We start from the raw sequence: 118,679 nt of genomic DNA on the forward strand, positions 1-118,679 counted from the left end.
GGAGGAAGAGGAGGAGGAGGAGGAGAAGAAGCAGACGCAAAATGACACACAGAATACTAGTAGTGTAGTGATGAAATCATTAATCATTACATTGACCAGCGAATCGATTTAAAGTTGCAAAGAAAGAAGAAACATCCTGCATTTCACCCATGAGATCGGAACAGAGCATTGTGTACAGCTTCCATATTGAAGTCGCGTCTTAGTTTACGAAATGACCAACAACTGGGGTGCCTTAGATCTAAATTAATTGCTTCCCGTTATAGGATGATCTAATTATCACACCTTGCAGGCAGGTAGCTGGCACTGGCTCTGGCAGAAATTCCAACCATTTGATGCAGACAAAACAAAAACAAACATATCAATGAATAACCAAAAATTAGAATGTCGAGAGAGACTGCGACACAGATGAAACCAAGCACGACAATTGGGCGATGGGAAGTACTACGTAGTACACACTAAACCCTTTTTGTGCCAGGGACATAGGACAGTGAGTAAGATGCTAATGGGGTTTTCAGTGCAAATCGCCACTCCTAGCACGCAAAGGATCGAACTTTATCATCCATTTACACATCGTTAGATTTATCCTGTCGCACAATGGACACAAAAACGATATCTATGTAACACCAATCATTATTATGTATTCAATCACAATGATCTGGGCCCCGTTGCTACAAACTCGACTTTGCCTTTAATTCAAACGCAAAGTTTCTAGCAACGGGAGGCTAGGTGTATCTTCTTAAGTGAATGCACATTTGTGACATCCGTATCCTTATAATCGATTCTCCAGATAGAAGCAGTGGTCGTAGCGATAGTATTAGTAGAAGCCAGTAGAAGCAGCGACAGTCAAGGGAGTAGTGATGACAGGAAGATGGGGAGGCAGGGGAGTAGGTATAGTAGTTACTCTCCACGAGATGAAACGTTAAGTTTTGACTGGATTTGGGGGGAAATGTTTTCCTAATAAAAATAAAAAAATAAAGATAAAAATAAGAATAAAAATCCTTCTCGCACTTCCCTGTCACTAAAACATGAAGACTCAAGGACACGCTCAGTCGGTTTCTTTTCTTTCTTGGTGCATAATTCAGACTTTGTGGCTCAAAAGCCGTACATGCATTAATTTTACACCGTTACACATTAAATATGTCGCATCTATCTCTCCCATACGGTTACTTGGTATAAAGGCAATACTTTATTGCAATCTCCTGCGAAGTTCGTATTCGTGTAATCCAAGTGGGGCATAAGTGTTACACCGTGTTGATCGCCTAGAGGACTGATCTCTCATTGGCACATCAACATTACATAGAATTTGAATTTACTTTACATCCTGACTGTGTAGAGTATTACTGATACACTAAATTGAACTTTATAACGGTAATAGATTACAATAATTATGTGTGTCATGTCCTTGTGTATGTGTGAGTGCATGTGAATTTTCATATGGCATGGCTCTTTGATAGATTCGTCATTATGTACATACCGGGAATGTGTATGTACACGATGCATGCTGTGTGTGTGTGTATTATGTGTATGCTATACACACATAAATGTATATATATATATACACATATGTAATCACACAATTACTTGATTAATTCATTTTCTCATTGATAATACATGTAATAACCTCAGCCAAAAATCTCTTGTTCACCATATTATATCAATTCCACTGTACACACTATATAGTGGACACAATTGTTTGTGGGTTGATTGGAGTGAACAGGAGTAACAGTTCCTTATGTGTTGGGATGAGATAATCTTTAAAGTCAGTATATAGACTGAGCTCTTACTGCTATCTAACTTGCTTTGGACTTATAGCTAGACGATGCATTCTCATCCACACTTTTCTTCTTCTTCTGTATCCTTGCATTGTTTTGCATTGACTCTTTGTAATGTATCACAAAATACTGTCCAGAAAAACAAACTGGGTCATAATGCTTACTTTCTACCTGGAAACATGTTACACAAAAACAACTTCAACTCCACATACAAGGCGTAATTGTGCTGTGTTACTTCAGTACCACATACAGGAATGTGTGCGCACACACACTCACACACACACACACACACACACACCAATACCACATACACGCACACAAACACAAACACATTTACATATTGGTCAATACAACCACAACCCAGAATCTTGTATAGGCAAGGCCTATTTATCAATTTCCTCTGTCTATTCCCACCCCTTCCCCCCCCCCCCCCCAAAAAAAAAAAAAAAAAATCATCTACACAAATGAACATAAATGATTCTTTCTACCAGTCAGTGCTTAAAGGAGACCTCCGGATAATTTTCAGATTTTTACATTTGAACAACTATAAATTAGTTATACAGAGGACAGAGTTTCAGAATTTGTGATGATTGGGATGAAAAATGAGAATATTTTCAAAATTTAGAACAAATTGCAATGAACAAGGATGATGACATGGCAGAGTCACCATAAGAATGCATGAGTTGGGGCTCAAGGAAGCAGAACAAAAGAAGAAGACATGCATAGATTATACACAGGTGAACTCGCAAGCAAGTGGTATTGTAATGGAATTACACTGCTACATTTCTGAAATATGTGAACCTCCTACGTCATCATCCTTGTTCAGTGTAATTTGTTTAAAGTTTTTCAAAGTATTGTTTCTCTGCTCAAGAACCACAATAAATTCCACAATTCTATACATGGAGTTGTCGATTTATGTACTACATGATGTGAAATTATGAAAATCGTCTGGAATATCCCTTTAAATCAACATTTATCAATTCCACAGGATTGAGCATGTCATGAGATAAGCATCACAAACAAAACAAGGCTGTGTGCTGACTAAAGCCATTTTACTTCATCCAGCACACACATTTTAATGCCAGCCCTTCATAGCACTGACAAACTTGTGGCAGTTATTTCAACATGCATTCATGAAATATATTCATATATATAGTGACATAAAAGTGATCTGCGCGAAATGCGTAATATATATATCTCTTTGATTATGCATACAAAAAAAAAATACCACACCGGCCCAAACATTTCTCGTGTCTGATCAGAAACATGCATGACTGAGCAACAAATATTGAATCCAAAGATTGAAGTAGCAAAAGTATAAAATGAAGAATGTTTTTGCGTGTCTGACTCACATACTAATATCTTTAAAAACAAATACATATTTTAACTGAGACATTTCTTTGTTTAGGCCTATATGTCTTTGTGATTGCTGACCTACACTTAAAGCAAGTCATTACACAATCTGCCCTGTCAAAGTTGCCAATAAAATGACTGTGCAAGATAAAAGGGACACTGAACAAGACTTGAATGCCTTTTTTCATCCAATCAATGCAATTATATCTGTCTACTGTCAATAATTTCACTTACGATATACAGTGGCCAGTGGCCACCTCTCCATAGTGGTCACATTCCGTACATTATAGCCACTCAAAAATCCTCCAAAGAGAAAATTCATGTTAAACACCCTGTGTACAGTGGCCACTTGTCTAACACGCCAAGGTATTTTGTATCCCATGGTAGATTTTCAACTGTATATAGCGGCCACAGACCAACATGGAGCAGATAATTTAAGCGTGTATTCCTGCTTTGCAGTCATGGCAAACATGTATGGCAAATAGGTAAATGATCACCACCACTGCAGTCACCCATCATTCAGGCAGAGCAATGCACTCGTGAAAAGCCTGGTGTCTGCATTTTGGTGTGTAATAATGCAATCAACACTGGCATGGTTTAATGAAACATGGCCATACTTATATACATACATGTACATAAAAGTACCAATACATGTATACAATGATGATACATGTATATGCATGTCAAACATATGAATTGTTGGAGAACCTGTCTATAGTGGCCACCTATATATAAAGGAGACTCTTTTTGTTTCCCTTGGGTCTGTGGTCACTATAGACAGGTTTGCCTGTATCTTAAGTTTCATGCATTACCAACACCAAATTATCTGTGCTCCAAAAACAAGTAAAACTGCTCTCCTTGTGCATAGTTTGTTGACCTTCACATTCGACCCCTTCAGCCAATATCTGATCACAATATCATTCTTTGCAGCCTGCATAGTATCATCCTTCATCCTTGTCAGTTTGAGGGCTTTTCATCATGATTGGTTTGCAACTGGATGAAGTTCGCTCAACAGACACTTACACGTAGAGCCTAACAGCTATCTTGGAGTTTCACTGATTCATTCATTGCTCATTGGCATCTTGTCAGAATTAGTGGCACTTTTCTTGATACATGTAAGGAGGCCTGAAAGGTTCATGACATACATGCACACCTACAAGTTCGTATAAAATGACTCATACAAACTGAAGAAAGTTCAATGACCCTATCATTCACAGTAAAAAAAAAAAAAAAAAAAAAAAATCAGGAAAACGAGATATGTTGCTATGGTGACTGGTTTTATGCCTCCCCTATATATCGCATTATTCTCCAGATAGGTCTACAGTACATCTTGCCAATGTAAGACAACGGTTTAACATGATTGGCAAATCAATTGAAATTATTTCAGTAATGTTAGAAACCTAATGATAGCGAGTCTCCTCTAACAGGCATGTATCTTCTTTTGCACTCAAAGGGATGCACCTGGCCCAATGATGGCTTCCTTTGACGTTTCAAGGTTTACATGATAGCCAGTTTATGTGAGTTTCACAAATTAGCTGCAGGCACACAGGATAAACTTTGAGAAGTTCAAGTTCTCGAAGATTTGCCAGTGTGACCACAAACTTCCAGAAAACTTTTCACAAGACTTCTTGTGAAACTTCCCATTCAAACCAGGGAAATCTTCCTGAAGTTTGTGCAGTCTGAACGCTCACTTAACTGAAACTTTGTTTTGTCACATGACCAGTCCACTGCCTGTTTGCAGTGGTGCTTCCGAAGCATGCACTCATTGGGATGTATGTGTGTGCATTGTTAATGTTGTTGTTCTGTTTTTGCACATACCACCAGTCAGTGACCAAAACCTCAAGAACTGAAGATTGGCTGCTGGTGTGAACAAATGAGCATAATGTTCTTGAAGTTAAACATCAACTCGTTTTGCCAGTTTGACCGCGGCTATAGACAGCTGACAGAGAGCCCTCAAAACATAAAGCTCTTTGTCCCTGTACCCAAGAGAAAAACGTAATTATACTCATTTCCAAAAGTCACTATTATTTTGCTCTTGGTCAAAGAGTGCAAGTGACCTACAGTGTGAAAGACAAACTGAATGTTACAAATTTCCTGTGGTGAAGCACAATGTAGCACTCAGTGGACTGAGCATGAATCATTTGTCCGAACTTTGAGGGACCTGCAAAGTGAGAGGCACTCCTCTTTACTTTGCATGTCTGTCAGACTGACATGTGTTCAAATCGACTGGAGACTTGTTTACAAATCAAACACTGTTAAACCAGGCATCAGATCCCTGAAGAATAAAGACATTCTATCTTGTATCATTTAATTTGCTCCCTATGAAAAAAAAAATCTCCATGTTATTTTGAATTCAGGATAAGACTTGTGCCAAAAAAGTGGCGCAGGTCTCTTATTGCACGTGGATAATTTTGGCCATCCTGACTTGCACAATGACAGTTTTTTTTTCTTCTTCTTAATAACAAAATTCTCCTTCAGAGAATCAACCTGGCTTTACTGACTGCCATACCTAATCATTGTGACATACAAGCCATTCTGTTAGCAAGATTCAGGGGTTAGATGATCCTGACTTTATACAAACTGCTCACTTTTTTTTTGACTTTTTAAAAAGTCTACGCAATCACAGACACGAAGGATTTTGCATATTTGAACCATTCAAGATCAAATTCAGCCAAGTTCTATTTAACAGATAAAAAGGAAAAAAATTCAAAATGCATCTCAACCATGGCACTGGTTCCATTCTTTGCATTCTGGAACTTGGAATTGAAAGTGAGCACACAATGACCAAATGTACAAAACAGACATCAGGCAAGCCGGAAAGGAGCAAAGCTCTCAGGGAATATAGTTTGTGACCCACTTGCATATCCTTCATATTTGTGCCTCCATACAGAGTTACATTGTAGTCGGGTTTATCGTGTCTGGCCAATGGGGAGAAAACTGTAAAGTAACTCTCTATTCACAAATCTACGTACATAAGTGCTGCGCCCCATTCATGTGAGGTTTTGTTAACATTTGCAAGTGCAAGACCGCTATTCAGACCAATGAGAGCGCATTTGACTATGATGAAATGTCTGTGTATAATTCATTCATGTCATGCAGATGGACAGATATGTGATACTACAGTACACAGGTGGTCGTACAATCTTGTTACAAGCGTGAACAGAGCTATTAGCTTGTTGTGTGTTGTCATACCAGAGGCCATTTCTTTTTCTGGGGGCTTGGTGAAGTGATTATAATATATACATGTATGACTTCTACAACTTTACAACTTATCTCCATTCCGTCCACATTAACTCCTCTTGGAGACTGCAAAGGAATCAATGAGTCCTAGCACGGATATTCTCAGGCAGAGCCAAAAGTGTAGTCATTGTTTCTCCACATTTTCAACTTGGTTAGGAAACTCCAAAGGCTTGTGCTTTGAATCACCAGTGTTTAAACGGCCCCATGCTGCCAAAGGGTCACTGTTTACGACACATGCTACACACATCTGTTGGTCACATGGTTTAAAGGGATCGTATAGCTTTGGTTGAGACCTAACTTCAAGCATCTAAAATTTTTTGGCGAGATAATGACAAACCTCTTATGAAATACGAAGGAGCATGTAATTTCAAGAGAAATTCAACGTTTATTTGATGAAAACTGGTTTTGAAATGGTTGAGAAACCCAAAACAGAGCAATACTATTAGAAAAGGTGGGTCCCACCTTTTATTCCAACGGCTTTGTCTTACTTTGTTTTTGGATGTCTCAACCATTTTAAAACCAATTTTCATCAAATAAACTTTGAATTCTTCTTTGAATGGTATACTCTCTACTATTTCACAAGTGATTTCTTGATATCTCGCAAAAAAGTTAGAAGCCGAATCCTCATCTTCACCAATACTATACCATCCCTTTAAATCCTACGCTGAGGGCTGCAGTCACATGCCCACATGATGGCTACTTGTAGGAATTTTGACTCACAGAAATGACGAACCAGTCTCCGCGACGTAAGGCTTACACAGTTTCTATGTCTGGACAAACCAATATTTCAGATTCTCAGAGTTTAATGATGAAGTGACAATGAATTCAAGCTGAAGTAATCACCACATCACAAAAGGGCAACATTCACGTGTCCACAAGGTTTTTCTTCCATACATGTATCACCTCCAAGCATTGCAAACCAAACCTCAGGTTGATCTTGCTCATGCTTACAGAAGCTTGTGACAAATACCATAAGTCTTTGATATTCCTTTTTTCCTTAAACTATCACAACAACACCCCAAAGTATTGCATACACAAATAATATTCAAGAGTCAAAGAGCTGCCCTCACTGTCTATGGGTCAAAGTAAAATGAAATTGATTTTGAATTGTGTCACTGTGGCCAAGAAGACGGTATTCACAGGAAAGGAAGGTTGGTGTTACTTGCGTGGCAAAACCACACAATTATGACACATACCAGCTACAATGTATGTGCGTGAAATATGCTTTTGCAAAAGTTGGCATTTTGTCAAGAGATGATTTAACACTCAGTGTAAGCATGACTGGAATAAGAATACCAATTCCTGCATTCCGTCCGCTATCAGAGTTGAACATGGAATTTTCCTTACGTGCATCACTACTCACTGCTATGCCAGGCAAGCCTTGGGCAAACCCTGAACAAGCTTGGGGGAATTTGCAATGGACATTCTTGCTTGGAGGAAGCATGCCTACAATTAAGACCACATTGCATGTTAGACCTACGCAACACCGTTTAGGACCACTAAATTGAAACGTGATGAACGTAGCGGCGCAGAACCCCTACACAGCTTTTGACATTGTGGTTTTCGTCGAAATTCACGAGGCAGAAGTACAACGACATGCAGCGGCATGACACAGACAGGGCACAAAGTACGGGGAGTATGAACTGACATCGAGTTGCTCTGCAGGGTGGGCAAGACGTGACCAGGAGATAGCCAAAGAGAGTGAGAGAGAGGAGAGAGATGTTGGTGGAGGTGGGCGTGTCTTCTTCCCTCCTCATCTGGAAGTCGCCGAGTACCGCTGGAGTAGCTCTGTGTGACAGTTGTCGCAGACGCGGACCGGTTTGGCAAACGAGGGCAGGGGCATGAGGTTGTCCGAGCACGGCCCGCAGTAGATCCCGCCGCAGTTCCGACAGTGGTGCTGTGTGAGAGAAGGAGAGAGAGGAAGTTGATGAATGAAACCACGGAGTAGGTGTGAAAAAGTTTGATGAAGGAAAGGGAATCAGAAGGAGCTTTAACTTTCTATGTCCCATGGTGCAAACCCCTTGTGTGCCATGTTATTCTGAGATAGCAACATAGTCATGCTTTGGGAAAACACTCTTTTTTTTTCAAATCTAGGCAACTTTTATAGATTTTTGTTATCCTGGACATTTAATGAGCAATGTTGTACAGAAAATGCCAAGCACTGCTTTGATGTAAATTGTATGTCAAAACCATGATTATTCAAGTTAGTGAAATTCTTCCGTCGAGATGTGTTTTTTCTCATTGCAACTGATCAGTTGCAATGAGAAAAAACCATGATTGTTGTTCTGTCAAATGACCACTAGCTATAACATTATTGTAGAGGCATGACTTTTGCACACAAAACAGTACGGTAACAGAAACTTGATAGAATTTAGTTGCAAATCCAGTCGGGAACACAACTCGAGAATCAATCACCACATAAAATGCAAGCTGCATGTGACAGAAATGGAATCGAAAGAAATTATTTCATTGGACTTTGGCAATTTATCGATTGGTTGGGGCGGGTTTGTGGGTTAGAGCAGAATATGTGAACTTGGCATGCCATCAACTGAGTCAGGTATGTGAATGTGGCACATAAAGAGTTAAAGAGAAGAAACTTTGGTGCAACTTGCTAAAAAGCCCTACCATTCTATAACATGTATCAGTATGTGTACAATTAGGAAAATCCTGCATATAAACCTGAGCATAGTATTGCATACAAAACTGTTGTGAGATAAAAAGCATCTAGAATGTAAACTGCGCTTAAAAGAATTGCACTAGACTACATACAAGTAGATTTCCTATTCAGTATGAGGTAAGGCAGAAGGGCAACCAATAAGCAACACAACAGTAATTACACTGATGACAAATTGTATTTTCCACGACTCTGAAATGCACTAATTGTGTAAGAGAGACTTTAACATAGGGATTCCTCTCTCCTGGTAATAATTGTCACTGGATTCATTCCATGTTAAAGTTCTGATCCTTTCAAGGCAATTCTGTCTGGACCTTAAACTTGACATGATGTCTCATTTAAAGACACTTTCACTCTTTCCAGAACTCTTTCTATTTGCACCATATGTTATCAAATATCACGATAGCATGAGTCATATCGCGCCTAAAATAAACCACAGATGCAGCTTGGGTGGGGAAATTGAAACATTCTCCCAGTTTCCTTTTAGTTTTCCCTTGAAGATGAAGGCATCCTTTTATGACAGTCACCTTAACCCACTGAAGACGATTCCTGAGTATAATCGGGCAGGTGTCTATGGGAAATGCGTGTTGTAGCAAAATCGGTCTGTCCTCAATGGGTTAAGACACAAACAAACTTCGAGAATTAACACTGGCATAGTCGCCATGAATTCAATCATGTGTCTAATTAGTGCAATGAGTCATGTGTTTAACTCTTTATGTGCCATGGTGGAAACCCCCCCCCCCCCCCCCCCCGTGTGCCACATTATTCTGAGACACCAACGTAGTCATGCATTGATAAAACATTCTGTTTTTCAAATCTACATTGTATAACATGACTTTTATAGATTTATAGACAAAGTGAACAAAGTTGTAGAGAAAATGCCAAGCTTTGCATCGATGAAAACTCTATGACAAATCTATAATTGCTTTTCTTTCAAATGCCCAGTAGCTACATTAACGTAAATGTATGACTTTTGCACATAAAGCAGTGACAGAAACTTAGAATCTGCTTGCAAATCCAGTATGAAACACTGCTTGTTAGTCAATCACCACACAAAATGCAAGCTATAGATGAGAGGAATTGAATCCCGAGAAATGGTTTCATTGTACTGTGGCATTTGACGATTTATCGATCTGTTTGGGCGGGTTTGTGCATTTGAGCGGAATATGCGAAGTTGACACGCCGTCGACTGAGTCGGAGGTGCGAACGTGGCACATAAAGAGTTAAAGGATTGTCCAAGCTGAGTTAAAATTGACTTTAAAAACAGTGAGAAAAAACACAATAAAGTGAAAAATGACAGTTTCAATGTTGTTGGACTTCCAATAAGTGGTCAGTGATGTGTTAACATCAACAAAATTATATTTGTCTCAATCCTATAGGTAAATTGAACAAAGTATTATGGAAATGCTTCTAAACAATCTCTCTGATTATAGTACATATTTTATATTTATGAAAATATTTTTCCATAATTTGACACCTATGCTGCTGTATGAATCATGTCAGTGCTGTATCATTACAATTCTATCATGAGATGTGATTTCTATTTGAATTCAATTTCAAATGGCATAATAGTACAGAATTGAAGCTGTGAGGTACCTCAACTGCTTTGCTTTTGTATTTTTTAAAAGAAAAACAATACAATCTCAATGAATACTTTCACTGTCCTGTTTAATTGATCATAATTTGCTCATACAAACTAGAACTATCACTGAAGGTGATTGATACCCCTGCTCCAGCAGCTCAAACTCCTATGAAAATGAATTGAACCGGGGTTTGATAAAAGGTTCTGTTAGTTTGTGTGTGTGTGTATGTGTATGAGTGTAGTACCTTGTGAGTACTGTTTATAGTTTAATCAGGTCTGCTGTGCTCTTTGTTGTACATCCCAAGTTTATGTAGAAATCCCCAAATGTTTTGGTAAAATTGTGGTTACCATAGCAATGCTTTGTCTGGCAAACACAAAAATCAGGTTTCCACGTCTACACCTCAATGCCATAATGTCCACCAAATTTGATTTCAACTGCTTCACAGTTCAAGTGGTTCACAATACCAGAGGAAAAAAAAAACTCAAAACCTGTGGCAGTAGACTGTACAGAGGTCAGCAACCTCAACATGACCTTTGACCCTATGAAAGATTGAACAAAAAAACCAGGAGTCTAGATTTGACCACTGTTACGACCAAAATCACTCTGAGAACGATCGCACAAAAGAAACAATCAACTAATGTTCAGGCGGTTTATTAACGGTGATATTGTGGGTACAGACTCGTAATCGGTTTTCACATCAGTACAATAATGATCAATAAAACAATTATAAATCAATAGTGGAATCACTTACACGTATCTGATATCAGGTAATCCTTTAATTGAGAAGGTCCAAATGCAATGTTTGATGCACAAATGAATAATCCTTGACGTGCCGATGAATGATTCCTCCGACGTAACTCCAGAGGCACAGGTTGCATTAATCCACAGTATAAATCAGGGGTAAAATCCACGATATACCGTGTATGTCCACGGCGAAGCGCGCAGAATCCAAACGTTGTGACGACCACGTCCAGTTGATGCGTTGAATGATGATTCACTTTATAATGTCCAGCAAGGAATCCAGCCCGTCACAGCTTTGCCGTAACAATGTCCGTTGACACTAAAACATGGAGTCTATCTCCAATGTAGGCAAATTAATTCTCTGCAGGCAAAATGTCTCCCATCTTAACTCCACAAACACAGTTTGTATAGCAGGTCAGCAGGTAACACAGGACTGACTATAACAAGTCGCTTCAGAGCCAGAAGTGACGTAACTCTCAGAGCAGAGGTGTTAGGTACTCTGCCTACCTCAGAATTTCTCCGGCTTATATACTATCCATTCACCCCTTTCTAGTACATTCTGTAATTTTCTCCAACCTGGGGCCACATACCTGAACATACAATTGTACTAGCAAGTCCAAGTTCCAGGAATCCTGGATGAGTCACTGCCTAACTATGTGCATAACATCATTGCCAAAATTAACTATACCAATCACATTGGGCTACAGGGACAGTGCCTCACTCAGCCAAATATGTAAGCACTTCCCAGAATATTCTGGAATGGGTGAAATCATTCTAGATTGAGTGAGCTATAATGTATTTCCTGTCACATGCATGTACTGTAGCTACATTGTATACCACGTAGAAAATTCTCCACTGATCTGGTCAGCCTGTATGTTCTATATCTACATCATATAGAATGTTCTCCATTAATCTGGTCCACCTGTGTACATACACATTAAAACAACCATGCATACAGCCTTGATACCTTATACATAAAATGTACATAACTACTTGTGTGTGTGACACCATCATGTTTATTTGACATGAAATGCCATCTGCATGGCACACACAAGACTTCCAACAAATACTAGTATAACCTTTGACCCTATCAAAGGCGGAACACTGGGAGGAGTGTTATAAAAAAACAATAGGATTCTATGCTTTACCATGATGCACCACAACACAAGTTTTGAAGAAAACTGAATAAGAAATGTGCATGGAAGAGCACACCTTTGTACAAAACTTGAACAAAATTAGTCCAGAAATGAGGATAACAGAGTGCACACAAGCACACCCTCAAAAATCAACCTGTTTTTGTATAAAGATGTAACAAGTAATTGTGCCACCACCAAAAGTTCAAGGTGGCTAGGCTTTTTGATGATACATCTCCATACCGAATTTCAATAAATTCGGTCAAGAAATGCTGTCAGTATTGTGCACACAAATGTGACATTGTAGCAACAGTGTAACACTGCTGAATCTAAAATATCTTGCAGTACATGTACCGGGGGATACAATGATAAGAAAATATTATAATACTAGAGAGGCACTCTGAGAGCGCAGACCTCCGCCAAGCATGCGGCTCATTTCCACCACTGATCTTGTTCTTCCATAGAGATATCAGTGATTTCCACCCATACGTACTTATAGCATTGTGTGCTGAAAGTCGCCCGATTTCCTGATATAGAAGCCTTTGTTACATCATAAACCCTCAGCTGCACGGCGCGTCTCGCCCTAGCAGAAACTAGAGCACGCACTTTAGTGCGCGCATGCAAACCTCAAATACAGTGCACTCCCGTTATAACGAAATGCTCGGGACCGGCAGTTTTCCTTCGTTATAACGAAATTTCGTTATAACCGCACAAATACAATATATAACGAAAACAAGAAAACCACATATATTCTGTTAGCTGAATACTTATCATACACTGGAAAGCTATGTGAAATGTGATAGGATAATTGTATCACAATAATAAACGCAAGTTCCCCTCAGAAACTGTGCGTGACACAAAGAGCGAACACACAGAGGTGTGAAGAGTTCACCCATGCAGAGAACCTATATGCTTGTTCCGCTACGAATTTTCGAAAGCAATTCGCATTTCTTTTGTTTTTCTTTGTCTGTGGCGCTCGGAAAAGACTTCGTTATAACGGAAATTTCGCTATAACCGTGTTCGTTATAAGCGAATTTTTTACCATAGACTTTAATGGTGATAATTTTGGGACCAGAAGATTTACTTCGTTATAACGAAATTTCGTTATAACCGTGTTCGTTATAACGGGAGTGCACTGTACGCGCAGCCTGAACTCCCAAGTTCATTGACCCTACCTGCCAAAATATCAAAATTCCTTCATATATTAACCCAAAATTGTCGGATCACTACCAAAAGCTAATCGTTTGTTACTTGTGTCATTCTCAACCTTTCCTGCAAGTTTCATCCCAATCCGTTAACTACTTTTTGAGTTATTTTGCACACGGACAAACTAACTAACTAACTAACTAACTAACCAACGAACACACAAACCAATGGTAACGAAAACATAACCTCCTCCCTTGGCGGAGGTAATAATGATAACAACGCTTACAATGAAAATGATAGCTGCTTTTGATATATATTTTTCCAGCAAATCTCAGTGCTTGAAGAAATTTACAACAGGGGTACTTTACTAAAAACTAAACTATGTGTGGCGGGGGTATAAAAAAAGGCTTTGGAGGAAAAAAAAGAACAAGGCTAAAGAGAAGACAAAGAAAAAAAAAGTTTGAATCACATCCGCATGATGACATACAGACTGCTTGCCCTGGTCTTCAAGGCACAATTGATAATACGTGCTCTCAAGACAACCCATGAGCATTATGATCGTTGATCCCCGTCGTGCAATTCTGATATCTGTCCATGAAGCAATAGCCTGGAGTGATGTCTCTCGAACAGACACCAATAAATCAATCTCAATTACATCGGCGAGGTGTCAGATTTTTCCTTTCTTTTTCCTTTTAGAGCTGATTAAGGGATCATGAGGTGATATTTTCATGCCACACGTCTCACATTGTGTCTGTAAGCTGACATTTTCAAGGTGTTATTTTTGAACAGGTGGAAGTCGGGTTACTTCAATAAGACTGACAGCTTGTCATGTACTTCACGTCTATTGGCAACACTCGATTTGATCCGCATCTGTAGGGGTAATACTTGCAGTCTGTATTAAAAAAAAAAAAAAAAAAAAAGAAAGAAAGAAAGAAAAGAAAGCACTCGAGCAAGACCTTGAAAATGACGGCTGAATCATCCAGACTCAGTTGCAAACATCAAGCATCGAACGCAACCTCAATTCATACGGGTGGACCTTGTGCCGAGAATAAAACGCAAATCCCGACAGTGAGTGCGGTGGTCGTGCTCGCGCAATCTCACCTGCGCCCGAGTCAAGGCAATGTAATGTGCAAATGTCTGCGTGAATCATGCAAGGTCACTCTAGGAATGAATAAGAGACAGGGGTGGGATTTTTTTCTTTGTCTCGGTCACAGGAAAAAGTAAGAGAGGGGTGGACTGACCTTTCTCCTGGCCACTGAAAAGGGCTTCTGGCAGTGCATGCAGTCCTTGACGTCTTTGTCGTCTGCCCACACCCGCCCCTCCGTCGACTGCACCACCTCCTTCATATTGTCCATCTTCAGCTGCGATCTGCAATGGTAAATGATGGTGGTGATTAAACTGATGATAAATATGATGATGATAACGTTGAAAGTTGAGAACAATAATGATCTTTATGACAGTAATGACAATGTCATTACCATCACTATACAATGGGTAGAGAAAAATCCTGCAATCTCCTTGGTCGAGAGCCATGTAGCAATTTTTACTGGCAGCATGTTTGATCACTGGCAATAGATGCAGTAAATATGTTGTTGCACATACTTGTAACAAAGAGTTTGCGCACTTAGCAAGCATTCACGCATTTCGCAAGAGATGGCTAGGCATGCATCAGTACAATGCATCAGTAATAAGCCAGTTTACAGTTCCACTTGCGCATGAGCAGAAAAAGGTCATTTGTACGATCAGGCGTGTTTGTCTTTGAATTCACTGAGACAAGCATCCCTGATGTAATGATTATAAATTCATGTAACCCTTGTAAATGGTGCTTACTAGCACATTCACCTGACAGCAAGCCTGGTATTTAGCAATGTTGGTAGAAAGACTTTGTTTATGCATTCAATACAAAACAATGAAATGAATGCCAGCCAAAGTGTCAATTGACAGACCATTCTAGATGTCACCTGCTCTGTGCAAGTTCATTCTTTGTCTGGACGTGAATTCCTTACATTGTGGGTATGCTTATGCATCATGCTGCTTTGAAAACGAGTGAAGTACCTAACCACTTGAGAAAAAAAGAAAGGTCATTTGTACCAATGTGCCTATGAGCTAACTGTGAACTGGCTTATTACTGATGCATGGTATCATCTATGGCAAGCCAAAATAAGAGACTTGTAAATTCAATTGTCAGAAATATAATAAAATAGTAGATTTGGGGCAAAATTTGTCACCGATCTATACAACAAATAATGTATGTCTTTTTTGTGTCAAACAACAATGAGTAGGAATATTGTGTGCATGCAGCTACTATGGAATTATATATAATTTCATAATTCACATATGCACATAATTCCTACTCATACACTCAGATCCGTGCATCATTTGTATACTGTGGTAGTGCCAAGTATCCACTCAACATATCTGGGTTCAGAAGGACGTCATGGGTAGACCATAGTGTACGCAGATGTATAAAAAGGGTGGGATTTGAATTCAAAGCCTTTTAAGCTTAGAAAAACATTTTTATATAACTGCAACAGCAATAATTACTGTATACATGACATATTTACACCACCTATTAATCACACATTATATACAACGTACACCACGAGTCTAACATTCCTGTGAATTGGGACTTCCTGATGGAATTTCTAGTATTTGGGATCTTGAAGTACAGTAATGAATGGACAAATGTATGCGCACAAGTCGCATTTATGTCAGGATCTGAGTTGATATTTTTGTGTTTTGTTGTATTCACAATTAGAACCAAGCTTTAAATATGAAACTCTGGAAAAAAAAATATTTCTTGAAATACATGGTGTATACAGCACATGGTTTAACATGATTAACATGGACAACAACAACAACAAAATTATAGGCAGCAGCCATCTTTGATATCCCCTCCCACTTTCAGCGAAACTGGGTCTGTCTTACCCAGTGGTTACTGGCATCAGACTTGACATGGGTTGATACTCAAATACAAAACCACTGTACGCCCATGCCTTGCACCCATGGTGGCTGAGGGACTGGGAGTTTGGGAGCCTGCAAAGCATTCCGACCCAACCGCAAAGCTGATTCGTATCCACAAATCTGGCAAGGCTCCATGCCTTCATGACAAAAAACATATACGCACACGCTCACAGAGTCACCATTTATCACCCCTTTTGTCCAACCACCCATAACTCCTGCACAAACACCTACAAAGATGAACACAATATTTTTTGAATGTTCATAGAACAGTGCTTGACCCAAAATAAAATGATTAATACACATCCAAGAGGCCTAAGTGAATTCAAGGAATAGGAACTACAATTTTGTTCTGCATCTCCAAGCAAAGGCTGTGGAATTTTCTTTCTCACTGACCATTCCAGCAGAACTCTGTTCATTCTTAAAATTGACAGACCTATTTTGATAAAACTCAATCAGGTAGAACTTCAGCACATCGGCTAGCCATGGCTGCTCCTCGTAAAAAACATACCAAAGTGTCCGAGGCTGCCCACGCTAGACTGGGCGTATGTGCGTATGTGGGGCGTTGGCTAGCAATAATCTGTGTGTGTGTCTTTCCCTGCCATACTAATATCCTCCCTGTATTACCCCACTCTGTGAGCAAATGTCTGTAAAAACACAATTTGTCAAAACCCATGCAAAAGTGTGACACTAACTGCTACCTTTAGCGAGTAAAGGTTGATTGCTCGCATGAAGTTTCTTAATGTTGAAGGGTTAAATCTAAGGCTCTCTTGACGTCCCTCACCGTTCTGTTATCTCGCACTCAATCTCCCCCTTTGGCATCTGCAAATCTGATCCCAATATGGCTTGCAGATTTTCCATGGGCGCTGCGCCAAACCGTGAAGTGTGGCCATGGGAAATAAAAAAAATTCCACGAATTTCCTCTCATTTCCTCGCTGCACTCAAGCATATTGGAGTTGACTCGAGCGAAACATTTTGAGTCTCTGAAGTAAATGAAGCAACGTTAAAAAAGGCGTCAAATGATGTCACGCATTTTGCTTGTAGAATGTGGAATGTCAGCACTCCTCCAGAATTCCTTCGCAAACCCCCCTGGCGTTTGGAAGAGAAGGTAACTATTTCTGTGAGTCAAACAAAAGTTGTAACACGTGCAAACTTTGGAATGGTTACGTGTACACAGTGCCTATCAAACCTTCCTTTCCTCCTCCATCTCCTTTGCTTCTTCTTTTTATTTATCTTCTTTTGCTTTATTTTCTGCTCCATCTGCTCCTTCGCCTTTGTCTTCTTCTTCTTTGTCTTCTTCTCTTCCTCCTCCTTTTAATCAAATTTAGAAGAAATTTTCACTGCTGTGCTGGTAAAATGTTACTCTTTTCTTTTCAAATAACTTTAAATTTGACTGGAATTCCCCTTTAACATGTTATTCTTGTGGCAAGCTTTTCTACTTTTTGACAGCAAGCTTTTCTACTTTTTGACAGCAGAATTTATGAATACTGAGGGGACAATTAGTACTGTGCTAGAGAGGTGACTGAGCATGATTAGGAATACAAATACAAATGTTAGAAGATGTAGCCACAAATGTTTAGTTGTGGACACATAATGAGGAAGACAAATTAAAAGGACACATATTTCATCCCCCCTTTAAAACACAGCTACCTTAATTTTGCTTCCAAGCTCAGATCTATGTAGCCATGTCTAGAATGTTTGTGTACGTTGGTGGGCGACCATTGCATTAGCATAGACTTTGCACGTACAACATGCATCTATTATGGAGGTGAATGTGGGTCTCGCACGGCAACACAAACACCAACACCGAACTTGAAATGACAAAAATAATAATCCCCAAGGGCTCGTGTTGGCCAATGGGGAAAAAGTATGCAAATGGCCAACAAAAGGGTGGCGTTCGGTTCAGCAGACAACATTCAACAACGAGCCCAGCACCAACTACTGGAAATATGTCATAATTTTGTGGTCAACCTCCCAACACCGACTGATTTCAAGATTGGTTTTATCGCCAGTAATAGTGCTGAGATAGGACTGGCACTAGCACAGAACTTGAAATCACCCAATGTGTTTTTCTGGTGGCTAGCTCTCTCACTGTTTGTGTATAAGATCAAGTGTAAAAAAAAAGAAAAAAAAAAGAAAGACAAATCACATGTCACTGGAAACCTCAAGGGTCTAGTGAATGAAAGCATGGCACCACCTCCCTGATGAAACTAACAACCACATCAACAAACACTTGGACACCAGCTCAGTTTGTTGACTTTCAAAAAAATCAAAGAATAGAATGAAGTCAGTCAATGAATATTCAATGATTTTGCCACTTGTTCTTGATGATGTTATTGATAATATTCGATCCTGTGGGAGAACACGCAAAAACTGACTGTGCTATCTGGTCATCAGCTTTCTTGCTGTTTGTGTGGCATGTCGTTACACAGGCAAAATGGCACAAATCATGATAACATTTCATTTGAAAGCCGAGACTATGGTGAAGAAAAAGAAATACACACATACTAAAATCGGACCACAAAAGTTAAGTAGCTTTGTCAAGCCATTGTGATGATGCAACTGAAGATGGCAGGTGCATACAAGGAAAAACTCATTGTCTGTGAACATTTGCAAACTGTTTTGTGGACAGTCATGTTCTGAATTAAAGTGAGATGACTCGTACAGCCATATGTCACTGGAAAGTGAAGGTCTGAAGTGTGATAAGAAGAGAAAAATACCAACATCAAAATCATTACCAGATGACTTTACATCAAATTCTGTGATGACACAATGACACACTGGATCATGCTCAATGCAGGTGAGTTTGACCACCAAGCCCCCCCTCCCCCCCCCCAACAAACAAATGAGCAAACAACCAAACTCACTCGCTGAGTTTGGAGCCCATCTCGGCCAGGGCCAGCTCCTGCTCGTGACAGGTGCGGCGCAGTTCCTCATGCCGGCCCGACAGGTCGGCCAGCTGGGTCCGCAGCTCGCTCATCTCCCGGATCTCCACCTGTAGCTGGCCTATCAGCTCCTTCTCCTGGGCAATCTCCTTCTGTAACGTGGCCCGCCACTCCCCCTCCACCTTGAGGTCGGCAGCCAGGTTGGAGCTATGGTGTAAAGGGAAAATCAGACAGAGTGAAGGATGATGATTAGGAGAGTGAGCACTGGCATTTTGCTAACATATAAAGTATCAACAAATTCTATGTGACAGAATTAAACAAACTATGAAGTTGATGTTTTTTATGATGATCTTCTTCTTTTTTTTTTTTAATTAGGCATCATGTAAATGGGGTAATGACAATTTGAAAAAAAATAAAATTACGTGACTTTTCTTAATTTCTGGCTTAAAAGGATGGTACAGTTTTGGTTCAGATGTGGCTTCAGGTTTCCAACCTTTTTATAGTGATTTTTTAAGATAGTGGAGACCTCTTATGAAATATGGAAGAGCATATAATTCTCACAGGAATTCAAAGTTTATTTGATGAAACTTGGTTTTGAAATGGCTGAGATATCCAAAACAAAGCGATCCTAATAAAACCCACCTTTTATTAGGATCACTTTGTTTTACTTTGTTTTTGGATATCTCAGCCATTTCAAAACCAATTTTTGTCAAATAAACGTTGAATTCCTCTAAGAAATGTATGCTCTAGAACATTTCATAAAGTGGTTTCTAAGTGTCTCACAAAAAGTTAAAAGCTGAATCCTCACCTCAACCAATACTATACCATCCTTTTAAAGGGATGGTATAGCATTGGTGAAGATAAGGATTGGGCTTTTATTTTTTTGTGAGATATGAAGAAACCACTTATGAAATAAACTTTGAATTCCTCTTGGATAAATGGAATTACATGCTTTTGCATATTTCATAAAAGGTTTCTCATTATCTCACCGAAAAATGTTAGAATCTTTAAGTTAGGTTTCAGCCAATACTATACGATCCCTTTAGATTCTAAAGGCAGCTGGCACTACCATGAGTGCAAAGTCCTGTATTCATGTTTGATACATTTCAAAAAGAATAACACTCAAAAGAATCATTCATATGCTAAAAGTACTCATCTCTTAATGTGTGTCTTATTTTGTGTGTTTGTGTTTTTGTTTTCCTTAAAGGTACAAGGATTTTTATGAAAAAGAGATACTTTTGCTGGAGGCATCAAGAGGTATCAAAAGTTTTTTTTTTATCAGTTGTATCATTTTGGTATAAACTTTATGATCAGCTGTGTCTATTTCACTGCTGAAATAGCCTTGCATTTGAGTATGTTGTCTGTTTGTGAAAAGAACAATTGGACACGATCTCTGCAAGTCACTTTTCATGGCTTGCCTCCAAGTTCTGTCTAGCAGTCAAGCCGTGAACTCTGAAACCCCATGCAGCGATATTTCACGCACATGGCTTTGCTTCTTTCTTTTGGCAGTACTCCATGGCGGAGCATGTATCCAAGGACACGCATTGCATAATTGACGATTACGACGTGCGGTCTATTCGTGGCGACAGGGGCTCTGGATGCGCGCATCAGACATGACCCTGTTGGAAGTGTTATAAGCCGCCTGCTTCGCCACTCCCACGCAGATTTTTGCGATAGAGATGGGGTACCAACTGTCACTTACGCATTCTAGTATTTTCCTACTTTTTATGTTCTACGTGTTCTACATGACACAATTTCTCAAAGCACACAGGTTCTGTGACACATGGTATTCCCAGCCATCAAATCAAGTGGAAAAGCTGAAAGTGACTTTGAAATTTAAAGAGCAGAGAGGAAAGGATTGCTCAGTCCTCTACGGAGATGTCAATTTTCGATGAATAATAAAGACTGCGCCGTATATTAATATTTCTTCAGCCTGTCTTGCACCAACAGTTCCACCCTGGATAATACATCATCACAGGGCATAAAATTTGTAGCTTTAAAGGGCAAATCTCCACAAAGTCCAACTTTGAAGGGAAACAATATTATAATTACATCATTTAATACAAAGCCACTGGAGTGTAGCTAAACAGTATATGTGAAATTTACTCCATGAAAAATCTCATTTTAGCAGCAACTCTACAGCGAAATCTTTAGTGAGCAAAATTGAACAATTGAAATGTGTATGGAAAAGTCATGACCACTGGAATATCATACAGAAATTGACAAAAGGATTGGAAGTCCTATCATATGAGTGAAGCATCAAGTGCAGTGAATCTGCATTTCATCTTGTATTGTAGTTTGTGGCCTATCACTTGCATGCAGTCACTCTGAAAAGCAAGTCTCAGATGGATAGTACAAGAGGGTATAATGAAGAGAATAAGGCAAGGAGAAGCAAAAATAAGTACTACGAGAATGAGAGAGAGGCAACATTAACAATTACAACTATTCTGCCCTCGTGTGGTGGAATATTATCCTCTCCCACTATTCCTCTAAACAAGGTTCTCTTTAGAACTAACACACACACACATTAGACTGCACACTACAATTTGGTATCACCCTACTTTGCAGAACACAATTATCCTACGGAGAACATCTGAAGCTAAGTTTGCTGGTAGACCCTGTAGCATGTTTCAAATCCAACAGCTTGTTACATGTGATCAACATCACGTCCTTGAACATCATTACAAATCCAACTTATAAAGGGTTTAGACATCTAATAGAGAGAATAAGATATTTTTGGTACTGATGATCACTTTAAGTATTAACACTGAGTTACACAGCATGCATTTACATAAATTTTCGCCACAACTTCACAGAGAGTAAATATGAGAGAATTGCTAATAAAGTTTACAAAATATGCATAAAATAACTCATGACAAAGAAGCATACGTATACGCAAGCTTATACGTTCACAGTTTGCTACTAAAGCCACAACTTTGAATACAAACATAGACATTGAATTGTTTGAATTGTTGGAAGCAGAATAAAATAAAATATAACTGAGATTGTTCAGAAGAAAGAACCATGCTACAAAGAAGAAACCTATCACAGCATCTTTCAAACGGATGTTGACCTCAATGTGCCGCCGGCAGTTCTCGGGCAGTGGCAACATGTTTAGGTGCCAGATTTAGAAGAAGACTTAAGATAGATATGAGCAGTTGACTACAGCTAAAGATAATAATAGTGACTGGGCAAACAAGAAAAACTGGGATACGTGGGGGATCACCCTCACACTGGAATCAGGTATGCATATGTCTGAAACAATCTGCGACGGTCAGTAGGCATGGTCAATATCCATATACTGAGTGTGTGAAAATACACATTCAGCATTCTATCAAATATTTGGAAATATTTTTGTGGACCCTCGGTGGGTAACATGGAGGTGGTATGATGAGATTTGACACAGACAGGTTTGGGGGCTCAGTTCACTGCATTATCATATCTACTCACTGGATATGATATGATCTGTAATTCCTGTCCCCCCTCCCCCCCCCCAAAAAAAAAAAATAAATAAATAAATAAAAATAAATGAATAAATAAATATATACAAAAAATGCCAATGTCTCTACAGTTGGGGACTTCCAATCAGTATTCCTGCACTGTGATATGATAAGAAACAATGTACCCGGGAAAACAGCATTGTACACAACTCTTGCCAACATTAGATTTAAAAACTAAATCTGGATATAAAATGAAGACAAAAACATACCATTTTGCATCTCTATCTGCAATCTGCATCCCGAGTTTGCGCGCCGTTTCGGCGGCCGCCTGCTTTTGGCGATCCGATTCTCGCAGTCTGCATGCGGGCAAAACATGGGCACACATGGGAGGGGGGACGTTCCAGACATGGAAGAGCATGACACCAATTTGCAGACCAAACACCGAGCGGGGAACCATTAACGGCAGTGAGTAGGACACCAAGGATGGCAACAACAATAAGCGTGTGTGGGACCAAGGGAAAGAAGATGGGATAAAAATATATGAAAGTATAGAATGTCTGACAATATCTAGCTAAAGGTGATGATGCAATTTCACAATAACACCAAACAATCATGCAAGTAGCATCGCTTGTTTTGTTTTCTTTTCTTTTCTTTTCTTTTTTTTTTTTGTCTTTGACTGCTCTAAAACATTCATGTGTCAGGATCTCTTTATGTTGAGAAAGGAATGTGACATGAACAAGCACTTATGAAATAGAAGTGCACCGACAGTGACAATAACATAGCGACAGTTATTTACTGTCAGTTATATACTGATAATTACATACTAAGATTAAATACTGAAAGTTACATACTACCGGTTTAAATATTGACAATTACATACTGTCAGTTACATACTGGTTTATGTTTTTTCTGTACAGGATTGATAAAATGGATGCAACTCTATGTATTCTCATGTAATACTCAAAAAGTAGCACAGAGAATAAGAGCTACATATGCACAAAGTGAATTCATCCCCTTTTCACAATCATCATTACAATAATCATTATCATTACAATACAATAAACACTCAGCAACAGCCTGCTTTCCAATACACAAATTCTGGTACCAGCATAGCAGGCTGCTTACTACAGATCCACTTGTCCAACTAGTCTGGGGCTACTGAAACTCACGGCTAGGCAAGTGATATGTATAGGCACTTGCCCAAGGGTCTTTCCTAAAATAACCACTTGGGCAGTTAGGAAATAAAAACAAAATCTTTGGAAATGCCCTGCATGAGAACATTTTCAGGTAATAATGAGCTACTTAAAATCATTGCAGGGATCTGGAATAGCGTCAATTTGAATCACACACCGCAGACATCTATGCATTCTAGTGAACAAGGGTGGGCTTCATTTGCAATAGTAATTTCACATAGAGGATTTTATATGACAATATCATAGGATATAAATTTCTGGTAGGCAGGCAATGAATAGAAACTTACAGCAGGGCTGAGGTGATAGTCTGACGAGACACAAAGGGAAGATGTGTGAAGAGTAAAGTACAACTGTAGTCTGGATTATAAAAGCGTACATGCAATTTTTGAATTAATCTCAGCAAGAATTTGGACTAACCTGTCTGAACCATCTGTGTGCAGAGTGAAGGGGGGAAAAAAGTAGTCATTATAATCCACTATTAACAGTATCATCATAATCTGGAAAGCCAGCAAGAGCTCACCTTTCCTCGAGTTGTTTGATGGTCTCCACCATCTGGTTGGTCTTATCCTCAAGTTTACCGACCAGGTCGGATTTGTGTTTCATCGTCTCCTCATTGCCCTGTGGAGACAAACGCAGGACAAAAATATTATTGTGGCAGATCGCATCCGTCAACCTGTTCTCATGGTACGTGTAGATCACAGGCATCATTTGGTTTATGCAGAAATCGCCTTATCATGTTCATAATGGGTCCGTTTCATTAAACTGTTTTGCAATAGTTGCAAAAGTTGCATGAATTGCATATATTGCAGCAGCACTCACATTTTGACAACTGAATGGTTTTTTTCCGACTGCTGCCATGGTTACTGATATCATTGTAGCTTACAATTATTACAAACTTCTCTATGAAATATGGGCACCTGGTCTGCCTATAAATGACAGGAACATCATTATGAAGGGCATATCAACATTATGTCCAATTCATCTGAAATAGATATTTTAAGAGAAGAAATTTCTTCTTGCATTCATGAAAAAAATACATATTTTCCCCTTTGTTCCGGGATGCAAGCTTCAAACATAAGTAGTTCATAATGCTACGCTCCTACCAAAATTTGCTCTTCATTACTCAACAAATTCCTCTGAGATATCATTTGAGGTGTCCCTGAACTTTGACCACAGATCTTCCTGGAAGTGTCTGGGAGTCAAAGCAGTGGTTCAAAGGCTACACTAATTTTCACCCTGAAATCTTCTGTAATTGCTGGATCACTATTAAAAATGCTCTCATCATAGACTTGTTACGAAATTAATGCCATTATCACCCTCTTGTGACTTCTTTATCTTTGAATAGCAGAAACTTCTTTTATAAAGTACAATTTCATTCAAATTTTCATTGATTCAGTATACTAATACATTATTTTGAAATACCTTGACTTGATGGTAATGTTTTCACTTAAAATGGTTCAATTCTTCAGTTAGATCTAGTAGGGAAAATGGCTGTCTGATGTATATATGCTGTAGCATAGAATGATAACATCCTTGGCACTTCAATATTTGACCATTAGTTAACAACTACTCAAGCTATTCTCATGGAGAATTTGATACATGCCTTGTCAAGGTTGATATCATTCAAAAAATACATTAGTGCCAAAATTACCATCTACATTATATCATCATCATCATCACCACCATCATAATCACCACCATCACCATCAACAACCACCATCATCATTATCATCGTAATCAACAAAATCATCATCATCATCACTACTACCACAACCATCATCAACATTATCATCAGAAGCAGAGACAGAAATATTTAAACCATACACACCACCACCACCTGAACCACCATCATCATTACCACCATCGTCATAATCACCATCATCACTATCATCATAATCACCATCACCTATCACGATCATCTTCAGGGAGAAAGCCTCACCTGTATCTTCTTATACAGATCAATGTTGATGGCCTTGATCTCGTCCAGCTGTTTCCGTAGCGATATGATGGTATCCTGCTTCTCATGGATGTCCGTCTCCAGGAGCCTCATGGCCATCTCCATCTCCATCTTCAGGCTGATCTGGAGCTGGAGCTCCTGCTCCACATCCTGGACGAGGAGGAGAAGAAGAACCCCAAAAAGCATGTGAGACCTAAAATAGGGAGGTTTGTATGTTATGGGGGAGACTATGGATTTGGAGCACTTTCTGGAAGACAACAGAGGAATCTTCCACTTTTTGACTTACATGGGAGAGAAAGATATGAACACAATTATAAAGTCGATCTTGCATTACAGAAGAAGATATCGCTTCCAACTTAGCTCTTTTTCAAAAGAAATTGCAGTTATAATATTCTTGATTACTGTAGGAAAAGTCATGCTTTGATAGCATTAAATGTACTGTCACATAAAGTATAACATTTCTCAAGCATGATATGTCAGCAGGCATGATAAACATGGTGTCAAAATAATGAGACTACTTTACAGTTTGCTTGCAATTCAGTCAAAGACTGCATCATCTCATTAGAGCTTCTGTAAAAATCAATTTTCATTCACTGAAGATTATGAAATGCATTCTGTACCCCCTGGTATAATCTAAACGGAGGATCTCCTTCATTCTGTAAGACAGCTTCCACAAAGCTGCATCTACACTTTCTCCTCTCCTTCTCCTCTCCATTCACATCAATTTTGAAGACAGGAATAAACCTATTCACATGGGAGCAATTATGCCGATACACAAAAAGGTGACCATTATTTCAATGTAGCTGAAACTACTTCATGGAGCATTCTGTGCAGAACAACCTAACTACTTCAAACACACACACCTACAATATCTCCCTATTAAGATCACCTGTCTATATCATGAACATCTGCCATTTTCAAAACCTGTCGTTAGGAGACAGCTTGATAAGAGCTTGGGAACTATCATAAAAGATGTACCCGTTTCTTGGGAATCCCCCTTTTATTTTGAATAGTGATTGCCTTTTAAATGTAGTGAAGGTCAAATAAGATCAGGGCCTCTTGCGCAACACATATGCTCTCATCCTGAAACGCTAAAACCACTTCATATGCTGTGAATATGGACCACATTAAAATGAGTAAGCCATATTCAACAGCTGACATCATTATTAGGTGGGTTTCTTTCTTTCTTTCATTTTTTGCTACTTGTTCTTTCAATCTGTCAGGGTTTCTGCTCCTATACATGATTTTCACTATGTTATTGTTCCCTAGCAATCATATTCGTTTGTTTGCTGTTTTGTGTGGGTTGTTTTTTTCTTTATATCAGAAAGTGGTATATATTCCAACTTGAAATCAAAAGCCCATTGTGACCTTTACATTAAAATCAGTGTAGCACTCCTACTGGTAACAAACACACAGCTAATACCAACCCCCTAAATCTGTTCTCTTCCTGTGACTTTCCCATGCACTTGGACCTGTCTTGAAAGATCACTAATCACTGGAAACCTATGTGGTTTGTTTGGATTTTTTCTCCCCTGCTTTTTTCAGGTGATAATCTGCTGCAGTGTCTGTACATCACGAATGGACATTCAGATGGATATTCACGACAGGACATTCAGATGGACATTGAGATGGACATTCAGATTATGATTCACTGACCAGTCTCATCTGAGTCTCTTGCTGTAGTTTCTCCTTGGCCTCTGTGTACATCTCATTCAGGCCTATCCTGGATGTGTTGTACGTCTCTCTCTCCACCGCCATGTCAGCCTTGGCAATCTGTCCAATAAAAACAAAAGTATGTGCTTTGAAATGAATGCAGATTCTCTCACGATACCATTTTTTTTTCTTTCTGAGGCTACCATACTTGCATGCAGGTATACACACAACTGTTTTACCCATCTGTACTTGCATTCACAGTAAAATGGACTTCATTCTTTCAAGTACTCTGCCCTTCCCAATCCTTGCACTCACACACAAACACAAACATAAATACATACACTCATTCATCCATGCCCACATACTTGCAAACATACACAGAAGACCAAGACACAGCAACACGAACATCTACAAATACATGCACACACACACACACAAACACAGATACAAACACTGACACAAGCACTAACACAAACACCTTAGAAGTCTTTCATATGTAAGGCCAAAAAAAAAAAAATTGTTGCATTGGCGTAACATGAGATTTTCAAATAGGGTCGGTCGGGCGGGGTTTTTTTTTTTTTTTTTTTTTTTTTTTGCTACCTGCATTTTACGTGTAAAACTCGTGCTCAGCTCAGTAAACAGTTACAACTGCTGCACCGAATGTGCTGTGTTCATCTATTCTACAAATCATTCATGAGGCCGATATTACTGGAATTATACCCCTTCACAGAATTTAAAGATGTTGAAATCCCTATCCTGAATGTTTTCACTTCATATTTTACTATTTTGACTTAGATAAGATAGATGCAAATTGACCCATATGTACGATCTTTTCATCGCACACGGCGATCTCTATTACAGTCCCACATATACAGATTCGTGTAAGTTCTCCACACAAGAAACCTACGGCAAAACTGTGCACAATACATCGCAGTCTGAATGCTACGTATACACTGAATAAATCTTGTTAGAGTACGTGTCCGTGTTGGAAACAGATGACGTACTGATCAAGGAAGGCTTATGCGAGGCGCTAGATCTCTCCCTCGTACATCCGATATCCCCAGAGCCGTTTCCACTTCCGGGTTTGTGCGATCGCGATCACAATCAACAAGATATTTGATATCGATAGCAAAAAAATAATAAAAAAACAGGGGGTCGGCGGAATTTTTAGGGTCGGGCGGGTTACGCCAATGCAACAATTTTTTTTTTTGGCCTAAGCCTGTTGCGGGTTTATCAACAGCTAACATAAAGAGAGCATATTTTGTAAGAAACCTTCAACCACAAACATGTTCACCTGACTCCAAGAACTCACACCATGAACCACCATGTAACCTAAAACATCATTCTCCTCCTCCTCCTCATCATCATCATCACCATCATCATCACCACAATCAGCATCATCAGTATCATCAACATCGACATCATCATCATCGCAGTCATTGTCGTCATCGTCATCATCACCATCATCGTCTTTATCACTACCATCATTATTTCCATCACAATCATCCAATGCTCCTTTTCTCAACTGAAACCCCCAAACCAGTACCATAGCCTTCTTCTCACGGGTTAGCCCCATTCTATGCTTAGACCAGGATTATCCCATTTTCCCCTCGCTTGTGTTCTCAATCATGAACAATGTGTAAGATAAGGGCTAAAAAAAGACAGACAAAAACAACTGTTGTTCTTGTCAATTGCAAAACTCTTATCTTTGGATTATTTTGTCTGTAATAAATATTCATAAGAACTTTGCATAGCAAAGACAAAGTGGAATTTTCTGAAGAATAACAAACTCGCCCATATGATCCGGTATTAGACAGGAAAGAATATTCATGGAGATAGCTCAATCTCGCACTTGATAAATCCCTGGGCTTTTAGTTTTCCGTTCTGTTCCTACCAAAATGCAAAATGCTAGACAGTCCTGGAATATTGCTGGGATTTGCCCACTTTCAAGAAAGCCACTGAGAATGAATATTAGAGATGGTTAACCTTCATCGCTGGGAAATTGATACGGATGGATGGTGAGGGAGCCTTAACATCTGCAATATGGTGAGTCAAAGACAAAATTTTGCCTATGGAGCAATAGCTTACTAGTATCTACACAGCACACTGGATGAGCTCTGTACTGAAAATGCATATTTGGTATGGAAGCACAAACACACACACTGATTTCACTACAGGTGAAATTAATGAAATGTAGCTATTGAGTACTGTAAACAAAACACACAAAAACAACACAAAATTTTCAATGATTATGTGACTTATTCAAATGCTTGCCGATGGAAATAACAAAAAAAAAAAGATGATATTGAATATGGACCAAATGTTGCATTCATTCACTCAAAAAAAGTATGCAAAATAAAAAAAACAACAAAAAATTGGATCAGTGCTGACTCTCTCTTAGTTTGCAGGATTTGTATGCAGACCTGACAAAAACAACAATAAGAAACTAAACTCATAACAGGCAATTATTTGCTGTTGAGATTGCAGGCTCTCAAATTGAATGCACAGCTTCTGCGATGCTCTCTCAACATGTAATAAGCCCTATGAAAATTCAGCTAAAGGATAAAGATGGTTGACTCAAAAAACAAACAAACAAACAAACAAACAAATAGAATCATCAGAGTACTTTCAAGGAGTACCTCAAGTTTTCTCTCTGTGTGTTGCTTTAGGACATTGTTCTCTGCTTGGAGTAGGTCATTTTGGCCCTGGATGCTAAGGATGTTGTTATTTGCCACGGCCAACTGGAGAAAAAAAAAAGACGTAAATTAGTCTGGATCAATATTTCTCTATTCCAACAGCCAATTCAAAGAGATACATGTACGTTGGGTAGCAGCATATTCTGAACTGTGCTTTCATACTATAGGCATCTCAGTTCAATTCTACACCCCCCCCCCCAACTTCTATCTGCCTGACAGCCATATTTGGACAAATTGTTCAGCGGGTTGGCCAGCTTAGTCTCATGTCATTCCTGCACTATTCATGCTCGCTGTTACACATTTGCCCAAGTTATACAGATGCAGACACGCTGGAGAATACTAAACGAAAAAGTATGTGCGACAGACATACCATATTTTTGTACAATTCTCTTCTTTTATTTGCTTTTGCTGTGATATCTTGCAGAATTCAGACTTCAAACACTATTTGCTTTTGCAGTGGGACACTGTATTTCCATGATAGCAAATGAATGACATGCCTAACTACTGCTATTGAAAGAGCAATTTACACTGTTTATTCGTGGAATTGAAGCTAAAATCTTCCAGTAGCAGCACTGCATCAGACGTTAGCAATGTTAACACTCAATGAATGTGAATGAGCATGAAAATGAATGCATACCAGCATTAAAGACTGGATATATAACAAAAACAGACAGTAGTCTTTGTTGTGTATACATAAATGTATATATCTGATACTTTTGATATGAAATCAATATGTGATGAATTGAGCTTTTAGCTTGAAATTGTACAGAGGTAGATATCTTGATAATAATATTTTGTGGAATGTAGATTACACAATACCACCTTTGGAATGAGACATGACAGTAGCCAAGGTCACACTGGTCAAATTTCTCAAAGTTCAAGTTTTCAAAGTTTTGCTACTGTGACTGAAAATTCCTGAAAACTAAAGATAGGGAAACTTCCCAAACCTCCACAAATCTTCTTAAAGTTTGTCACATGACCAGTGCAATTCCTGTTTGCTGGAATCACACTCAATGGAATAAACAAATGTAACAGTCATCAGCTGTCAGTTTTTTGTTTGTTGCCCATGCGCATCAGTGATCCAAACTTCGAGAACTTATCAAAAACTGAAACTTTGAGACGTTTGGCCACCAGTGTGAACGGATGAGCAAACTTTGCGATGTGTTCTTGAAGTTAACCTTCAAGAAGTGTAGCCAGTGTGACTGTGGCAAGTGTTTAAGGACAAGTCCACCTTAATAGTCATGTGGATTGAGTGACTGCAGCAATATTGGTAGAACACATCAGTAAAAGTTTGGGGAAAATCGTACAATCCGTTCAAAAGTTATGAATTTTTAAAGTATCTGCGCAGTCACCGCTAGATGAGAAGACTGTTACAGTGTATGATGTCACATGCATAGAACAACATAAGGAAAATATACAGGGAATTTCACAAAATTTTATTTTTTGAAATAAGTGCTCATTTCCTTGACTTGCCAATGACATATGTTAAGGGTAATATTATTCCCCCTGCCTTCTGAAAGAGGCAAGTGTTCTTTTATTATGGGAGAAAAGTGAAAATCTGTCGAATTTTCTTCATATTTTCTTTGTATCGTTCTACATGTGACATCACAAGCTGCAGTAGTCATCTCATCCAGCAGTGACTGAGTAGAAACTTCACAAATTCATAACTTTTTAATGGATTGTCTGATTTTCCTCAAACTCCCACTGATGTGTTCTACTAATATTGCTGCCTTCACTAAATCCACTTGTCTATGAAGGTGAACTTATCCCTTAAAATGATGGCCCCACTAAGACAGCATCCACACTACCTCCTCCTTCATTTTGGAGTTGGCATCCTCTAAGGCCTTGATGCGCGACTGCAGGCTGGCGATCTGTGACGTCAAGTGGCGGTTGTGCTCCTCCAGAAAATTCTTCTGATCCAGGATGTTGGTGAGGTTGACTTCTGCGGGACCACTGTCACAAACAAAGAGAGAAAGAGACAAAGAATAAAAAAGAATATACAGGTAAAAAAAAGCACTGTCAGACCTGCTGTGGCAATAGAATGTCGTCTAGACATGACCTGATTTCGCGGAAACCCTAATCCCTGAGGATTACTATGAAAACCTCAGAATTTATCTGAGGATCTCGAGAGACATGTTGGATGGAGAAACAGGTAATGTGTATTATAGTCTGCATCTGTTCTTCATAAGAATTTTGATCTACAGTACTTCATGAGAATCACTGTAATTGTAATTACTACAATAATGGGGGTGATGTCAGATAACAAATGTTGTGCTTCTGGTTATCAAGGAATTTCGGAGGAAAATGAAAACTTGCTCCAGACTGCTCAAGGTAGCGCTGATTTGTGCATCAATTGCACCTTCACCACACATGTCTGAGAGTATGGAAAACAGCCAAGCGCAGTGCACTTTCAACTCAGCGCTTGCTACTACCCATCATTCATGCCCCACTGTGAGCTGATGGAATGACATAAAACTTGGCATGTTGTTGACAGAGTCAAGTGCATTCTTTCTGCACTGAAGAAGTTCAAGGGCAACTCTAATCCATGTTTAAGCTGGCTTTTGTAGAAATGAATGTATTCATTTCTACAAAAGCCAGCTTTACTGTATACAGTAAAGCCAGTATTTGGGGGGGGGGGGGGTGAATCAGACAAATTATCAGAGAATTTCAGAACTTTTAAACCTCCACATGCTCTAAAGAAAATATGACATGCATGTCATATATGCCACAATCTTATTCAAATTAGCTGAGCTGATGATGTCACTAGCTCACAACACTCCCATTGGTGGGTTCATAAAAACATATTTTTTTGGGAGTGCAAAATCATGCTATCATAGAACTTTCATATTAAATGTCACTACCAGTAATAGGTTTATGGTCATATGACACAATGGATATGATTCATTCATTTTGATATCACTGAAGGGAAATTTATCCTAAATGTTTGAAACACATCAGTGAAGTTTGAGGAGAACTACAAAGTTGCATATCATATAACTGTGTGTGACCAATATCAGTTTAATGCAAAAAAAAAAAGAAATAAAGTAATTATGCTCTTTTAAGAATTAAAAGAACTTTCAGTGTTCAGTCTATTTGGGTTTATTCATATCATTGGTGTTAACATGAGTGGAGTGTCACTTTAAATCTCACGTGGGTGATCCTGAGGCAGCTTCCATGGGCTTGTCCAGGTAGTTGCCATCCTTGAAGTACATGCTGAAGTCGATGACCGATGGGGCGGAGTCCAGGTCGTCGCCCTTGAGGCAGAAGTTGCAGTCGATAGCGTTGAGGCCCACAAGGAGGCCACCGATCACCATAGCTTCTTCTTCCATGATGAGGGCTGTGGGCTCGTACCACTCTCTGAAGTATGGGAAACATAGAATCCACTCAATTTCAATTTCAATTTTGATTTCAACTGAGTAAAAGAGATCTATTCTTACCTAACTAAACGGTCTTAATATATTTCATTTGCATAATCCCAAAACACTTTTACAGCTGTGCAATCTATCGGGTATCACAGTCCAGGGCTCCATTTCAAAGAAAGCTCCTATGACAGGCATCAGCAACTCTTGCTGCAATGGCAAGTGTCATGGTAATGTTAAGAATCCCTTGAAACTTGAACCTTGAATGGGTAATCCCTGCAGCAGCTTGTAGAAAGCTAAACTGGGATGATTGTCCGTTGCTTCAAGAAGTTGCCATCCTAGCACAAATTGCCATCCTGACGTCATTCGCGAAATGAGACCCAGATATCTGGAATTCTCTACTTGCTCTTGCTGGAACCCTAAATTCTTGTACTCGTGTTCATTAAAAAAAAAAAGCAGTGAAAAATATTCTTTTTAAGGTGTCTTTGCTGTTTCAGCAGCTGTGATCAGTGCATATCACATGCAAAGCTCCATAGCTCTCATTTCATTCAATGGGCCAAATGCATAAAACAAGCAATTGCTTGTAAGCAATTGCTTTAAGCAAAAGCACAAGCTCGTCTAGTAAAAGGTCTAGCTCAAGCAATTGCTTAAATCCATATGCATAACCTTTGCTTGTGCTCATACCTTTTACTTGTCCTGCACAAGCAATTGCTTGCGTTTTCAACAAAAGGGACGTCACGCCTGTGCGAACACAAGAACAAAGGCGATTGTGATAGCATGTATTTGAAAGGGCATGTGTGTGCCAAACCATTTCCTGACATAGCAGAAGAGCTATGAAATGCACACACAGACTCACACACACATATATACATACACACATACTGGCTGATTCCCATCACTGCTTATAGTAGCCCAGATCTGCCAGATCGCACGTGGAGAGAGGTCTCCTTGCTCTCCACCGAGTCAGACATCCTACCTGTTTTTCATTATATTTTGCGTGCTAACCACTGGACATTCCCGTTGTTGAAACCAAAAAGTTTCTTACACTTCTTAGGGGTAATTTCTTGTAGATTTATACCACTCCTGCACAAGTGTGGTCGTTCTTTTATGAATGTGAAAATGATACTTAAAAGGGAACATCCCAGTTAAGCAAAAGCTCAAGCTCATTTTACAGAGCTTGGAAAATTGTAAGCAATTGCTAGCAAGACCAAGCAAAAGGTATGTTTTATGCATACGTTTTTAAGCAAATGCTTGGTCTCTAAGCAATTGCTTGTGCTCGCTAACAAAAGCTTCTGCTCGCAAGCAATTGCTTGTTTTTATGCATGTGGATTCGAGTAAAAGGCTAGCACAAGCAATTGCTAGCGTTTATGCATCCGGCCCAGTGAGTTGGATCAAATGTGCCATCGCCACCATGGTGTCAAAATGGTCAACCAACAGCACCAAAAATTCTTTCCCTGCATTCTGGGATTCTTTTTAAGCAAGAAGTTCACCATTTTTTTACCCTTTCTATCTTTCCTCCTCCTCTTCTCTGGAACATGTCATCCACATATGGATACATTGAATATGTCGAATAAATTTGTTTATGTTCTGAGCTGCAAGCATATTAAGCCTTGCTTTAAGCTGTGGTCCTTCTGTTTCGTTGATATATCACTTGTTTGCCTCAAGCTGATTACAGTGTACATTATTGTATTCCTTTTGATCAAATGAAATATGTCTCTTGATTTATGTATGATGATTGATACAGACAGCCAAAAAAATCAACTCAAATCAAATGAGGTCACACTGTAATACAATGTGGCATTTGGGCAGCACGTAGCACATCTGCCAAGGATGCACTAATTTAACTACAGGGAGGAAGAAGAGGACGTACCAGAAATTGAAGAATAAGAAATGATTTAATTTCTTCCTTTTTATTCCAAAACAAAATTTTTCGCATTACCTTCACCTCTAATGTGAAAGCTTTTCAAAGCAGTCTTGATTCTTTTGTTTCTTATTTCTTCACTAATTATGTTTCTTATTTCTTCACTAATTATATTGAAAACTGCTTATGAAAGAATCATGGAAGTGGATATGTTGTTGAATGGGAGTGAGTAGAGGAGTGTAAGTAAGTCAATACCCGAAAACATAATGCCTCCGGCACCACTTCATGGCGGAGGCATAAAAAAGAAAAGAAAAGATAATACAGTAATTGAAAATAAATGAATAACAAAGTCAAAATTAAACAACTATATTGTAAGAACTAGCAATACACATTGTGGAAACTGAAATAGGTACAATGGATTTCGGGAGAAAAAAAAAAGAAAGAACATAACCTAGAATCATCAACTCGTTCCATGTTGTTACTGCTTTGGTATGTGGAAGTAGGCGTAGCAACAAAAGAAAAAACCTCATTTGACCCTCCAATGCATATGATGGCAAATCACAAAGACATCCAAAGAAGAATATCTCTCAGCGCCCTCTTGTGGTGAAAAACACACATTCACAATCCTCCAAATCAAATCCCAGAGCGTATTAAAAGGTCACAAGTGGAGTGTCTGCAATGATAGACACTGCGGGGCCCCTATTCCATCCATGAGATATCTATCCGGCATGACCTACAGCAATTTCAACGGAGGTTTCATTTGAATCATTAATAAAGTAGCAAAGACAACACCTCATGGTTGATTTAATTTACACTCCTATTCTTGCCTAATTGCTTCAAGAAATAGACTGGTATGCAAGCAGATTGTATAAACTATGTCTAAGTATGACACCCTTCCATCCATTATAAGTACTTCCAAGTTAGTATACAGATGAAGACATCTATAGCATGCATATAAGGAAACATCTTGTATGTCATGCAAATACCCGGCGCATAATCAAATTTTCACAATTGGCCAACAAAATGACAGATCCTAGGATCACTTTGTTTTACTTTGTTTTTGGATATCTCAGCCATTTCAAACCAATTTTCATCACATAAACATTGAATTCCTCTTGGAATTGTATGCTCTTAAACATTTTATCACGTGGTTCCTAAGTATCTTGCGAAAACTTTTAAGCTGAATAGTCATCTCAGGCGATACTATACCATCCCTTTAAAGCCAACTTGAAGGAAACTGCAAAATCAGAAGATCTGGCTGAAAGATGAACAATTCTAAATTTCTTCAAAAGAGAAAAGTCTGTACCGTCATTATCTCATCATCATTGAAGGTCTATGAACATTTGGGAAATTGAAACCAAAAGTTCTTACGAAGGTCGTCCTGGGGTTCAAATTGGCCTATCGTCAGGACATTTAGCTGACTGTGACAAAAAAGGGAGAGGCTTACATCAGCAAATCCTTCTTTTCTATGATGGCCTTGAAGTAGTCAGCCAACTTCTTCTGCATCATGGCAAGCCTCAACCACGCTCTCCCCCGTCCAATGCTGGTCCTGGAAATGAAAAAAGAGAAAATGGCAATATCAGGTTTTTTTATGCCAATGGAGTCATTTCAAAATTGCAGAAGAGCTGATCCAAAACATGGAGTCCATTTGAGATAATGGTTTGATGGGCCTTTAACACAATGCAAATGACATCTTTTGAAAAAGCACATACATTTGTCTGACTGCGTGAAAGATCAAGACATCCATGCATTGTAGCAAGCAATTTGTGGATATGGAGATACTACAGAAGACCAGAAGAACAATATCCTTCAAATATTTCCAAGAATGGCCTGAAGAAGAGGCTCAGAAAGCCAAGCTGATGAAAAAGCTTTTGAAAAAAGGCAGCTGTGCATTTGTCTGAATGCATAAAGATAGATGCCCAAGGGAAGTAATTTGTGGAAATGCAAAAAGTCCCCCCAAAACGACTGGAAAGATTGACTTTGATAACGACGTCACTCTTCTGTTGAAAGTACTCCATAGAGTGGTCTTATGCCACAAGATACATTGTATGTTTTATAAAATAGCACTACATATTCTTTATGTGCAGCAGAGATGAAAATTCTTGTCACTGGCATGCCATCATGGAAAGCAGGTGGTGATATGTTAACATGAGGAATTTCACATTGTTTTGGCATCATCCCTGCGCAAGATTCTCTACAGTAATCTGCCTTGAAAACTGGTGCAGATACCCTCCCAAAGATATGTGTATCTCACTGATTTATATATATATATATATATATATAATGTGATGATGCTGATATTCCTACCGCACACCTCTGTCATCTTAAGTGAAATTATTAACTATTAACTCATGCTCAACTTATATTTAATATATTGTGTTTAGAGTTCAGATTTGTTATGCTCAAAAACATATATTTCGTTTCACAAACAGATATTAAAGCTGAGGAAGACCACGGTCGAAAGCTTCACAACTCTGCCGGTTTCATGCCACATCCTCTGTTATCTACATTGTCTCAACTATTATATATATATATATATATATATGGGTAATTCTGTGAAGTTGGGGCACAAAGTGTGACATTTTAGCATAACTCAATACTAATTATGCTATACATATATTGTTTATAGGCTTTACATGTGTATTGAGACCATACATTTTCCTAGAAATTTTGTGCCATTCAGACTCAATTTTGATGAAGTTATTAAAACGATATGTAACGGTGTCCTGTAGCATCGTGACGTGTCCATGTAGCATCGTGATAGTTAAAATCTGGTCCTAAAAGACAAATTAATGCAATTAGCTTGACCAAAATTTGATATAATATGCATAATTACTAGATTAGTCAGATAAATATCTTAACTCTCCTTTCCACAGTTTTACTTTTACAAGAAAATTACACGTGTCACTATGCTACCAAATGTCACAAAAAAAGGACAGCGCATAGCATCGTGATACATTTTGTAATTTTCTTTTAAAATTAAAACTGTGTACAGGAAATTTGAGATATTTAGCTATCTCATTCATATCTTGTAAATATGCATATTGCATCAAATTTTGGTCAAGCTAATTGCCATAATTTGTTTCTTAGGACCAAATTTTAAAATATCACGATGCTACATGGACATGTCACGAAGCTACAGGACACTGTTACATATTGTTGAATAACTTCATCAAAATTGAGTCTGAATGGCAAAAAATTTCCAGGAAAATGTGTGGCCTCAATGCAAATGTAAAGTCTACAAACAATAAATGTATAGCATAATTAATATTGAGTTATGCTGAAATGTATTTTTTAAATATCACGATGCTACATGGACACTGCCCCAACTTCATGGAATTACCCACATATATATATACACACACACATACTGGGCAGATAGATAAATAGAAAGATAGGTAGGTAGGTAGGTAGGTAGGTAGGTAGATAGATAGATAGATAAATAGATAGATAGATAGATTGATTGATCGATAGGTAGGTATATAGATAGATAGATAGATTGACAGACAGATAAATAGAAGATAGATATTTCATGATTTATCTACCTCATCTATCACTCATTTTCTTGCATTCCTATCTACAAAGTACCTTTAATGCCATTGTCCTAGTATACCGCCAACCTGTCATTCTAGTTTGGACTCTTTTCTGTTGTTCTATCCATCTCCCATTTTGAGGTCATAATAACTGGCTGCATTCAGGCCATTAAAGTCTAATTTCCTCGGTAGATTACCTAATAATCCTCCGCAGCATTATCCCTTTATAATTTCCAATAAGGCTGCAATCTCTTTAATTTCTACTTTGTTCTTTCCTTCCAATTTCTCAGCATGATTCCCGCATGCAATTTTTTTAATAAACAGGCTGAGTATTAATTTCCAAGGAGGAAGGGACGTGAGCTAATTGTGTTTTTTCTGCCTGGTTATACCATCACTCACAACAGGATATGACACTAGCATGCATAAAGAGTTTGCATCCAAGATCAGCTGAGTAATTCTTATAGAGCTCCCCCTTGAAACTATGTTATTAACAGTGCTGCAATTAATGCTCTCGGGGCCATTACCTCACATTGCCGTCAACATCATTTACAGACATGTCACGGACGGTTTTCACAGAGTTAAATAATTTCATCAGACTACCTTTTCTTTTCTCAGACTTTTCTGCCATAACCAATCAAGAGACAAATACAATATAATCATAAATAAACAAAACCCACTGAGATATTTTTTTTTTCTCTCAAACTACAAAATACATGTTTAATCTATGGGGACTTATCAGATCTTGGATACAATAGGTTTATAGCAAACACTTGTCAAGAGGGTCTAAGAAGACATTTAGATGAGATTTGGTTTGGGCTTGAGCAAGGCACCTACAGAATGAGGCCATAACCAACAGTACATTGTACTTTCTGCAGAAATATCATGTATGGATAAGTATTGCATGTTTAATGATAATTTTACATGGGGTGGTGGGGGGGGGGGTTACTTGGGACCAATCGGATGATTAACTTTGATATCCTTGGCATACCTCAGTTCATATCATATATATATTTTTTATCAATCTTTTAATGCACTGAGAAAACAAAGAGAAATATAAATGCAACTAAAACTACAACATTTTGAGAACTTACTTTATGCCTGGCAGATTCCTCACGCTGTCGATGATCTCTGAAAAGTCTGGTATCACTTTCTCCAGGGACTCGACTGCACCCCAGAAGGACCTCTTCTTCTCCAGGAAGGTCTTCTTACCTGTCAAACAAGAGACATCACCATACCATCTCACCTTTAAACATTGTAAGAATGACATCAAAACATTGATTGCATGCATACATGTATATATGTGTAAAGCAATCAGCCATATTCATGTATGTGTCGAACAAAACTTTCGACTGGCTGCAGTGATGATGTAATGTTTCATAAATTCAAGCAAACTTTACCAGATACTGCATTTCTTTGCTAACATCAACATTTTTAACTATGAAATCACCGTTTTCATCATTACTAGCTAATCATTTGAGGAGGGTCTCAAAAGGGCATGCCTAAAGCTGCAGCTAAAAACAGTAAGTCAATAAACTCATGTCACACACATCACATCATATTTTGTATGTTTCATGCCCATACCATGATGTCTCATTGAGTGATTACAATTTTATTTTCTGGATATTGGGAGATACTGGGATAAAAGGAAAACCCCAAGAAACATCATATTCTCTCATCATCATAAAAAAGAGAGTCGGACCGGAGTCATCACACCTAAGAAACTGATACTAAGTGTCATATGCCGGTGAAATTTATGGACATTGCGAGTAATCTGAAAAAAGGTGGGCTATTGGCTGCTAATTGAAAAAAAAAAAGGCCGTATGCTGAAGTCTGCGAACAGCACTGATTACTGTTTGCGAGTACTGTAAACGTCCATATTTTTGCATAATTAATTTTTCGCGCTGAGCGGCTCAAAAGCATATTCGCGGGTTCTTGAATTCGCGCAGCATGATTGTCAACCCATTTAAAATGTACAAAGAAAACTGTGAAAATCTTTTAGCGGGTTTTAGAATTCACACTAGTCAAAAGTAGTGCAAAATGCGCAAAAAATTAATGCACTGCAAAAATTAGTGCGTTTACAGTATATATGAATAAGATTGATAATGCTGAATATCAAATACCAAATTCAACATTTATATGGCCATCTCTCACTGGAAACTCTGCTCGCATACAGCAGCTAAAAATAAGCTGCTACTAGTATGCAAAAGTCCTCAATGTGAAGTTTGCACTTGAAAGGAATAAGTCAAAATTGAAGAACAAACAAAATTCTGCAACATAAGATGCCTCTGAAGCAGTAGGCAGCACATACATGTATGAAGAATAAGCCAATAAGCCAGTCGACGGCTTCAAAGTTTCCCCCTCCCCTCCCCCCTCCCTCCCCCCCTTAACTTCACTTAGCAGCATAGACATCTCAGACAAACACACTGTGACAGCTTGCTTGCATAGCCACTCAATCCATGCATGCAGAACTGTGCTGCAGCATAATTACATTCTGTTTAGAAGGAGAGATATATAGATAGAGAGAGAAAGAGAGCAAGAGAGGGAGATATATAGAGAGATACAAGGAGAAGGAGAGAGAGAAAGATAATATAGAAGAAAAAAAAAGGGTGGCAGAGTCGCACAGTTCATTTACGGCAACTCCTTGACGGTATGTTCTTCAAGAATATTTGGTGATTAGAAATGTAAATGTTACTCAGAACTACACATACACACTCCCTCCAATATAATCATGCCATTTTATCACACTTGACACTGGATGCAAATCTATGAGCACCCTATATTGATAGCAAAGGCGTGTCTCTTGTCATTTTGATGGAGCCTACAGACGCATTGCTAGTTCGTCTTCACTATCAAACTAGTATGACGGAAGAGCTTCATAGCTTGTACAGAAACTGAAACAGACAAAATTTGTCTAGTCACGCCTGGAAAGTTACTGCACCACCCCAACATCTCATACGATGATATACTGCATGCAGTCTGATTTTATTGATGTGTTGTGACCAGTTTTTGCACAAATCCCCATCAATCACCAGTACTGCATAATAATACAGCATACTTTCTTGCTGACACATGCAGTCAAAAGTATATGGGTGTTTGAAATAACAGTTCACAGTAGCGAACAAGAGATGTTTAATAGACAACAACAATCAGTGAAATGTGAGCCAAAGTAAACTTTTAAAAGTAGTGTACACAACCTGAACTTAAAGGGATCGTATAGTTTTGGTTGAGACCTAATTTCAGGTTTCTAACATTTTTTGTTGAGATAATGAGAAACCTCTTATGAAATATGAAAGAGCATGTAATTCTATGAGGAATTCAACATTTATTTGATGAAAATTGGTCTTGAAATAGCTGAGATATTAACAAGGAAAAGTAGAAATTACGCGGTGCGTAATATATGTCCCCGCCGGAAGTAGCATTTAGTAGCAAAATGTACAATATAGGTAAAAAGATCAAGGTCAAAGGTCAAAGAAGTCAAAGGTCAAAATTCTGTGTAGAAGTTTTGAAGCCCTCACCTAGTGCCATCACTTAAAGCAAACGGAATCGAAATCGGGTTAGAAATGGCGAAGGAGTAGCATTTTGTAGCCAATGTACAATATAGGTAAAAAATCAAGGTCAAAGGTCAAAGAAGTCAAAGGACAAAATTCTGTGTAGAAGTTTTGAAGCCCTCACCTAGTGCCATCACATAAAGCAAACAGAATCGAAATCGGGTTAGAAATGGCGAAGGAGTAGCATTTAATAGCAAAATGTACAATACAGGTCAAAAATCAAGGTCAGAGGTCAAAGAAGTCAAAGGTCAAAATTCTGTGTAGAAGTTTTGAAGCCCTCACCAAGTGCCATCACTTAAAGCAAACGGAATTGAAATCGGGTTACAAATGGCGAAGGAGTAGCATTTTGTAGCAAAATGTACAATTTAGGTCAAAAATCAAGGTCAAAGGTCAAAGAAGTCAAAGGTCAAAATTCTGTGTAGAAGTTTTGAAGCCCTCACCTAGTGCCATCATATAAAGCAAACGGAATCGAAATCGGGTTAGAAATGGCGAAGGAGTAGCATTTTGTAGCCAATGTACAATATAGGCAAAAAATCAAGGTCAAAGGTCAAAGAAGTCAAAGGTCAAAATTCTGTGTAGAAGTTTTGAAGCCCTCACCTAGTGCCATCATATAAAGCAAACGGAATCAAAATCGGGTTAGAAATGGCGAAGGAGTAGCATTTTGAAGCAAAATGTACAATATAGGTCAAAGGTCAAGGTCAAAGGTCACAACTGAAATTCTTTATAGAAGTTTCAAAGCTCCCATGTAGTGCTATCATATAAAGCAAACAGAATCAAAATCGGGTTAGAAATGGCGAAGGAGTAGCATTTTGAACATTTTGATCACACACGGACGCACGGACGGACGCACGGACGGACACACGGACGCACGGACGGACACACGGACACACGGACACACACACGTACGGAGCCCGTTTCATAGTCCCCTGCTCGAACTCGTTCGGCGGGGACAAAAAAAGAGCGATTCTAATAAAGTGTGGGACCCACACTTTATTATGATCGCTTTGTTTTACTTTGTTTTTGGATGTTTCAGTCATTCCAAACCCGATTTTCATCGAATAAACTTTGAATTCCTCGTAAAATGGTATGCTCTGTACTATAATAGTTATCATAAGTGTTTTCTTGATATCTCGCAAAAAGTTACAAGCCCAATTCTCATCTCCACCAATACTGTACCATCCCTTTAATGTTTCTTATGTTGCCATGGTGTCATGAAATAATACATCATACAGAATATTATTAGCCTCTTGTGCAGGCACTCCATCTGGATTTGAGCTATCAACATTTTTTCAACAGTTTTTAGCACAAAATCATAATAATAAATCTCCCAGCAACATCAAATAGTATCAGAGAGATAGAGGTATCATTATCATAGTAACAAAGAATTCATTAGAATTTGTCTTACAAAATTGATTCCTCAATTTCTGAACACAAGCCTCTGTAGTAATGTTCCACGGAACCAATTTGATGTAGCAATGGAACCTACGTTTCAAGATCAAGGTGCAAAGGGCAAAGGGTATGAGGGAGATACTGACCTTTGACCCCATGGTTCATGACGTGCTCCATGACGACAAGCAATGGAACCTACGTTTCAAGATCAAGGTGCAAAGGGCAAAGGGTATGAGGGAGATACTGACCTTTGACCCCATGGTTCATGACGTGCTCCATGACGACAAAGAATTGTTGGAGAGGGACGTACTCATCATCCAGGATGCGGGCCTCCTCCATGGCTGACTCGATGAGGGTCTTGATACACAGCTTGGCTACATTGAGGAGGTTAGCCCTCTCAACCAGCACCGGGTTCTTGATCACGCTGTCATCTGTCAATCAAAAATGGGGGTAAAACAATAATATTAATAATCAGTGAAACAAGAAATATGACTGGAAATCAGGTAAGACAAGTTGGACATGTACAATTCAGATATAATATTATTAGTGGGGGCACTGTGGCATAGTGGATAACAGAGTCTCTAAGGGACTCAGTGGATAAGACTCCCGACTCCCAATTGGAGGACCCAAATTTGATTCACGCCCAGCCCTCGGATAAGATGTTTTTATATTATATTCATTATTCTAATTCTTATTCTTGTTATTGTTATTGTTATTATTATTATCATCATTATTATTATTTCTTATTATTATTATTGTTATTATTATTATTATTATTATTATCATTATCATTATTATCATTATTATCATCATCATCATCATCATTATTATTATTATTATTATCATTATTATTACAGTATTAGTGCTGGCACTGGTGTTTTCTCCCACACAACTGATTTAAAGTGAGCTCCATCACTGACGGTGAGATAAACGAAAGCGACATCGATCATAGTTATTGATCTCCAACAGCAGCGCTATCTTCATAAGATCATCCAATCCTGCTGGGATCGTACAGGGAAAAAAAAAAAGCAATTGTGTTTGGTTCACATCAAATATGAAAAGATACAGTCATGGATGATTAGATCAAGACAAATGATGGGGAAGATAGATTATATTGCCATAAAAAAATTGTCCATTTATCATAATGCCACGATCGTAATTTTGCTCAGATCTATGTGGCCATAGCTAAAGTGTTTGTGTACGTTACAAGGTGGCTCTTGTGTTGGTATAGGCTATGCACATACTTGGATGTGTATGGGGACCAAGTCTCAAACATTCGTCAATGCTAACACCAATGCTGAAGTTGATATGATAAATGAGAATAAGCCGTAGGGGTTGATATTCACCAATAGAGAGACAGCACGGACATTGTAAATTATCAAAAACACAAATACTGCAACACTGACGTTAACACAAGCTACCAGAACTACATCATGTTTTGGAGGTCAACCTGCTTGCATCGGCTGATTTTGAGTTTGTGATTATAGCTTGTGCTAGTGTTGAGACTAACACCAACACTAGCACCAAACATAAAATTACCCAGGGTACCTGATACACAGGAGACAATATTAATACACTGCATACTGGAACAAGGTGTAACACATCCTGACTCCATGGAGAATTACAATATCTCCACGGCAACCTAATGCATTACTGGAATATATCTTACAATACTGTACTGATACATGTTCTCAAAGAATTGGATAACAACATTCTTATTACAGAACACATCTACCTGCTCTTTTTCTTCCCTAAATACAATCACTGATGAAAATGTTATTCTCCATCACAAACTTCAACTCATCACACTATGTACATGTATAACCAAGACTTCTCATTGGTGCAAAATGTTATCAGGCTGTGCTAAATTGAGCAAAATGATGGAACAAAAGGCAGTAGATTTAACCACTCCCTTGGACCTTTATGAGCAAATGCTGCAAATAGTAACATCAGTCATTGCATTAAATACTGTATATATGATGCCAGCAAAAAAAAAAAACAACAACAACAACAAACAAAAACAAAACAAAAACACCAATTTTCAGCCCACAAGGTATTAACATGAACATGCAATACTTGCAATGAACATGATGCAACATTTTAAACAGATTGATTAACATTGTACTAGGAAACCCTACCCATCATGAGTAGCTGGCTGTGGACGCAAATGTCCGTAAGTGGAAGAATTAATCATATTACGTCCGACTAATCTCCAGCCGATGCACTGTGAGCTCACAGCATGTAGGGGTCGAGATGGGGGACTCCATAGGGAGATGTGACTTCATTAGTCATTATTTTCTGCACTTTGTAGGAGTCAACAGAAAATGAGACTTCATGTCATAGATGTATGCTTTGGAGTTTAAATACAAAGGCATCAAATGTTCCCATTCCCTTCCCCTATATATCATGTTGTTGTTGTTTTCCACTGTCATGGTACCATTTGAAACAAATACACACATTGTATGTTAAATTAGAAATGATGTACAATTTGGGCAAATGTGTAGAGAAATTGTCAATATCCCCAAATGAAATATGGAACCTTATTAGGCATATTTTTACAAATGATAGATGAACTAAAAATCTATGTACAGGAACATTTTTTTTTTTAAAGTACAACAATACATTACATTGTACAATGTTTGTACATGTGCAGTCTTTTGTCATTAGGAAATTATGAATGTTTCAAATATTTATTCACTGGAAAAAAAAATTCGGAATGCATCAGTAAAATTGTGTCATTATGGTAATGTAATGGTATTGTAATGGTAAAGTAATGGCAAAATAATGTAACTTAATATGGTGAGATCTAATCCTTGTCAAGTTTTGCTCATGATGGCTATCTCCTCTATGGTTTTCTCCCTTGTCTATATGTGATTATAATATGTAATGCAATGGCACTACTTTCTTCATTCAGGGGCAGTGTTGTGTGAAACTGACAATTCCCAAGACATTTATATCTTTTAATTTTTATTTGCATACTTTGTATAAATGTGTTACTGTACTTGGAGAAAAAAAATATAGCAATAAATCCAAACATAATAAAACTACTGACAGATTGATTTTTTTTTTTTTTTTAGATCCAAATCAATGCCAATTCTTTGTGAGAGGGTAACGGATATGACATGGATTGTCTTTCTGATCAAAACAAGTGACGCATGCCGACTTTTATTGTTAGCAACATACTCTAGCTTTCCTTCAAATATTCTGCAGAATGTATGACATCTCAAGAAAACGGGAAAAGAAAAATGCAAGAAAAACAAAGGTAGAGAAACAACAACAGAAAGTCGTCTAGTTGTGTGAGCAAACCTTTTTGTCACAAAGAAGAGTAGATCATTCAAAGACGAAGAAATGGATATACATGCACATTTCACCTTCACAAAACCATAGACACAGAAGCACACAAATCCACATTAACACACATAGACACAGATGCACACCCACCCACACACACTTATTGTAAACACTCATTTCTTGATAAAACAAATGTCTATTTCCACTGATTCCACTTATCAATTCCATGCTAAACAAAATGTGAAAAAAAAGCAATATGTAAAAGCAGATAATATACTGGTAAACACAAATGCACACAGTACATGCACATACACATGTACACACACATTCATACTAAAACATACATACACACAGACACATGATATCAAACATGCAACAAAATCTTCTCACAAAGGCAACAGTCCTGACATGAAACATCTGGAGAATATGATGAGTATCAGTTGAATAGAAGCCTCTACAAAGTGGCACACACGTGCAACAGTTGTACCCCGGAGTGCCCCTACCGCTGTAACCCTTTTCACCCTTATATTACATCAGCTGAAGACGAGAACCTGTCATACACACAGCGGGGGCATTTTCACCCAGAGCCTAGCTACAAGTGTTATCTTACTGTGATGCAGACAGGTTACAATACGCTCTCTTTCTCTTCGTCAATTTATTCTCTATTCAGTATTACTCACTGGCATACCAATCAATTACACAGTCTCAAATCTCTCTACTTCCCATGGATTGATTAAATACAAAGTGCCACTCAAGGCTAACTTTTGCTCGTAATCAAGCCACTGGTCATTTCTTAATGGTCAAGTACCAGTTGGTTGCAAAAAGTCCACGCGATTTTGCAGACAGCAGTGCCATTATCCACAGGATCTCATGAATTTGGAGTAGTAATCTAACTGTGTATAAAATAACTTCACAGGTTAACAAATGCTGTACTGTAGGTGTTCTGCTATGTTTTTGGAATATGCACACTTATCAACAGAGAGAGAGGCCATGAAAAAGTTGGAAATAATTTGTTAACCCATTAGCAACTGAAACATCCGAAACCGCCCGAAACCACCCGTCAGTTTTTTCTTTCTTTTTAGTCCAGTGCTTTCCCATTTTTTGTTTTTATATAGAATATATAGTTATGTAATTTGAAAGAAGTGTTCTGCTTTGTTTTTGGAATACACACATTTATCAATAGAGAGAAAGGTCTTGAAAATGCTGGAAATAATTTGTTAACCTATTAGTAACTAAAACATTCAAAACTGCCCAAAACCACCCGTCGTTTTTTTTTTTTCTTTTTAGTTTTATACAGTAGTTTACCATTTTCTTTTTGTTTCTATATAGATTAATTTGAAAGCGGTCAAAGGTTGACAAAAGTATGTCAGAATTACTTCTGTGACACATTCTCTTGGTAATGACTTCATAGGCTTTCAAATAAACATAACTTATAGTGGACAAAAATAAACATGCAATGAGCTATTTTGCATCATCAAGGAAGTTGTCAAAATGAGAGCAATATTGCTAATCGACCAGAATGCTATATACCTTCCACGGAACCATAGGCCATTATGTACCAAATCTTCAGTTGCTAAAAGGTTAATTACATTTATGCATCAGGTAATTCATTCCTGGATGACATTGATGCATCATTGATAACATCTACACAGATATACTGTCTACTAACAGCATGCTACACACCTATCTGGAAATAACATAATTGTACATTGAGATGGAAAAATACAAAGAACATATTAACTGCCGTATAGATTCAATCACAACGTCCGCATCCACTGCCATTACTCTTCCGCCACCTGTTAATTTCATCATTACTTTCATCATGAACCCCATTTTCCCCCAACCTCACAAACACCAAAATCCTATTCAGCCCCCGTAATAATCACCTCCATACATGAAAGCCACAAACCCTCGGTCCCAAAACCTTCCCCGCCCGAAATGGCTCATCAGCCACCGTAATGGCGACGGGGACATTGAGGCACATTGAGGCACATTAGTGCAAAATTCCTACCATATGGACACTGACATTACGGTGGCATTTTCTGTTTTTTTGTGTTTTTTTTCCGCCATGCATCGTGGTGCCTCAGCCCATGCATCTCTTCCAGAGAAGGTAATGCCTTGCTTGCGGCGAATCAGAGTCGGCCCGTGGAACCCTTTGCAGGGCCCCTCCCCTGAACAGCAGGCTTCAGTCTCCCCTTTTCAGCCAGACATCATCATTTTTTTTCTCTCTCTCTTCCTTAGGGAGCTACACCACACTCAATATTAAAACACATACTACAGACTGTTTAAAATACGAGACTCTTCCCACCTCATCCTCCCCTCTATCTCTCTCCTCCTCCCCTCTCTAGCCCCCCCCCCCCCTTTTCCACTTCACCACTTCACATCCTAGCCACATAACAAATACAAATACATCTTGTTCAACCAACATGCAATGGCAATTATGCGTGCATACACACACACACACACACACACACATACACATACACACTAATACACACATACACAAGCACCCAGATATGCATTGTAGATGCAATACACTACAGATCATTCTGAAGAGATTTAAAATGTGTGCCGAGCTACCTCTAATATGAAATGAAATTTAAATAGTGTTGACACTGGCGCTACATAAATTTTAAAGAAAAGGTTTACCACATTTTTTGAATGCTTCCACAAAGCTACATTCATCCTCCCTGTTTATTTTAAGAGCAAGTTTACATTCAAATTCAAATTCACATATCAAAGTGTGTACAATTAAAAGTATATTATACAGAAATATACACTATACAAGTATGTACCTATTGTATATGGTTCCTCAATTGCATTTTCTCTAGTAGATGCATAAAAACAAATCACATCATAATCCCTTTTTTTTTTCTGCTGTCTGCATTCCTATCGTCCATCAGTAATGATTTTTTACAAAAAATCAGGCTTTCACGTTTCATGTGAGTGGCATATATTGTAATGCAACATACACATGTACATACTGTAGACATGGGAATGTGACATTTCAGGCACTTTTCAAATAATTCTAATGATCAATTTGAATAATCAAAAAAAAAAAAGAAAAAGAGAGAGATGAAGGTATTATATTTCTACTCTGCCACAACTACAGCATTCATATGGCATGTAATCCGTTGGCATTAGGAATGCAAAAATGCACTTCATACATTCCTTATGCATGTATATTAATGCATACAGCTTTAATAGGTTGTGTCGTATTGTGTTGTACCGGTATGTTATTTTCTATAATTATTGAATGTAATGTGTAAATATACCTTTGTTTTAGTGAAATGGATAAGAGTTATTACAAAGCACAGAGGCAACATTGATTTATTATCCCTATGCACTATAGAAGCTCAACTAATTCCTCCCCACTGCCCTAAAGGAAAGCAGAGTGCATAGACCACTGAGACTACCGGTAATAACAGCCATAAATTCAGAAACACTCCACAATCCCAGCTTGTCATGCACACACACACACACACACTATGCTCTAGACCTCAGAGGCATCTCTGCCATTGGTAATCACATTTGCACATTCTATACCACCAAACCTGCAGGACGGTTTTATGCAAGATATCCCTCGTCAAACATGTGAATGAACTAATGTGCACATTCAACTTGCACATCCAGATATAAATGCATATATCTAGATAATTTTGACATTAAAAAAAAAATCTTGACATAAAGAGCTGGATGAGTCTGATTGAATAGTAGTTTGAAGGCCATGGATAGTGAGTATCAGAGATGTGTCCTATCTTAACAATAGTGGGCACAACTGCATTTTAAAGACCAGAATCACCAGAATTGAGGGTACCAAATGGTATTAAAACTTCATGAGCTAGAATACTACATAATGTAGGGAGGTATGTTCTTAACCTGTTGAGGACGAGTCCCGAGTATACTCGGACCATGGAGCTATAGTAGCTCCATGGATATATCATCTTTGATAAATTCTGATGAGAATAAATCAAATGATTTGTTTTTAAAAAAAAAAATTGTGAATCTCTGCATACAAGAAACATAGAATGTATGCACATGCCAAGCAGAATACAGTCATATGATGTAGCTCCATGTTAAGAGCATAGCTCACACATGGGATAAATTAACAGACGATCTACAAGCAGTGCTCAAATTTTCAAAGAAATATCATTTCACTGTTGTTGTTTTGGTTTTTGTAAGCAACACTTCATGTATTCATATACCAAGGTCAAAACTGCTCATAGTGATTTTAAAGAGAATCACATTGGTGCACTAGCGTCCTATTGGTCTGAAACCGGTGGCACCATCTTCGCCATCTCGCCTTTATCAGGCGCACTCATCTATAATTCAGGGCCAGAGACTACTGGTCTCAGTTCATCTCAAAATGGATTGCAACGAATCTCAGGGCTCTCTCCTTACAACTGCTTAAAAAAAAGCTGGTGTCGGGTTATACCGCGGATTGATGGCACGAAGTCTGATTAGATCTCGTGCTACGTATCATCACACTCTCAACATTACCGAACACTTCATGACTCCATTAGTTTGTGGATCAAAGCTCCAGTGTGCACAGTTTGGTTGAAATGAACAAAAACTGAGATAATCCAGATGAAATATTGGTCACAAATGCAAAATAACAACTATATTCTTCAATGACAGTGGCAAACAATGACAGGTGAGCCAAGATAATAAAAGCCTACTAAAGACCCACAATGTATGTTTCTTGAGAGCACTCAGTCCCAAATTTGGGTATGTGGGACTACAATAATATTATTTTATATTGTACTTCTGCATGGGGGAAATGTGCATTGTATTTATTGAATAGAGTATATATCTTGCAAAAGCGTGCAGTCCGTGTCATAACAAATTTATCTTTTTAACATATACTGATTTTCTTTTTAAGAAGATGAATATGCTCAAAGTAAATGATGTTTATTTGTTTCAAGTAGCCAGTTTTATGTATAAGCAGTCTAAGGTTATTTGCCTCAAATTTTCAGCAGTTACTTTGCTTTTAACAGATCCATAAATTTTCATGAAACTCATAATTCATGCAATATGTACAATAAATTTTATCGATATACAGCTAAGATATCAAGTAGTACAAGATTTTAAGGTCCAAAATTGTGGAACATTTTGAACATTTATTCAAAACAAAGTCCATCACTTGCATCATTCAGAAGAAAATATAAGTTACACCGTATTTCAAATTATTGTACAGCGTATAAATGTGTAGTCCTAGATGGCTATGTGCTACATAATGTACCATTTTGTAGCTGTTTCATTTTGTAATTGTTTTATTTTGTCCCCTGTAAGTGCACTTACAAATGTAGTCCTTGTTATTGTTTTTCTGTGCTTGTTAATTATTCTGTAACGCTTTGACTGATAACTGGTAATTACGGTATTATTTTAAATGACTTAGTATTTTTGTCTATGGGGTTCGGCCTCGAAAGGTCAATGGCCTATCGCTGTTCCCCTCCACACTCGCCACTTATCCTGAGTCACAAACTTTGATTTTTATGTGCATTATTTTGTTAATGATTGTTTTCCTGTATGTACATTTTGTTATGCTCACATGAAATCACATTGATTTCATTTTCATTCTTTTTTATGAGATGTGGAAAATAAACTTGAAACTTGTAATAATGTAGACAACAACATAAAAATACACAGGGGCCCAGTATTCTTGCAACTTCAGCATCACATTTATCATGCTTTTTAAAGACAAAATATATTATTTCAATGAACTGCCTGAAAAGAAAAACAATGTAAACCTCAAAAAGCCATTTTATCTAAGAAAAAGTTACCTTGCACAAAATCAGTGAAATCAATGGAAATCAAGCTGGGCTGAGCAATTACCAAAGCCATAGACTGTACAGGAAAACAGCATGGCTGTCACAAAGCTATTTCACATGACATTCTATGGGAATCTGTTTGAGTTGCCATTTTGGTTACATTGTCTCCACATTGCTTATTGCAGCATCTGCTTTTTGCAAAGAAAACTAGAAATGTCACTATGGCAACTGGAATGCCTCCACTATTTCAAATTATTCTCCTAATATACATGTACAGAACATCTTGCCAATGTGAGACAATGGTTTCATATGATTGAAAAATGATTACTATGATATACCAATTTTCATGTCATACTTTGAGTCATTTTCAAAACAAAGATAACAGCAGTCAGATTTTCGCAAATTTCCCTACAGAATAGTTATCCAGTATACAAGCTTTAAAGGTAGGGAATCCCATTTGCATGCCTTAAATCAAGAGTTGTATAAACACAGTGGTATGTTGAAGAGAGTATCATTTTAGAAACTCCCATAAAGTGGAAGGTAACATTTAGTACATTTTTATTGACCGTTAGATTTTAAATTGAATTCTTTTCGGGGCTCACCGTAAATTTCAGTACATTACTAGGCTACCTTTGCAGACCCATGCACTGCATGTGTGTCCATCATGTGAATAAAGTTCATCAAAACTTACAAACATTTCTATATACATTCTTGCCACACACTCTATATGTTATTACATCAGCTCTTATACTTTTAGATTTGTGTTTATAGATAAAAAAATACAGAAGACTGCAACAAAAAGGCTTAAGTGTGGCTGACACACAGAACTACTAAGTAGTTGAGTTTGTGCATTATTCAAATTGTAGATAACTGTTGACTTCCAAATTTCTAAGCAGTGGCCTAAACAAATCCCCTGAGGTTCATATTTAATGTTTTGCTGCATTTTGGGAGTTCTGTAAAAGGTATCCCCTACCTTTAAATTAAGTGTACATAACAATGCACATCATTTCTGAGGTACAATTGTACATCTCTATGGAGAAAATAGTGTAATGTCACCATTTACATTTGACATGACCTTTGACCCTTGACCTTCGACCTCATGACCCAAAGCCTTCCAAGAATGCCATCATCAGGCAGCACAATGCACTATTAAAAGTTTCATGAAGATACTTGAGCAATTGACTTTTGACCTTCAGCGTGTGAGCCCATTGGTTGATAGGCACAACTTTGTCTACTCATACATACATACACACATACGCAAAGTTTCATATCAATACCTCAAACATTAAGTTAAATGCGGTTCACAAAATCAATTACGGATAGATGGAGGGATGGACGGACGAATGGAAGGATGGATGAACAACCTGATAACATAATGCCTCAGGTGACGCTTCTTGGTGGAGGCAGAAACAAAAATCAACAAAATTATGTTATTCTGCAATTATGTGGCAGGATGAATTTCCTCCTACTAAGTATAGGCTCGCCTAGTACCTCCTTGGTATAGGTGACATTACATGTACTAACCTTTGTCAATTATTCATAGTTCTCTCAGACATATCCTACCTTCTACTGAAAAAATCAAGACCTAATTTACATCAAGAATCTTCCAAACCCAGTTCAAGCACGGCACTCAGAAATGTATTTTTAATATAGCTAAACATGATATGAAGGTTGGAATTAAGCACGAAATACACACAGGTGAATGTCATTCCAAATCAAGCAACAAATGATATGAATTTGCCTTGCAATTTACAAGATGTACTTGTGTCATTTCCGTTTGAGTGAATTCACACAGCGGTTTTCAACACCACTCTTGATTTGTTTTCCATGAAATCGACCAGACCTACTTATCAGAAGGACTGAATGCAAGACTAGACATTAATTTCCTGCATGGGCTGACGAATGATACGCAACATGGAATGTCAATACAACCGCCACTTCCTTTCAGACACAGTCAATAATAAGCCTTTAACATGATTGCTCATTCATGTCCACTCTACCAGAGTGATGATGTCACAGCTAGCTGGAAGCGTTGCCATGGTGACTGCCCATCTGATTCTCGGCAAGGCTTCTGGTTGTAAACCAGCCAGTGGGGGGGAAAAAAAAAAAAAATGAGGAGACGCAACTAGCATCTGCTGCATTTCTGATTTCTACCATTGTCTGGGGGCCAAATTAATTTTGCTGTTCTGATGGAAAAGCGCAAGCAGTGATATGCGGAGAATCACGAACAGGCTGACTTTCTACAAAAGCAAAGCGAAACGTAGTAGCTGCTTGTTGCAAGACATCCCTTAGATTGTGATTTACGACAATAAAAAAACTATTTCTCTTGAACAGAAAACATGAAAACATACAGACTTTTTCTTTATTTCTTTTTGTGTTTATTTTATCAAAAGACAAAATGGCTGGATCCATTATCCCTGGGTTGTTATTCTACCTTCATGCCATTCCCTACGCTAATCATATTTTTTTTTTTTCTAAGCTGTATCAAATCTGAAAATCATACTGCTACTCTGCCTTCACAAATTGTCCATAATGCCAGATGGCCAATAAAGCAAATACAGAATGCATTAAGCCATGCTGAAGATAAAGTCTACTGTCACTGCTAGTATGCTCCCTACCATAGACTTTATAGGGAAACAAAAACTCCATGATAAGACACATTTGGTGTTGCTCCTCTACGAATACTACGAAATGCTCATAAAAGAATGCTTTTGTTGTTGTTGTAGTATGCTGTATCATCAATGTTCTTTTTTTCCCCCTTTTATGAGGCCCCATACCTCTCTCTTTTTCCTTTTTCTTTTATAGCCCATTTGAAATATTGCTTACCCCACACATAGAAACAATACAGTATTGTACTGTAGAAAGAAAGATTGGATATACAGCATATGTGTATGCTAATGGCTTTGTAAAATAACAAATAATCTTAAAGGTACTGTTTACCTTTGGGAGCAGTGATATAAAAAGAATGTTTAAGATATCACAGTTGAAGCACTATGTGTAAGTCTGTTGTATCACAAAACATCCTACCATATACAATTTTTGCAATAAAGCCTAAAATATAAGGAGATATCAGTATTTTTCTCAATAAACCATAACTACAGAAGGTTTAGTCTGGAAACATTTTTATTATTACTATTGTTCACATTTTGTGTATCTAACAATATCTAACATTGATTATACAGACTCAAATTTTTACAGTGGTTGTTTCTATCCCTAACTCACATTTTAGAACTATTTTAACGCACTAATGTTGGGTTTTTGTTTCATCTGCAAATGGTAATTTACATAATAATGCCTTTGATATGGCCCTGTCCAGCATACAACCAAGGACATGATGTTCTTTGGTGTTTTCTCCAACAGATCTAAATCACTTATTATGATGTTAAATTAAACAACAATTAAGTATACTTCTGCTCTATATCGTATGAAGGATCAATACCCAAGCAGCATCCAAATCAGCTTCCAGATACAGCTCTTATAAGGTGCATCCAAATGCCACAATTGGCAACAAAACGCTTGTCATTATCTTTCATCTTTCTCACTGAATTGATGATAACTAATTATTATACCACAAATAACAGGGTTACTACTCCGATTTATCTGACTCTGTAGATTCTGTCTCGATAAAACACTGTTTTGAATAAAAGCAGATCAGAGTGGCACAAGAAATCTAAACGAAGTTTTCTGGGAGATACGAAAGTAAGAACCATTAAAACAACTTTTGTAACACAGCAATTCATCTATGATAATATCTGCTTGGTTGACCACATTAATGACTGACAGTTGCAAATGTTACATGAGCAGCCATACTTGTTTGCTGGTTCACACTTTCAGCAGGACACAGGAGTTTGCATGTGCAAATCTTGCAGGGAAACCATTTAGTAATTTTACTGTCAGTTTCAGACTGCCTGAACCTGGTGCAAAGTTTGCTCGGTTGGATCCCACACACTGTATACATTCCATCTGAAATTGCGTACAGGTTTATATGCTACACATGCAGAAGAGGACTCTTGATCGACTGGAGTTGACCACTACTGATGAGCATACAATCTTCAGTGCTTGTTATTCGCTGAAGGGCAATTTTATTCTAGTAAGCCTGTGCTAGTCATGGTTTTAATGTACAGCGCAGAGTGGACAACAAACTAAGATCAATTTAACAGAAGAAGTACAGGAATATCTGAAGACCGACTCCCTTTAATGTAGATTATCTCTGTCAATTAGATAGGATAAATCAGGATCATATTTGATCATGTTTGTGTGAGCATGTCTGTGCATAAGTACTTGTCAATAAGCATGTTTGTATGATTTTTTTTTTAATTTTATATAATTATTATGTTCTGGACTTGACCATACATACATGTACTGCTCTCTGCCTCACTGCCAAATTACAAACTCTCCTATAATTTGTATAAAGAAGATAAGCTTCATTGCGTATGTGATTACACTTCCTTGTTATTTTATAATAGCTGATCCTTTATAGCCTATGAAAATTGCGAGTAACAGGTATTTATCCTTTACAGTGGCACCTTTGCTCTTACGAAGCACTTGTAAAGTAATTTGGAATCAAAATCTAACAGGCCACTTCAAAGGTGCCAGGTAAAAATGCCAGATGTAAAAATGTCAGAGATACCAGCAGGTAAAACTGTAAAAAGCAAAAAATTCAGAGATCAAAATGCTAGAATTAAAAATGTCAGTGGTAATGATCATAGTGTCAGGCAAAAATGTCACATGTCGAAAATACTAGAAAATCAACAACTGAAATAGTAAGGACTGATCTTATTTGCATATTACTTATGACATGGTACTTACATTAGCTTATCAAAAAGTACATCTTCTGGAGTTCACCATTAATTGCGTTACAACACAACCGAAAGCACATGGCAAACTACCAGACCATGATATTGTCTTCAAGTTATTATTAGTCAAGGACAGTTTAAGACCATGATATTGTTTTCAAGTTATTAGTAGTCAAGGACTGTTTTGTTATTCTTTGTTTCAAGTTTCATATGTGTAGGTCTGTCAACTGACTGCAAAGTGTTGCTTGAACTTTGTTTTGTTTTGCACCATGTGATACTTAAACCTTTTCATAAAATATTTTGCCAGAGTGTATCATGTCCACATACTGTTTTGATTTTTATATCAGTTTTGTGACTGGCCTTCTTGTTGTTGTGTTTTAAAGAAAGAAAAGAGAGAGAAAAAAATTGGGGTCGTATACAACTAATAATTTGCACCAGACAATACTAACATAAATAAAACATAATAAATCTTAAATGTATCAAACAAGAATATTAGATGTATACCATGTTTTGTATGTCTCCACGAGGGAGCTCATATTGGACGTCTCCGCAAGGGAGCTCATAAGGTCTCCACTACGGAGCTGATATTGGAAGTACTGGTCTTGCAAGGAGAAAAAAAGGAAAACGAATATGAAAACCTAAATTTTAGACAATAAGGTTGAACAGGTGGGGAAATCTAGCAAGTTTCCTTTTAAGACTATGCCTCATGCGGTTCTTCGCAGTTGAAAACACATGAACATTGGCACTAATGGTTTGCAGCCTCATTTCTATCACATTTTGAGAAATTTAAGATTTCAAAGGCTTTTCTGTGACTGAATGACTGTACAAAGTCTTCACTGGGAATTCAGAATGAATCATTCATGTTTTTACAAGACGTGCACACACACACACACACACAAATGTGTACCTGTTTAGAAGTATATGGAAGAGATTTACACCACTGACTGAAAAATATATATACACTGGACAGCAAAAGAAAGTACCCACTTCTGTCAAAGGCCGCACACAAAAATTCACCTCCTAGACATAAACAATTTTTGTACACAGGTGTGCTACAATGCCCCTTACTAATCACACGCACATAAGCAAGTGAATGTCTTCATAATAAAGAAGAACTTGACATGCACAGCATCTTGGTCATTGAATCAAAAGTCCCACACAAAAGCACTTTCCACCACACAAAAATGGCCACTGAATGGACATTTTCAAACAACCAACATTGATCCAAGCTCTGCAGGAGGAATGGACAGAACTTCCCCAGGACTACGCCAGACAGCTTGTCCACAGCATGCGTCAGAGATGCCTGGAAGGAGGACATACACATTATTGAAAACTGATGTTTGTGACTGCTTTTTTCGTCCTGTGACACTGATTTTTGCATAAAACTTGTAAGGCTCATTTTGTTACATTTTGTGACTTTTGATTCAGTGACCAAGATGCTGTGCATGCCATTTTTTTCTTTGTAATAAAGATAATCACTTGCTATTGGGTATGTGATCACTAATGGATATTGCAGCATACCTGTGTACAAAAATTGTTTATTTCTAGGGGGTGAAATTTTGTGTGCGGCCCTTGACAGAAGTGGGTACTTTTTTTGCTGTCCAGTGTATATAATATTGAGAAGTACTATACATTTTAAGCATGATTCTCTAATATTCTTTACCTCTGCAGTTACACTGTAAGTTTCCGTAAATTGTTATATACAATTAGCCCTGGATTTTGTTGATTTATCTCTGATATATTTGCCTCTGACATTCTCCCCGCTGATATCATTACCCCTGACATTATTACCTTTGACATTATCACCTCTGAAATTTCCAACTCTTACATTTTTATCTCTGACATCCTTTTTAATACTCCTGATAATTATATCTCCACCATTTTTACCTCTGACATTTTCACACCTACGCATTTCAAATCAAAGATTTTAGTCATATCACAATAGCGTGGATTGCATTGCATACCTTGTGCAGATATTAACTCAACCCCACCCTCACACACACACACAAAAAAAAAACCTTTCATTTGTTCGGAAGACGGATTTACTATGCCTTACAATATGTTTCACGCATACTGCCTTCTGTATGTCTATTATGCAAATAAAGGACAGGGGTTCTGTTTCTTTTGAGAAAAAAAAAACCAAAAGAAACACACACTGACAAACATCTGTCTATCTATCTTTCCATCATTTTGTGCATCTATAGTACATATTACTACAAAACAAAAGAGTACCAGTATACATGCAACATTAAGTTTGCATGATCATGTCAACTATTTTGTGGCACTCATCAAACAGCACGATAGCAGGTTCAGGCCCCACTGGAGTAGTTGGAGGGAATATATGTTTGACATTTAAATGCAAGACATTTGGATGACATTAAAGATTAAACATGATTGCCTTTCTGTTTTTGAGGAAGAAGGGGACATGTGAGGGGAATAGGATACATGAATAACCTTTTTTTTTTTAATACTTCATTTGTTCTTATAGTAATACAGAGAGCTGCATATGTTGCTGTACCACGCACATGTGAGAAATCGATAGATGTCCCTCTGTTGTTGTTTTAACTCAAAAATTGTGAAATACAGTATTTATCGCATAATTGGGCATCTGATAATCAGGAACCTCGCTTAAATGACATACGCTTCCCAGAAACATTTCCAATGCACGTTATTTTCACTGGATAATCGGGCACGGACCTCTGATAAACGGGACAATTTTTCTTCAAGCAATCTTTGATTTTGTTGATATTTTACACAAAAAGCTACCAAAATACCACAACAATATTTCAAAGATTCCCTATCAGTTGTCGTTTACATCGAACTTACAAAGCAAGCTTCGGACTGGTGTGTTTTGACCTCCGTCCATCCAGTAACACGTTACACGTACATTTCAGCTCGCTGCCCGCCTTCGCTTTTCTGTACATGTGTATATATGGCGAGCTAGATCGCTACATATTGGCAACACATGTACAGTGCAGTGATTGCAGCAAGTAAACAATCAAGCCATGATGATTGAATGATTGAAGGACTTTTCATTGACGTTCCCACATCAGTTCTGGGTAATCATTTCCCATGGTTGTGGATATGTATTTAGACGGAACGCCCTACGTGTCCAAGAATTCTACAAATGTTTAAGAAAGTGCTAGCTTTTAATCCACATATTTTGTGTTACGAAGAGAGGTGACAGAAGAAGAACCTGGTTGCGATTACTCTACATCATTGCGAGAATGCAGGGAGAGCTAGAGGGTTGCGCCAAGGGGTAGCTTGGTTGTGTATTCATGTACATGTACAGTACGTCAGTATGCATGTGTGTGTGTGTGCGTGCACTACATGTATAGTAAGGGTACTAGGTCTCGCGCAGGGACTTAATGATCGCGCATAGCGTAACTGCGTATAGCAAGCATTAATACGCGTAAGACTAAGCGCAAAATTTGCCAATATGCCCATGGAATAAACATACCTGACAACCGCTAAAAATGAGAAGGAAGCAGGTAAGAAATTTAGATTTCAAACAAATTTTTCACTAAATTTCCAATTTTTTTGAACAAATTTTTCACTAAATTTCCAATTTTTTACCTTATAATTTACCTACCTGTAGCTTAAAATCTTTTTTAAGGATGTTGTAGCCTAGACGTGTCGTCTCGCTTGTCTCGTTCGTATGATCGTAGCCGATAGAATTCGTATTTTGTTCGATCGATCGTTTATAATATTCTACGAAAGCCGAAGCACGTTCAGCCGCAGAGAGGGGCAGACACTTTCACGCATGAAACTACATAGGGCAGCTGCGCGACCTTTACATACCCCGAGAAATTGAACGCATGAAATTAAGTCCGACATACAAACGGCGACAGCGCACTACTCCGTCATCGTATCATCAGGAGATTCTGGGAGGTGATTTTTCTGCATTTTCGTGATATTCATTGAGAAATTCAGGTACGATTGTGGAATAATTTTTTATTATAAGAGCATCACAAATTTTCGTGCGCGATATCTAGACCCCTCAACTATACATGTACATGTCGTATGCCGTTAGTGTATGGTGAGTGCTCATCGCGAAATCAGGCATCCCGCTTAAAGGGGCCGTGCTTGCTACTCCCAACCTGTCCCGATTATGCGATGAATACTGTAGTATGAATTTAGACATGAATTGGGATCACTCCCATGAACAGGGCTGTGTTGATTAAACAATTACTATAGATGTTATCAGAGGTATCTGATAGGCATATATATTTGCTCTTTAGTGAATGGTCTCACATACATGTAGCAATAGTTGGTAAACAGAGGACTCGCCAAGTTGCATGTCTTCCTAAATAATAAATATCAGGATTGGTTTTCAAGAGTGGAACTTTAGGTGCGGGTGAAGTGAAAATTTATGTTTACAAGAGATCACATTTTATTGCTAAATGATGCATCTTTTGGATGGAAACATGATTTAACCAAAGCACAAGAAACTTCAATGATAATGTGAAAATGTCTGAAGTTTGCAGTAAAGAAAACCTCAGAATATCAGAGTTTAATAGGCTTATGACACAATTGCACTGACGTGAGAGCAGACATACAAAATATTAGGAAAAATTCATATCCTGCAGCAAAAGGATGTTTCTGACAAGATGGTAAAGCAACCTACTCTGTCAATTCATACTTCTACAAGCTGTTTGCTTTTCTGCTTTTTCACACAAAGGGAGATAACACTCAATTTCATAAGACTCCCTCTGAAGTAAATTAATTTAACCAATCAGAATACAACTAAAGAGTGATATGAATTTATGAATTACGAGCAAAGAAAAACAATTAATAATACTCACTGACATAGCTGAGTAATACTGGACAAGAGATACATCCTCTCAGAAGTTAACAAATTATTGAAGATATGACTGTTCTGATTTTTGGAATAAGCCTCATGCCAGAGAGGCCCATGTAGTCCAGTTGAGTTCCTGGATATTGGTTTCCCATCAAGCATACATCAGATAACAAGTATTGGTCAAAGTATTATTTCAAATAGGGATGCCGCTGTCTCAGCTGCACTACAAGCATTCCTACGTTTTAACTGACCAGTCTGAGATGTGTGGGGTGTTTTTCCGGAACTGTAGTTATTGTGAAGGATTCTAGGTCAACTGACTCTTATTACAGGGTTGCTTAAACATCTCAGAACAAAATATCCCCTAAAACAATGGAAGGCAAAGGTATACAAAAATCCATTAAAATGGTATACAAATAATGAATGTTTATGAGTGCAATGGACAGAATATTTCATGAGGTGAAAGATGAAATGATCCATTCAACGAGGCGCAGCCGAGTTGAATGGATCAAACATTTCATCTTTCACCTCATGAAATATTCTGTCCATTGCACGAATGAAAAACATTTAAATTATTTGTTTTATATCATAATGCCTAAAATAGATCCTTGTCATTTGATGTTTTATTAATTTAGAAACAAGAGAGGATCTGAGATTGCGAGAGTGCTCACTGAGCGCTCTATGCTAGCGCGGTGGTGATTGCATACACACACTGTAAACGCAAGCGCGTTTGACACGCGCAGTGTGCCGGGCTCTCAGCGAGCGTGCTATGGAGCAAATCGTATGGATCCAAAATTGCACGGTAAATGGATCTACAATTGCACGGACGATGACGTCATAGTGAAATGGGCAGAATGATCAATGTCAAACAACCAATCAAATGAGAAGGATCTCTTCAGGCGTTATATAATATCCTATATTACTGGGGTTTCTGAAAACTGCAACCTACTGATGACTGTGATGGCATGCAAATGGTTATCAACCAAGTGATGGTTCTCTATGGTCTACAATGCTCTTTCAGAAAGCCCTGCAATAATTATTACCATCAGGTATTCGAACACTGACAGGTAGCTAGTGCTAGGACTCAAATAAGACGGATACCTTCATGTACAGCCTCTACCAGGATACACCAGACTGAACTTGAACTCCTCATTTCCCATTTCAGTCCAGAACATTATCCACTACACCAAATAATATACACACACAAACAATCAAAAAGAAAGATAGCTAGATGGATGGATAGATGGATCGATGCAATAGACAGATAGATGGATTATGTATGGATGACACTGATCCGAGGATTGATTTCCCACAAGGTGGCCGCATTGTGCCACACCGGGATATTCATCATGCATTCTCCATACGTGTGTGGGACACTGCAGTAATGGCAGATCGTGCTACCAAGTCCGATCAGTGCATAAAGAGGCACAGTCTCTATGGTAACTGTGCAGTGCTTTAATACTTCTTTGATTCATGATTACCTGTCAGAATTCCCTCTCCCTTCTTTCCACCTCCATCTCTCACTCTCTTTCTCTTCATCTTCTTTTCTCCTGGCACCCTTTCTCATTCCATCCATCCCATAGCATTCTGACCTCTGTATCTGCCACTCCCCTTTTAGAAAACAAATGGGTTGGAACACTTTTTAAGTGAAACATTCAATTTCAATTCCTCTCCCTTCTCATCTTTAGATAAAGTAATGACATATGCTTCACATTCTTCAATGAAGTTTTTAACATCATGCACATCATTCAAGACAGCCCATCAACCATTATCACCATTTCCCCACAACCTTTCTCTGCAGTGACAACTGAAGGGGATTTGAACCATCAACATACCTTCTTCCGCCGGAGACTGGAGTTGGGGCGACATGTTCAGATCCCCTAGCTCACGCAAACACAGCCACTCCCCGTCCACCGACACGCGAAAGTTGCACAGATACAGAGTTTCCGACGTCATGTTTGCCTCCTCTGATGGGCCCTTGCGAAAGACACTATCCAAAGGCCTGGTGTGGACTGAACGATTTGCCTTGACCGCAAGGGAAACCTTGCATTGAAATCTTGAATTTTGATGGGCCTTTTCCTTATACTAACAACAATTTTACACTACATACAAAGTGAGGAGTGGTGTAGCAGCAAAATTCCAAAGCCTCAAGAACTTGGTGATCATAAGTGGTGTATCCAGATGTTCTCTTTTCCGAGCAAACTCTATCTGATGCAAATGACTGATTTTTGACAGGGACAAGCTCTGACAAGCATGCAGCGAGACAAAAAAATGGCCTCAAACGTCAAGTTGCGCTCATTCCTCTAGCCATGTGCACACTTCGTCTTGCTCCAGAAATTTGTCTCAGCTTTAAAAGACTCGGTTATTGACTAACTGCACTGTCTGACAACAGCTGCATCGTACCCTCAAGTGAATGTGCCGATACAAGTTCTGCTTGTTTGGTTCAGATCTCCTATATCAGTTTTAGTTAACTGTGCATCTTCACGGCTTTGACTGGTTTCTACTTCCTTGTGGCAAAAAGGAGAAAGTTCTATCATTCAACAACTGAATAAGGGATGCTGAAGTTCATGGTTCTACTCAAGCCGTTACTGTATAATGCACCGGCATAATCACGAGGTGGGCGTCCCCTTTTTCTTGGTGAAACGTCACCTACCTCTTCAGCTGAACCCAGCGAATGTGGACAAGGACGGCAGCAAACCAGGGATGGTGGGACGGTGGCGAGTGAGAAAGCATCCAGACTCATTCACAGGCAACCTCCATCCCACAGCTCATATGGTAATGTTTTCAGGCGACACGCCAAGTCGACATAGGAGATGGGGAAAAGCAACCTAGCATGCACACACACGCACACACAAAAAAAAAAACACACTCCCAGATAGACATAGACGCCAAAGCATGCACACACACACACACACACACACACACTTCCACACACCCAGACACCTCCCATGGTGTGTATGAGTATCGCTCTTAAAATGCTGAGCTGGGAGTTTACTACACATTAATTTCTTCCTGCTCAAGCCACCTTCCACTCAATACACAGCTCTAATTCACATTTTCTCACTAATGATGATTAGTACATCTGATGAAATATCCCCCCCCCCCCCAATTCACAATTCATTCTCAAACTGCAACTCATTATTTCCTTCTCCTATTCATTTTTGGCCTTTTATAAACGGTACACGTAGACGAGGTATTGGGAAATTTGGTATGAAAAGAAAAGCTACATTGTATGTGTACACAACAAGCAAAGTTTTCTCGCAACATTACACTTCTGCTATTGTAATCGCTCTCATCTCATAGTCATTCCCCACTAGTGTAGTATGAAAATTGAAAGTGCAAGCTAAACTCCTCCACTGGACTTTTGATATTCACAAGAGTTTTAATCAGGAAATTCCTTATGACTTAATGGCTGTATTAATTGCTGCCACTCATCCTACTGCAAATGATTTAGATAATTTGGAAAACTGTCAATTTTTTTTTTTTTTTTTTTCATCTAGATCGCGGCTTTGACTTGTACATAAATTTGTACATTCTATGGTCAAGTAATTGTCCAGGAACAGAGGCATGAGCTACTGTATACACTTTATACTTCGAAAGGTTCTTATGTTTGCAAATTTTGCATGTCGGTTGCTATTTGCAGATTTTTAAACACATGAATACACAAACTCTGATCCCGACATGAATGCGACGTGTATGCATGCATTTCTCCAGCCAGCCCTCTACTCCAATTTCGCGAATTCAATCACTTGCAAAATTGTTGGAAAGTGCGGATACGCAAAAAAAAATTATACTCCCTACATATGTGGTATATACATTTTTACATTGTACATGAACATACAGATGCACCTCCTCACTACTGCTTCTCTTCACATGAAGTCATTTGAATACATTATGCTGTGGGGGATGCATTTTGTCTACAGCTACAAGGGAAAAGCAAATTACCACTTTCACTCCAATTGTAGGTACATGTCCATTTCACCAGGACAGGCTATAGATATCTAGGTTGATCCATCACACATAAATGGAGTGTGAAATTAGAATATCACACTCGTTGACCATAGCACACACGTCTTGAATAAACCACAGTGCTCCCTCGCTCATTTGCCACGTCCAAATTGCAGTTTCTATGTACTCCCTTGTCTAGCCCACGACTACACTTGTGAAAACAGCCCAGAAAAGAGCGAGTGGAAAGAGAGAAGAAATGGGATGGAGGAAGGAATAAAAGGAGATGGAGAGAAAAGGAAGAGTGAGAGAAGGAGAGGAGGAGAGAGAGAAGGAGAGGGGGAGAGAGAGAGAGAGAAATGGGAGGGGCTGAGGAGGGAAACACAATTCTATACCAGTGGAGAGTGCATGTGTGTCTCAGTCTCAAAACTACAGTTGTTTTTCTGCATTGTCGCCTTCCAGTTTTACAACACCGCAACCTGCTTTTCGATTACTAGTAACTCACTGCACACAAATACACCATAATATGACTTCATACTTTTACATCTACTCTCTGTTTATTTTACCAGCTGTGTACTAAGAACTGGCCCTGAATGGGTTGATAATAATGTCTATGGCATCAGAGCTACCAAGTCTCACGCATTCTGCGTGAGACTCAAGCATTTAGGGGCCATCTCACGATCTCACGCATGGCACCCATTTTTCTCACGCATCGGGCGAAGTCTGCAACTTGGACCTATAATAATGAGCATAGCTCAAAAGATTAAAGTGATAGTTGCAATTGAAGGTATATTTCCCTTTTGTCTTTCAAAGTAAGTAAAAAATAGTCATAAGTATGCACTTGATAGCACCATTAAGAGCTAAAAATTGAAAACCGTGAAAACCGTGGGAGGCCACAGGGGGAAAAACCCCTCCCACACCCTCGCTCGCGCGCACATTCGCGCGCCAAGATGCCGAGTCATGAAAATCTCACTCATAAAAATGTTTTGAACTTGACATCCCTGTGGCATGCATAGACACACATGATTCCACTAAATTTTCCATAATAAATGAAAGTTTTACCGAAGCAATAATATGCAATCTACAGCTTAGTGCAACTGTCATGAACAAGACATCCATACCATGCTGGCTATAATTGGATAATGTGTCACATATAAGAAAAAAAAATAATGTAACTGGATTTTTCTTTTATTGACTCTGGACATTGATAGCATCAAAGAAAATGGGGAAGATATCACATTACTGGAAAAATGGCACCATCATTATGGAACAATCTCCCCCCCCCCCCCCAACATAAGATGTATTACACATTTCGAGATATTGAATGCTGTGTCAAAAACTCATCTTTTTGATAATTATTGGCTATGTTAGTGATAAATGAAAATGAATATGGACATTTTTGTATGATTTTGTTTTCATATGTTGTACACACATAGATACTTAGTGACATCTTCAGGTAATTATATGTTTTTACAATTATTATTGTTATTATCATTATTATCATCATCATCACTATTGTTGTTATTATTATCATTAATTCATGTAAATATGTATGGAACAGAATCTACAGTGGACACATCCCATTCATAATACCACACATACACACACACACACACACACACACACACACACACACACCATACCAGCGGGGGAAAAAAATCCTCTATTCCAATCTAGGCACACTGCAATAACATGCAGCATCTGCTCATCTTACCATGATGTGAACACCTTGTACAAGTAGGTATACAGGGGAAAGGATGACCTCTTGTGTTACTCAACTGCAACTTTCATGCACCATTTGAATTTCTAATCCTAAACAACATTTCTTTGGTAAATAGCACTAGTTAAACACTTAATCTCATGGCATTTATATCAACCCCTCTCTCTGCATTAACATTAACATTAACATTAACATTAACATTAACAACAACAGCAGCAGCACCAGCAGCAGCAGCAACAACAATAACCATTGCACAGAAAGATACAGATCCCATGTTTAAATCCGATGACAGGACTTTAGGTACCAAGCAAATGTACATTTGTATGCTAGAAAGGCATGAGTGCAAGCTTCACACAGTCTGGGTGTACATGGTTTGTGTCCTTCTGCTTCTTAGCTGATCATATAATACACATGAACAAAGGTTGAGTGGGGAGTGGCATAAACTCATATGCACATGCATACAATGTAACATAATGCATAAATCAAGCAGAGTTTTTCTGAAACTCAAAGGTCAAATTGAGAATAAAATACATCTACACTTTAAAAACTGCAAAAGGATACACACACAGAAAAAAAAATGACAGAAAACACTGGGGCAATTCATTCTATTTGTGCAATCACAGAGATAGCATTAGCTGACCAGTGTGTTTGCTTGGCTGGTGCAATTTCTACCTTTACCTCTCTCTGAGCTGCAAAGATCACACCACAAATCAACAATATTTGCCATGAGTTGGTGCATTGCAATATAGATTCAGTGGTTCCGTGACATTTGCTCCTCCTAAAATTGCTCCCATGAAATATCTGCACGCTAGGCCAAATATAAATTCTACCCACAAACATAACCCTAACCCCAATCCTAATCCTCACATCAAAATAAACCTAATCCTATCACAACCATAACCCTAACCCTAACCCTAACCCTATTAAGTCCTTGGAGAATAAGACCAAGGCAATTGTTGCAGGTGCAGATGTCACGTCATCAGATTCAGTACTCCAGCATCATAATTTCATTGCTTCTTACATGATGATATTACTCCTGTTTGTTCCAAAAAGAAGTTATGGCTAGAAATGACATTTTTTTCATACAAAACACAGGTACTGTACAATGTACATAGCATGTGATCTGCATAATGAAGTAGTGGGAATAATAATTCCATGAGCTACTTTAAATGTAAATCTTATAATGTATACCATATGTCTTGCAAGGTTTATATTTTCGCAAATATTGTGAATCAGGTGCTATTCGCGAAATAAACAACACGCTAAATCATTAACTCTGATCCGGACATGAATGTGAAGGTGCACGCATGTAATTTTCCGTTCATCACTGTTCATCCCAATCCCGAATTTAACCACTCTTAAAATTGTACAGAAGTCCCGATTTGTGAAAATTTAGACTCACTAAATATATGGTGTATACAGTAAGTAAAATGATCATGGATTCCTTAATACAAATTATAATATGCATGCTCTGTCCCCTATTCCTTTATCAAAAACAAACAAAAACAAACATTTATACAATTGTGTATGGTGAAAATGATGATGCACAGTTTACATTTAACTCTCAAACTAGACATCAATACCAGAGAAAATGTGTGTGGCTCTGTAAGTCACATAATGTTCTGTACCTACATGTATGGGTAAGAAAGGAATATCACAGACAATTCCAGCAAACAAACATAAGACTAGAGCAATTTCAACGTTGCACCATCAACTCGGATTTAAGGCAAAAAATGACATTTTAGCTAAATTTTGGTGACCTTTAATATTAGCCTTTAACTTTTCACCCCAGCCATTTGAAGAGACTGATTGTTTATATTTATACCCTTGTACACCTGCTAAATACTGCTACTGAACATTCCTACAAATGTAACTGAAACTTTGATTAAAGAATGATAGAAATGCCATATTACTCAATAGAGTACAATGACCTTTGACCTACCCAAACAATCATGTTCACATAAATGATTGTCAATTCACTTGTGCCCTGTCCACCAATTCACATAATTACGGGAAATTTCTTAAGTACAAGACACTGGATTTAACATTTCCCCCAAAGTACTGTAGTGACCTTTGACCTTGACCTTTCAACAATTGTCGTTTCATGCAAATAGCTATTTGTCTATCAATACCTGTTCAACAAAGTTTTAGTACCACTGGATATGCCTGGATGAAGTTACACCAAGATACAATTGTATACAATTTCCCCCAAAGGTCACTAACCTTTGACCCTAAGGAATTTTACCCAGAAATCAAATTAGCACTTAATGCAGCATAATGGTTCAGGCAACATGAAATTTTCCTGAATGTTTCTTTGTTTATCACAACGATAAGATCTTCATGTTCATAGTGTAGGTGAGATGGCCAGACAGACTGACAGACAAACAAAAAATATAAAGGCCCCTCAGTCCTTCTGGTGGAGGCATGAATATAGACATGTAAACCTATTGCCATGAAGTACAAATGGATATCATATAAGAGACCATATGTTACAAATTCTCCTAAATAGATAGAATTATATTAGAGATTGAAAATCTGGAATATTATTCATGTGGAAAATCAACTTGAGAACACAGTGTACACTATGACCAAGAGCAACACAGGCATACATTGTCATTTGCATTTTCCCTATGGAAGACAAAAATGTAAATTTGAATTAAACATAGCAAGAAATGTGGCCAGTAGAGGTTAAACAAGAAATGTGACACAGTGGCCTACAAACATATGAACAAAGAGGGCAGAATCACCAAAAACTACAGGAACTTAGTATGACCAGCCATACACAGGCAACATAATAATTTGCAAATGTTCATCTGGTTTGGGTGGCTCTCCAAGGGCTGTAAAAGATGAATCAATGAGGGCAGCACCACCAAAACTGTAAGAAAACCATACAACCTGTAGCTCTCCCACCAAGAATAGATCTCTATATCTACAACACATACGATTTTGTACGTATGCAAGTTAACTTGTACAGGAGCTTTTAAAGCATGTACACAATAGGATCTTCAAAATTTCACCCATTGGCAATGACAGCTAGAACACCGTGGGTACTGTCAATAAAATCATTAGGTGACTGGATTTTTTCTTTTCACAAGACACCTCCAGAGCAAATTTTATGACATCAGGTAAAAAAAAAAAAAAAAATGTGGCCAGTATGACATGCATTATATCCACCTTTAATTTCATGCTAAGCCATTATACAGTGCTTTCTTCAAGGGTATTCTGCGATTATGATATGCCACATATTTTGCAGAAATGATATTGGGACTAGTAGAGAAAATTGACAAGTGCTTAATTCACCATCAGGAACCACTGTGATCAGATAATGAAAATTAAGTATTAACTCTTTTCTAGAGATAATATGTAAGTTGGTGGAAAAAAAAAAACAGACAACAAACATACTGGTATGATGTATCTATGCTATCAGAGGCAGTATATTTTGCAATTTGTAAATTTCAAGAATATTCGTCCAGTTGAACATTTTGTTGGAAAGAAAAAACACATGACACTGTTGGGGCAACAAAATTTTGTATCTCAAAAATATTGATTATTCAGGAGAGCATAAAAAATGGCAACAAACTGGATAGCCTTTATTTTGACATGCCCTGGTGGTTTCATTTTTGGGGTGAAACAGCTAGAATTTGGACAGGACATCACTAGACTGATTGTCTGACAATTAATCTAAAAAAAGGTGATCTTTATCAGAACTTGAGATACGAGTGCTGGGACGATTACGTATCCATTTACCATTCACAGTGATCAAATGTGGTTTCAGAGTGTTCAAGAGGAATACCACAAGAGGGCAGTATTGCTAACTTTGTCCTTTCACTAGATACAATGCAGTCATTGGGATGCTGTAACTATGTCAAGCATTGTCAGAGCATTTACATCTTCTGAAACACACATTCAAAAGTGTTCATACAAATAATTCATATATCTCAAGGAGAGAAGACAAACTAGTACAAGATCTTTTATCTGAACTATCAAATCAACCAGGGTTCATTTACCACTGTGAATTCACACATCACTTTTATGTACTCCATTTTAGGATTCTTCTCTCTCCGTACACTCGACATCTGCACAAATCTACCTGTTAGAAGGATGTTATCATGTTCATCACCTCCACAGATGCATGCATCCTAAGTAATTTGTGTTTTGTATTTAATTTCAGTTTCAAGTCTACGTACTATACACAAGCAGTTTCTTAATTAGGTAATTGAATGTAATTCATTTCTTATGCAAAAACAAATGACACCATGACATAATACCAGTACAATGAATACAGATGCCAACACTTAGATCATATGATCAGAATTAAATGTTGGCAAGAAAGAAATCATATTCAATAAGGATTTTTTTATTATCATTGTCATTGGCACAACCAAGATATCAAATGCAACAAACATCTCACCAAATTGGAATAGAATTGTTGTTATTCACAGGGGCAAATACAATTATCACGAAATTGATGAATTATCATAATTTCATGGAATTATGACAAAAGCATTGCAATTTGGCAGCTCTGTATTTGAAATGAAAGTGAATATAAAAGCTAGATTTTCTCACTTCTCATGTGACAATGATTAACCCATCGATGCCAGTGCAAGTCAATCTTCATTCTTCGAAAGTCAACTTACAGGTATTTCTCCTTAACCTTCACATTCAAAGATAATATCACTGACTACAAAAACTGAGAGACTGAGAGTAATTACCTAAGGACCTGTTTCCTGTGTCAGGAAATCGACCTATCTCTACAATGTTGTAATAGCCCTTCAATGTGTAGGCTAAAAGCACTCTTGGCACTGCTTCATTCAATGGTCACTGTACTGTATGTCATTCCATATAAGAAGTGTAAAGCCTAGAAAAGAAAGTAATTCTAAATGAAAATGTGTGCAGGAACTGCCAAACAGTATAGACTATCAAATATTTCTCAAATTTATGTCTACTCTTGTGTATCAAACTGGTCTATCATCTGACATGTAAGAACAGAATCGCATTCGTCACTGATGAGTGCTGAATCAATTAGTCCCTACCTACAAGTAAGAAACTAGAAATGTCGCTATGGCGACTGGTATGCCTCCGCCATAATGCATGATTAAATAGGTCTACAGTATGTCTTGACAATGTGTAATGACAGTTTAACTTGACCTTTGACCTTTGAACTTTGACCTCATGACCCAAAACTCTGTCTAGAGAATTTTTTCATTTGGTAGTACATGTATACCTGGTGCACTAAGTTTCAAGAAAATACCTTTGGGCATTGAATAGATATGGGGGAAATAGTGAAATTTTGAGCATTTGACCTTGATCTTTTGACCTTTGACCTCAAGCACGTGCACCCAAGAGTTAATAGGCACAACTTCGCCCACTCATACATACACATGGCAAGTTTCATTAGGATACCTCAAACGGTTTTTGAGTTACGCTGTCCAAAAAATCGATTGCGGATGGACGGAGGGACGGACGGAAGGATGGAAGGACGGACAACCCAAAAACATTAATGCCTCCGGCGACACTTCGTGGCAGAGGCATAAAAATGGGGATAAGAGGAGAGGCCTACTACAGCGAAGTGATAATGAGTGACTAATTTCAAATGAGGTCCCTGATGTCTGTTCCTATCACTTCATGTCACACATTGCATATCCATACCGAGTGTTCTTTTTTATGCAGGCAGCCAGAATTTGTTCTTGGAAAATAAAATCAAGAAGGTTACAGTATCCTAAACTTAACTGAGGAAATAACAGAAATCTGGCAGGAAGGTTACACTCAATAAATGTCAGTGAAAGATATGACTCTAAAAGCATTTTGGTTGGTTTAACTGTACCGGGCAATGTAACTTAAATATAAGGCTTTTTATGCTGTATTATTTGTGGCCTGTATGGGTCTAATTACAATTTTTCAGAAGATCAATATCAAAATGAAGGTTTCTAAATTCTTACACATTGTCTCTGATAAGGAAAACGATGCAACATTCAACAACAACAATAAAGAAAGTTGCCCTATTAATCAATTTACATTTTGCTTTGTGTTTGTTCACTATTTCTTTTATTTGGGGGGGGGGGGTGGGTGGTGGGGAGGGACTCTAAGTATGTTCATTCACAGCTTGCATTGAGCTGCTTCTTAAACTTGAGAATGGGCTGATTTTGCTACAACACACATTTCCCATAGACACTTGCTCGAGTTTGCACATGACTTGTCCTCACACCCCAACTTGTAAAAATGCATTTGCATGCCACTTGACGCAAGCAAATCACCGTATTCACATACTGTCTAGGAGTGGTGGTTGAAGTAATATTTGGTACAGTGTATTCCTTTCAAAAATTATCCCTACCATATCACCATACCAATACTGTACGAGCTGAAATTTTCGCGTACAGATATTTTTGCGAATTGCTAGTTGAGGGACATTTTCGTGTGTTGTTAATTTCGCGGTTGCGAGGGTCGCAAGCGTTTTTGTTTTCGCGCATTGTTATTTTCGATGTTCAAAGCAATTCGCGAAATTCGCGAAAATAAAACCACCACGAAAATTTCGTCTCATACAGTACGCTCACTACACCACACACACCTCATCACTTAACAGTGAGGGCAGCATTCAGTAATGCAATGGTGGCATCAAAACTTTAACAATTCTTAAGTTTGAAAGGTGTATCACTATCAGATTTTCCTCAAACTTCACTGATGTGTTCTAACCCCATCTACAAATTATAATTTACTAGAACACTGAACAAGAAGTTTAACATTCTATTTCTATTGCTGCATTCACTTAATCCATTTTTATATTATGGGTTTCATTCCCCAGCTTTCATATGCCGGTGACACATTATCAACACTAGCATACAAATAAGGTCCAGGGACCAGATAGCTTTTTGTTCACTTTATGGATGTAAATGATTGACATGAAAGGAAATAATTGTAAGTGCAAGTCAACTGAAACACTCTCACCATTGCTCACTGCACTAGGATCTCCCTCGGAGTCCCTGCCCTTGCCTATAGTGAATGTTCGCATTCTCAAACAAGATCCGCAGTATCTACTCACATAAAAATATCAACAACAAAAAAAGAAAACTCCATGCAAAGTGAACGAGCTTCAGATTACAATCCATGGAGTTTTCTGCACAGCACTGGAAGAGAGACAAGTAGACTCTACTATAGTCACATAGAGCTAACGTTTATAGGCATCTCTCTTTCTAACAAATTCTAGCACAATATAATTCCCTGACACAGCATATAAATACACGTATGGGACTAGCTCGATTCCTACGTCAACGTTAACTACAAAGCTGCTTACCTCGTCGTTTCCGTGTTCCAGGCACCACTCTGGATTCTCTCGTTTCCTTTTTCGTACTTTCAGCACGACCCTTTTTACTTTCTTTACCTTTGAACACTATATCATCGTTAGATTGGCGAGGAACACCACTACTCAGAACGATATGGTCAGTAGTGCTACCTGTTGTTGAATCCTTGGAAGTCGCCATCTTGTTTGGAATCTGAGATCGCGATCCGATCGGCCATCCGATGCATGATCACTGGCCCTCCGTATCATCAAGGGTCGCTTTTTGGCGCAACAAGGGGAACTACATGTAGCAAGTTCTATGCAAATGCGTGTGTTGCCTTCATTTGGTCTTGTCTTGATTCATCATACTCTCAACCGACATCACTCATCCTATGGCCAATTAAATATCTAAATACGTGTCATAGATATTTATGTAATAAAATTTCCTCTATTTTTTTTTTCAGTAATAGATTACTCGGATTGTCGGATACGCCCACAAAATAACGACAACAACAAGTTTCAAACCAAGATTCTGTCAGTGACATCACCTGTCAGTCATTTCTAAAGTACCACTACCACCACGGTAATTTATGTTTAACAGTCGAATATACTTTCCCATTGATTTTTTTGTTTGTTTGTTTTTTGTTTTTTTGTGGGCGTATGACAAGTAGGCCCTTAATCTGTACAACAAATAGAAATATTATCACAAAATGACATAGACTTATATTGCACATATTTAAGACATTCTTTCATCCACATACAGTGTATATGAAGTGATGATAATAGTATTCAACATAGGCCTAATGAGTCAATACGAAATGGCCTAATGAGCATGCATTTGAACTGCTCAGTCCCTTTAAAATGCAAAGGCGTTACTTCATTTATACCGACTGCCTGACGACATCAAAACATAACGATAATGAGAACAGTGGTGTTAGACAAAGTATATCTAGAATGTATCTTGAAATTGACATGGGTGGATATGATACGTTTGTTTTTAACGGACAGGTGTGATCTATAGTATAGGCTTCCTAATTGTTTTAGATATGTTGTGTATCATAAGTAGAAATCACAATCCTTACATTTTTTTTTCTTGTTTAGCGGTAAAAAATTAATTCTATTGTGCAATATTTAAGATGGATATATTAATTTTTCACTCTGGGACTCCTCAATTGCTTTGTACTCATTTCAATGCATTCAAACTGTGACTGGTTTCAATCTAAATTATGTAAAATGTCCGCAATTCAGTCTGCGGGCTGCCAAGGATTTTCTTTTATAATAAAACACATTTTCAATTCAAATTCGTTTCAACTCATTCTGCTAGATTGACAACGGGACATTAACATGACTGTGTATAGAGTGAAATCTTGTGAAATGGTTCCATCAACCACGCATCTTTGATAATGGGTTACATTTAATTTAGTGTCTTTTTTTTTATTTCTTCACTTCATTTTATTTTCACAGTTTTTTTTTTTTTTGCCTCATTAATAACACACCCTGCAGGTTTGGTGGAAATTCATTTATCCGTTCTCGAGTTATACACAGACAGACATAGAGACAAACTGGGACAGACAAACAGACAGGCAGATAAGCAGACAGACAGACGGACTGACAAACATGCGGAAACGACATGACCGAAAACATTACCTCCGCTGCTATATAAATTTCACCTATACTGGCGGAGGTAATGAAGCTCACACACCCTCAAGCAAATGGGGCGTTCAGAAAAGAGGAGATTTAAAAGGATTGATTAATCAATTTTGAAGTCAACCAATTACTCTAGAGAGTGAAACTTCGTATTCGAAGTTGGCGAAATGGTTGCCTGGAAGTGACGACATTATCTTTTCTCACCCCTCCCCTTTTCGTTTGTCCCTTTATCTTCCTCTCATTTCCTTTTTCCTTTCTATAGGGCCTATTTCAAATTAGAATTAAAATTTGTTTTCGTTTTCGACAATAACGAATAACGTTATAATATATCTAACTTTCTCCAGAGATAGAAATCGTATAAACGAAACAATGGAAATTTAACAGAGTAAACAATGCTTGCAAAGTTACAGTAAAGATACACTATAATGCCTGAAGTAAAAAGAAATAAAGTGAAATATCAAAGTCAGTGTGAAAAACGGAAGGACCCACTGAAAAGACAACGCTTGTAAAGTGTGGACCCCTCGATACTTCCCCGTTTTTTTATTGTCCATACAAAACAGGTGATACTTTTATGGGACATAATTTATATGTTAGATTGTGGCAATAAACATTGATTTGTACAATCTAGACAAATATATACAACCTAGGGAAAATCTCATTGTTATTCTGCTCTCAAGGCTGCTATGAAATTACAGAAATAAAACGAGATCAAACCAAACCCAAATCATGTCCTAAATGCTTAAACTTGAGCCACTGCCATTTTCATGCACCTTGATGACTATCAGGATCATTGTGCGATCATGTCATGATATCCTTACACAAAGAGTTTGGCGGCAAAAGGGGTTAAGTGCCATAGAAAAAGTAACTCATTCTTTGGACAGAGCAACATAAAACTTTCCCCAATGATCCCTTACTTATTGCGTTACATATTCATGAAATTGTGAAAAAAAGTCCTGTATCTTATTATTTTCTTTGTTTTTAGGAAATGTAAAGCAAAATATATCAAAATGACAAGAAGGGACTTAACTCGTTTTGCAATCAAATTCTTCACATTTTGTGCCAATAATGTGTATATTATATTCGTGTGATTTGGAGTGCTTACTGGTGTGGCAGAATAACTTTAAAAAGTCATAAGTTTAAAAAAAAAAATCTGTAAAAGTCCGCGAACAGTCATTCAGTAGTATTCAGTAGTAGGCCTGTAAAATTTCTTTGGATCAATATTATACTGCAATCCATGTATACAAGACCAAAAAGCATTTCATTTTTTGTTTTCTCACAAAGCACCTATGGTATAAAGAGTTATACTGCCCTCTAAGTCGACCCCTTCGCTTGGACCGACAACTACAGTATGTGGCAAAACTTACTACATCCCCCTCCCCCCCCCCCCCCCCAGCAAAAGCGGCACCGAGGAAACAGCAAGATGCAATAAAATAGACGCAGTAAAAATAGCACAATATTGATTTACACGACTATGTGTCATGTTCATGGACAATGTTTTCTTCTCTTTTTTTATATTCAAAACTCTTTTCTAAAGTTTTGTTGATCGAAATCTTGGCAGTTTCAATGCATGTGTTTACATTGTGTCAACATCGACAATATTAACGTTGTGTAGGGGACCTCCGATACTGTAACTTATTAATTGTGCGATCTGTCTTTATACGTGTTAATTATTAGCTAATCGACAGTGCGCTAAACTGTATGCCATCTACCTATATACCTGTTGTGAACGGGAAGCTACAAGTCGACCCATCGTAATCCATGTCATTTATGAATATGAAGTCACAAAATGGTTTTTAATATTCTACAATATTTTCCTGAAGCCACCAGAGTTCTATAATATACCGTACAATCCTTATACGTCTAGACGTCATAATGTTACAGTGAATTTTTGTGAATCATGTAAAACCAGGAACAATGCATCAGGGAGAAGGGTCGATTTATATGCTATAGCGTTGTGTCATCGATCGTACATCGAACACACAAAACTTAGAGTGTGTGTGTGTGTGTGTGTCTGTGTGTGTGTGTGTGTATATATGTGCGTACGTGTGTGATAGATAGATAGATAGATAGACAGATAGATATATAGTCTTGTGGGATTTGGGGAAAATGTGACTGTTAGAGGCATTTTTTAGTAAAAGTTGGGAACCGGTCTATTTTGTATAATTCAAGTACGCTGAATCCAAAAATTCCGGTTCCCAAGCGGAATTTTGGGTCTAAGAGTATCTAATTTGCATAAACAAAATGGCCGCCAATTTATTGCTTTTTAAGGTGTTTCGATGTTCTCATTTTCATAAATTCTCCCTATACATGCAGAAATAGTAATAATTTCAAAAATTATGGTGCAAAGACAATAGCTAGGCCATCAGTTGTTCATAACTTTCACTTACATATATAAATCAAGAAGTGTAATATGCAAATTAGAGTTGGCGCTGATACAGCAATGCATTACCGCATATATATGCACAGGTATAGTATACCTACGTGTTCACTTCTCTTTTTAATCATTTTAACAAGTTATCGGGCAAACAAAAAGTACTTGGTGTCGCCAGAGTCGAATCAAAATTAATCAATTCAAAAGAATTCAATCAATTCAAAAGAATTGAATTACACTTATGCAAATAATTATCTAGATGCAAATTAGTATACAAGAAGATACATAACTGGCAGGATTCTAGATTCTACGCATTGCCGCAATATAAGGATCTCAATCATGAATCTGGTAATAGTTATCATTGTATCAAGACCGGTTTACGATTCCTAGTGTGATAAAGAGATACAAGAACCAACTTTGAGTATTAAAATAAAACATGCATCTCATTTGCATATTAAATTATGTAAATATTCTTCAATTTTCTCAACATATTTTCCCCTAAAACAAAGTTTTGCTATTAAAATGTACCTTGGCGTAGTGAAAAAAAAAAAATGCTATCGGTCAAACAAAGTGTGCATGGTGTCTCTGAGTCCGAGGAAAATTCAAGTACTGGAATCAGCCAATTCAGAATTAAAAAATGAATAACAATATTTGGAAAAACGTATGCAAATTGGTATGCAAGAGGCTACACTTCGACAGGCTTCGAGATTCTACAACACATTGCCGCGATATGACTCTGAATCATTATAGTTATAATATCAAGACATAAGTTGACGATTCTTTTGTGAAATAAGAGATACAAAAAAAAAAACTATTAGAAATACCCTAATAATCTAATTTGCATATAAATCATAGAAATAGTTGGCCATTTCTATGGATATATTCCCTAAGACAAAGTCTTGCTATCAAAATGTACCTTGGCGTACTAAAATACAGCTAAGTTTTCGGGCAAACAAGTTGCACATTATGATGTCGTCAGAGTTTGAAGTAAATCAAGTACTGGAATCAATCAATAAAGGAGAACTGAATGACACTAATAGGAAATATGTTTGCAAATTGATATTCAAGAGGCCGTAGACCAGGCAGGTGTCGAGATTCTTCAACGCACTGCCGCATTATAAGAATATGTTTCATAATAGTTATTACATCCAGACCTGTTAATGATTCCTGGTGTGATTAAGAGAGAGAGAGAGTAACTACTAAACAACACACATCTATGATCTCATTTGCATAATAAATTAAGCAAATATTTACCCATCTGCCACCAAAACAAGGTTTTGCCATCAAAGTTATCGGGCAATCACATCACTATACATTACTCTATGGATAAGTGCAAGGTCACTTCATCCTTCCATGTACTTTGTCGTTTTCATTGGATAGATTGGTTTATGATTATTTTCAATCTGTTGAATTTAACATCAAGTGGCAACTTTCATAAATCTCGTCATAATTTATGTTTGTTTTTTTATCTCTTCATCTCTTATCTCTTCACCCACTCTGCAAGCTCAAGCAAAAAAAAAATGTAAGAAAAATACTGGTATCTCGGACAGTGTCAGAAACAGAAACGAAGGATGAACTTTGTAATTCTAGTCATCAACACCTTTATATTATTTTGGCTGAAAAAAAAAAACATAATCTGATTCGAAAAGTCTATTTCTCAATCGAGCTAAATTGATCTACATTCATGCAAGGTTTGCATCATCACAATGTTGCTAACAACAATCAGGTCTGGCACAATGAGCAGGATTTTCTTCTTTTTATAATATATATTTTTTTTTAACAGGAGTATTGTCGTTGAACTGCTTCCGCGAGAGTTCAGTATACTTTTTTTCGGTAAAATGGCGGAACATAATTCTGTACCAAAACGAGCTTGTGTGATGCATCTTTTGAACCGAATATAAGTTTATTCTTATAAAGAAGACTGATAACAATCATGTTCTTTGAACCCTTTAGTTTTCTTCTAGTACAAGCAGCATCCTTGATGATTGTGAGTCATTGATCACTTAGAGTTCAATACTGTCAGTATCAGTCTGGTAGAAAAAGCACAACTCCAGTATCTACGGAAGAAGCCCTCTTTAATGTAGCTATCGGATTGATGCTATCTGTCAACGGAACAAAAGTAACTTCATGTTCGCAAGGTGGTGGGAAACTCAGGTCCTCCATGAAAGGATCCATATCCTAATTCTTGGGCAGAAATTCAAATGAAACGTGGATATTAAAAAAACTATACTTGATAAAGCATATAATGAGAGGCAAAATGCCGACCATTTACGTCTGATATGAAGTGAAATCTTCTGTATGTATTAACGTGGTTTCTAACGAGTTTTCATTATTCTTTAGTTCTTACAATCCACTGGAGAGGCCTGTTTGCTGAGAGTGTCATTTCTATGATCTGAATCACACCTGCACAGTGAGATATATCATAAGTCAGACAGACAAGGGAGCGTGGCGTCGTCAGTTAGGAATAAATTGAAATGCATCATACTTGGTGGTTATCACTGGCGGTATGTTATCCACGTATATCAAAAACAAAAATAAAAAGGAACTGGAAGGTGTAAACCCCTTACAGTATTTCGCAGATTGCATTGGCCGAGGAAATTTCAGAGTTCAAACTGTCTTGGAAGCTGACTAAGTTACATTCTTATAACGGATGTAGAAGGATCAAATAGGTAGGTGTGTGCCACGCATCTTTTTTTTTTCCCATTTCTTCTCCCTCACTGCTATTCTAACATCGTTATTTAAGTTTATCATGATAAGGCGCGGTCAGAGTGGCAAAAGATCGCAAACTTTGATATCGCGAAGTCTTCACGATCTTTTGTTGTCCGGTCACACTGGCAAGAGATCGAGAAGTTTGGCGATCACAGCATTATAAAATGAAATATCCCTAGCTGTAGTGGGAAGTTTCGCGGAAAGTTTGCAGTCACACGCACTTGAAAAACTTCAAGATCTTAAAGACTGCGATCTTAAAATATTCGATAGTTTGACAATTTGGCCGCGCCTTTTGAGATCTTGGAGATCGCGATCTTAAACTTCTTGATCTTTAGCCAGTGCTATTATACAAGCTTACCTTTCCAATGGATCCTTCTCCAGTCTTATATATAGATAATTTCATCCAACGTACTTACAACATAATTTTGTTTATTCATTGGGGCATCGGTAATGTTTGTTGTGACATTAAAGGTATTTTCGTCGACTTTCAAGAAAAATAAAACGCTTCAAGAGAAAATAGAATAAAACCACCTATCCCATTTCAACCTATGGACGAATGTTTGCTATATAATAATATGTAATCATTTATATAATAATGATTACCATGGTTAAATGGGACTCTAGAATTTCCGTGCTAATGCTACAGATTTGCATAATGGAACAATACAATAAGGGATGTTGTATATAAACAAAATGGCATTGATCGATGGCATCCCCCACCCTTCAAAAGGGATCATACAGTTTTTGTTGAGACCTAATTTCAGGTTTTTAACCTTTTTTGGTGAGATAATGAGAAACCTTTAATGAAATATGAAAGAGCATGTAAAACATGAGGGATTCAACATTTATTTGATGAAAATTGGTTTTGAAATGGCGGAGATATCCAAAAAAGAGTGATTCTTATGTGTGGGACCCACACTTTATTGCGATCGCTTTGTTTTACTTTGTTTTTGGATGTTACAGTCATTCCAAACCCGATTTTCATCAAATAAACTTTGAATTCCTCTTAAAATGATATGTTCTGCACAATATCACAAGCGTTTTCTTGGTATCTCGCAAAAAGTGTAAAGCCCAATTCTCATCTCCACCAATACTGTACCATCCCTTGAAAAAGTTGAGTCATGATCCGCGTAGAGAGTTTTCATCAATTCGTTTTGCGATTATCGATGTATGGCAATATTGCAGCTATTTTGTAAATATTATGCAAATCAGATGTTAAAGTTCATTCGATTGAAAAAAAAAACACGTTTTTTTTTATGTTTTTTGTTTTTGCCCTGGCACAATCAATTTTGGTTAAGAATCGGGTTCCTAACTTGAGTTCTTAAAAAAAATCCAAAAGGACCTTTTTAGAGGATTTGAAAAAATAGAATTTTACCAGAGTATATAGGCTATTGAATGAATTGCATGCACATAAAACTCATGAAAGCTACATATATGATTTGCATACCAATTACAATATTTGCATTTATTTTGATACCATACTGAAGAAGGGATTCTGGTTTTTATCTAACCCTCAAAACCTTAAAGTCTATATATCTTGTGTTTTTAACTTCCCTCTCAAGAAAAAAAAAATATATAAAAAATCCTCCAGTGTTAATATCTGGATGTTTCAGTACTAATTTGCATAATTATGAATAGAATATACTATTTACCACCTGAGAAACGTTTATCCCTCAAATTGCTATTTCTATTTTATGTACAAATTATCAAATCACTTTTTTTTCAGCTCGTTTGCAAAGAATTTCGATAAAATGCGTGTACGAAACTGACAATATCTGTGGCTGGGCAGCCATTTTGTTTATGCAAATTAGTTGGTCAAGATCGATGAATTTCAATTGGGAACTGGAGTTTTCCTAACCTTCAAAACCTCAAAGTTTACATATTTAGTATTCAATTTGCCTCTCTAGAAAAAAAAATGTCAAGATTACTCTTTCGGTGTTAATGTATATACATATATATATATATATATATATATATGCATATTTCAGTCCTAATTTACATAATTATGAATAAAACATACTATTCACCACCTGAGAAACGTTTATTGATAATTCTATTCTCTGCACAAACATTTCAAATCACTTTTTTCCAGCTCGTTTGCAAAGAATTTCTAAAAAATGCGTATCTAAACTGATAATTTCTGTGACTTGGCAGCCATTTTGTTTATGCAAATTAGATGGTCAAGATCGGCGAATTTCGCTTGGGAACCGGATTTTTCGGATTCAGCATACTCAAATTAGGTATAAGAGACCAGTTCCCAACTTTTACTCAAAAATGCCTCTAACACCATTTCAGAGAGCCCTTTTTCAGAAATCCCACTAGACTAATAGAGACAGAAAGATAGATAGATAGATAAGATATAATAGAAAGATAGGGAAGGAGGGGAGAAAGAAAGAAAGAATGAGAGAGAGAGAGGGAGAGAGATTATTATGAAGCGAAAATGAAACCAAGTACTGGTAAATAGATCCACAATGCTGATTTCTATCGACTGTTAATCGAGTATGCCCATTTACCAATGTGTGAGCGACGTTGAAACTCTCTCTTTCTCTGAATGTAATGCTAAATATCTGTGAAATTAGTTTTTCGGATGATCCAATTTTGCCCCTAGCAGTAAACTGACTCCGTAACTCAGCATGAATATCATATTCTAGCTGACGATGCCCTCCAGAGCATATTAGAGTGTCTTTATTATTTCAAGGTTTCTTTCCTTTTTTCTTCCTCTTCTGTCAACGTTTATCTCTCCTTCCCTCCCTCTCTCCCTCTCCTTCTTTCTCTCTCTCTCTCTCTCTTGTTTAGCTACTACTTCTTTAAATTTGCATGATGTTTAAGAAAGGAGAAAAATCTTTGAATAAGAAGTAAAACTATCCCTTTGACGTTAAAAGAAAAGAAAAAATAGAGGAGGGATTAGGAAATATGTCAAGACAAGGTAAACGTTATACAGCGCTCACTTTTTGTACCATGTGGATAGTTTTCACCAGCCGTCATTTCCACTGGTTGGAATACAGCGGACGATTCTTGTGACTCTAGCATGCCTGGAAACACTGCACGTTCGACACCAGTCGGTGCCATCAGCAGTAGTTCGTTTTCCTGGTTCTATGGGATGACCCATGATACGTGCTATGTGGAAGATCCGTTAGCCAGAAAGATAAGGGGACGTTTATGACTTGCTTATACGAATATCGACAATTTGTCATGTTTGTTGTATAGACCAGCAACTTCTCATTGGACAACTCATGTTACATGGCAGCATCTACATAGGTAGAATGACTGTGAGATATTGCAATCATTGAAGCCACCTTACGTAGAAAAATGTGGAAGTATTCGGAATAAACAGGACGAAACGTCGAGACCAACGCGGAATATTGTTTTAGTGGTCGCATTGTGGTATCTTTCCAGAGATACATTCAGTGTCTCAACTTTATGTGGACCAACTAACAGAGGGTAAGTCTTTTTGTCGTGATTTAGACAATTCCTGCCTTGTGTTGGTATTAATAACTCGAATCAATGAATGAATGTTCTTATATCTGATCGTTGCATGGGATATGCTGAGCTGGTAAATGTAACTACACTGTATAGCGATATCATTATGTTTCATATATCTATACATTCGTATTCATATTTTTACTTCAACCCGTCCCGCTTGGCCGAACTATGTTTTCACCCGGGGAGATATCAAGTCCACTTTTTCATTGTAAAAAAAAAAAAAAACTGTAATTTTATATCAAAATGTGAGAAGATTATAGATTATGAAGTTTCTATTGATGAGATGGTGTTGTTTCTAGTGAAGCAGTTCTGAAAGTAGTCCGACCAGACGCCGTGCGACATTCTGTGTACAGCGACAGGGCTGTGTATTAATAGTCATTTTAAAAGTGGAAGATCGTATAAAACAAACAAAACAAAAGAGATAATGTAGTGTCTTCCGTACAGAATGAGTGAAATATCCCATGTCCACTGAGCGTCGAAGAATTTTGGTAGGTATCTCCTTACCTGGGGCCATCTTCCTCGTCAAGCTTAGCTTATGATGATGGTCCCCTGCATTTCATTTTTATCATTTCCTATCGCTTCCTTTTATATATAATATTCGTTCTTGAAAAAAAAAATGTATGTATGATCCAAACGTTACGAATATTAGCTCTGTAAATGACTATGTAAGTATTTTGTTGATTTGTTGATTTGTATTGATTTTGAAATGCAGAAATAAAAACTAACTGAACTGAACTGAACTGAAGGATATTGTATAGGTATGACAAGTTGGAATTCTGTCTCTCTGTCACTGTGGCAGACTGTACATCGGTATGTTAAATAAGCGTACGATAACGTTCTGAAGTAGATGTATACTTCTGCTATGTTTCCTACGATTTATCTGATTTTTTTTTTGTGTGTGTGTGTGTGAGAAAAATCTTATATTGATGGTTGATTCTGTGCAATGTCTGTTTTGTTCTTTTTTTTTTCTCTCAAAGAGCGCGATAGCATCAGTTCTGTATGGTTTCCGTACGTGTCAAATGTTACGCCAAAGGTTAGGCCTATAAAGTGTGGGGTGTCACGAGATTCATTTGATATAGGCAACGATCTAACTAGACACAGCCCTGTCGCTGTACACAAGTGTAACGGCGTCTGATCGGGCTAGCAACGATCAAGATTTATTATTTTCGGAATTCATTTCCTCAGGTTTCCCCCTTTTTTTCAACACGGACACCAACATCTATAATAGTGGTTCTACTTCTCTCATGTCTTCTGTTGATATCTTCATGTATAGGTTGTCTTATACTATCTATATACGGTAGTTTTCCCACTGTTGTTGTATACCACTGCACATTATGCACTACTATACGACTATACTACTATACTACTGCTATTATTACTACTATGATATACTGATATCACATTATACTAACACTACATTATACAACTATACTGCTGTAGGGGCGGATCCGGGATTTCCGTAAAGGGGGGGGGGGGTGCAAACAATATTTCTGGTGCTACTTCCGGGTTTCATCTCATTTTTTTTCTTTTTATTCCTTTTGTTTTAACAAGAAATAAAGAGGGGGCGCGCGCCCGATGCGCCCCCCTCCGATCCGCCACTGCTACTACTACTATGTTATACTGCATACCACAATTATACTACTGTATACTACTGCTACTACCATGACTACTACTACTACTACATTATACAACAGTTAACTACTGCCAACAATACTTCTTCTTCTTCTTCTTCTGCTTCTTCTTCTTCTACTTTTTTCTTTTTCTTCTTCTTTTTCTTCTTCTTAAAATTTCTACGACTAAAGTTTGTGTTCAATAAATCGTTCCCTTCTAGCAGAACTGTGACCGTGTTAAAGTTCGGCTCTAAATTCAACAAGCACAAAGATTCATATTTTTCTCCCGATGAAGATTGTTCCTTTTAGATTGACTTCAGTCAAAGATGGTACTACATTTTCCTACCTGAATCGTATCCATACCACTTCCTAAACACGTACACACATATACAGTGCAGTCATAAACTGGTTTGTTAATAGGAATCCTCGTGTAGTGAGTGAATATGCCCAAATCGTGTTATGACCGTGCTATAATTTATGTCGTAATAAAACAAATAGACACTCCCATTGCCATTGCCAATTACTCATAGTGCGTCGATTATTCCGAACTATGGTTCCCAGATAGTAAAGATGCTCTATACAGGACTTCCTCTTCTATCGATCACAGTCAAGGATGATTTATTCATTTTATTTTGACGTATCCTAGCAACGGCCACGCACCGTACCCAATTAAAATCGCTCCGTAGATGGACTTGTTGCTCTACACTGACGATGCGTGAAGATGTGTATACCATGCACTCAAGTGCGCTTATTATCTCTGTTAGACGGAACATAAATGACCCCACATACACATGGACATTCATCACTTCGTTAATCAATGCATGCCTCTGTCTATGACATAAGTGTCACAAAAACATTTTAAACATTCTTCCCTGCTTTGATCGTAGGATCTCCACCGCCAGGAAGCCGGGGCAAAACTCAACGCAGTTTTGAAAAATCTATAAATCAAATGCGCATAAGATAAGCATTGTTTTAGATCGAGGAAAATGCATGTGCAGTTGTGGTATGTATTTGTATATCACCGTTCAGACATTAAATTATTTCATTAGCGAAATGCAAGTTTCAATGCGATGCACTTTTAAAGAGAAAGCTAACTTTTTAGCTAATGGATTATGATTTGTACCATCGTCTAGCGTGCACCTTTTACTCATATTTTTCCAGAGTCAAACAGATAATAAGAAACAGAAAGTAACAGAAGACGACATGTATGTCTTACTATAGGCAAGTCAAATGTGTATTAGCCATGTTCTGAGGTTTGCACGCTGCTTATCACTGGCTTTTATTCAATGACGTTGCAATCATCATTTTCGAAACATCTGTATGTACTCATTGCGCTTAATTAGGTGGCGGCGGATCTCGTATTACATGCTTCAAAGTGGTTAAGTTCGCTGAAAGTCCATTCGTTAAGGTCAATCGATAGAATCAGGCCTGGATAGGGATAGGAAAAGGTAACTGTTTAGTTTCCTTGAAGTGACAGCCTAAAAGTTGGTTTGTTTTCAGGAGTCTTCTAAAGTCTCGAGGATGGCCAAACATGCTCAATGAAACATCATAATCGAGAAGGTTCTTTTCAAGACCACACTCACATCAAGAAAGAATACATGGTGTGCCGTGAAACCACCCGCCACTAAACATTATTGCTCATGTGTTTGAAAGGAGATAAACATTAAGTTGTATTCCGCATTTTTCACAATATCACTTCGATTATGAACCCAGGATAGTCAAGGCGACATAGAAATTACATTTTCTCTCTTTTCTTTCCATCTGCAAGATTGCATTGGAGGCAGGAATAAGTCAGAGTTCTTAGGAACATGGGGAAGTCGAAAACCGAACCGCACCCAGTCACGAATGAACACCTCCAGCAACGGGCCGCACCTCGACAACCGGTCCGGATGGCCCCTCGGGGTGTGAAAGTCAGCCTCTGCGCCAAGTACACCATCTTCTCCTTCAATGTCATCTTCTGGCTGTGCGGGGCCGCTATCCTGGGCTTTGGAGTATGGGGACTCGTCTCCAAGAGCGTAGCCAGTGTGGAGGCCATTGCTCAAGAGGTAAGTATCCTGGTATCAAAAGGGTGACAACTAAACTTCGGAGGTAAAGCATGGTGACATCTATCATTGGCACCCAGTCACTGGGTGCTCTGAAGTGAGTGTTAAGTCTTTTTGCTATGTGTCATCGCGATGAAACAAAAGTTGGTGTGAGTGCAGTACTCAGAACTCAGTACTCAGGTCCTGGAAGTCGGACTTTCTTTATCATGTATTTATTGTCATGATTGCATGATATTGTGTTAAAACGTACCGATTTATAACCGCACCGTCGTTTCTTCATCACCACAACAAAGCGTAAACGGATTATACGATGTTCTTACATGATATCATTATATTGCCCTTTAGATACGTATCTCATATCTCATCAAACAATTTTGTGGAAATCCGAACGTGCATCCATTAGGGTAATTTGATCCCTCATACAATATTGGCGCCATTATATAAGCAGCTCTAAAATATACGTGCTCATGAGGAGAAATAGCACTATGCTCGTTGGGGACTGTAAGAAGTCACGTAGCTATATGAATTTGGCGGTTACAGCTCGTTATTTCGAAGGTTCGTTATTCCGAAGGCTCTTCAGTCCGAAGATTCGTTATTCCGAAGGTTCGTTTTTCCGAATTTCATTTTCGGATTAACAAATCTTCAGAATAACGAACCTTCGGAATAACCCCACAAATGTTCGGATTAACGAACCCTTTTTCATTTTCGGATTAACGAACCTCTAGGTATAGGAAATTTGTGTGTTACGGATTAACGAACCTTCGGAACAACGAACCTTCGGAATATCGAACCTTTGGAATAACGAACAGCATCCGAATTTGGCTATGGTTCACTCAATGCGAAATTGTCTCCCAATCATATCAGTTGGTCTTTGTATCCCCCTTTCCCCCGGTGCTTTGCCTCGATAGTGCTTTGTCCTCACATAGCCTGATAACTAATGTTAGTAAATTCATTCAAATCAAGTGGGCTACATAAAGAACACAGTCTTTTTAGAGTCTGCGGTTGTTGATCTAAAACGTATGATGAAACTCATACTTCAGGATACCTGAACACGATCACTCTTATTATTGAAAGTGCTACACCCAGTGCAGTGCATGCGCATGGTATGTTGTTCAAGTTCAAGTTCAATTTCAAGTTGATTTATTTCATTTCCAACAAACAAATAATTAGGAATACAATGAAAATATTAATGTTCGCATATACAGATAATGTCTCAAAATCGATACAGCTGATGTACATAATAACATGTAATAAAGACACAGGTAAATTATTTACAGAGATACAAATCAATGTTATATCATTATTGCAAATGCAGAAACAAAATTGTTGGAAATGGAGGGGACTGCTAAAAAAGCATTACGAGCATCATCACATTTTTTACGACATTACTTGTTCAGGGAAAATCATTAGTGAATAAAGAAAAGTATGATGTCAAAGATAGTAAATAATAACGGCTACAATATCAGTACTTTTTATGTTAGTAATGCTGATAAACATAATAGTAACGGTGATAATAATTTTAGTGGTTGGTAATGATAATACAAATGATGAAAATATTGATAATCACAATAATATCAATAAAAATGATAATTAAACACCTGTTAATCAACGGTGCTAATGTGTGGTCAGGAATAGCTATCTATGACATCTGTTAAAGAGAGGTAGTTGTAGTGAAGACAAAAGAAAGAAAAAAGAAAAAAACAGAAAAAGAAAGACAATGTTAGTAGAACTATAATGGCCGCAAGCACACGCGCTGCCTACAGATGTACATGATGTGAGGCGCAGATACGATCAAGGACAGAACCAAATTTAAAAAAAAAAAATAAAATAAAATGTGGAATCAAGAAAGAGACCGCATAGCAGATTGTCCGCCATTGCTATAAATAACTGGTCCCGGAGGAGGAGGAGGAGGAGGAGGAGGAGGAGGAGGAGGAGGTAAAACAGCTAGGAACATTACGAGACGCGACTTGACAAACTTGCAGAAGTCATGCACCGGGTCATGTACATGGTGCGCTGCGGGGACGCGTGGCATGCCATAATATATGATAATAAGTGGTATCTTGGCTGATTCCGCGCTGTTCTTATAGTTCTGTTACAACTCGGCATCTAAATTCAACAAATTCAGTTAATTATGCATGATTTAGGAACAGTATCTTTTATTGCCATTATTGTGTCTGTACAAGAAGTATTGGGTCTATAATGGTGTAGCAGTGAACAGCATGTCTCATTCATTCCATAGTCATCCATCTCACAGCCACCCTTCCACAGTCAAGTTCTTACCTATCTCTGGTTTCGTTCTCTCATTAAGATCATCAACTAATCTTCTGACATGCTGACAGCCACTTTCTATTCCCACTTCCTTTCCGCTCCTCCTGTCATTTGTCTTCACCTCATCTCACGATATAAGCGATGTGTGTAAATATAAACAACACCGGAAAGTCACCGGGACATGTTTTGTAAACATGATGTATCAAGTGTAAATGTGTTGGAATAATATTATATTGGGGAACGACGAATAAAGGACACTTGCATTCTGACTCCAACAAGAAGCAGTAATGCCTCCAAGAGTCCATAGAGCGTCTAACTATCCCCACAAACATAAAAGCTCTGCAGAAAGAACTCAACTTTGGAGGCATCCAATATCCCATACATCTTGGCACAGCTCCTCTCGTTTGAACGCGATTGAATCTCTGTCGTAGATGGCAGCATACAACAATAGCATTATTGTGGGGATACTGCAGCTTGACTATAATGAGTAACAATAGTAACAGACAAACGCATTTTTGCACGAAAGTTTAAACAGTGATTTCAATCGCAGACAAGGTGGAGAAGGAAACGGAGGAGGTGAAGACGTGATGACCTTGCAAGGCTCCCATTAACCTATTAAAGGTCCAGTTTACCTTTGGGAGCAGTGATTTCATAAATGTTCAAGATATCACATTTGATGCATATGTGTAGGTCTGTTGTATCATAAAACATCCTACCATATGAAATATTTGCAATGAAACCTAAAATATAAGGAGATATCAGGGTTTTTCTCAATAAACCGTAACTGTATACGGTTTAGTCTGGAAACATTTTTATTATAACTATTGTTCACATTTTGTGTATTTAACAACACTTAACATCGATTATACGGATTCAAATTTTGACAGTGGTTGTTTCTATCCCTAACTCACATTTTAGAACTATTTTAGAGCACTAATGCTTTCATCTGCAAATGGTAAATTATGCCTTTAATCTAAATCCCCTTCCTGTCATTCAAGAAATAAGAATAAACTGTGCATCTGTCCCAAGTTACTGAAGTCTTGTAAATCAGAGTTCAAAGTTCAAAGTAGTTTATTGTCATATAAAAATAAATATAAAATTTGTTTTCTGATATTTATTGTGTACAGAGCGCATAATAACTTAACAACTGTGAATTTTAAGGGGAGGGGAAAAGGTGGCACTTGCTACATAACACAATAAAAACACGTTTTTATAACAATATTCATGTGCAATCCAGTGCGAGTATTGTGGGGGCGATGGCATCACCAATATATTTGACTGTCTGATTGCTACCGATATCACTAGTATAGAAGATGTTCATCACAGTGGTAGTTGTCGAAGGATGGTGAAAGTGTGTGAAACATTCATGTGAGCACTATTTCAAAGGAAAAAAAAAATCATAAAACTTTTCCAGGACAAGAAGAGGGAGGGAGGCTTAGCTCCTCCAGAACAATAATGATTGACTTTTAGTAATGTCTCAATCACAAATTTTGCAAATATGTACACTTCATGAAAAAAAAAAACCAAACAATTTATTATTTTTTTGTGTAATTATTATCTGCTGCTAGGAAGTCGAGAGCCCTATCAACAAAGTGGAGAGAACAAAGTACTGACGATAAAACGAAAAATTTGTTGTAGGAAAGCTGGCATGTTTTGCTCTGAGTCGAGTTCTGTGCTATATATCATCATTATTATTGTCGGTATAATATTATTATGGTATCATTAAGATTATGATGATTATGAATAATGTTAGAATCGTCAATTTTATAACTATTTTAAATACCTTTGTCGCAGGGTGTTGCCTGTGATGATGTTCATAATTGCTGCACTGTGTTCTGTTTAATACTTAAAACCAGGTTGGGATCAGCATGGATCCAATGTACGGCTTCATCATCATCGGTGGTATCATCTTCCTCCTGGCCTTCCTGGGCTGCATCGGGTCACTGAGGGAGAACACCTGTCTACTCAAGTTCTACGTTCTCCTCCTCATCCTCATATTCCTCGCGGAGATCACCATCGGTGTGCTGGCCTACGTCTACCAGGACAAGTTCGTGCAGGTCATTGACTCGTGGGTGGAGAGAACGCTGGTCAACTACTTCGGTGAGTGACCAGCTCAGGTTGTCGGGTGACCAGGATTGTTTGCTGTGGGTTACACTTCGTTATTCCCAAGGTTCTTTAATCTGAAAGTGAGATAAGGTTCTTTATTCCGAAGGTTCGTCTTTCCATTTGTTTCCGGATTAATGAACATTCGGAGTAAAGAATTTAACCCTTTTTTCAGTTTCGGATAAACTAACCTTCGGAATAACAAGTCTTATTTCATTTTTGGATTCAAACGTTCGGAATAACGAGCCTTCGGAATAAGGGACCTTACGGAATAACGAGCCTTCGGAATGAGGAACCTTACGGAATAACGAGCCTTCGGAATAACGAACCTTCGGAATAACGTACCTTCGAAATAACGAGCCTTATTTTATTTTCCATTGACGAACCTTCGAAATTATCGTTATGTCATCTGGCTCTGCATTGTGTACATAAGACAGGTAGCAGTGGACAGAGCTGTGAAAACTTGGGCGCCTATTTATACGTTACACAATAACATACGATCTAAAGGGGATGGCTAGTAACTGATCAGTGGGAATTTCTGATAAAAATTGTCCTTTGATTTTGTGGAAGTTATCACGTGTAAACAGTACACTAAGTCTAGTAGATATCTTTGAAATACAGTAGAACTTTGAAGCTTTTTGAGTAAAGTGTCGGCGTGACATGGTGAAATGAAAGGACTGAGATATAAGTGAACTACATCTAAACTAAATAGGATCTGATGGTGTAACATTCAATGCAATGCTGGCAACACTGGAAGTTGCATTAAAGGAGATGGCTAGTAAATGATCAGAGGGAATCAGTGGGAATGCTGGGGGATGATTGTACCAATTCTTGTGGGATTCATTTAAGAGTACATTATATATATATTGTTATGTGAAAATTATTTGCTTCAGAATGGTCTCATATTCAAGCCATGTGCAGTAATGATTTCCGGTTAGCATGCCTGTACAGTGACAGGGCGATCGTTAACATTACACAGCACATGACTTGAGTATGAAACCATTCTATAGCAAAGATTGTCACACAACAAGAGAAATGTCCCTCTTATTGGAACAATCATCCCTCAGCATTCCCACTGATTCCCACTGATCAGTTACTAGCCATCCCCTTTAATGCAACTTCCAGTGTTGCCAGCATTGCATTGAATGTTACACCATCAGATCCTATTTAGTTTAGATGTAGTTCACTTATATCTCAGTCCTTTCATTTCACCATGTCATGCCGACACTTTACTCAAAAAGCTTCAAAGTTCTGCTGTATTTCAAAGATATCTACTAGACTTAGTATACTGTTTACACGTGATAACTTCCACAAAATCAAAAGACAATTTTTATCAGAAATCTGTGTTAATCCTTACATCCAGGAAGGTTTTCTCCGGATGAATCGGTTTTGTATTTATTTTAAACGTTGTGGTCATGAATTAATGTCCGCTCAGCGTACGACCGACCCTTTTGGATAAAGATCGCCTGGTAAAAATACATTTCACGTTTTATATTATTTCATAGATGACCCCGATAGTCAATTCCTAATGGATAACATGCAAGAAGGACTCGAATGTTGTGGTATAGACTCGCCTAACGACTGGCAGCTCAATATGTGAGTATCCATGTTATTCCCTGTGCAGTTTCTATACAATACCCCATCATTTTGGCATCTACCTTTCCCTAACTCTCTCCTCTACCCTCTCTGTTTATCTATCTATCTATCTATCTATCTATCTATCTATCTATCTATCTATCTATCTATCTATCTACTATTTTCCCTCTCCCCTTCCTATCCCCGCCCCATTAAGGGCGGCAAGGTAGCTCTATCCGGTGACTCTATCAAGGTGGCTCTATTCAATAATAAATTTCATGGATCTTCTTCGGGCGCGGGTTCGAATCTAAATGAATCTTATATTGAGCAATGTTGTGCGCTATCATGCCGTTCCCTTTAACAAAAGGCAAAGCACTCTGGCCCTAGTTGAATAGGATATGATATGGAGATCTCATGCGCCAGAGAGTCACAGCTAACTCACATAAATGATCCAGCTTTATCATTCATCGCAAAGAGCAGGTTGGATGGCCCCAAGCACATCAGCTGCACTGCAACGTATGGAAGACCAGCTAATCATTGCAGCTGAATATGGGCTCCCCAGCCGTATTGTCAGATGAAAACTGAAACAAATCTCTAAAAATGATTATGATGTTGAAAGGAAATCGTAGTATTCCACAACTCTCCACCATAGCTCTCAATACGTGTATCAGTTTCACAACCTGAAGTCAAGTTTGTGGTTTAATTCTTCAATCCACTCTGCCGATAAACGGAACCGGATCAAGTATAATATACACTCCCTACTGTTATTTCCTGTCTTTCAAAGGCTTTTTGAATCGTCCTAACTGAAGGGCATGAGCCAAAGAATGAAATCTTGCAACCATTCTGATTTTCCGAGACTTATACAAACCAACTTTCACTTGGTAAGAATCCCATTTTGGTAGAGAAAAACACATTTCCTCTTCCCTCTCTCTGCATCGAACTGACTTCATGCATTTGATTTTGTCATTTCTTTCAGTTATTTCAACTGCTCGTCGAAGGCGCAATCGCGATGCAGCGTCCCGTTCTCTTGCTGCAAGCCCGACCCGGCCGATCCCAGCGGCGTGGTCAACTACCAGTGCGGCTACGGCGTCCTGGCCCAGCCGCTAGCGGATTGGTACCTCGTCATTCACACCACCGGCTGCGCCCAAGCACTGCGGGACTGGTTCATCAACAACGCCATCCTGCTCGGGTGCATTGGCGGGGCGCTGATACTCCTACAGTCCACGGCAATATGTCTTGCCCGATCACTTATCGGTGATGTGGAGGAAGTGAAGTCATACTGGTAGCCGCTTGTAGAAACAAGCAGTATGATTCACCAAAACTTTCTATCAGGGAAGACCCCTTCGTGATTAGCATCATCGACATAATCTTATCAAGGAAATTAAGAAGAAGAATTAGGAGGAGGAGGAGAAGGAGGAGGAGGAGGAGGAGAAAAAAAAATACAAGCGTGATCCTGATATGACATGTCAAAAGTGACCTTACCAAGCATTCCTGAAGTAATCAAAGGGCCTTATTTGCCATTGTTTCCGCGTGAGTGTTCAACGACACTAAAATCGCCTAGTGGAACGGTAGACATTACAGAATATTCTCATAATAGCTGAGTTTGCATTTCGTTTTGTCCAAACTGCCGTATTCACTTAAAACAATCAGGGAAGAGCATAGTTGCAATTCTCTTCCTGGTTCATGTGGTTGAACAGTACTATTTATATCAATGAGATGTCGACAGTATCTGGTTCGAATTCTGCGAATTGCCAAAATATTGTGAAACACATAATAGAATTATTTGTAAAGTTGTATTTAAGTTGAATGTCATCGTCATGCTTAAACAGTGTATATATGCCCTATATAATTGTGCTCTATACGGGAACAATAAAAGTGAGAATGAGAGAAAAATAATGCAGAAAACATTAAGTATTCTTGCAAAAACGGGACAAGAAACACACACTCACACAACTAAGCTATAGTCTCAGTCCTTTTAAAGGAAAACACTTACGTTGGCTTTGAGTGGTAAGCCATGGATTGTCCGGTCTGAAATAAACCTTGTAGTGAGGACAGACCTTATCAAATCCCTATATAAGCCATTACTTTGTGACCAATAAATAATTGTCTGGTGACTCGGCCATTAATGTTATTTTTGAATGCGGACACAGGCACATAACTTTATAACTTCACACAAGCTGAAGCGCGTATTTTGAAGAAAATGATAGGTCTCCCATACAATGTATTGTGTTTTATTGATCTCTTTATTTTGAGGGTCTATCAAAACCGTTTTGATTATTAACACGTTTAAATCTTAACACGTGTATTTCTACAGCGAAGGCTGTTCTCGACAACAACAAAAAATCATTGTAACTGAAGCTTGTCATAGCAAGAATCAGTACCTCCTATTCTATACTACTGGATTCCAAGTATATTTAGCAGGAACTGGATTATCTCGCTACGAAATTGTTTACTGGGATAGATACCCATGAAGTAAAATACATATTAATTGAGCATAATCTTCTTTGACAATGGTAGCATTAATATGATAATGACAGGCACTTTTATGTGGAGAGATCAGAGGCTGGCGGTGTGTAATGAATATGATGGCTGATAATGTTACACATAAAGAATTCTTCCTTTGGCTAACTGTACATATAGCACTCAATCACTTTTTCTGTGTCCGCTGTTCTCTCCTGTGGATTATAGTCAAAGTTCAGGATCATGTTGAATGAAAGACTGGTTAGTAAGTTAAAATCTTATCAGGCGATATGACAATACGGACAACTCCTGAAAGTTTACTGACAGGTGCTCTGTTACTGATAAGTGCCAGCCCATGCCAAAAATACGCGCTGGATCGACTTCGAGTAGACTTCGACTGGACCTCAACTACACACTCGACAGATTTTGACGTGGCGCCAGAAGACGTTATAGCAAGAACATGTCCGCCGGTCATACGAACCCGTGACTGGAGGCTCTGCTAACTCCTGACATAACATGGACAATGTTCAGAGCTTAGCTTTTCAGTAATACATATTGTACATGGTAGGAACTTTGATAGTCTTTATTTTGCCTGATGGAGGTACAATGAGAACTGTGATTGTTGTGACGTATTCACTGCCACGCATCTGTGCGTTGTGCGTATGAGTCTGTTCATTATAACCCGACAATTCCCTTCAAGAATTCTCCGGTCTTGTAGCGAGTATTCCAGAATTATTATGTTAACAACACAATTTTTAAAACAAATTTGTGCACAGTAAAGGTTGTAGTCTCCCAGGGCCAGACATTCAATGGTCGCTTTCTTGAAGACTTGTACATACACTATATACACGCTCATTACGAAGTAATTATACTGTTAATTTTGTTTTGCACTGTATCACTGTAACTGAGTCTTTCCGCCTCTTTTTGTTTGTAAGTTTATGTGATGCGTTGTATCATAACTGAGATAATTATGTGTTGAATGGTGTGTGTTGAATTTCTATTCTATTTTGTAATAAACTGTGATTCAATCTTTGCAATTTAACGTGCAAAGACTACCTGTAATCTTAATTATTACGTCATGATGTCTGAACAAGTGAAAAGTGAAGCGGATGTTGAGGCTCAAGTCTTGAATACAAACATAGTATGGTGAATATAATCCGGCAAATTTTTATATCACAGAAAGTCATTGATTTTGTCAATTAATAAATCAAGTGGAGATCTCTATCACTATGGGAGTGAAACTGGTAAGCCTCCCCATTTTTTTTTTTTTTTTTGATTATACATTACGGTTTAATTGTATATCCCCTTTTCGGAAGTATATAGTTCTGTATAGAAACACGGAGACCGAATTTTACTAATTTGTTGTAGTGCATTATTTTGCTGTGATCTCTGCCCTAAAGTGATTCCGCACCCCCTAAAATGCCTGCTATATAAGTCTGCTGTGTCGTTGATGTCTGCAGTCTTAACATCTTATTCAAATGTAGACCTATATACCTTAAGCAAACCACTGGAAAAAGAAGAAAATTCTGGATCAATTCTTACTAGAAATAATTGGTCGAATGGGATGATTGAATTGCATGTCAGCTATAATACACTCATTCCAATTTTAGTGTGTTAACGTGGGGAGGGAAGAAGCGACTTAAAAATAATATGAGAAACACACGCAATCAGCTTTAAAATGCAACAGATTTGCATTTACAAGTAACTAGCGAGAAATAAAATGTATCGATTGTAGGATGAGGAATTACATATCGAATCATGATAGACTAGATTCTGATGTGCAAGGTGTACTATGTTCTGTCAAAAATGGACACGGTTTTACGAAAATGAAAATTGAATCTGATGTTACAAAAAGCGAATAAAAATGGCACAACGGTCCTCTTGTGAAAGACAGAGAGAGAGAGAGAGAGAGAGAAGGTGAGAGAGAGAGAAAGGGAGAGAGAGAGAGGGAGAGATCCATAAAAAATTGTTGAGGTCACCGACGCAGATTAAATTTCATTCTATTTTTATTTTTTTCATAATTGGTTTATAAAATATGCATAAAAAACATACAAACAAACAAGAATGCATGGTATCAAATACGATACAGTGGCGGAATCATGAGAAGCACAAAGTAGGCTTATTGAAAATTATCCCTATATAAACAAATATCACAATGTAAATATGTGTAATCATTTATAATCATTTGTAATTGGATTGAAACAAACATGAATACAAAATGCGATCAAATTCACAACTTGAAATCAAGTAAAAAAAAAAACGAATACGTGTACATTATATGAGAAAAGAAGAAAGAAGAAAATTCCACATTTAGCTGTTCATTAAGTTGTAACTTACTTGCATCAAAAAGGCGTTGTTAATATAATCTTCTAAAAATTGTCTTGCGGTCTTACTGATCCTGAAAACTATATTCAAATTATTCCATAAACTATTCCATAAAATATGTGCCTTTTCAATTGAAAAGGCACATATTTTATGGAGAATGGAAATCTCGAATAAGTATGGGATCATAGTTGTCATTGTTATTCAGTGAAGCATAGTACAGTGAAGTACCAAGAAGTACCAGCGAGGTAAACATGCATTGTTCGGAGAGTTGAACGGGAGTTCCCAATTTTTTCTGTTCAACATTTGGGTTATTGAAATCAAAGGTGTTGTATGTAAAAGCACACTGCTTCATAAAATTCATCCAACCGCAACTTTAACCTCATGCAAAGTAATTGTTTATCGAAATACATTTTCCCTCGATGTAATTCTTCATTTTTATTGTTCGAAGTTCGCTTCGCCTGCCGGTCTTATGTCACAGGGAACAATGTTCAGTTGTACCCTTTTCTCGGAATTGTTCTCGGTCAATGTCTGGCTTCTCTGATAATCCGGGGTTTTTTTTTTTTGTTATTTAGAAGATCCCCTTCCTGGTATTCGCTATTCCAAAAGAGTGAGGCACGGAAGCAAAACACTGTGGTTCCCAGGTGATTCCGAAGGAGAGTACTGGGCCCCGTCTTATAAAGCCTTCAAATCAATCACAAGTCACCAAATCAATCGCAACTTGCATTGCAGCACACACAAAACTTGTGATTGATTTCTATCACAAGTCTTTATAAGACAGGCCCCAGGTATATTAGTCACCGTAACAGAAGCGTTCTCTCAGATCGCACCAACTGCGAAGCGCGAAAATGACTACGGGACGGCATGCCAAGGTCAGCGCCTGCTTGAAGTACGCCATTTTCTTCCCCAACGTCGTCTTCTGGCTGTGCGGGGCCGCCATCCTAGGCTTTGGAGTGTGGGGACTGGTCTCCAAAATCGTGGCCAACGTTGAGGTCATCGTTCAACAGGTAAGGCCATCAGCACAATCGGCTGTTGTAACACATATTATCTATATATACCTATACCTATAGGTATAGGTATATAAGCGCGCCAAATCTTTAAACTCTTCTACGGTAATATCTTACCAGAACTGAAGGGAAAACTGTGCCATTTAGAACACTTTAATCTCCCTCTCAAAACTATTATGTTGGATATTCTGCGTCTTTTTAAAAAATTCCATGACCTCAATCTTGCGCCTTCATCAATCAAAATCAGAGATAAACGAAGCTGCATGTTGGTATTAGTTCTTTACTGTTTTAAATCCCAAATGCAGTTGGCAGTCAGAATGGGATATCATGTGCCAATGAGGATGCTAATTTTGTCCAAGACCGTAACATTTATTTACGGTTAGAGTTTGTGTGGTCACAAGTGGTGGATATACGCGAAAACAGGCATGGTTCCTTTACATCAGCGGTTCGAACTATGCTAGACGCTCCATCGCTTTATAGTGCATAGTAGTGCGACCCATTTGAATGTGGTAATGTCGTTTGGTTGGTGATGCGGATCCGGTCGACTATAGCCACAGTCTTATTATTGTTTGTATAGGACTATTGAGTACTAAAAGTAGCCTGTAGTTGATATCTGTACGGCGTCTTTGAGAGTGTCATTACAATATACAATACCCCTCGAAATAAGCTGTCGGTGTGGTGGCAAGTGGGAAAGACAGACAGACCAGTCAATGAATTTAGTGAAAAAAGAACAAACACCAGGGGGGCATTTCATGAAGGAACATGTCGGATAAAATATCTGACAAGTCATATTATATCCGACAAGTTCAGAGAAATCAGCCAATCAGACTAAAGAATTTCTCAAAACTTGTCGGATATAATTGACTTGTCGGACATTTTATCCGACAAGTTCCTTCATGAAATGCCCCCCTGATTACTTTGTTTGAGAATAAGCCGCATATTGTGTGTAGGTGCCTATATACCATTTGAGAGCAAAGACCAGGGCTAAACGAATAATTATTTATTATCCGCTGAGTTCTTTACTCGACAGGGAGTTGATATCTATAATGTGCGTATTCCATGCCTAATATAGACATAGAGTGTGTACTCAGTTGGGGACTATCTGGCACAGGGTGTAGTAGGCCCTGGACTTTGCCGCCATTTTGGATGGCAACAAAATACCAATGAATGAGACTCGGTCTTGCTTTAATTGCGCCCGTTGCATTCCATCGCAGATAACAGTCACCGCTGATCGCATGTACTTTTGTACTCTGTAATCCTTGATAGTAGGCCTATAATAATTATTGTGGAATTTAAATGGCATTTCTTTAAAAAAAAGGAGTCTATCCGTTTATATAATTGATAGCACAGCTAGGGCACTTCTTGACTAGAAATTTGCCGATTAGATTCCCCTCGATGTCAGGTGCAGCGGATCGTGCTGATCCTCATCCGTCACGGGCCCTCTGTAGATAACACATTATCACCAGCATTCAGCTGCATCATAGATACTGTACGTGATCCATGTGATCTGTGTTGTTGACGAAGACATTAAAAGTCTGATCTAAATGACAGAGCCTGTGTGGGGGGTCAGTGGGGGGCACCCTTTATTATAAAACATCTATTCATGAAGACTGGGAGCCGTCAATTACTTCAGCCTTAAGTCCGAGTATATCATGCTACTTCTCTGTTCAACCCAAGTAACAAAGGTTGACGTGGGATGTTGGTGAGGCACCTACTCGGGAACTACTTGTGAGGGTTGACTGCTGGTTGACAAACTGGGTGCTGTTCGTTATTCCGAAGGTTCGATATTCCGAAGGTTCGTTATTCCGAAGGTTCGTTAATCCGAAACACACAAATTCCCTATACTTAGAGGTTCGTTAATCCGAAAATGATAAAGGGTTCGTTAATCGGAACATTTGTGGCGTTATTCCGAAGGTTTGTTATTCCGAAGATTTGTTCATCCGAAAATGAAATTCGGAAAAACGAACCTTCGGAATAACGAATCTTCGGACTGAAGAGCCTTCGGAATAACGAACCTTCGGAATAACGAGCTGTAACCGACAAACTATAGCTGTGGCTAAATTCATGCTTGGACATCGGATATATTTTGTTCGATGCCGAGTAGGCGATTGGATACATGGCTTCTGACTGTATAGGCTCCATCAGCTTACACTCGCAGCTACAAATCATTTGTAGCTATGTTAGACCAAAAAAAAGATTTCATGAAATATGGCCAAACCATATATCATATTAAAGGTCTTAGCGAGACAAATCCAATGGTGAAGAGATAATTGAAATTGGATATTTATTTACTGAGTTATGGCTTGTCGAATGTCGCACTCAACTGTATGTCTTCTGCGGCAATTTATGGAGAATTGCTTCTCCTTACTCTATTACCCCCCTAGGGCCCTATGCAGGTTTTCGAAACACACACACAAAAAAAGATGGTTTTATGCACCAAAATGAAGCTGTTTCAAAAACATGTAGAGACAAAACAAATGTTAAATAGCAAGTTAACTGTACTTCATCTTAATTTATTCTATTGTTTTTTCATACGGTTATACTTTTTTTTTTTCATTCACATTGTTAATGTTACTGATCGAGGAAGACTCCAAAAAGTCAAGTGGAGTTGGTGGGTATTCCACTATTCCTTTGTGAGTTTTACAAGTGAAGTTCGTTGAATTTCGTCCCTCCTCTCCAATTTTCAAATCCTGGATCCACTGTTGGATAAAATGGCCTGAAAATATTGCAAAATTACATTTTAAATTAAAATCATAATATTCTAATCAATTGTAATCAATTAGGCATAGACTCTATGCCAATGTTATGATTAACCAAGTTAGTGCCTGACAATAAAACATTAATATTACTAATAAGCTTAAGATAAATGTTAAAACAATAATTGGCTTAACTGCAGAATACCCCGCCAAGATCTCCAGACGAGATTTCTCGACTATACTGATCGACTGTGCTTTATTTCGTCCGGGATACTACGCACACAGTGCACAAGAAAATCTCGTGCATGCATGCCTCAAAAATCTTGGCGAGATATTCTGCAGTTGTTAATAATAATACTAATGTTAAATATTGAATAATAATAATAATTATAATAACAATACTGCCTAGACCAATGATAATAATTAATGATTAACCTATCTAACAACAATCATATTCATACATACAGAGGGGCATTGGTAAACATTTGTACTTCAAAGTCAAAACCTAACATCTTCTTCATCAAATTAAACTCAAGACAAGATTGAATTACTTGTAATTTGCCGATTTAAACTTGGACTTTGTCTAACTGTTACATGTAATGTCAGAATTTAAAGATCTGAATTTGAAAAGTGAAACCTACATTATCATAAAGTTTTCTTTAGACCTGACGTTAAAAAGTCTATTTTTGTAACTGGTTAGAACTATTGGAAGTGTTAGTGTTATACTAGTGTTAAGGTGGTTTGAATGAAAAAAAAAAATACTTTACAAGTACTGAACAACCGACTGACAACGAAAACTTATTTTGGAAACGATCATTGTGGAAATCAATTAAATTCTATGGGCAAAAACGGCAGAGTAATGAAGTAATTAGCACAACACGTAGTAGCAGGCCCTTCACTTGTAATGGTTACACGTAAGGTGGCCTTACATACGAACCTACGTAATCACCTCCGAAACCGTGATTCTGCGTCCCGAAAAATGCCCGAGAGATCTCCCGACACCGGCTTGCTTATCCTTGTTGCGACAAAATGCGACAGGTTTTTACTGTAAATGCAAGTGGTTTCTAGTTTAAAAACATCCACAAAAATCAAATAAAGACCGGTTTTTTTAAAACCCTTGAGATTTTGCCATAGAAAACAGAGTCCAAAGTCACAAAATTGATGCCTCTTTATCCAAACTTCACCAAAATACAAGATTTTTAGGGGGAAAACGAACTGCTCGTCGAGTTCTGACTGGTCATTTCGCATGTGCAACATGTGGAGATGTACCGACGTAAATATCTCTAAACACCTACGTCATATAACCAGGCAAGAGAGAAAAAAACAACCCGGAAGCAGAAATAATTTGGGGTCACTTTATTCAAGATGGCTACTTGAATGACGTACTTCGTGTAACGTTGAGCTCCACGATAATGTCATCGAATGCAAGTTTCCTGATAATTTTGGTTATCCAAATTAAAGTTTTTGTTTTTAGTAATTTATAGTGCTTTTTATTGATATTTCTTAAAAGAATTAAAGCTGTATATATAGCCACAGTGCTTTGATGAAAATTGACCTTTTAACACGTCGGCAGAATAGGAAATGTGTTAAATGTGACCCCGCTGACATCGCTAACAAATGTATGAGATGGACTGAACATTGTAGCTGAGTCATTCCAGGTCATGAGTCATGATGTCACATGACAGGAGGGACGATTGCCTGTCAACATGGTAATGAGTTGCACCACTATTGCAGCTATTTCTTACAATGAGAAGGAAAAGACTGGAGTGAATTCATTATACTAGGCAATGAGCTTTCAAAGCTTGAGTTAAATTTTGGTAGGAGTTTGATCTTTTGAGCACCATTATGCGGGATATATTTAGGTATAAGTACTTAAATAAGAATAACTCATTCATATCATTCATAATAATTTACGTGGACTGTCTACATACTCGCATACGGTCTAACATCGACATGAAAACCTATCACACACACACACACACACACACACACACACACAAAACCAGTGACAATACAATGCTGAGCCTGACAAGCCAATGGATGGCAACTAGTGACCATTCTACGTTGGTCAGGTTTTTTTTTTCTTTTCTTCTTCTTCTTCTTCTTCTTCTTCTTCTTCTTCTTCTTCAAGTGTACATATTGTATAGAACATTCTGTATTTGCTTGTTTATAAGATTCAATAGGTTCGGATGTATTCAAAGTGTCATATCATCCTATCTTCACGGAGTCCTACAATCAATTCAATTCAATTCATTTTAGTTCAATTAAATGTTTGTTTTCCACTCGTGGGGTGGAACACCCTCGTCAGCCAAAGGCAGGTTTCAGAGGGGTCCACACAGGTTAAAAATACGAGCATCATTCATAAAGTATTACAGACATAAAACATAATTTATGCAAAGAACAGGGGAGAAAGAGATGTAATTCGTCCTTACTCGAAGTAAATATTACATTGAATGTTAATCAACATAGAATTTGTGATATTGGTTAGAGTGATGATGACAAGTCAGATAACTTCACTAAAGTATGGTAGTCTCTTCCTTTCTCCCAGAGTAGGCCTATCCTGCATACATTGCCAGGTACCTACACCCACATGGGGGTTCAGAGCTACAGAGAGATGTTGTGGGTTCAGGGTCTTGTCCGTGCGTGATAGAACTTTGAAGATTTGAAGTCGGGATCTCAAGATAAAGAGTAGACGGCTTTGTCTATAGGCTGCGATGACACAGAAGACGGCCTTGTTTTGGAAAGGTCACAACATCAGAATTGTCTCTTGACTGGAAGGGACTCCTTGATAGGTTCCATGACGTTTGTTGTTTGTTCCTGCGACAAAAGTTATTGCACCCGTGAATCTGCGCGCTAAGCCAAACATAAATTCTACCCACAAACATAACCCTAACCCTAATCATAATCCTTACATAAAACTACACCTAAAACTCTATTACAACCCTAATCCTAATCCTTATATTATCAAAGTAAACCTACAACCCTATTACAACCCATATCCTAACCTCAGTTCTTGGAGAAAATAAGACCGGAGCAATTGTCGCAGGAGCAAAATGTCGTGCCACCCCTTGACAAGCTATATCAGCATGGGAGCATTCCGTCCAATATTGATTGCTCCCTTGTGTTTTGACGTGATCGTATACTATACCCGTTTAGTGTTAAAACTGTAAGGAAGCTAAAAATTAAGTACTGTAGTAATCTATTTGAAATGTACGTGCAATACGGAGTGACAATTTCTTTATCTTGAGGTCTTGAAGCCCACTACATCAGCACCGCAAAACTCCTTCGAAATCCCCGTCGAACCCTTGTGGTACCAACAGCCACATATAGCATTACACTACTGCCGAAAAAAAAAAATGTATTCACCATTTTGTTTTGGATTAAACAGGGCATTTTTGGTGGTGGCGGTGTTTAATTTCCAAATCTAGGTTGGTATCCACGTGGACCCGATGTACGCCTTCATCATCGTCGGCGGTATCATCTTTCTCCTGGCCTTCCTGGGCTGCATCGGTTCACTGCGGGAGAACACCTGTCTACTCAAGTTCTACGTCGCGCTCCTTCTCACCATCTTCCTGGCGGAAATCGCAGTTGGCATCCTAGCTTACATCTTTCAGGACAATTTCTCGAAGCTCACGGATACATGGGTCCAAAAAACTCTAGTCAACTACTTCAGTGAGTTACACAAGTGGTGTCTCGTGCGTAGATGCAGTGAATGATCTCCGTACAGATTAACTGGTTAGGCCAGTAAAACTCCGAAAGTGACGCTCTTAACGAACCTAAAGCAATGGATGGTAGTTTTGGTTTTGTTTTGTTTCGTTTTTCTTGGGGTGTTGCTAAGGAATGAAGTACGCGCCATAGGATGATACTAAGAGATAGAGAGAAAAAATCATAAAGGAGATACGCTGTAGTAAAGAGTGAGGTTCGGGGAGAAAGAACAAAATTGTTGAAGGAATGAATCCCGAGAGAACGATAATCGTAGAAGCAAGGCAACGCCTACACACTTTGTCATCTTTTGAGATGGCACGGACAATCCTATTAAGGAGTCTGTCGATATCAGTCTGTCGATAGTACCAAAAAATATCATGTAAAGCAATTCTATACAGCATTTCCTTGCAGATATGTATATATCTACGTGTGATTGACGCATAATAATGATTCCCATAATGAGTATACTGTATTAACAAGATCAAACATCTGACTTCCGTCATTCTGATCTGACTTAACACACCGTGTTTTACCATGTCAAATTGACAGATGACCCAGATAGTCAGTTTCTGATGGACAACATGCAGGAAGGGCTCCAATGCTGTGGTATAGACTCGCCAATGGACTGGCAGTTCAATATGTGAGTATCCAAACGATATCGTCGACATTTTCAAAAGATATGAACAATTGATCAATCAGCCATTAGAACCTGCGACCTTTCTTTATATAAAGAACACAAACATTAGATTTGTGAAAAAAAAATATTTAACTTATATCTTTTCTTTCAACTCTGGCAAGACGAGATGAGAAAAATCACTTAGGGCCTATACATATTGCTTTATCACGAAGAATATATAGGGTTGGTGTGGCATATTGGATAAGATTCCCGACTCCCAATCGGCGGATCCGAGTTCGATTACCGCCAAGAGCCTTACGTCCTTGGACGGGATTCCTTTATCATCATCGAAAGAACATATCTCGTCTTTTTTCTCCCCTGTTATCCCAACACGTCGTTTCATTTCTGTCCCTTCAGATATTTCAACTGCTCATCCAGAGCGCGTTCGCGGTGCGGCGTACCCTTCTCCTGTTGCACGCCCGACCAGGCCGATCCCATCGGCGTTGAAAACAGACAGTGCGGCTACGGCGTCCTGGCCCAACCGGCCGAAAACTGGTACCTCAACATTTATACCACTGGTTGCGCCCAGGCACTGCCGGATTGGTTCCTAACCAACGCCCCTTGGATTACCTGCCTTGGTGGGGCGCTGATACTCCTTCAGATGATGGCCACCTTCTTGGCCGTGTTGCTCGTACGGAATGTGGAGAGTGTGAAGGCAAACTTGGACACTTCCACTTCCCAGGGAAATTACACTGGCACTGACAATTCGGCATATGTTATTAGCATGTTTTAAAGACATGCAGGTGAAGAGAACAAACAGAAAGTTCCATCCAAAAGGCTTGGAATGCTATGTAGAGAGGTTAAATAGCATTTCGTACCCTTTGATATTACCAGATTCTTTATGTTCCCGAGAGAAAAGTAATTTACAGTACTCGGTAGTGATGGATTAGTCCAAGTACTATTTAGAACTTTGACAAAAAGTTTGCTGAGCTCGAATGAAGCCAGGGGCCCGTTGCATAAAAGTTACAATTATGGTAACTTTGCCATCCAATGGTAACTTCCATGGAATTCTTGATTTTAATTGGCTGTTGAGTATTGTTGCCATGGTAGTTACCACTGGATGGCAAAGTTACCATAATTGTAACTTTTATGCAACGGGCCCCAGATCTTTTCCAACGACTCATTAGACGTGCAATTTTACGCAGATTCTTTGACTCATGTATGCGTGCGTAGCAAATAGTGGGTAGTGTGTTTTTATTTTTGTCCCCGCCGAACGAGTTCGAGCAGGGGACTATGAACGTACGTGTGTGTGTCCGTCCGTCGTCCGTCCGTCTGTGTGTTTGTCCGTGTGTGATCAAAATGTTCAATTTGCTACTTCTCTGTCATCGATGAGCCAATTTTGATTCTGTTTGTTTTATATGATACCACTACATGGGAGCTTTGAAACTTCTACACAGAATTTCATTTGTGACCTTTGACCTTGACCTTTGACCTATATTGTACATTTTGCTACAAAATGCTACTCCTTCGCCATTTCTAACCCGATTTCGATTCCGTTTGCTTTATGTGATGACACTAGGTGAGGGCTTCAAAACTTGTACACAGAATTTTGACCTTTGACTTCTTTGACCTTTGACCTTGATTTTTGACCTGTATTGTACATTGGCTACAAAATGCTACTTCCGGCGGGGACATAATTTATATTACGCACCGCGTAATTTCTACTTTTCCTTGTTGTACAAGCGTTTGTTGATGTTTATCTCACCGCTGTCTAGCATTTGGCTATTCCATGTCGTATGATGTTTAATGATTTTAAAGAATATTTCTTTCGAAATATTTCAAAGATCAACGCGTACATATCATACGGCGAACAAGACATGTATCAGGAACGTGTTGAAGTGTGACATTGTGAAGAATTGACAGGATGAATAGATTTTTCACCTCCGCCAAGGAGGTTATGTTTTTTGTCGGCGTTGGTTAGTTTATTTGTCTGTTTGCAAAATAACTCAATTATAAGTTATGAACGGATTTGGATTTAATTTTCAGGAAAAGTTGACAGTGACAAAAGAAAAAGATTATTGAATTATAGTAGTGACCCGGATCACCGCCTGGATCCAGGATTTTTACAGATTTTTTTTTTTTTTTTAAAGAATTCTCTATCATTGGGAAATTGTGCTATTTTCAGCATATGTGTATACAACTCCACAATGAATAGATAACTTAGCATCATCATTGCTCTTTTGTACACTATACTTATGATGGTGACCGTTAATCAACTTTTATTACACAGAGGGAATGGTCTATATTGATGAAGGACTATAATACAATGTACATGTATAGGGTGGAAATGAGCTGCTTGGCAGTGGTCTACGATCTTCGAGTGCTTATATTATTTCATCACCATGGTTATATTCCACATGTAATATCAAAGGCATTATCCAACACTTTACTTCAACCTCAATATGGTATTGGTATAGTACTGTATTGGTGGTTTATAAGTCTATAAGTAACCTTACAGTTCTCCTCCGTGTGAAAGAGTACCCAGGAATGACTGCAATATTTGGCGAGTCATATTTCTAGTAGTCGAATCTGAATAAAATGATAAACTTGAGTGTCCAGTGGTATCACAAGATAAAACACACATCTACATACATGTATTAAACATTTCAACAGTCTAGCGTAGTATCATGGAGTGGTGATTTTGGTCGCAAGACACTTTCTCATTAATGCCTTACTTGCAAATATGTAAATCTAGATTAAATTATTTTTATTATTTGTACATGTGCGTGTGTATTCTTTCCTTATTTTTTTTATCTAAATTGATGTGCCGTGCCAGAAAGCTGTTTATCACTCAGAGGAACATCGCGTGATTACATGGAATATAAAATAATGTAACATCAATGAAATGCAAGGAGAAAGAACATGTGAATCAGTCTCATTTATTTTTATACCAAGTATAACACATGACCCTCCCAGTGATCAGGCCATTCCAAAACTCCCAACACGAATCACATATTGAACACTTACGCACATGCACACAAGTATTTCCTCCTGCTTGCATTCAAGTTCTCCACCAAGAAAAAACCCGCCAACTCACATGGAATCTAGTTCTTGCCCAAGTTGAGATATTACACACACTGACACAGACACACACAAACACACACACACACACACACACACACGCACACATAATCATTTTGTCCTGTTTGCGTTCATGTACCAAGGAAAAATGCCACCCACATGGAAGCAAATCATTGCACAAGCTGATATATCACACTCATACACACAAGTATTTTTCCCAATTAAATTCAAGTTCTCTACCGAGAAAATACAACCAACTCGCACAGGTAAGTTCTTGCGCAGGCTGGATATCACACACAGGCACACAAGCATTTTTTTCCCTGCTTAAATTCAAGTTCTCTATTAAGAAAATTCAACCGACTCACAGAGAGTAAATTTCTTGCAAATGCTAAGATACACTCACACACACCTGCACACAGGCATTTTATCCTGCTAGCATTCCAGTAGTTGAACTAAGAAAAATCGAACCCAACTCGCATTGAATCAAGTTCTTCATAAGCTGCAATAATGCAATCAAGTGCTCTACCGAGAAAACGACAAGCGTGGTGTCAAGATCTTGCAAAAACTCAGATATTTTCCCCTCCACAATGATTAAAATAGGTAAAGGGGACTGTTCCTCCACCCAGGACACACGCGTGATCGACACTAATGAAGTCCAAAGTATGCATCACAAAACTATTCCACATTCAATGACTTTCCCTGATGAAAATAATTTTATTGTCACTTGATATCTCGCATGCGACATTCAAGTGAGATTTTTTCTCTCTCTTTTTCTGCTAAAATACAATTCATAATATACCATTCCTTGCAGATTATACAACCAGTGTGGGGAAACTCAGTATAAAGTCAAGTCTATGTTATACTCCAACTCACACTTCCATTGGCATTGTGTACAATTACATTTCATCATAAACATCACTGCCTATAAAGTCAGTGAATGTATGCATAAACAACCCCACATGACGGATGAAAACCTTGCCTGTAAAGTGTAAGATCATTCTATCATTGTGTGTGTTCAAAATAAAGAAACATGTATGTGTGTGTACATACACACGCATGTATTCACATATACAAGTATGTACATTACATGTGTATATGCCTTTATGTTCATATGCTCCCCAAGTCCAATGTGCTGATACATATGTTATAAACATGCAAGTAAACATTAGCTTGTTACACACATGGCTAGTATAGAAGACATTAGATACAGCATCTTCATAATATACATGTAGTAGCTTTTCACAGAGATACTGACAAGGACCCTGCATCAATCACATGGGTGTCCATTTTTACACATACAATTTGACAGCATGTGTACAAAACGGCATACAAGAAGAAAGATATATCAGCACCTGGATTAATATCTGCAGTAATTTCCCTACAGGAACTGAACCCTAGCATGATGTCTGCGAGTTTCTGCCAATTAACCCATAACTTCTGCTACATAGCAATTCCAAAAAAAAAAAAAAAAAGTTTAAGTACAGCACATCCCAGACAGAAAATCTGTCTGTCCAGAGGAGTCTTTTTTTTTCTTTTTTTTTTTTTTTTTGCTTTATCGGCTCTCTTCCGTAGGAGGAGATCCTTGAAGCCATGCAGACGCAGTCTCTGCAGAACATATCCCCGATGACCAGATACAGACCGATCTTTTGGTCAAAGCACATCCGACACCTGTCTGTAAAGGGTTATAAGACTCAAGTGTACTATAAACGTTGATATTTTCACGTGATTAATATTTAATGTTGGGAGGTTCAAAAACATTTTGCGGATTTTTTAATTCATGCATTGCTATTGTCATTTCAATTCAAAATGTTCAGAGAAAATCATGAAGATATTTTCGCAGGTTTTAGAGTTCGCACAATTCTTTGTATGTTTGGTCTCAGAGCTTACTTGCTGCATGTCAGTACTTCTTTATATATTCTACTTTTGATAACGTGGCTTCTCTGTTGCAAATGAGAACTGATAATCACGGTCTTCAATGCTGATCAACAATTGAAACTTAATTCCAACATAATTCTGGAATTTTTCACAGCAATAATGATTAACACAATGCTGCATACCGGCACTACTGGTTCGACGGTCCAGGCCAGTAAAAATCAGTAACTTTTTCAGGAATGGACCAGTAAAAAAATGGAAACACAGGGTGCCTACTTGTCTGACAGGGACAGGTCGAACCAATAGAAGAAATGGATTAGTGTGCAGCCCTGATTAACAATTAATGCACAAGAAGCATTTTACCAAGTCATTACAACCAATGATTCAATCACAACTGAAAGAAAAAACCTTCCATTTCTAGATACTGTGATGTTGAAGTACTTATCAGGGAGTACTATGGGGCTCATCCTCATCATCCTCAATCTCTTAACTGCATTTTCTCATTCTTCTTCACTATTTCTTTTTCATTTTCAATGTATTAATTCCCTTCTCAAAACCAGTTTGTGATACTGAGAGAATGCCCAAAACTGCATTATCAAAACAGACAGTACAAACCTCATCAAATGTTTTGGGGTTTCTCTTGTGCAAAATCTGCTGAAATGAGGGAACTGAAAAGCTGGAATTGGAGGTACATTATTGATTCTGCTTGGCAAATGGATATCTGAAGAGGGAATCTCATTATCAGGTAAAAAAAAAAAACAAGGTGGAGGCAGGCAACTTCCTCTCATCTCACCTTATTGTCCCTTTTGTTTCCTTTATCGATTTGGCACTGTAAAAGCTGTTATTTTTACGTACAGCTATTTTCACGAATGAGGAGGTCATAGACATTTTCATGAGATGCTGTTTTTGCAATATGACATAAAGGCTTATCGTAAGTGCCATACATGTAATACCTATCTGTTCATGATATTTAATAAGATGTGAAATTTGTGGCCCTACGGTAATTTGTGACAAAGAAAGTAAACCCTATAATAAAAATTTTACAGTACCCTCATTGTGCATATCCATTTGTAATAACATGTATCACTTCACATTGTGCTTGCATTCATAATGTGTGATAACACCACATTCTTTATCCTGAACTCCCCTTCAAATTTCACTTCTTTTCTTAAGCCAACTTTTCGGACCATAAAATGTTGATACCTCATAGGTAAGACAGGCAGTCAGAACACTATAGACCGATTCTGTGATGCGCTATGTGTATTTTTGGCATGGGCAGCGCCATTACTGCGGTGTCTCAGCCGACCCCCCCCCCCCCCCTCCTCTCTCCCCACCCCTCTCACGGGCGCGGAATGAAAAACTGAGGCATGGTTGTTTTAGCCAATGGGCGTCTCGTACTGAGTGCGCGAATGCTTGCTTAATGCGCGAACCTTTGTTACAAGTGCGCGATAAACATGTTGCCCGTGGGGTGGGGGAGAGGAGGGGGGGGGGGGGGTCGGCTAAGACACCTCAAAATGAGCTTATGGCTGCGCCCAGTGCCACAAATTGTTTGCTGCCCTCAACGAACCCGAATCGGTCTATAAAAAGAAACAAAGTCTTTCAACTCAGTGGTGGCCTCCCAAAATACCACTGATGATCTCAACAGGGCGTCACAGAAATTTGTTGGCATATCCCACCTTATGTGATATGTGAATAATCTTCGTATCTAACTTTGAAACACCACATTCAGAAAATGCTGGATACCTCGCCCAGTACATGATTAAATGTGTAATGTCATTTCTTGGTAGAATTTTGATTGTGTGCATGACAATCTAATCACTTATTTCATAATTATTTCATATTATTATTATCATTATTATAATTGAAATTTAAAATTAAACAAGATTTCTTCACTTTAATTGCAGTATACACTTTATGTGCAGTTAAAAAACAATACAGCTCTTGACTTTTAAAGAACCATCAAATAGCCACCAAAACTCTGCAAGTTCTGTTTTGTGGCAAGGATAAAATTTGCTCACTGAAGGTCTAGAACAAGAAATCACCAAATTTGTATTCTTTTAGTGAAATCACCATTTGGCAACGCTGTTTAAGAGGAATGATTATATAATTAGCTCTTTGCAGCTTCAACAGGTGGTGTTGATAACAAAGAACAGGTTCCCCCCCCCCCCCATAAGTTATGGTGACAACAATGTAGGGGGGGGGGGGGGGGTCAGCAGACAGCCTGGTTCACACACGACTGGAAGACATGATAGGCTCACATAACAGTCCCACTGACCCCGATCCAGCCAGCACACATCGCGCATCAAGCCTCCCGCATCAAGCCATCGCCAACTCATTGGCAGCGGCATAGCGGTCGGTCATGTTGTGGTAGATCTGGCGTTCGATGTCACCCAGGAGGGAGCTGGCCCCGATGCGGAACAGTGTCGGAGTCAGCCACTCGATGCCCAGTTCCTCCTTCATGAGGGCCAGCCAGGTGCAGGAGTCCTTGGCAGTGCGTATGCCTCCAGCTGGCTTGAAACCAACTTGGAGTCAGCATGAAGGAACAGTGGTTTAATATTTGCTAGAAAAGTTTACGCAGAATGCAACAGCATACGCAAATACACAGTGAGAATCCCACTTAAAAAGTGCAGTTTCAATGAATACACTATTGGCAAAGTTTACAAAAGTAATACATTATACATTTACAATGTGATACTCATTGATATTATACGTTTTGTTCCCATATTTTTTTAACAGTATCAACACGAGTGACACAACATCTACAACTAGAGTATGGTTAATTCTGATATACAGTCCTCAAACAAACCTAGAAATACCAACTCCCATATTTTGCTAAAAAGCAAAGTTCAAACAGCCCACTACTTCAGCACTTCAACTAGACATGTAGTATCTTATCATCGAAAAAAAAATGCTGGATCATTGAAGAGATACATTTTCAGGGCAGTTGTGAAAGAAATGGCACTCTCTGATCCGAGTATGTATGGGTAATGAGTCTCAACAGTGTACATGTAACTTATCCTTTACGCAAACATGCATCTTGAGTACAAATGAGTAAGATGGCTAGCCTAATCTTTGAAGCGTCTACTGGAAATACATTGTACTCTCTGACCATAGATTTACATACAAATGGGCAATGTAGTACGTCTACCCTTGGACCTGGTTCTGCAACTGTATTCTCTGATGATTCATTGCAGCAAGAATGGGAAACGTGGTAAGCCTGGCCTTTGAAACCAGCCTTTGGCTCATATTCTCCTTTTATACTGTATATTTGAACAACTGCCGATGATGCGGTAAGCACACATTAGGACAAGAATGGGGAACATGGTAAGCCTCGCCTTGCAAGTAGTTTATGATAACATTCTCTGATCCAGTTTTAGGAAGAATAAGGATTGTCATAAGCCTAACCTTGTAACATGTCTTTTGGTAGTACTCTCTGATAGCGCGGACCATCACAAGGCCGACTGGGAGGATGGCATTGACCCCTTCCTTGCCCGTGGAAGTCTTGATGAAATCAGACCCTGTGAGAGAATTGAGAAATTAATCTATACTTGATACATAGGCAAGAATATATATTTTTGCATCATAAAGAGCTGCTTCACTCTTTTTAAATGTCTGTCATATGGTGTGGGGACTGGTTTACTAAAGATAACGAGGAAACTGGTGACAGAAGCATCATCTAACTGTTTAAGGATACTCAGATCTTCTTACTATCATCCCACAAGGCTTGGAACAATCATCCCCCTTTCATTTCACCATGTCATGCCGACACTTTACTCAAAAAGTTTCAAAGTTCTGCTGTATTTCAAAGATATCTACTAGACTTAGTATACTGTTATACGTGATAACTTCCACAAAATCAAAGGACAATTACTATATAGTCAAATCAGAAATTTGTGTTAATCCTTACGCCCAGGAAGGTTTTCTCCGGATGAATCGGTTTTGTATTCATTTTAAACGTTGTGGTCATGAATTAATGTCCGCTCAGCGTAGGACCGACCCTTTTGGATAAAGATCGCCTGGTGAAAATACATTTCACGTTTTTATATTATTTCATAGATGACCCCGATAGTCAATTCATGTCATTCAGGCCCGTAGACAGGATTTTTCAAGGGGGGGTGCGGTCACTAAAAAAACGGACCTTCGGTACCAATACCAATGATGACACACACACACACACACACACACACACACACACAATTTTTTTTTCTTTGGACGACCGAACTACAAAAGTTGTATAAGAATTTGCGCGCGAAGCGCGCCGCAAATTGTGAATTTTGACTGTTTTAATGACGTTTTAAAGTCTCGAGGAAATTTGTATTTTTGTCTGTTGCATGCAATCGCGTTACGGTATTTCATCTAGGAAATAGTAAAAACTCATTTTGCCAGGAAGTTGCAAAGTTTCATTGTGTTCGAGACTCTGCGCGCGTAGCGCGCCGCAAAATTGAGAAAAGTGATTTTCCTGGTGTTGTTTTAACTTTTATTTTTTCTATTGTATACCCGCGTTAGCAGGCCTGAAGCCAGGATTTTTAAAGGAAGGGGAGATTGCGTTAATTAACAAAACGGTCCTTTGATACTGTCCCGGGAGGGGTAGCGACAATCAAAAGGTGGACACCATGCTCATACATGGACTTTCAAAATGGCCCCTAAACGAGTAATGATCATATGATTTTTTCGGGCCTTAAAAACAAGTATTCCTTAAATGTTTTCTGCACCCTAAAGAAGTACTTCATCATGATTGAACAATGTACCATTTTCCCAAATTTCGGCCTTTTTGATACCCTTTGATTATATACGCTCGTACATCACACTTTCCATCTAATCCGTGAGAAAAAACGACCCCTATTACGCGTTTTCTTTAGCGAGTATGGTCACGGTGTCCACCTTTCAGTTGGAGTTTTCCATCCCATTGGATGCTGATTGGAAGATGAAACATTCACTTTACTATACAGTATATCAGCCGTTGGTATGCGAGTTTGTCAAAAACGAAAATGAATAAGAAAATTTTTAAAACAAAATTAATTGTAAATGTGAACCATTTATATTTTGCCTCCTTGTGGTAGGATATTTCCAGCATTTCCGAACTTTCAAATAATCATTTTAGATTTAATAATATCAAAGGTAGTAGATCCGATTCGCAAACATCTCCAATATCAGTCAAATGTCATATTAACCATCATGCTAAGAAGGTTTTCTTTGTGAAATTTGGAGGTCAGTGAAATTCAAAAATTAAACATCCGTTCGCCATTGGAAGAAGTTGAATGCAAATTCAGACCTCAGGCTTAGTGCTCAGATGTTTTCCTATTTGATTTGATCTGTCTTACTGTGCACACTAAGATACATACTGGAATGGTTATTTCTTATTTATTAAATTATAGTAGCATATTTGGTTACTAGCTGTCTC

At 38.2% G+C, this 118,679-nt stretch overlaps 3 protein-coding genes across 3 annotated transcripts; 2 read left to right on the top strand and 1 right to left on the bottom strand.

The window, feature by feature from the left end:
- Window positions 1-7,056: 7,056 nt before the first annotated feature.
- LOC140229002 (RUN and FYVE domain-containing protein 2-like) lies at window positions 7,057-75,913 on the bottom strand. Its single transcript, XM_072309264.1, has 14 exons — window positions 75,727-75,913; window positions 44,366-44,548; window positions 40,272-40,389; window positions 37,095-37,196; window positions 33,578-33,784; window positions 32,236-32,380; window positions 30,371-30,472; window positions 27,735-27,851; window positions 26,061-26,228; window positions 24,642-24,739; window positions 23,198-23,284; window positions 19,471-19,695; window positions 14,884-15,010; window positions 7,057-8,262 (listed from the first exon to the last, which is right to left on the bottom strand). The coding sequence occupies exons 1-14, from the start codon at window positions 75,911-75,913 to the stop codon at window positions 8,119-8,121; spliced, it is 2,010 nt and encodes a 669-aa protein (XP_072165365.1). The 3' UTR covers window positions 7,057-8,118.
- Window positions 75,914-89,339: 13,426 nt separating this feature from the next.
- Window positions 89,340-96,849, top strand: LOC140228425 (tetraspanin-5-like). Its single transcript, XM_072308644.1, has 4 exons — window positions 89,340-89,576; window positions 93,698-93,941; window positions 95,450-95,540; window positions 96,496-96,849. The coding sequence occupies exons 1-4, from the start codon at window positions 89,340-89,342 to the stop codon at window positions 96,803-96,805; spliced, it is 882 nt and encodes a 293-aa protein (XP_072164745.1). The 3' UTR covers window positions 96,806-96,849.
- Window positions 96,850-101,149: 4,300 nt separating this feature from the next.
- Window positions 101,150-109,118, top strand: LOC140228426 (tetraspanin-14-like). Its single transcript, XM_072308645.1, has 4 exons — window positions 101,150-101,308; window positions 107,433-107,676; window positions 108,259-108,349; window positions 108,743-109,118. Exons 1-4 carry the CDS (start codon window positions 101,150-101,152, stop codon window positions 109,116-109,118), a joined length of 870 nt encoding a protein of 289 aa, XP_072164746.1.
- Window positions 109,119-118,679: the final 9,561 nt, after the last annotated feature.

This window comes from Diadema setosum, chromosome 5 (assembly GCF_964275005.1).
Source record: "Diadema setosum chromosome 5, eeDiaSeto1, whole genome shotgun sequence".
Classification (NCBI taxonomy): Eukaryota; Metazoa; Echinodermata; class Echinoidea; order Diadematoida; family Diadematidae; genus Diadema; species Diadema setosum.

Coding starts and splice junctions, on each gene's coding strand:
- LOC140229002 (XM_072309264.1), bottom strand. CDS start 75,913: ATGGCGACTTCCAAGGATTCAACAACAGGTAGCACTACTGACCATATC. Junction 32,381..33,577: donor GCTGCCTCAGGATCACCCAC/GTGAGATTTAAA, acceptor TGTTTGTGACAG/TGGTCCCGCAGAAGTCAACC. Junction 27,852..30,370: donor ACACAGAGAGAAAACTTGAG/GTACTCCTTGAA, acceptor TTTATTGGACAG/ATTGCCAAGGCTGACATGGC.
- LOC140228425 (XM_072308644.1), top strand. CDS start 89,340: ATGGGGAAGTCGAAAACCGAACCGCACCCAGTCACGAATGAACACCTC. Junction 89,577..93,697: donor TGGAGGCCATTGCTCAAGAG/GTAAGTATCCTG, acceptor ACTTAAAACCAG/GTTGGGATCAGCATGGATCC. Junction 95,541..96,495: donor AACGACTGGCAGCTCAATAT/GTGAGTATCCAT, acceptor CATTTCTTTCAG/TTATTTCAACTGCTCGTCGA.
- LOC140228426 (XM_072308645.1), top strand. CDS start 101,150: ATGACTACGGGACGGCATGCCAAGGTCAGCGCCTGCTTGAAGTACGCC. Junction 101,309..107,432: donor TTGAGGTCATCGTTCAACAG/GTAAGGCCATCA, acceptor TTCCAAATCTAG/GTTGGTATCCACGTGGACCC. Junction 108,350..108,742: donor ATGGACTGGCAGTTCAATAT/GTGAGTATCCAA, acceptor CTGTCCCTTCAG/ATATTTCAACTGCTCATCCA.